Below are 129,098 nucleotides of genomic sequence, written 5' to 3' on the forward strand. Positions count from 1 at the left end.
AATTGCAGAGAGTTTTATTATGTTTGGTCTAACCGTACATTATTTGGCACCTAAGAAACATAATATATATATATATATATATATATATATATATATACCAATGTAGAAATGTAGACTGCACTCACGGACTTTGGATATCAAAAAAGGTGTTTATTCCATTGAAAAAATAAATCAATGTTTCGGTCCGCACAGGGACCTTCCTCAGGATGAAGTGTCACTTCATCCTGAGGAAGGTCCCTGTGCGGACCGAAACGTCAATTTATTTGTTCAATGGAATAAACACCTTTTTTGATATCCAAAGTCTGTGAGTGCAGTCTACATTTCTACATTGGTATTTATCAAAGATCCCCTAATGGACGGGCACCCAGCAAACTATACCACTGTATAACAGTAGGACATTTAAGCGTGAGTGCAAGGATTCATCTGCTTTTTGTATATATTTTTTGTATATATGTTTTTTGTATATATATATATATATATATATATATATATATATATATATATATATATATATATATATATATATATATATATATATATAAATACAAAATTGCTTGCACTCCTGGAATAGGTATAAAATGTTTCTTAGGTGCCAAATAATTTGCGGTTAGACCAAACATAATGCAAATTCCACAGTTACATGCATATTGTACAATTTTGTTACTATTTAAAGAAAATGTGATTTGGTCTACATGTAAAAATATAACATAATGTTATAAAAAGCTGCTAAGAGATGGAATTAGTGTTTCAATGAACAAAAACATAAGCAAACTTTCAACATTCTTGTATCTCTCTTCTGTATCGTGATTGATTGAAGGTCCACAGAGGTACGTTGGGTGCCTTCAGTATTAGGAATATACATATCCAATAAAGATTTGTAATTATATATTCCATAATTTCGATGATGGTGATCATACTCGCTCCGCAGAACAGACCAAGCTGACCTCCGATATCAGCTGAAGAAGAGAAGATTTGCATTAAAGTTCTTCTACCAAATACCATGCTATATAAAGAAAAACAAATAACAAGCATTTTGAATCTTCACTATATCTCCTGATCTCTACAAAAAATTCATGTCTCCCATTATCTAATTACTGTACTTTATTTTATGGGTAATGTTCCAATACGTTAATGGATAATGTGTGCAATTTCATTTTATCATACAGCCACTGATGTCACTAATTAGGATGGCTCATCATCATTGTTTAATCTGACAGAATTAGTGTTAATTAGCCTGACAAAATCCCCAAATTGCAAAATGCAGTGTGTTCTACATATGTATTGATTTGAATTTTTTTCTGAGCTTTCATAAATAATAACAAGGTTATTATCGTATCTACATATTTTGCTGTACAGCTGCAAGTTAGGTTTTAAGTCAGGTCTGGCTATTTTTACCAATTCTTTCTGAGCAAGAATGGCACAATCTTTACCCCAAAACAGAAAAAATGTCCCTTTCTTTTTAAGTAACACGCATGTCATGGAGGTGTATCCATGGTAACTTTTGTTTATGCACGCCAGTTTTTCGGGACGCGCAATGATCACGCCATCACGCACTGATACACGCCTTCACGCATGCGCACTGGCACCAAACACGGAATCAGACGGAATCCTTTTCACAGAGATGGGGTAAGTTACACATTTATTGTTACTGTATATATTTGCATCGTTTGACACTATCATTATATTGATAAAGACCCTGAAGGGTCGAAATGTTGATGTAGAGGTGGTGATTTTTTAAAATATATTTTTGAAATCCAAGAGAGTGCTCCTGTTTGCATTTTTGTTTATACTATTGCTGGGAAGCACCCAGGTACAAGTTACTGGTATATATATTTTTTCAGGTTGAGTGCCAGAGTTTGGACATTTATATATATATAAATATATATATATATATATATATATATATATATATATATATATATATATATATATATATATATATGTGTGTGTGTGTATTTGATTACTATCAGGGCTATTTACTAAAATGAGAAATGCAGGGAAATCAAAGTAAATTCAAAGCATATTTAAAATGTAAAGAATACGTAGCCAATGTGGAAGCCTAGATGACTGGAAAAATTCTCCAGGTGGCTACTGTCACCTTGTATGTAAAATTCATATTGATCCAAACGATTCTCACTTTAGTAAATTTATTTTGTTTTGTAAAAAGCCACCAGATGGCGATCTCCAGAGAGGATGCTGGACTAGAGTAGAAGCTACAATGATTTTTCCATTTCAATTGAGCGTCTTTTAAATGTTTATTTTTGTGTATTTTCTTGTTTTTACATTCTCCCTAAATCTAAATAGTAATTAAAAAAATATTTCTAATAAAATGATCACTGTCCCCTTTTCTGTGGGAAATTTTGGTAGCCCATTTCATAATACCATAGAATTATGTTTTTTTTTTTTAGTTGAGTCTCCCTTAGTTGAGTGCACACTAAGCCTACACTTGTACCAATTCGTTATACGACATCACCTAATGCTAGTTGGACAAGATAGATAAACTGCCTCTGGGTTTGTAGCAAAAACATGCTCCTAGCATTTTCTGACAATTTTAGTGTAAATAGGTAGAAATTACTAGTTGTTAAGACAGACAATTTTATAAAAACAGCACTACTATTAGAGTTTAGAATATTTAGTTATTTTAGTTTGTAGTTTTGGGGATTGTTTGTTCCTTTACATGTGGATTCTTGTTGAAACCCTTTTTCCTAATGTTATTGTAATCCGATCCCTTTATTTGAAGGACTGGGATCATTCACAAGCACAATATCTCAGAATTTAGTAAACGTATACCTATCATGTATTTTTTATGTTTTTCTTAAATGCTGGTTGAGTGTGAAGGGTAAATCTGTTACACTTACAGGGCTTTTGTTTTTTATTAAAGTGAGAATATTTGAGAATTCAAAGTAAATTCAAATTAAATGTAACATTTAAAGGGACACTATAGTCACCAGAACAACTACAGCTTAATGTAGTAGTTCTGGCAGTGTTTACATTGCCCCTAGGGACACCTCCAAATGGCCACTCCTCAGATGGCCACTGGAGGTGCTTCCTGGCTTAGTGCTGCACAGTAAGTAGCTCTGCCATTCAGCGTCTCCACGCTCTGCATGGGGATGCTGAATTCAATGCATCTCTATGAGGAGGTGCTGATTGGACAAAACTGTGTTTGACCCTGCCCCCTTGCTGATTTCAGCCAATCCAATGCTTTTCCCATGGGAAAGCATTGGATTGGCTAAAAATCAGCAATTCTGATGTCACCAAGAGGGCGGAGCTAGCACCAGCAGACCCGCAGGGCGCTGGAGTTAAGGTGAGTTTTAATTCCTTCTAAGGGAGGTAAGGGGGCCTCCTAAATGGTTAAACACTATAGGGTCAGGAATTCATATTTGTTTTCCTGACCCTATAGTGTTCCTTTAAGGAAAAAATAGCCAAACTGGAAAAATTATGTTAAAAAAGTCAGTTAATCTCCCAGTTTAGATACTTTAGCCTTAAAGTTGAAATTGAGTTGAGTAAGTTCCAAGCACAAAAGCAAGCTTACCTGGGTTGTACCAGGAGACTGTACTGTATCTAGTCTTCTTGTGTAAACAAAGCCAGTTGTCAGCATTCATTCATTGACTGAGAGCATCAGATAAGTGTTCTCAGCCGGTGAAGGAGTTCAATGAGAAGCTGATATCTGGTGCTTCCAGGCTTGAGATAACCAGATGCAGTGTGGATTCGGGGTATAACTCAAGGAAGTGCCTAAATATCTAACCTGCTAAATCCGTTTAAAGGATTTTACTGACATACGGAGTGTGCCTTTTACATTTTAACTCAACAGGATTCAACTAGTTTTAGAAAGGACCTTTCTTGTTTAAGAATTACAATTCCCACATGTAAAAAATGAGGCTCCCACAGAAATGATGTATCAAGAGCAATAGACATTTAAAAATAAAAATATGGGATACTCACTCAATAATAGTATCCATTTAGGGAGTAAGATCAAGAAGCAGGTGTCCATATTCACTTGGTCATTGGCCATTGGTTTGCATAATATATCTTATTTGGTAATGTATTTGGTAACATGTGTCTCTGGTCTTAACACATCATTTTATGCCATAGAAATATTAATAATAAAAATATAACTATAGAAAACTTACACAACAGAACTGATGCACTCAGCGCCTTCTGCTGCGTCGTTATTTTGTAGTTGAGTTCTTGATATTTTATGTCAATATACACCAAATTATTCCTAAATTAAAATAGCAAAATAACAAAAAGTGAATATGCATGGTCAGTCTTAGCCTTTACATAATATTTTAATGGCATCTCAAAGGGTGAATCCTATATCCAAAACATGTTTATGTTGATGGACAGACAATCCTATAATAATGTATCAAATATTAGTATATGTGGTATGCTGCATAAACTACACTGAGGGTATTGAGCTCTACAACAATGCCCTCATGGACAGTCCTGTGTGGGGTTTGCCAATGGTATAGCAAGACAGGACATATTCTCTTTTTGCCTCTTTTGGCATGATCTTTGACACGAAAGACATCACTGACATTCCCCATCCGGCTTGCCTATCTCATCCTACTTTCATGCCTTATGTGCATGCTGTTGCTGGTGCTCTCCCCTCAGTAATACAGAAAAAGAAGGAATTGTGTCTCCCGTAGATACTCTCTATGTAGACCATCTGGGAGAGAATTTCCATTGGGGGAATGTATGAGTGGTATGTACATTACTGAGGTCGGAAGTACACAGGCCTCCCAACTGTCCCAATTTTGGATGGACAGTCCTGATTTTCGGGACTGTCCCCAACAGGCATAGTGCAAGTGCCCACCCTGTACTCAATGCAATAGGACGTTGCAGAGAGAAGTGAAGCAGTGCTGTCTGCATGCATTGATGTCATGCTGACCTCACTAGCTCACCTCCTTTTCCCCCCTCCAGCTTCACGGGATGCCAGAATTGGGATGTATGAGTACAGCAATACTGTTAGATTTGGTATCTAAACATGACTGGAAAGCGAGGGACCAGGACATGGCCCCTAAAAGTGGGACAAGAATATGACAGAGGAGAAAAGAATAGGAACAGATAATCGAGGGATGTGGCGTGAGTCCAAAGGTAGATGTTTATGGCCTATCCAAACCATGATGTTATGGGCATTTGGGTAAAAAATGGCTATTTGAGGTATAAACAGGTTAATTTGAGCATGGTGTAATTTTTCTATGTAAGTTGAATATTTTCACATTCTTGTACTGTTGACAGATATAAACATTTATAATTAGTTTAGTAAATACAAGGTCAGTCAGCCACAAGAATCTTCTCTACGTGCATGATAATTAGAATTGCCTTGTAAGAAGCCAAAATCATTTTCTTATCTAATGGAACATGTTTTGTTTTCTTAGGATTTTGAATTTATACTTGCATATGAAGGTTAACTTTATTTCAGAAACTTTCTCATGTTGCTAAGCTATCTTTTTGTCAAAATGGAATATTGCAAAGATGGCATGGAAAGGTAGTGGATCACCACCCACTCACAGGAGTGCCAATACAATTCTGCATTTGTGTGTGCAAGAGGTGCTGTGTGTGAGGAGTGCTGCGTGTGTGCGCCTTTTGAGGTGCTGTATGAGTTAGGTTATGTGTGTATGGGGTGGTGTGTGTGTGTGTGTATGTGTGTGCGCACATGTGTGTTGCAGAGAGGTGCAGGCAGAAAATGTATTTATTTAATTTTTTTGTAAATAATACTATACATTAATAACACTTTCATGTCCCCCGCCTTTCTTCTTGCCTTTGGTGAAGGAGAGGGGGACACAGCCAGCCCTGGTGGTCCGGTGGTGGTGAGTTTTCTAAAGCCTGTAGCTCATCTGGCTGCAGGCAGTCTCCTGTCCTCCCGCGCGCAGAATGCTGTGTCGGAGCATTGCCATGGTAACGCGCAGCAACGCTCCACACAGCCTGCTTGCGGAAGAGTGATCTGCCTCCCAGGTTCCTCTCCCTGCCTCCAGGTCCGCCCTCCCTCTCTCTTCCTGAACGAAAGGCCTTTGGGCCTGTGAGGGAGATATTTGATCTCCTCACCGACCTGAGAGGGCCACATCAACTGATCAAAGGATCTCCCCTGTCGGCCTGGTCACATGGGCAGCACGGTGGGGCCCTGATACAAACAGTCATCTCTACCTATTTATATTCTGGAGCAGAAAGTAAAGTGGAGGTTTTTTGTTTTTTTAGCAAGAATTCTAACCTGTACATCTATGGAGTTGGGAAGGAAAGTGTTAATAATAATAATAATTCTACATGTCAACCATTTTTTCTTTTGTTGATGAAGCTTTTCTTTACAAGAAACAAAACTGTTTCAAAGTTTTTGTTTACACAATGCATTAGCAATATATGCTTTGTGAACTATCTATTTTATCTAGGAAACGGCAAATACTGTTTTCTTCCAGTATGTTCATATTTGAAATCAATAGACAGGTCATCTGGAATATAGCAGTTAATGTTGGCTGACAGGTCTACCTGAGTTATGTTGCTTAAACACATAGCGACAAAGCTATGTTTTATGCATTAACTTGTTTGACTTTGTAACAATTTCGACTTCCTTTGTTTGCAGATAATAAAGCCGCCAACCTTAGACAATTAAAGAGATCTCCTGCATATTTATTAATATTTTGCAATCAATATATGGACAACAGTAATAGGAGAAATAAGGGCAACAACAGAAGCATTTTAACATTAAACTGAGATGATGTTCTGATAATATAGTACCTCATGTACGTAGTGTTTTTGCCCAGTTTTGCAGAGAGGTATTCAGCAGCTTTTTCACTTGGAAATGTCGAATAGGAAATTGTAGCAGGGTAGTCTGTCTCTTCACAAGGTACGGGGCAGGTAGAATTGTAAGTACCTACTGTACATATGTTAAATTTTTCAATTCTATCTGTAAAAGGACAGCAATCAAAAAAATATTTGAACAAAATAAAACATCAAAGCTGACCTGTTATTTTATTGACTAATAAAACACCCTGTAAAAAAACAAACTTAAGACTGTTGGTTTTTATGCTTTTTCCAAAAATCACCCAATTTTAAAGTTATCACTATGCACAGGATGAGGTAGATGCAAATTAAATGCCTGCACAAACTCTTATAAGCAATTAGAAAATAGATCAGTGCTGCAACAACTCCACATTGTAGTTTCACCAGCGTATACTCAGCAAAAATAGGGGGGGGGGGGGGGAAATGGAGTCATGATTAACCAGTATCAGAGCGCACACCCTGGTGCTACCACATTTTATTGTAAGGACAAAGAACAAAACACAAACATTTTGGGCAATAGCCCTTTATCAATGCTAATGTCCTTTATAAAGGGCTATTGCATTGGACATTAGCATTGATAAAGGGCTATTGCCCGAAATGTTTGCGTTTTGTACTTTGTCCTTACAGTAAAATGTGGTAGCACCAGGGTGTGCGCTCTGATACTTGTTGAGCATGACTCAATTGTTTTCCTATAAGTTATTTGTAAAATAAATTATGGACAATTTATTAGATCCGTGCAACTGATATACTGAATGAAAGACTTAAGATGCTTTTTATGACATTGGATGATATGTTAGATCATATTTGTTCATGTAATGATAAAGCGCATATACCTGCCAAAACAGAATACTATGAGAACATTTAGAAAATGCTTAGTTAAACCGATATGAAATAGGAGGAATTATAGCAAAAGGGAAACTGTGCATTAAAGGGACACTATAGTCACCAGAACAACTACAGCTTAAAAGACCACTCTAGTGCCAGGAAAACATACTCGTTTTCCTGGCACTAGCGTGCCCTGAGGGTGCCCCCACCCTCAGGGACCCCCTCCCGCCCGGCTCTGGAAAGGGGAAAGGGGTAAAAACTTACCTTTTTCCAGCGGTGGGCGGAGAGCTCTCCTCCTCCGATCCTCCTCTTCTCCTCCCCGTCGGCTGAATGCGCACGCGCGGCAAGAGCTGCACGCGCATTCAGCCGGTCACATAGGAAAGCATTCATAATGCTTTCCTATGAACGCTTGCGTGCTCTCACTGTGATTTTCACAGTGAGAATCACGCAAGCGCCTCTAGCGGCTGTCAGTGAGACAGCCACTAGAGGAAATAGGGGAAGGCTTAACCCATTCACAAACATAGCAGTTTCTCTGAAACTGCTATGTTTCTGAAAAAATGGGTTAACCCTAGAAGGACCTGGCACCCAGACCACTTCATTAAGCTGAAGTGGTCTGGGTGCCTAGAGTGGTCCTTTAATGCAGTTGGTCTGGTGAGTATAATTATTCTTAGTCAGTGAACAGGACTGTTTGAAAATTAGTCTTTATGTATTTTTCTACCCAATGCAGCCGTTTCTGCTTGTCATTTTCATGCAAACACTGCCTTTTTAGAGAAAAGGCGTAAAGGCAGTGTTTACATTGCCCCCTAAGGACACCTCCAGATGGCCACTGGAGGTGGTTCCTGGGGCAGTGCAGCATAGTAGGCAGCACTGCCGTTCAGTATCTCCACGCTCTGCATGGAGACGCTGAATTTTCCTCATAGAGATGCATTGATCCAATGCATCTCTATGAGGAGATGCTGACTGGCCAAATAGGCCCCACCCCCATCACGTCTCTTGTCAATTTCAACCAAACCAATGCATTGGATTGGCTAAAAATTGTAAATTCTGATGATGTCACCAAGGAGGCAGATCAGAGGCGGGTCCAGTGCCGGAAGACCCACACAGCACTGAAAATAAGGTGAGTTTTACTTACTTCTAAGAGGCTAAGGGGGGGAGGCAAGCCACAACAATGGTGGTTTTAACACCATAGGTTCAGTAATACACATTTGTATTCCTGACCCTATAGTGTTCCTTTAAATTCTTACTAAAGTGAAAAGTAAACTAAAAATATGCAAATCAAGGAGACATATACAATACTATAGGAAATCTTTTGGCATCATGCTTACTTACAAAGTGATGTAGAAACACATTTGTACAACTGCTGTAAGTCACATTCTTTTCCAATACCTGTTGAGAAAATAAAGAGCATGTGATAATATATAGACATGGCTGGACACACACACACGGGTTGTAGCTGTGATCGTGCCTGTCACTCCCGGTGGCTCACTTGCCCTGTCGACCCCTACTGATGGGCTGAACTGGCCCACTCAGATACTGGGAAATTTCTCCAGTATAACTGCAAGGCCAGTTCACAGCTGTATAGGCCCAGGGCATGCAGTCGCTGGGTGACAGGCAGGAGGGGAGCACACAGCACAGTGCTCCCCATCCTGCCAGTCACTGCATGTAGCGTGGCCAAGCGAAAAGCGCTCTGACAGCGAGTGCTTACTAAGAGCTCCGATCACTTCCTGTCAGAACTGGTACCACTGTGAAGGGCCTGTGGCTGAGAAAAAAGGGGTATTGGTGCTGTAGTAGGGGCATGGAAGGGGTTAGTGGTGGAGTGGGAGGGGCTGTTGTGGTGAGGATAGAGGCAGTGGATGGGATTGTGGCCGTGATGGGGGGATATTGTCATACCCTAACTTATAGGTAATGATGAATCTCACAAATAGAGATTCTAATATAGTGTCACTGGAGTCGGAGGAAAGATGAAACCCACAAAAGGTGAATCCAAAAGATGTATTACTGAACCTTAGAATGGCCAGACTTAATGTATTAATACAACAAGAAACAGGGTCAAGATAAATCAAGGATAGGATAACAGAAATACTCAGAGTCAAGACAAAGCCGCGTCATGATACCAGAAATCATGAGTCAAATACCAAGCCGAGGTCAGGATACTAAAAATCACAAGTATTTAACAGAAACCACAATAGGGCAATAGAGGGGTAGGTGGAATATCAGTACTTGTAATATAGTATGTGGCTGCTAAAACTTCCCAAAAACCAGAGTCTCTTCTTTTCTGGTGGTACGATGGGTGTAAATAGTAGGATCAGGGAGCAGCGCCTGTGATGGAATTCCACGCTCAGAGCGATATGGAGGAGGGAAGGAAAAAGACACGGATATAGTGTAGTATGTTATGATCTCAAGTGATAGTAAATAAAGTGATAGTAAATCTTTATTGGAGACAAAAAAATTTAATATAAAACAGCTTTAACCCCTTAAGGACACAGGACATGTGTGACATGTCATGATTCCCTTTTATTCCAGAAGTTTGGTCCTTAAGGGGTTAAAAACACTAACGCATTTCTCCTGCAAAGTGGCTTTATCATGGATAAAGCCTCTTTGCAGGAGAAACGCATTAGTGTTTTTAAAGCTGTTTTATGTAAAAAAAAATTTGTCTCCAGTAAAGATAGCCCATTTATGCTACTGGGGCCTCCAAGCCTATCCTTTTATTCCTTTTTATTTTATTTTTTTAAATATATAATTCCATTCAACTCTCTCCTACAGCCCCACTGGAGGACTCGTGGAGTGATATCTTGGTGGGGATCATACCACCTACGCCTACATACACCCTGTTCCAAATTATTATGCAAATTATATTTTTTCATTTACCTAAATAATTGATGTACCGTATATACTCGAGTATAAGCCGAGTTTTTCAGCCCATTTTTTGGGCTGAAAAACCCCAACTCGGCTTATACTCGAGTCAAGGTCTGTATTATGGCAATTTGCATTGCCATAATACAGACCGGGGGAGAGGGGGGCTGGCAGAGCTGTAACTTACCTTTCCTGCAGCTCCTGTCAGCTCTCTCCTCCTCTGCGCCGTCCGGTCAGCACCTCGGTCAGCTCCCAGTTCTCGCGAGACTTACAGTGTAAGCTGACAGAAGAGCTGACCGGACGGCGCAGAGGAGGAGAGAGCTGACAGGAGCTGCAGGAAAGGTAAGTTACAGCTCTGCCAGCCCCCCTCTCCCCCCCACTGAACTGCCACTGGACCACCAGGGAAGGAGAGCCCCCCTCCCTGCCATATATCAAGCAGGGAGGGGGGACGAAAAAAAAAAAAAAAAAAGAAATAATAATAAAAAAATAATAAATAATAAAAAAAAATTAATAACAAAAAGGGGGGGGGGGTATAAGGACCACTATGGGAGGGAGGGGGGGGGATAAGGACCACTATGGGAGGGAGGGGGGTATAAGGACCACTATGGGAGGGAGGAGGGGATAAGGACCACTATGGGAGGGAGGGGGGTATAAGGACCACTATGGGAGGGAGGGGGGGGGGGATGAGGACCACTATTGGAGGGAGGGGGGAATAAGGACCACTATGGGAGGGAGGGGGGGATAAGGACCACTATGGGAGGGAGGGGGGGGGATAAGGACCACTATGGGAGGGAGGGGGGGGATAAGGACCACTATGGGAGGGAGGGGGGGATAAGGACCACTATGGGAGGGAGGGGGGGGGATAAGGACCACTATGGGAGGGAGGGGGGTATAAGGACCACTATGGGAGGGAGGGGGGGATAAGGACCACTATGGGAGGGAGGGGGGGGGATAAGGACCACTATTGGAGGGAGGGGGTATAAGGACCACTATGGGAGGGAGGGGGGGTATAAGGACCACTATGGGAGGGGGTGGGATAAGGACCACTATGGGAGGGAGGGGGGGTATAAGGACCACTATGGGAGGGATGGGGGGGATAAGGAACACTATGGGAGGGAGAAGGGGGATAAGGACCACTATGAGAGGGAGGGGGTGGGATAAGGACCACTATGGGAGGGGAGGGGGAAGTAAGGACCACTAGGGGAGGGAAGGGTAAGGACCACTAGGGGAGGGGTGAGTCAGGACCACTGGGGGGGGGGTGAAGGAACACGGGGGTGGGGAGGTAAGGACCACTGAGGGAGGAGGAGGGGAAGTCAGGACATATGGGGGGGGGAGGGGGCGGCAAAAAATTTTTTGCCTACGGCGGCAAATATCCTTGCACCGGCCCTGCACACACTGCATTCACACACTGCATTCATACACACACACACTGCATTCATGCACACACACGCTGCACTCATACACACACACATACGCACACACTGCATTCGTTATACACACACTGTAAATAAATATTCAATTAATATATTTTTTTTAGGATCTAATTTTATTTAGAAATTTACCAGTAGCTGCTGCATTTCCCACCCTAGTCTTATACTCGAGTCAATAAGTTTTCCCAGTTTTTTGGGATAAAATTAGGGGCCTCGGCTTATATTCGGGTCGGCTTATACTCGAGTATATACGGTAAATAACAGTCAGCATAATTCTCATGTTATCAACAATTCAAATTTTATTGAACAAACCTCCTAATGATAACATTATTTTTTTAAACATAAAAAACTTACAATGCACTGTTCCAAATTATTACGCACAGTAAGTTTCAAAACACTTTATAGGTTGTAAAGAACTGAAAATTGTCATTTGTTGTGTTTGCAGCATATTTACTGAAATCAAAAGCTATTTGAATTAAACATATAACAACATTTTAACTTTTTAAACATTTTAACAGGTCACGTTACATTTTAACATAGGATGTCAGAATAGCCCCCCAGAGCTGCTGTTTGGATGTAAACTGCCTCCCACCCTCACAGATCTTTTGCTTGAGGATGCTCCAAAGGTTCTCAATAGGATTGAGGTCAGGGGAGGATGGAGGCCACACCATGACTTTCTCTCCTTTTATCCCCATAGCAGCCATTGACGCAGAGGTATTCTTTGCAGCATAAGATGGTGCATTGTCATGCATAAAGATGATTTCATCACGTAAAGCATAGTTCTTCCTTCTTTACCAGGGAAGAAAGTCAGTCAGAAACTCCACATACTTTGAAGAGGTCATCTTTACACCATCGGGGACCCTAAAGAGGCTGACCAGCTCTCTTCCCATGATTCCGGCCCAAAACATGACTCCACCACCGCCTTGCTGACGTCGCAGCCTTGTTGGCCGTCCACCAACCATCCACTACTCCATCCATCTGGACCATCCAGGGTTGTATGGCACTCATCAGTGAACAGGACTGTTTGAAAATTAGTCTTTATGTATTTTTCTACCCAATGCAGTTGTTTCTGCTTATGAGCATTGGTTAGTGGTGGCCGAATAGAAGGTTTAGTCAGTTGCAAGACTCTGGAGGACTCTACACCTTGATGTCCGTGGGACTCTAGAGGCACCAGCAGCTTCAAATATCTGTTTGCTGCTATGAAATAGTATTTTAGCAGCTGCTCTCTTGATCCGATGCATGGATCTGGCAGAAATCTTCCTCAATGTGCCTTTATCTGCACAAACCCATCTGTGCTCTGAATCAGCCACAAATCTCTAAATAGTGCGATGATCACGCTTACGTTTTCGTGAAATATCTAATGTTTTAATACCTCGTCCAAGGCATTGAACTATTTCACTCTTTTCGGCAGCAGAGAGATCCTTTTTCTTCCCCATATTGCATGAAAATGGTGCTCTGCTTAATAATGTGGAACACCCTCCCTTAGTAGTTTTTCCTTAAATTGGGCTCACCTGGCAATCTAATTATCACAGGTGTCCGAGATTGTTTTCAGTTATCAAAAGAGCCCTGAGACACAATTCCATCCATGAGATAAACTGAAAAACAAAATATTTAATCTTTGTGACACTTAAATAGAATTTGCATAATAATTTGGAACAGGGTGTATATTCAGCAATATCCCATTTGCTCTTTACTTGTGAGTATATCACCATCTTTTATAATTTTATTCTGTATCCTCCAGAGGGCACTATTTTGTGTTTCTATCCTCTTTTTTATATATCACCAACTATTCGAATACCGTCCCACTGTTATTGGAAAGGAGATATACCCTACTACTTCTGGAGACCCCCTTTTTGAGGACATCCAAGGACCATCTACATATCCATAGACGGGGATTATACCGTCCAGGCGCACATATCTGGAGCTGAGTATAAGCTCCAGAAAATTGTAAGTGCAATTCCTTTCCCTTCATAACATACTACAGTATATCCGTGTCTTTTTCCTTCCCTCCTCCATATCGCTCTGAGCGTAGGAATTCCATCCCAGGCGCTGCTCCCTGATCCTACTATTTACACAATAGGGCAATGAATGGGGGCTAAAACAAGCCTTAAATAGGCTTACCTTTGTTCTGATAAGACCACATCATCACTGATATCCAAAACAGATTAGGATCGCAATGATGATGTAGTCACTTTAAGAGTTGGCGTGATGTCCCTCCACATTATTTTTATGTCCTGCTGCACGGCTGTGTGGTTCGGCCAGACCGCGCATCAGGAGGAGATCTGCACGGCTCGAGAAGGTGAGTCTTCCACAGGGTGCCTGCAATCACGTGAAGCTGTCGGGCCACGCAGCAGGAGGAGGTCTTTGTGGCTCGGGTTAGGTGAGTAATGCCACATTTTTCCCCTCACCATAGACTATGAAAAAAAGGCTGAACCCAGAGGATTCATGAGCAGCGTTATTGTGAGAAATCTTAGCCCAAGAAAGCAGGTCAACCCAATCATCTTGGTGATGTGAAAACAAAACAATGTATATACTGCTCAAGAGACTGGTTGGCACTTTCGGCCGCTCCATTAGTCTGAGGATGGTAAGCAGAGAAAAAGGACAATTTAATACCCATCTCCGAGCAAAAGGCCCTCCAGAAGCGAGGAACAAATTGGCTACCCGTGTCAGATACGATTTGTTCCAGTATGCCGTGTAGACAGAATACCTCTCTGGTGAAAATCTTAACCAGTTCAGCAGAGGAGGGGAGTTTCCTCAGGAGTATGACATGTGCCATCTTAGAAAACCTATCTACGACCATTAATATGGCAGTATGTGCACTGGAAAGGGGTAGTATTACAATAAAGTTGATAGACAAGTTGGACCAGGGTTTAGTGGGTATGGGTAAAGGTTGGACCAATCCACATGGCACCAGGTAAATGTCCGGCGGGTTTGCTTTCAATACATAACTTCCTGTTTGACAGTAAAGATAACAAGGGGTAATCACTAGGCTTGTCTTCAGGGGACTCAGATTAAGTAGCTATGATGCAACTCAACAATGAAGAGGATACGGAAAGGACCGTTGTGGCTATAATTCTTTCCAGGGGAATGATAAAACACTCCTCCAGCTTCTCCTCTTCACTCAAATAGAATTGCCTGCACAAAGCATTGGCTTTTAATTGCGTGGTCCAAGTCTAAAAGTGATTATAAATTTAAATCTGGACAAGAAGAGAGATCATCTCACCTTCCTTGAATTAAGCCGTTTAGCTTCTCCTACCATGATAGGATCTTTGGAACCCTCTAGGAAATGTCTCCACTCCTTCAAGGCTACAATAAAGGGCAATAGTTCTCTATTGTCAATATCATAGTTACATCCTGCCTGTGAGAGCTTCCTAGAGAAGAAACCACACGGGTGCAAAGGTTGGTCAGGGGACAAACGCTGGGAAAGAATAGCTCCTATTCCTACCTCAGAAGCATCTACTTCCAATACAAAAAGAAGTGGAGGGTCATGATGTCTAAGGATATGAGCGGATACAAAAGCTTGTTTCAGGCTCTCAAAGACTTCCCTTGCCTCAGGGGGCCAAACATAGTGGCTCACAGTCTTCTTAGTAAGGTTTGTGATAGGGGCAATATTGGTAAAAAATAATTCTTTATAAACCTCCTATAATAGTTGGCAAACCCTATGAATCTTTGGATAGGTTTTAATCCCTGAGGCAAAAGCCACTCAACAACGTCTAACAACTTCTTGGGATCCATACTGAATCCAGAAGCCGAGATGATGTAACCCAAAAAATGTACTTCTGTTTCATCAAACAAACACTTGTCCAGTTTACAATACAGACCATTGTCGAGACATGTTTGTAAGATCTTGCAGACGTGTCCGTGATGTGTACTCAGGGGAATATATCAGAATATCATCTAAGTACACTATCACAAACGAATGTATGAAGTCTCTGAGGACGTCATTGATAAACTCTTGGGAAACTGCCGCAGCATTACATAGGCCAAAAAAGGCATGACTGCATATTCATAATGCCCACTTCTGGTGTTAAAGGCTGTTTTCCATTCATGCCCCTCTTTTATGCCAACCAAGTTGTATGCACCCCTCAGATCCAGCTTGGTAAAGACAGAGGCCCCTTTTAGCCTGTCAAAAAGCACCATGATAAGGGGAACAGGATACACATTTTTGATCGTGATTTTAATCAAGCCTCTATAGTCTATGCAGGGGTGTAGATCTCCCTTTTTTTGGATACAAAAAAGAAACCAGCGCCAGTCGGAGAAGAAGATCTACGAATAAAGCCCTTCGCTAATGAATCTCCAATATACTCCTCCATGATGGTACTCTCCTGGGAAGACAAGAGATAAACCCTAAAACACCATTAGGTGGCATAGTACCAGGAAGGAGATGTATGGCACAATCATAAGGCCTATGAGGTGGTAATCTGTCTACCTCCTTCTTATCAAACACTGCTTTCAGGTGTACATAAGGAGATGGTATGTCTGTAGACAGTGGTGGGGCAGTCGGAACATGAATGAGACAAACAGTAGTGACCTTTTGCATACACTTCTCTTGACACGTATCAATCCATGAGACAATCTCACCCTGTCTCCAATCAATAGTGGGCTTGTGTAGACGTAACCAGTACGGTAACTCAGTACGATTAATGAAGAATGGAAAGTGATCACCTGAAAACACAAATCCTCCATGTGTAACAGACCAGAACACATAGTCAACTGTGTGGCTAGAGATGTGGTGGTGTAAAGCAATAGGATCTCCGCAGGGTTAGTGGTGATTTGGTAACCACTTGCAGTACGGATGAGAGGTATGAGCTTGTCCCTCAGTGTCTTAATGGGAGGGCAGTGCCACCATATGTGAGTGATTGTACCAGTATCAGTACCACATCACCAGCACACATCGGGTATGGAGGGGTTCCATCTGTATAGTTTGTCTGGCGTGCAGTACCATCTGGTGAGCAGCTTTAAGCCTACCTCGAGATGTTTGGAGCTGTGTGCTAAAGAGTAGAAAACTTGAAAGATCTTTCGCCATTGATGCATGATTATTATTATTTATATAATGAATGAAGGTAGTGTGAGTGCAAGAAGTTTGTGGAGTAGCTTATAAGCTTCAGACCTTCTAAACTTCAGACAGCGTTTGTCTGGGGCTTGCTTGTGAGTTGCATGCTTGTTCAAATTCTGTCAGGGGTTGTTTGGCCTTCTCCAAGTTGGGAAGAGATAGTAAATAGTGTAGTAGTTGGTGGTGTCTGAATTTGTCTGCGAATGTGGGGGTACTGTCATGTAAGTAGGAAGCCAACGTGGGTGGGTAGTCTGTGGTTAGCAAATCGACCAGTCGAACATTTTGCCTGTCCTGGAAGCAGTTCATAATCCAGTTGGTTAAGTCAGATGGTATTGTAGGGTTGTGGATTAAGGAAAGAAGAGGAGAGCGGGGAGGGGGGGGTGGGAAAGGGACATTCATGTGGGCATCCTATGTTTATGACAGAGAGAAGTGATTGTGATCGTGGTTGCGTGGAGTGTAGCGTGGTGTCGGGGATATAGGAGAGTGGAGTCAGCATTGTGCCATGGTAATGTCTCGATTGGTATCATCAGGAAGCTTGCTTCCAGAGTTTTCTGAGGTTTAGTTAGGTCAGTCATTGTCCAGTCTCCAATTCTAGTCAGAGCATTTGCTGGTTGGTATGTCTGGATATTGGGGTATCCAAGTCAACCTTTGTTTCTGGGTCTCAACATGTCGCTTGTGTTGAGTCGTATTTTCTTGCCCATCCATACATATTTAAGGCATATTGTGTTAAGGTTTTGAAAGAAGGAATTAGGCATGTGTATTGGTAGTGCTGTGAGGAGGTATTCTAGGGAGGATGTTAATTTTCAGTATGTTAAGCCTGCCTGTCCAAGAAATTGTACGTTTGTTCCATTTTTGTAAGTCACGTTCGTTATTTTGTAGTAAGGGCAGGTAGTTTTCCTTGAATAGATCCGAGGTAAGAGGGGTTTTTTTTATGCCTAGGTATGTAAGGGCTGTTTTGGTTTTGCGAAGCCGGTGATTGTTTTGTTAGCTCTGACGGCGGTTAGGAAGGGCTCTAGGGTAAGGGCGAACAGCAGGGGTGAATGCGGGCACCCCTGGCATGTGCCATTATTGATGTATATGGGGTCTGACAGCAGGCCGTTCACTCGGATCCTGGTATAAGGCGGCGAGTAAAGTGCCCTGATCCACTTCCTGCATACCAGACCAAATCCAAAGCCTGGCAAGACCCCCTCTAGAAAGGACCAGTCCACCCGATCAAATGCCTTATCGGCATCTGTTGAGAGAAACACAGATGGAGTCCTGGAGAGCCCCACTTTAAACAGTAAGTTGACCACCCTGTTAGTGTTTTCTTTCGCTTCTCTAGTGGGGATGCAGCCCACCTTATCAGGATGGACTAACCCCCCTAGGAGCAGTCCCTGTCTGCGGGCCAGTATTGCCATGAATAGTTTCAGGTCGCAATTTAGTAAAGAAATTGGGCGGTCGCTGCCACAGACTTCTGGGTCCTTACCCAGCTTTGCAATAAGGGTGATGCCCGCTTCTAGAGTCTGGGGAGGAGCCCCCTCTTTGTCTAGGAATGCATTAAATGCTTTGAGGAAGTATGTAGTCAGTGGTGAGTGAAACTGTTTATAGTATCAGGAGGTGAAGCCGTCTGGTCCGGGACTTTTGTTTAAAGGTGAGTTTTTAATGGCCCACCCAAGTTCCTCCGATTCTATCGGTCTGTCTAGAGTGGCCGAGGTGGCTCAGGTGTTTAGATGTGTGAGTCCTGATGTATGCGTCTAGTAGGCGGTTTACACTATTTTGTGATGAACCATTATTAACACAACCTATAACTGGTAACCAACACCAATATATCATAAAACCCTATAAGTGATAAAGGCTTCTCTTTTCAGTTCTATAAAGCTTTCCCAATTATGAACTTTGTGCAAGATTGATTAAATAGAGCATGTTATGTAAGATGTTTAAACATACTGAGAAATATGTATTAAAATATAGCTTGAATTTACTGATATTAGAACTTTAGTGAATAAATACCTGGTAAGAGAAATGGAACACACCCACATTCACTTTTTATGAAGCGGGATTTGCACTCTTGTAAGCATCCATATGTACTGTAAACCTCGTGATACTCTAAGTTTAGATAAGGGTTGCATTCACCCCAAGGGTGTTCCTGAATAACTGTCTTCAGAAATAAAAAGAAACAGAAAATTCTTAGAATTTTAATATTATGTTTACGTATTCCTATATTTAACAAATATATTTATATGAGGTGTGAAAAATAAAAATGATATATAGAAATCAACACCACTTTATTCTACCAATGGGCACCTCCATTGTATCTCCCTGTCAAATTGCATATTATTTCTTGAGAACTTTTTTTTTCACCTGGCTTTTTGATGCAGGCAAAATGGCATTGATAAAATTAAACTAAGTTCACATTGACCTAAAACAGAGGGAGGCAACCTTTGGAAGTCCACAACATCTGGAGTGCCAAAGGTTGCCTACCCTGACTTAACATAAGATCCTACGTAATTTATAAAACACTTTTGGTTACAGTTGGCAAATACCTGCATACACAAATGGCAGATAGACACACAGACAGACAAAAAATAGTAAATATAACTGACTGCCTATGATTATTAATCGTTACACATTTTAAATGGTATTACCTTCAAATGCTGTATTGAAACATGTCCGTGCATCCCCACCGGACTATATACACCTTGGCCATCAAACTTTGGACGAATATTTGCAGAATGTATTACAAATGTAATTCCAGCATCAACATAACCCAGAGAAGGTTCATCTGTGAACTCAGACTAAGTGAAACACATTATATAATGATGTAGAACTTCATAATTACATTCTACAAAAAGTTAGCAAAAATTGCATTTAGTGAATGTTTTTCAAACTGTTCTAATATTCTAATAAGTCCTAATCATTCATTCAAATATAGGTTTTGGAAAGAATCACTGTTTTTCTAAAGAATATAATTTTGGCCATGTTAGTGTGATTATGGCAACTCACAACAACATTTAGCATGTACATTGCCTTGCAAAGTCCTTTTATAGTAAATTAGATTTTATTGAGAAGTGAAATTACACAAAGAATAATAGGATAGCTAAACAAACAATAATTACATTGGAATGAATAATATAATGTGTTCGTAAATTGGCAGAACAACCATTAATGAGGTAGGTTAGTTAGTCACCCTTTGATTTTATGCACCACCTACGACGTCACAAGGGCCGCACCCTCTCATGAGGGGAAAGAAAGGGAGGTTGTTTTTAGTTAACAAAAGTCGTGAAGGGAGGGTTGTGGGGGAGAGCTAATTTTCCCTTAGCAGGCACTCTGTCATCTCTACTTTTGCTGTCAGCATGAGAGCTGATAACAGAGGTGAAATATGCACAGAATTGAAATTGACAGCCTGGAGTTCTGGACTGCCAAAGTCGCATGTGCTGAGGATGCAACTAGACCCCAGCACACAAGTGCAAATATCTCAGTATGTGCAGTGTGCCTGCCGGCTAAGTAACGCAGAGCCGCATTGAAGGGGCCCATCGGGTGGCCCATGCTATTAGGACCACCCAATGGCAATGTATTTCCAGGGGGCACGGTCAGTGCTGTGGCACTTTATGGCCGGACCCCCTGTGATGACATCAGAGCTGGGAGGAAGTACCAGCAAAGTTTTTTGTATGTGTAGAAGCCCTATAAAGGGTTAAATGTGAAAGGGTTTATAAAAAATACCCCTTCCTGTCTCACTGGAGATTCTTGGCTGATATCAGCATATCTAACGGTTAGTGTAGGAACTCACCTATTGAAGCTTGCCTTGACGTGGCAGGTGGGCTTATATATTCACATGGCCATTGGAATAAAAACTAAAGAGCCTCCATTTTGTTTAAATGTACATAGGGATTTAGGCCAGAGCGCAGGTAACGTTCTCTTTGTTTTTACTATGTATTTTAAGCTGTTGGATACTAAGCTACTGCTGCTGTAAGCGCGGTGCTTTATCTTTTTGTTTGTATATAAATATATATTTTTATAAATCGAAAATATATTGTAATACACAATTACTCTGTTAAAATACCTGTTTTATGTCAAAGAGTACACTTAGACCACTTCCTGGTGTGCTGGCCTTTTTGATTAATGAGCCCTCATTATGATTAAATGTATAGCAGTTGCCATACTCTGTGAAAGTATGTTCAAAGTCCTTTAAGACAAAAAGCAAAATAAACCAATAAACAAATACGCCTTACAGGTAGCTAGGACAGTGTTCTTTAATCCGATGGAATACAACAGGAGATATGGTTTATTATTAACAATACAATACTTAATTTGGTGGATTTTGGAAAGATTTTGAATGCCAGCTATCTCCACAAAGGCAGTTTTATATTGTACCATAATTAAAACACCACACAAAATTCATATCAATACATATTTAAAGAAGCAGAATGGTCATTGTAAAAATAAAAAATAAATAATGACCTTGCCATTTAAAGGGGAACTGTCACTTCTATTTAAAGTACACAACTGTATAAAACATCAAAAATCCCTCTTAACATGCTATTTTTTTTCATGAAATTCTCAGTTTTCTCTTAAATGTATATTAAAAATTTAGCAAATGGAATCAAAATCCAGCTCAGACAAGGTAAAGCCAGAGCAAGCCTGGCAAATCAAGAAGAGAACAGAAATATTGCCTTGCACTGTCCCCTTAATCTTATAATCTAAAAACATTTTCGGAGAAACCAGAAATAGGCGATTCCTACATTTACATGGGGTGTAACGATGCTGGGAAGAAGTCCAGTGTCTTCATATCTCCCACATGTTCATTAGTTTCCCCCTCTGCACTAATGTCAAAGGAGGCGTAGACGGAGTCTGCGCCGAAGGAACTCCAGCGCTGGAAACTGGAAAATGTTTAAAGGGTTTTTAATTCCCTTGGGAGGGGGAGGAGGGGCAGAGGGACACTATAGTGTTTGGAATACAGCTTTGTATTCCTAACTCAATAGTGTTCCTTTAACTATAGGAAGAAGTAAACATAATAAAAATCCTGGAAAGTGACAGCCCCCCTTTAAATATTTAAGAGAATAATATAAATTATAACGTAAGTACTGTACCTCTGCATAACATGGAATACCAAAATAGCTGCATTTTAACAGCGTACTCTTATTTAGATAAAATCCATAATTCCTGGTAAACTCCTTAATGCTGAAGTTTTGGTTGCGTTGCAGGAAATCGATTACCTCTTGCAAATGATTTTCCTCTGCGTCAATGCTTGTTGAGAGGAGAACTGCAGACACAACATTCCACATAAAAAATGCAATACTGAGGTTGTTTACTGCTTTGGTTTGGAATCTAGAAATGGGTATTTAAAAGACACATATGTTTTACTGAATACAAAGAAGTGATTAAATGAATAGATACAAATATGCTTAATAACATTTTTAAATTTTGTATAACATTTTGGATCCAACAAATACACTGAGGTTAAAAAAAAATCATAAAAGACATAATTTATGAAATGTACTTTAAGTAATCCAACTGAAGTTTTACTACTTGTCCCTACCAGAAGTAGACCTGTTTACAAAACAGTGAGCTCCTTTGAGCTGAGAAGCCCTTTGCAAATTTCTGACCGAAATATAAAAGATGGAGAAACTTTAATTCCCCCTGTGTAATTACAATTCACTATTATAGTGCGTTCCTCCAATGGAAACTCAGTAACAAGGTTGTTTTTATGGAATTCTGTCTTCCTCATAGAATCAAGAAGATTCTATGAGATGTGTAACAAACTCTTATGTTAAAGAAAGAATAATCACATTAACAAGCCACTAATCTGATCTAGATTATTAGGAGGTCCTAGATACCTACATTATCCCTTTGTTGTTTCTTAGAAAGTGAGGATGTTTTAAAGATGTAGCAATAAGCAGAAATCCAAGCAGTAGAGACTGGTGATGTTTAAAAATTGTGGCGGGAATCTTTCACCTCCCACCCCTCTCCCCCCCCTACCCTCCCCCCCCACCTCGTAACTCATGTCGTTCAACATTCGAATACCCACCTTAAGTACAATCTCACGTCAATCTACTAACTCAGTTAGACTACACACACATTTAATGCAATGCTCGAATCTAACCTGTGATTTCGTACAAACGGTCTCATTGAATTACTTAATTATTCCCTGCCATAACTAGCAACACTGCAACAACTGCGCCTATCCTCTTTGTCAGGCTATTTCCTGTTAATTCTACCTGGTTGAATTTTGAATATTGTTTTATTCATTGGTTTTTAGTTGACCAACTTGAATAAATGTTGAGTAACTACCTTGCCATGACAGTTTATCAGTTAGTTAGCTTACTCACTTACTCTGTTTTGAAGCTTAATTATTGTGTCATCTACTGTATTGTATACATTCCATGAAAGTCTTTATTGTGAAACTCAATTTTTGTGTATTCTACTGTAATGTATCCAATATTTGGTAATGCATTCTGTGACACATTTTACTGTTCTATATTTAAATTGCAAAAAAATAAAAATCTTAAATATAAAAAAAAAAAAAAAATTGTGGCGCACTAGACTCTATCTCTGAAATTGACATCATCTCCCTAACTTGGTGGACGCGGCTCATTTAACCCCATATACTCAACCCCTGACCCCAAAAGAGTTCATACCCTGTTCAACACCATAGAATGATAGACATATGTATTTTAGAAACAATGACCACTATAAAAAGGTCAGGATCCACTTAATGATTCTGTTACCCAATGACAGCCAAATGAATTAGGACAATGTAGAAGCCTGTCTCCTCCTGGATTTTATGGCAGAGTACAAAGCAAATGTGTAAAGTCAGAAATGCTTTTACAGCAGACTATAACATGTCCAAGGGGTCTATATCCAGATAATAGGGCATTTAAAAATAAATAAATACCACAAAGTATTTATATAGGCATCGATTTAATATTAGTGGGTAAGCTTTTAAAAAGATTTAATATTTTTGGATAAACTCTTAAAATTATGTTGTCAAATTATTTGCATACTAAAATAAATATCAATATACAAAAAACAATCTAATAACAAAATGTAAAAAAAATATTTATTATTAAATCATTTTAAAAGTTTATCCAAAAATATTAAATAATTTGAAAAGCTTATCCAGCAATATTAAATTGAGGTCATAATTGGTAGTGATGTCTAAAACGGTTCACTGGCGAATAGTTCCTGGCGAAAATAGCATGTTCACGTTCGCCACCGCAGGCGAACACATGCGATGTTCGGTCCGCCCCCTATTCTTTATCATTGAGTAAACTTTGACCCTGTACCTCACAGTCAGCAGACACATTCCAGCCAATCAGCAGCACACCCTCCCTAGCAGACCCTCCCACCTACTGGACAGCATCCATTTTAGATTTATTCGGAAGCTGCAACCATTTTATTTTATTTTTTCAATTTTTTTTTTTCAGTGCATATAAATGTTACAAGCAGATACTCCCCCCAGACACTCTGTATTACTGCAGATACTCCCCCCAGACACTCTGTGTTACTGCAGATACTCCCTCCAGACACTCTGTGTTACTGCAGATACTCCCTCCAGACACCCTGTGTTACTGCAGATACTCCCTCCAGACACTCTGTATTACTGCAGATACTCCCTCCAGACACTCTATATTACTGCAGATACGCCCTTCAGACACTCTGTATTACTGCAGATACTCCCTCCATACACTCTGTGTTACTGCAGATACTCCCTCCAGACACCCTGTGTTACTGCAGATACTCCCACCAGACACCCTGTGTTACTGCAGATACTCCCACCAGACACCCTGTGTTACTGCAGATACTCCCTCCAGACACTCTGTGTTACTGCAGATACTCCCTCCAGACACCCTGTGTTACTGCAGATACTCCCTCCAGACACCCTGTGTTACTGCAGATACTCCCTCCAGACACTCTGTGTTACTGCAGATACTCCCTCCAGACACCCTGTGTTACTGCAGATACTCCCTTCAGACACCCTGTGTTACTGCAGATACTCCCTTCAGACACTCTGTGTTACTGCAGATACTCCCTCCAGAAACCCTGTGTTACTGCAGATACTCCCTTCAGACACTCTGTGTTACTGCAGATACTACCTCCAGACACTCTGTGTTACTGCAGATACTCCCACCAGACACCCTGTGTTACTGCAGATACTCCCTCCAGCAGGGCCGGTGCAAGGATTTTTGACTACACAGGCGAAGATGAATTTTGCCGCCCCCCCCCCCCCCCCCCCCCCACAAACACGAATAAGATGTATCTTTAGCGGTGTCTCATATCCAGCCTTTTGAAATCCCCATGTAGTGTATTGTACCCCCCTAGTGTGTCTTACACCCCCTTGTATGTCTCTTACAACCCCCATGTGTATCTCCTTCTCCCCCCCCCAGCCCCTTTGTGTGTCTTTCTTTCCCACAGCCCTTTTCTGTGGGTCTCTCCCCTCAGCCTGTTTTTTTGTGTGTCCCTCTTCCCCTCAGGCTCCTTTGTGTAACTTTTCCCTCCCAAGCCATATAGACATAGATATATAGCTACACACACACATACAGGCACATAGTCACAGAAATATGCAGGCACACAATCAAACAAACACAGCCATACAGGCACACAGTCATACAATCAACACATACAGGTACACAGACATTCAGTCATACAGACACACACACAGAGACATGCAGACACTGGCATATAGATGAATAAAGACACATTTATACAAACACAGACATACAGAGACATGAAGATGCAGGCATACAGAGACATACAGAACAAGGCATACAGATACATACAGGCATGCAGAGACATACTTACACAGGCATGCAGGGACATATATACACAGACAGTCACACAAAGATATACAGAACAAGGCATACAGAGACATATGGATACAGTCATACAGAGACATACAGACACAGGCATACAGTGACATTCAGAAACACACGGACACAGTCATATAGAGACATACAGACACAGACATACATACACTTTCTTACACAGACAGACATAGTCATACAGAGACATGCAGACAGGTATACAGAGCAGGGGCAGATCCAGATATGGGCAGCAATTGGGGGAGAGGGGCTGTAGTGGGGGTAAGGACTGTAGTAAGGGAATAGGGGCTGTACTGGAGTTATGGGGTGTAAAAGGGAGTGGAAGGGATATGAAGTAAGGGAGTTAGAGGCTGTAGAAGGGAGTATAGGGGCTGTGGTGGGAGCAAAGGAGCAATGTGGTTGGAAACGGGCAGTATGGTGGGAAACAGGGGCAGTAGAGGGGGACACAGGGGCAGTATGGTGTGGGCACAGGCTGTAACGAGGGACACTGAGGCAATAAAGTGGTGTCACAGGGACAGTATGGTAGGGGGTAAATGGGAAGTAGAGGGGGGACAGGGGCTGTTGAGGCGGGTAGAGGAAGTAGAGGGGGGAGACAGGGGCAGTAGAGGCGTGTGAAAGGGGGGCAGAGGCAGGGGCTGTAGAGGGAAATAGAGGGATAAAGAGGGGGCACAAAAGCAATAGAGGGGGGCATGGGCAGTATAGTGGGGACAGGTGCTGTAGAGGGGGGTGCATGGGCAGTATGGTGGGGCAGAGGCTTTAGAGGGAAAGAGGGGCTGTAGAGGGAAATAGAGGAGCTGTAGAGGGGCAGTATGGTGGGGCAGGGGTTATGGAGGGAAATAGAGGTGCTGTAGAGTGGCACAGGGGGCAGTAGAGGAGGACAGGGTCAGTATGGTGGGGGCAGGGGCTATAGAGGTGCTGTAGAGGGCCACATGGGGCAGTATGGTGGGGCAGGGGCTATAGAGGGACGTAGAGGGGACATGGGCAGTATGGTGGGGCAGGGTCTATAGAGGGAAATAGAAGTGCTGGAGAGGGGCACATGGGGCAGTAGAGTGGGGGCAGAGGCTATAGAGGGGCTGTTAAGGGGCAGGGGTAGTATGGTGGGGCAGGGGCTATAGAGGGGCTGTTAAGGGGCAGGGGTAGTATGGTGGGGCAGAGGCTGTAGAGGGGGCAGGGGTAGTATGGTGGGGCAGGGGCTATAGAGGGACATAGAGGGGTGGGGGCTATAGATGGGCTGTAAAGGGGGCTGTAGAGGGGCGGGGGCAGGGGCAGTATGGTGGGGCAGGGGCTATAGAGGGGCATAGAGGGGTGGGGGCTATAGAGGGGCTGTAAAGGGGGCAGTATGGTGGGGCAGGGGCTAAAGAAGGAAATAGAAGTGCTGTAGAGGGGCACATGGGGCAGTAGAGGGGGCAGGGGCACTATGGTGGGGCAGGGGCTATTGAGGGGCTGTAAAGGGGGCAGGGGTAGTATGGTGGGGAAGTTTGGAGGGGCAGGGGCTGTAGAGGGGGCAGGGGCAGTATGGTGGGGGCAGGGGCTATAGAGGTGGCAGGGGTAGTATGGTGGGGGCAGGGGCTATAGAGGTGGCAGGGGAGTATGGTGGGGCAGGGGGAGTATGGTGGGGGCAGGGGGAGTATGGTGGGGCAGGGGCAGTATGGTGGGGGCAGGGGCAGTATGGTGGGGGCAGGGGCAGTATGGTGGGGGCAGGGGCAGTATGGTGGGGACAGGGGCAGTATGGTGGGCAGGGGCAGTATGGTGGGGGCAGGGGCAGTATGGTGGGGGCAGGGGCAGTATGGGGGGGCAGGGGCAGTATGGGGGGGCAGTATGATGGGGGTAGGGAGAGTATGGTGGGGGTAGGGAGAGTATGGTGGGGTAGGGAGAGTATGGTGGGGGCAGGGGGAGTATGGTGGGGGCAGGGGGAGTATGGTGGGGGCAGGGGGACTATAGTGGGGGTAGGGGGACTATAGTGGGGGCAGGGGTAGTGTAGTGGGGCAGGGGCTGTAAAGGGGGCAGTATGGTGGGGGCAGGGGCTATAGAGGGAAATAGAAGTGCTGTAGAGGGGCAAATGGGGCTGTAGAGGGGCAAATGGGGCAGTAGAGGGGGCAGGGGCACTATGGTGGGGAAGGGGCTATAGATGGGGCTGTAAAGGGGGCAGGGGTAGTATGGTGGGGCAGGGGCCATAGAGGTGGCAGGAGTAGTATGGTGGGGGTGGGGGCAGGGGCTATAGTGGGGGCAGGGGCCGTATAGTGGGGGCAGGGGGAGTATGGTGGGGGCAGGGGGAGTATGGTGGGGGCAGGGGGAGTATGGTGGGGGCAGGGGCTGTATGGTGGGGGCAGGGGGAGTATGGTGGGGGCAGGGGGAGTATGGTGGGGGCAGGGGCCGTATGGTGGGGGCAGGGGCCGTATGGTGGGGGCAGGGGCCGTATGGCGGGGGCAGGGGCCGTATGGTGGGGGCAGGGGCCGTATAGTGGGGGCAGGGGGAGTATGGTGGGGGCAGGAGGAGTATGGTGGGGGCAGAGGCTATAGAGGGGCTGTTAAGGGGCAGGGGTAGTATGGTGGGGGCAGGGGGAGTATGGTGGGGGCAGGGGCTGTAGAAAGGGGCTGAAAAAAAAAACGTTTTGATTAAAAAAAAAAAAAAAAAAGTTCTTCCCCAACCCTTCCCCTCCCAGAAGCTTACCTTGGTCCAGGGAGGGAGAACCTTACAACTGGTGGTCGGCTGGGAGGCTGGAGCTGCAGTCAGGACCGCTGGGGAGTCTGGGAGCAGTAGAAGTCCCGCCCCCTTCTGACATCATCAGAGGAGGACGGCTGACTTCACTGCCCTGCTCCTGCTGTGTGCTGGCTGCAGGGAGAGAGGTGAGATTACAAATCCGAGTCTCCAGCCAGAGGCAGGAGATTCGGATTTTTGCGCCCCCCCTCCTCTGGCGCCCTAAGGCGGCCGCCTGTGCCGCCTTATGGACGCGCCGGCCCTGCCCTCCAGACACTCTGTGTTACTGCAGATACTCCCTGCAGACACCCTGTGTTACTGCAGATACTCCCTTCAGACACTCTGTGTTACTGCAGATACTCCCTCCAGTAGGTCCCCCCTACATAGGGTCACTTGGCAGATATGGATTGACACCTGTCCTCAGGGACCCTGATACACATTGGGGGGGGACCTACTGTCCTCCCCCCGCCCCCACCCCTGTGTGGTGGGTGGGGGTCATAAAAATAATGAGGGGGGGACCTACTGTCCTCCCCCCGGCCCCCACCCCTGCACGGTGGTTGGGGGCCATAAATTACAATGGGGGAGGACCTACTGTCCTGCCCCCACCCCTGCGCGGTGGGTGGGGGCCATAAAAATAATGAGGGGGGGGACCTACTGTCCTCCTGCCCGGCCCCCACCCCTGTGCGGTGGGTGGGGGCCATAAATCACAATGGGGGGAGGATCTACTGTCCTCCCCCCGCCCCCACCCCTGCGTGGTGGGTTGGGGCCATAAAAATAATGAGGGGGCACCTTCTTTTTTCTAAAATCGTCTTTTTTCAGCCCCAAAAAAGGCCAAATAAAAAGCCATAAGAACCGACTCAATTTAAAAAAAAAAAAATGAGCGCAAAAAAAAATAATCCATCTTCACCCATGGAGGTCTCCGCACAGGCTGAGCTCTGCAGGGCGGGAGAAGGCTTATAAAGCCTTGCCACGCCCTGCAATTAGGCTAAGAACACTCTGATTGGCTGGTTTAAGCCAATCAGAGTGCTCTTTGTCATTTTACACCCTGTGTTACTGCAGATACTCTCTCCAGACACCCTGTGTTACTGCAGATACTCCCTCCAGACACTCTGTATTACTGCAGATACTCCCCCCAGACACTGACACAGAGCAGAATAGGGACTGTTCCCCCTACATAGGGTCACTTGGCAGATATGGATTGACACCTATCTAAGGATCCCTGATACACACTGACACAGAGAAGAATAGGGACTGTTCCCCATACATAGGGTCACTTGGCAGATATGGATTGACACCTATCCTAAGGATCCCTGATACACACTGACACAGAGCAGAATAGGGACTATTCCTCCTACATAGGGTCACTTGGCAGATATGGATTGACACCTATCCTAAGGATCCCTGATACACACTGACACAGAGCAGAATAGGGATTGTTCCCCCTACATAGGGTCACTTGGCAGATATGGATTGACACATATCCTAAGGATCCCTGATACACACTGACACAGAGCAGAATAGGGACTGTTCCCCCTACATAGGGTCACTTGGCAGATATGGATTGACACCTATCCTAAGGATCCCTGATACACACTGACACAGAGCAGAATAGGGACTGTTCCCCCTACATAGGGTCACTTGGCAGATATGGATTGACACCTATCCTAAGGATCCCTGATACACACTGACACAGAGCAGAATGGGGACTGTTCCCCCTACATAGGGTCACTTGGCAGATATGGATTGACACCTGTCCTCAGGGACCGTGATACACATTGGGGGGGGACCTACTGTCCTCCCCCCGCCCCCACCCCTGCGCGGTGGGTGGGGGCCATAAAAATAATGAGGGGGGGGACCTACTGTCCTCCTGCCCGGCCCCCACCCCTGTGCGGTGGGTGGGGGCCATAAATCACAATGGGGGGAGGACCTACTGTCCTCCCCCCGCCCCCACCCCTGCGTGGTGGGTTGGGGCCATAAAAATAATGAGGGGGCACCTTCTTTTTTCTAAAATCGTCTTTTTTCAGCCCCAAAAAAGGCCAAATAAAAAGCCATAAGAACCGACTCAAAAAAAACGAGCGCAAAAAAAAAAATCCATCTTCACCCATGGAGGGCTCCGCACAGGCTGAGCTCTGCAGGGCGGGGGAAGGCATATAAAGCCTTGCCACGCCCTGCAATTAGGCTAAGAACACTCTGATTGGCTGGTTTAAGCCAATCAGAGTGCTCTTTGTCATTTTACACAGCATGGGGAAATTCCAAAGAACTTTCCCACGCTGTGTAAAATGACACAGAGCACTCTGATTGGTTAGATTCCAAGCCCACCAATCACAGTGCTTTGTGTCATTTTACACAGCGTGGGAAAGTTCTTTGGAATTTTCCCACGCTGTGTAAAATGACAAAGAGAACTCTGATTGGTGGGCTTGGAATCTAACCAATCAGAGTGTTCTGTGTCATTTTACACAGCGTGGGAAAGTTCTTTGGAATTTTCCCACGCTGTGTCAAATGACAAAGAGCACTCTGATTGGTGGGCTTGGAATCTAACCAATCAGAGTGCTCTGTGTCATTTTACACAGCATGGGGAAATTCCAAAGAACTTTCCCACGCTGTGTAAAATGACACAGAACACTCTGATTGGTTAGATTCCAAGCCCACCAATCAGAGTGCTCTTTGTCATTTTACACAGCGTGGGAAAATTCCAAAGAACTTTCCCACGCTGTGTAAAATGACACAGAACACTGTGATTGAATGGCTTGAAATCCATCCAATCACAGTGCTCTGTATCATTTTACACAGCGTGGGAAAGTTATTTGGAATTTTCCCACGCTGTGTAAAATGACAAAGAGCACTCTGATTGGCTTAAACCAGCCAATCAGAGTGTTCTTAGCCTAATTGTAGCCAAAGTTGTATTCCTGGCACTATCGCTTCCCCTACCTCCCCCTACCTCACGTCTGTGACAGTGCCTGGCACCCAGACCGAGTACCCCTGCCAATTGCTGATTCCTAGTAATCCTTGAGTACCATAAGCACCGCACTGGACACCATAACTACCATAAACCCTCAAACCACCTCAACTTGGTTGGGGTCTCACTGTCCTCCACCCACCCTGGACTCAAGACCAGGATCCAACTACCAGTGGGTAGACCTCTCCTAGTCCAGAGAGCAAAGCAGGATAGTTCTTACAAGAGCTAGTGATTATAATCCCAGGGAGTATAAGGAGAATAGCAATCCCCAGAGTGTGAATATAGCTCCCATATATATAATCCCCCAAAAATGAGCCTAGACTTCATGAAGGGATAAGACATTCTGTTTAATGGTGAGAGACACACAGCCTTTTATGTCAGTCCCCATGCAAGGGGTTTCCTCAAACATATTCCAGGGGCATTCCCCACTAGACCTGAGAGTAGACTACAGTCAAAACATACAGCAAAAACATACACATGATTACATTGGCTTGAGTCAGGAACTATACTAAACTCAATTATCTCCAGGCACAGACAACATGCATTTTTAAAAAAAAAACAAAAATACCTTTAAACACACAAAACCCCACAAACGTTACATCGCCCCGATCTGGGTGACAAACTTATCCAAAAATCACCCAGGTTTGTTCTGTCAGGATTACAAGTTGATCCAGCATGCAGTACTGTGTCACACCTAGGACTAAGGATAACGTATAACCGGACCTTAGAATGGCTGGACTTAACGTCTCCAAGAATGGTCAAAATACTTGCCGAGGTAAGGGACACAGAATCAGACACAAAGATGAGGGAAAGCCAAAAGTCACGGAAACGAGATATCAGGGGAGTCAAAACAAAGTCAAAGTCAAATACCAGAAAATCAAGATCAGGAACACACTCTCAGATAACCATAAGCATGAAACCACGACAGGTCAATGAGCAGGAGGAGAGTTGGGTTTAAATACCCCTCCTCTGGATCCGATCGGCTGTAACCGGCCTTTGACCCCAAAGGCAATTACCAGGTTTCCATGTGCATGATTGCTGCTCAGCACAAACCCTCCTGTGGATTTGATTCGCCATGACTGGCCTTTGACCCCAAAAGTAATTACCAGGTTTCCATGTGCATGATTGCTGCTCGGCACAACTTTTCGTGTCAGGACGGTAATGTTGCTCGGCACAACTCTTCCTGTCAGGACAGTAAATGCCATTAACCACATTTTTATGTGCGGGTCAATAAGTGACAGCTTCAGGGATTCGTGAATTTCCTGGAAGTCATAATTTGACCGACCGCACGCCTGGTCCAATACCCAAAACAGTTCCAGAGAATCAGGGCTTGCGGTTGGTCTAGTTCGGTAGTTTAAAAACCGAACAAACTACCGAACATAGTCAATGTTCTTACCCTGGAGCTAGTTCACCTTGTTCGTGGGAACATTTCCACTGAACAGTACCCTTCTAAGTTGTGTAGAATCGAATGCAGGTGATCCTGGAAGTCCAGCGGTGTTCGGGTGTTTCAGTGTCCGAAAACAGTTCCATGAACTCGACAACCAAACACCACTGCCTGCATTCACGGGAACAAGATGGCCACCACCTCGTGGTCGTTCATGCGAACAGCAGTCACCCAGACGAACACTTAGAACACTGCGGTGGAAAGTGTTACAAAGTAGCAATTAGGCTTAACAAGCTCCCTGGTGGTCTCTGGTTTGTGCGCCTGTTCGGTTCCCAAACCAAATATAAAATTCCACGAACCAAGTCTGTTCACATAGTTTTTAAAGGGCCCATAGTGTTTTGTCAGGAGGCTGGCAAGCAGGTCCCTCCAAGAACCCATGACGAAATTTAAACATTGCAGTTTCTATGGAAAAGAAACACTGCACCCAGACCACTTCAATGAGCTGAAGTGGTCTGGGTGCCTACAAATTCCCTTTAAGACCAACTGATCACCTTTTTTCACATTGATACCCTCCAAGTTTATGAAGTTAGATTATATTTTTTCTGAATATGTCATAAATTATTTTACAAATTATGACCTGGCATGATGAATAGGCTTCCTAAACTGACCTTGAGTGTGCAACAGTTCTTACCACTTGATCACGACTAAAGCGGCTCTGTCAACGTCTGTGCATTTCATAAAAATACATTATTTAAAGATGCTACATAACAAATTAAAAACGACTTTCTCTTGTGAGCCAAGCTTCATTTACAGACAAATGTTGGTAATTCTGCCATGAACTTCTATCATTTCCTGGCAGCTATTGCTAGCAACTGCTGTGTGGAAAAAAACTTATTCTTGCACATTAGGGTGCCCTGCAGAATCCTTAATTGACCTCTAAGCTTTAGTCTTGTGTATGTGTGAGAACACAGCACTGACAAAATAAGAAAGTTGATGGTGTCCAGGAGAGAGACATTTAGGTAAGTGTGTCTTCCTTTGGCTTCTTCCTCCAGCCATTCAAATATTCCCAAAAGAGACTGAGTTGTTTAAAGAAGAACAGCTTTAGAGCAGTGTGCTCCACCACTTGATCTAATTCTTGAATATAAACAAGTTGAAAGAAAATAAAAATACAAATAAACTAGTAAAGTTAATGATTTTTTGAGGTTCAAGTCTTACCTGTTTAAATTGCAAAACGACACAGATGGGAATTCAATATTTTCAACGTATTGCACTGTTACTGAAGTGGTTGTGGGCCAGCTGTAAAAATTTATAAATCGCATGCAAACTTGCCAAAAGGCCACGATGATGAAAACTGTAACAACGGACACCCATGCAATCTTACGGATTGTGCTTTTTACTCCGGAATTACCGTTGTTTACAAGATTATGGACGCCATGAAATGAAGTTGTAAGGGCAAAATCATGATGATATTTCTTCTGCTCATCCTTTGATGGAACAGCATGTGCTCTAAGGTAGTCTTTTATTTTACACCAAAGTGCTGCATCAGAGAAATGAAAGAAAATGAATACATTTATATTTCTATAAGTTCAGATAAATATAGAAATATTATTAGAGGACATTATGAATCAGAAGCATAAAAGGCAGCAAATAAAGTAAAACATTTCATTTGCACACTATGGGTTATCTTTTAAAATGTGCCTTTTATTCTATGAAATGCTCCAATAATGGTACATTTCTGGACAAAAAATTACATTAGCAATTGCCTAGTGATCAGTGAAAAAGGTCTTCAGTTCTACTTCTAAAATCATAGGAATGTAAAATTCAATGTCAGCAACATGACTATTGGCTAGCACAATGTCTTATTCAGTTATAGTGAACTCTGGTGTGCTGACAAAATACAATTTTCCACACAGGTGAGAGTGAATGGACCAACATTTAAAAATGTAAGTTTCTAAAGTCAGTGACAACCCCTCACTGCTTCCTTGAATGATATTCTCTTGTTTTTACATGTAATCAATAATGGGCACTTATACTGGACCTTCTCCAATGCAAACATGTATAGCAGTGAGAGACTCCTCACCTATTGACACTGACCTCATGGTCGCCATAGCAGTTTTCCTGAGACACATTGACCCAATCTAAGCTGATCAGCACTCAGGTGGTGGTTACAATAAAATGGCTTGTACCGGTATTTACATACCGTATATGTATTTCATGTTTTATGGATGGTGTATTTCAGCCAGGACATGAGGATGTCTGCTTCTCCCTGGCCATATATTATGAATTTGGAACTGGGTATTTCAAATAACAGGGTTATTAACTAAAGTGAGAATTAAAAGTGAATTCCAAAGTTAATTTCAAATTTAGGGCTTGACTCAGTTATCTGATCCTGAACCCATTCCAATATAATAGCAGTCTGCAATGATTGATACAGGACAAGCAGCTTTACTTAATGTATGGGAGAACAGACATTATTTATTTGCTTTCCTTACAAATACTCATAAGTAGGGTGTTTGCTCATGTTGTATTTTTTTGCCATACCAAATAAATGTGACAAATTGTCTTTATATGCTAATATTTCAGAGTCAATCAGAAATATAGTATAATCTCAACATTTTACTGTAATACTGTGAAAATACTGCTAAGAAAAATATTTAAGGATTTAAAAACATTTAAAGAAATGAAAAATTAAAACAGTGTGCTAGCTACTCGAAAAACAAAATTTTAAACAAAGCATTGTGATTGTTTGTTTGGCAATGGGGTTCATTATTTGTTCCTTAGAATAGGATAAATCTTTGAATGTATGCTTTGTAGAATAAAACTGTGCAACAACATCACTGTAACAGCTCATACACCTAATTTTTTATATTATGAATCACCCCAGAACGTTTGGTTTTACATAACACAGTTAACATAGTAACATAGTTATGAAATTCTCCAACTTATTTTCTCCAATGTATTTTCCAACAGCTGAACCTGATTTTTATGCCTGGTGCCTCTAGACACCAAAAAAGCAGATGAAGAGAGTTTAACCAATTTAATAAACTTATACATATATAGCGTATAGTATTTATAGTATAAATAATGTATATAGGAGAGTTAGAGTCTGAGTTCGATTATATAAGGTGTTTAGTGGTAAGACAATTCAAAGCTTGAGAGAGGTTTAAGTAGTTGTGTAATAGTTGTTTGGAATTTTTGAGTTTAGAGTTAGAGTTTGGCTAAATTTAGTATTGGGATACATGGGTTGTTTGTTTTTTAAGAGAAGGTAAACCGACCGATCAAAGTATTTTTTGTTGTTGTTTGTGGTTTTTAAAGTTTTGAGAGGAATCGTATAAAGTTAGTTTATGTCTATATATGTGCATATTCCTGCTTGCAATGTATTGTGTTTGCATCTGTATAATATATGTGTAAATGCATGCATATATATCAATATAACAATATGCCCAGGACATACTTGAAAACAAGAGAAATCTCAATGTATCCTTCATGGTAAAATATTTTATAAACAAATCATTGTTAGGATTAGAGAACCATCTTTTCACTTTTATATCAACATCAATGCATTCATCCTGCTAAAACACTTTCTAAGTGAAATTATAATAAATTAACTAACTAACTAATTAACTATGAATAAATAGAATATAAGAAATTGTTGGTATTTATAACAATGATGTTAGAATACCCAAGAAAAGAACCTTCATATACAAGTGTAAATTATGTAATATAAATCAGATGCATGTATAAGTAATCGGGTTTGTCTGCTCGTTAGAGTAACCAACAGCTTTTTTTTTTTTAAATCTGTCTATTAACAAATACTGGAAATATTAATACTAAACAGCTTTATATTGTATACATCCATTGCATTGTACATACCATTCTTCTCAGAGGTGCTAGGCTTGACTTGTGAGTCCATTGTATAGACAGAGAGTAATGAGTTTCATATGTTCAGATAAAGATTTTATGGCAAGACTAGTGGGTGGTGAGATTACAGTTCATACATAATACTGCAATTAGCCTGCCTGTGTTGCTAAGCTCTACATATAACTAAGTCACACATCTAAATACTTCAGTAAATTACATTCTTGTGATATAGTTGTAACAAACTCCATTCTCTAGTGTTCAGTTTTCCGTACCCCCTTGTTCATCCCCCCCAAAGGACAGTGTGTGGTCCCCTCTTTTTATACCCCTTCGAACACCGACCTTCCCTTGCAGTTAACCACAAATTGTTGATTAACTTGAGTGCTTCACTGTGGGCAGGCAGCGGTACCTGGTCGTCGAACGCCTGAAACTATTTTCGGCCTCGCATCTCCACGAACTCGGGCAAAGATGGTACCGCTGCCTGTCCCACTTCCCGACCAACTAGACGAACGGCGTTCGGGAGAAAGGATTTACCTAACAGGGGGAGCATCCGCTTCCTAACAGCCAGGGGGAGCATTTGTCGATGCTCGTGTTAGAACCCCTGAAAGATGACCGGTCATTGCCTTGTTTTCTATGGAACTATTTTGGGGCATCACCTTGTGGCTGAACGGTCAAAACTTAATTCGAATGGCGTTCCCGAACCACCAAAGGGATCTGAGCGCTATTTCGACAACATGGGCACTCAGACCCAAGTTATTAAAATGTATTTTTATGATGGTTTATAATATTGTATATGTTTTCCTGTATCTGAGAGATAATTGAGTTATAGTTTTATCACTCAATTATCTCTAAGAAACAGAAGCTCCTGGGAGGAAAACCCTTGATTTTTGGATGTGGAGAGCCCATGCATAAAAGTTGTGTGTGGCCAGAATAAAATCAGTTGTACTTCCAGAATTGTGTGTCGTCCAGTTGCTGGGAAGGAGGTGGGCTATTCACTTGGCTATTTCTTGTTCCTGAGTTCCTAAATTCCAGATCATAGCAGAGGAAAGGTCCTGGTCAGGACAAATGCTCTGCTACATTGGTGACAGTGGTAGGATCCAGACCTTACAGTGGGACAAGAGCCACAGTTGGTAGATAGCAGCATCGATTGGATTGTGGAAGGAGATCGATTATACCGTCCTAAAATGGTCCACACTAAAAGATCTCCTGGAGGCGAGAGGAATAGCTGTGAGCAATAAGAAGAAGGTCACTCTTATTGCCGAAATGATGGAAAGCAACCGAACGTTCGGTAACCATGAAACACCTGAAATGGAAGAGAACGCGTTTCAAAGGGAGCTACAATTTCACCTGTCCTTTTATGGCGAAAACACTTCAGTGGAATTATTGACACGAACAATGACCAAAGTACAAGCGTACATACTGGCTACCACCGAACAGTGCACGAAAGATCACCAACAGTGATGGTTATACAGGAAAACAAGCCCAAAATACCATATGGAGCATTCAAGGACTATGTGGAGGAAAATGAGGATATTGATGCTTTTCTACAGGATTTTGAGTGACTGTGCTATTTACATCGAGTTAACGAAGAGGATTGGGTCCCTCTCCTAGCAAACAAACTCACAGGAAGTGCCGCCGAAGCATAACGGGTAGTCCTGAATAAGGATATTAAAAATTATAGCCAGGTTAAGGCTGTGATACTAGCCAGGTATGCTATAACTCCAGAGGCATACCGCAGGCGATTCAGGGGCCTAAGGAAGGTCAACAAAGACTTGCATACCAGTGTCTGGCTGCCATGGGATGGATACAAGCCCATCAAGTGAACACCATGAAGGGACTATTGCAGATGGTACTCTGGAACAATTTTATATTGGGCTATCCCTGGACATCCAGGAGTGGGTGAGAGAACGCAACCCAATTAATCTCACCGAAGCAGCAAGGCTGGTGGACAAATATGCAGGTGTCTGCCCCCCCAGAGAGACTAGCACAACCAAAGGTATTACCCCCTGCAATGCCAATGGCCCAACCTTTAAGCTGAGGCCCTTACCACTTTATGCCCCCACGGTTCCAGTACCAAAGTAACACACAATGCCACTTGTGTAAGAAGATGGGGCACATGCGCATGAGATTGCCCGCAAAACAAAGACCAAGAACAGTGGATTCGGCCTGGGTCCCCTCTATCGAACAGGGCAGCCACTCACTGCTACCAAACTGACACAACCAGCTACAGTTCGGTTCCTAATCAGTCAGAGGAAAGTTAGGGAACACTGCATGAAGCTGACCCTGTCCAAGCGGATGCCAAAACAGACAGCACCACCGGCAAACTGTGCAGCTACAGGGGAAAGAGGTGCAAGGACTAAGAGACAGCACGGAGTACACTGGGGCCATCGAAGGGACACGTATGTCCCGAGCGCGCAGCCCAATTATAGGATTGCCTAAGGATTCGCTTTACTCACCACTTAAAGATTGACCAGCTACCTGCAGATACATTGAGGTGATCGTCTCTACAAACATCAGGAAGTACTTTCATCCCCTCCCATCACACCATCTCTTACAGACTACAGGATCTTCCTACATGACACAGCTTAAGGAAAAATACTACATTGGTGAGATCAACCCACAGATAGTGGGGTATATGTAGTGCACTATATACTGGACTGCAATTGATCAGGACTGTAGTATTTTTCATTTTTCATTTTTTCATTTTATCTTTTATCTTTTATTTTTCCCTTTTTTTCCTTTTTTTCTTTCATTTTTTGCAATATTTTCCTTGATTGGATATTTTTCCATTTTTTTCATTCATTTTTTTCACATGATTTTTTCCATATTTGTTTTTCTATTTTCTCTACGCTTTGGATCACCAATTAGTGTGTATAGATATACAGACTTTGAACTTTACATCAAACAAAGGAGGATTCTGTGTATATATATATGTAAATAGCTTGTATATATAGAATGAATTAAGTGTTACTATGATGAAATACCACTATCTTTATGAATTATTCTATAATCATCACAATACATATTATGAAATCTAACACAGGTTTAGCAATCAGGTTTATTGCCATTTTTTGAGTGAGGTATTCATATTTTGTTTATGATAGAGATTAGGAGGTTGTTGTGGGGTTATACCTCGAATACCGGCACCTTACATAATTGAGTGCCAGCACATTTTTTTTTTGTGTTTTATTGTTTTGTTGTCAAGGACTAAGAGACATCGAAGGGATTCTAACCCCTAGTAGAGATGAGGTATTAGCATAGAACTCCCATGAAGAGGTGGTTTTTTCTTAGGAGAGATAGGGACTAGTAGCAAGGACATCTAACACCTATAATTTTTGGCTGCTCTGTATGGATGTTTGCCCCCTCTTTCACGGCAACTTCATTTTAGAATATCTCCTAGATTCAGGAAACACCCTCGTTGCAATCCTGTCTCCTGTTTTTGTAGTTGTTCTATGATATAACTACTTGGTTCACTGTTTAGTGAACTATCTTTGACCAACTTATCCTGCCATCTGGTCTCAGCAGTAATTATTACATACAGCTGCATTTTCAGACTAACAGACGAGGATAGGATCTGGTGTTGTTATATACATAACAACTATTTTTGTTCCCCAGCTTTATTTAAATTTGTATCTTATTTTTCCTGTTTTACCTAATAAAGTGTTTATCTACTGGATACATTTTGTACAAATATAGCTGTGGGGATTTGTCTTACTGCCTCACCCCCACCACCCCCCCCCCCCCCCCCCTTGTTTGGGGTGTATTCACTCTTTGTCTGTACATATTGGTTATTTTTTTTTTAGGGTCCAAGCCCTTTGGTGGAGCTGGTACCATCACACTGACCTCTAAGTCCCTAGCCCAACAAGTTTGGATTAGGCGACATAGTCTCCTTTCTGCTTTGAATTTATAATATTTATACCTTGAATGTGTTTTGAATATTTTTTTCAAATGAATAGGTAAAATTAAAAGGATGATTTTAGCTGTATCCTATTGGCACCCAGTTATCCTACCTATCGAATAACCTTTGCTTTGTATTTGAGGAAAATGATCATTAACGCAGGAAAACACTAGGGGGCAGCAGATACTTTATTGCCTACATTTAGAAGAACTGATTCTTGGTTATGTGCATTTCCTCTGCTGCTTGCTGTCATGTGACGCTGTTGTTCAAAGATCAGCTTGTTGGAGGATTTTGAGTTGCATTGCACATTTTGGGGTAGGTATGTTCTATTTTCATGGGAATCTTCAAACTATTATTCCAAAACTACTGCTGAAATGAATGCGCTCATAACAAGACGATTAGCATTGTTACATAGTGTTACTAACTCAATACATTCTGCTGCACTGTGGGGAGATCTTTGCAAAGCACACAATGCAGAGAGCCCTGTTCACCTCTGCTTACAATCTGACAATATACAGTAGTAGAAGTGGTACAGGGCCATTTAGTAAACTAAATGTAACCAATTAAAAAGTAAATGCAAAATGTAAGTTAAAATACCGGAGCTGGAAACTCTGCTATAGTCACAGTCAGAATTTCATGAGTACACCTGTCAGTCTTCAAATTCTGAAATCATTTTTTTTTTTTTTTTTTTTTTTTTTTTATTAATATGTAAATGTTACTTCTTGAATTTTGGCAAAAACAAATCCCTTAAATAAATCCAGTTAAATAGTGTTTTTGACTTTTTTCTGGGGAAAAAAAACATTTTTTTCCCCCCCCATTACAATCAGAACACATGTTGAACAGTTGTTCAATCCTATGGTGCTGTGCATGTAGGAGCAGTTAGGGTGCATACAACTCTATTAAAGGAATATATATATATATATATATGTCGCCAGCATGACCTTTTCTGCGCAAATGCAGACGGGCAGTAAATTTATTTTAGATTGTTTTTAGAGGTTTTTTTTTAGCAGGACCCTCTTCACCCACTGTTCCTTTATATCAACGTGTTTTGCTAGAATTCTTTGTTTTGCTTATTGTACAGTGCTGAGAAATATGTTGGTTTTATATATCATTATAATTAAAAAAAAAATTATGTGATGCTCTGTTTTCTTTTAAAGGTTATGGTGCTAACCGGCTACTGGCACAAACCCAGAGTTCTGAATCAAACCATTTTTGAGTAGTTTAATACAACCTGTGGGTCCCTCAGGTCAGGTGCCTGTGGTCTGGCCCGTATTCAAGTGTATAAACCCTGGGTAGGCAACTTTTTAGCAGCACTGTGCCAAATCAAGACTTCAAAAACCCTTTGTTTTTTTATTGTTTAATTGTTGTGTGTATGTTGCTGCATTATGCTCGTGTGAAGTATGGGCAGGGCTGTCGTAACAGCAGTATATGCCCCCAGGCATAGGCAGCTCTCTAATTAGGTGATCTAAGGCCTCGCGCTGTCTGGGGTCTCGCAGCCGCCTAAATCATCATAGGGCAGACTGAACTGTCGGGTTTTTCGTCTATAACCGAGGACCCTACACAGGAGGGGGCCCGGCTGCTAGCCCTTTATGCCGCCAGGTGCGAGGCCCCTCCGCTCTATCTGCCCTGGGGGAGAGCCCGCCTTCAGTCTGCAGCTCCGCCGGGTGTGAGCTGCAGACTGAAGTGTCTTGCGATCTCCCACCAATGAGAGCATTGACGCGGATTACCACGGCAACGCTCTGACTGGAGATCGCAAGGCATTTACCATGTGGTCTGCAGCTCTGCACCCGGCAGAGCTGCAGACCGGAGAGCCCACCGGACCACTAGGTAAATTTCAACCTCCCCCCATGTCACCCCCCTGTCAGCCCCTTCTCACACTGTCAGCCCCCTCTCACACTATGTCACCCTGTCACTCACTGTCACCCCCCCTCTCACACTCTGTCACCCCCTCCAAACACACTGTGACCACTCTTCGCACACTCCATTCTTCGCAGGAACCCCCCTCTGCACACACCAGCACCCCCCTCCATACACACTGTCCGCACAAAAGGGCATCACTCTCTGCACTCTGGCACCCCCCTCTATACACACTCTGGAACCCCCCTCCATACACCCTGTCACTCTCCTCTGCACTCCGGCACCCCCTCCATACACTCTGTTATCCCTAACACAAACTGACACCACCCCCACACACACTGTCTTCCTCACACACTTATATTAACTCCACCTGATTCAGTCACACTCATCCCATCCAATCATGCAGCACTTACCCTATAACATGAATCCCCTTAATCCTGTCACACTCACCTTTTCTCGCACTGTCACAGTCAACTCCCAGTCCTATCACACTCTACTTCCTTCACCCTGTCGAATTAACACCTCTAATCCTGTCATGCCCACCTCCCCTTGTCCTGACACACTCCCTCTTCTAACCGTGCCACACTCATCCCCGGCTCTGTCACCCCCCCAACGTTTCCACACTCACTCTGTCACATTAACACCTCTAAACCTGCCATAGTCCCCCAACCGTTCCACACTCAACCTGTCACAATAATGCCTCTAATCCTGTCACATTTGCCCTCTCAATTAACCCCCCTTAATTATGTCACATGCACCTCCCCTTGCCCTGTAAAACTCACTCCTCCAACCATGCCACATTCATCCTGTGATACTCACGCCCCAAACATGCTACATTCACCCTATCACATTAATCCCTTAATCCTGTCATACATACCTCCTCTCACCCTGTAACACTCGCTCTTCAAACCATGCCTATCTCACCCCTCTCTCACACTCACGCCCCAACCCTGTCTTATTCACCCCCTTGCTCTTTTACACTCACCATGCCACAGTTTTTACCCCTTTACTCACCCTGTCACCCCCTGAAGGCAATCATTATACAAACCATCATAAAACATAGCTTTGTGGCCAAAGGCCACAGGCAGTACACAAACATACACATGCTCAGAGAAATATACATACAGATACAAGGATACACACTGTCAGACATACACCGGCACTTATGTATACACAACTGCAACCATACCTCGCAATCATGAATAAACAATTAGCATAATTGCAAATTTAAATTTGTTTATTGCAATTTATACCATAACTACAGTCCGAGAGCTCACAGTGAGCCACAACAATACAAGCCTCTGAACAATGAATACAGAGAATAGGTCTCTACGTGCAAGCCCGCCCTTCAATATATCTACAGCTTCTTTTTTTTTTTTTTTTTTTAATCTTTTTCCTTTTATTTATTTTTTTCACATACAATATTACAAAGGACAATTTGCTATTAAACATTGAATATTTAGACATTAAAAGGGAAATGACATGAGGTATATGTAAAAACATTACAATTCAATCACAATTCAATAATTTTCAGGACAGAAAGGAGAAAAAGTTTTAAATGAATACCATAATTCCTAAGAACCCCCTTTCTTTTCTCCTCTTTCTCTCTCCCCTCTCTCCTTCCAACATGTCTCTTCCTTATGTATTTATATTTTTGATGAAATTTCTTGCCTGCCTGTATTAATCTTATTAAAAAAAAAAAAAAAAAAAGAAACACTGCCCCTTGCTGAGAGTTAGTCACGTATTACTCCTGGGTGCCTAGAAAAGCATACTTAACAATCATTCTTTCTACCCAACAGGCTCCGTACAACTATTGCTTTCTTAGAAATACATGCACAGGTTCCACTACCCCATTTAGAATTCCCAAACGTATAAACCTTAATGTGTGTTAAATCTCACTTCTTCTTCCTAGTTTTACAATCCATTTCTGCCATAGTTCAATTCGTGGATTAAAGTAATTATCTGGTCTCAGTATCCCTATTTCCATTATACAATTATTCAGGACCTGGTGTTTTATCATCTCCCAAGACGGGGAGTCTGGAGTTTTCCAGAATCTTGCAAGAGTGGCTTTAGTTTCTATAAGAATGTGGATAATTATTTCTTTTTTATCCTTTGGAATTATGGGCCAACCAATATGTAATATCATAGAACTACAAGTGAAATCAAGATCCACCTCTATTTCTTCCCTGCAGAATTTCGCTACCTTTTGCCATAATTGAGATATAATCGGGCACGACCACCATATATGCACATAGTCTGCTCTAGAGGAAGCGCACCGCCAGCAGAGATATTGCATTCCTGGATATATTTTTGCTAATTTAGCTGGGACATAGTGCCATCTATTGATAACCTTATAATGACTTTCCGATAGATTTAAACATTGTGAAGCTTTCATTACTGCGCAATTGGCCTTAACCCCTTAATGACACATGACGTGTCTGACACGTCATGATTCCCTTTTATTCCAGAAGCTTGGTCCTTAAGGGGTTAAGCCATTCGTTTCTCGTAATACTGATTTGTAGGTCTTTTTCCCATGCTTTTAAGGCTGGAAATTCAGGGGTTGACTTTTTATTTGCTACAAATTTTTTAACATTTAGAGACTACGTTTTTACTGTGTCTGATATTTAGTAGATTCAAGAAAATTTGTAATTCCTCAGATATCTCCACTATTCTGTGTCTCATTAAAAAATGTTTTATCCTTAAGTACGTAAAACTTTCTCTATAGGAAAGGGAGAAAGCTTGTTTGATCTCTTCAAAAAGGTCTAATCTGTTGTTGTTGGAATAGCTGATTTATTCTATTAATGCCTTTACTTGACCATGGTTCGAGATAAAGATCCTCAATGTTAATGGACAGTACGTACAGGGGTAAATCAATAATAATTTTGTCTATAATTTTAAATCTTTTTTTCCAGATTCTCCATTGGGCCAATAAATTATTTAAAATTAGACCCATATCGACTCTATCACACTTATGTAAATTCCAAAATAGAGCCATTAATTCCGGAACTTGCACTTTTCTAGCCTCAATTTTTGCCCATGATTCACCCCTAGAGCTCTCTTTCATAGAGGATATAATATGTGCCAATGAACAAGATTCATATATATCCGTAATATCGGGAACTCCCATCCCTCCTAATTTAGGCTTTAGGTTCAGAATTTTTTTGTTGACCCTAGGTTTTTTCGCCAACCATATATATTTATCTAAGGCTGTTTGAATCATTATGAGCCATGGTTTAGGCATTTTCAATGGTAACATACGGAATACATAACTCCATCTGGGAATCAGGTAAGCCTTTACAACATTAATTCTGCCTGTCCAAGATATCTCTGCTGTTCTCATATCTTTCAGTTGTTTATTAATTTGCATCATTAAAGGCAAGACATTATATTCTAGAATCCTGACAGGATTACTAGAGATCTTTATACCCAGATAATTAATATATTTTTTTGCCCATTGGAAAGTATATTTCGCTCTAATGTATGATTTCTCCACCTTCTTTATATTTTTGGCGAGAATAGTTGTCTTGTCTACATTTAATTTAAAATTGGAATACTGCCCAAATTCATGAATCACTCTTAACAGTTCATCTGTTGATGTTATAGGGTCTGATATAGTGATTAAGACATCGTCTGCATAAAGTAACGTTTTATATTCCTCTTGGCCTATTGTAATTCCCTTAATTTTCTCGTTCTGTCTAATGTCACAAATCAGGGGTTCTATATATATCAAGTATAACAATGGGGACAAGGGACAAACCTGTCTTGTCCTGTTTCTTATATTGAACCATTCAGAAATTATTCCCCTCCCAATTGTTCTAGCCATTGGGGAACTGTACAGGGCCATTATAGCGCTCAGAATCCAGCCCTCAAAGGCGAAAGCTTTCAGGGCCTCCCTAAAGAAGTCCCATCTGACCCTGTCAAAGGCCTTCTCCGCGTCCAATGACAGGGCCAGCAATGGAGTACCCGATTCATGAGCGTATTCCAGAATATCAATCATTGTTCTTATACTGTTATTCGATTGTCTGTCCTTCATGAAACCAACCTGATCTCCATGAATTATGGACGGGAGGACTCTTTGTAAAAAAAAAAAAAAAAAAAAAAGACACATTTGTATATGCATTAACCTATTCCCAACTGGGAGAGTATCTACAGCTTCTTATACACACACAAGTCAAATGCTATTTTTTTTTCACTAATGGTGTTGGTGAGGACCTCATGTTTGAGTTTTGCTTAAGTCGTCGCCGAGTCTAGAGCCACCACTACCCCTGGGGAGGGCAGTGCACTAGGGCCCTGCTTACGCAACAACTCACTGGAATGAAAATGTAAGTCATCGATAAAATTTAAGCTTATATTTACTTGTGCACATTACAAATGCAATACATACTCACAGACTTCTGAGTACACACACAAAGACTGCTGAACACATACACACAGATGGCTGAGTACACACACACAAACTGCCGCGTAAACACAAATACAGATTGCTGAATACGCACACACACACTGCTGAATACATCCAGACAGTTGAATACACACACATAGACTGCTATATACACACATAGACTGCTGAATACACAAAGACTACAGTGAGGACTGCAGTGGGATGCAATATGTGAGAGGGGTGCACTGTGTGTGTGTGTTGAATCCATAAACACACAGACTCCCTTATCACCACACACACACTGTTGACCTACATACTGCGGAATACACACAGACTACAGTGAGGGGTACAGTGTGTGTGTGGTGATAAGGGAGCACATTTCCTTTTTTTTCTTTTTTAATTGAAAACAACAACAAAAAAAACCTTTTATGTCCCATCCCTCTACCATCTTCTTATCTTGGCCAGGGTGGGGAAACATAATGTTGAAAGCTCATGGTTGTCCAGTGGTGGCACTCCTCCGGCTGCAGGCAGTCTTCTCTTCTCTCGTGAGATCAGTGCTGTGTCGGAGCGTTGCCACGGCAATGCTCAGACCAGCCTGCTGGCGGGAGGAATGATCTGCCTCCCAGGTACTCCTGAACTCCCCTCTCTTGGAAGGAACTGCCAGGAGGCCTGTTAGAAAGATCTTTGATCTCCTCACCAGCCCAGAAAGCCGACAGCAGGGTCGGCTCTCTATGGGCCAGCAGGGGAGATGAAAGTGTTGTGTTGGGGCCCCCGGGCAACTGCCCAGTGTGCCCATGCGGAAATATGGCCCTGACTATGGGTGCTGACCCCGGTATAAACTAACATATCATTGTGATGTGGGTTATGTTTTGACAGATATATCATGGGTCGTCTTGATGGAAAAGTAATTGTACTGTCAGCTGCTGCACAGGGAATTGGACGGGCTGCTGCTATAGTAAGTAACAAGAAATAATTAAGAATTGAACAACATGATGTTTAAAATTAAAATGTGTAGTGTTTATGGAGTTGATAGGGTTAGCTTAATCTTAGCCTGTCACTCAGAGGTGGGTCTGTATCCTCTGCTCTCGTCCTATCAAGTAATGAGAGAGGGGTTGAAGTAAGTGGTAGCTGCTGTCTGAGAGTTCATTACATATATGTATGTCTGGATGTTTATTTCTACAAAATCTTTAAATAATACTTCGCCATAGATGCAGATTTCCACCTCCAGATGAGAATCACAAAGTGGAAGGGAGTCCCAAAAAGATGGAATGGTGGTCATTGCTCTCTTTTGATCATAACACATGTATTAGCATAACAATCTGTTTTAAAACCTCATGCCGGGGCGAAGTCTGACCACCAAGCCGTGCAGACGCATCTGACACGAGCTCCGGCCCGGCGGGTAGAAACCGGCAAAAAACGGAGGCTATGAAGCTCGAAATTGCTCGAGGGTGCGCCACCCACGTCGGGGATGCCCCGCTGAGCACTATGACACCACTCCAGTGCATGCCGAAGCCGGGAATACGGAGCTCCAACTGCGGCCTACTGGGGCCGAAGCAGGGGGGAGACGACCGCTCCCTTCGACGCACGAGCCCACAAGCAATCCCAGCACAGCCTACCCTCCCCCCGGACCGGTGGGGGATATCCCGGTCCCTTCTGGCCACACAGACCAGCAAGGAAAGCGTGTAACATAGCCACAAGACATGGCGGGACACCGGGCCCACAAAGTACAGTCAAAATGGCCGCCCAGCCGAGATCTACTAAACGGAGCAACCGCCCACAAGCACATATATCCCCTTTGGCAGTGTTTGACCAGCTATGCGCAGGCCTCAGGAAAGCCCTGCTAAGCCGAGGGGTAACCCACCGACAAGCTGACCTAACGGTGGCCTCATGGATAAGACCAGCGGCGAGACGCAGATATTATAAGCAGGTACCCCGAGCATCCAAAATGGGCGTCAAGTAAATCAGATACCAGAGAGCCCTGAGGGTCACACGATTCCACCCGCACACAAGCAATACAGGGACCTTAAAGCACACAAAAAAAGCGTCTGACCCCGATTCCGGCTACCAGCGCAACACCAAGCACCTCTCCCTGACCAATGCCGCAACACAAGCGGCTCAGAGGCCACACATCATGAAGAGAAGTGCCAGAGATGACCCCCTACAACAGAAACACCTAACCCAGCGGCCCTTATGAGCCTGCGACACTCCGCAGCCGCGCTATCGTACCCGGCCCGTGGGAGTCCAGTGAGAGGGAGGTCTGGCGGGGAGACATCAAGGGAGACCAGCATTCGGGCGTCGGTTGAACATCCAGGACTTACCTACAATAATCGTGAGCTCCATGTTGTGCAGTATATGGAACCACGCGATGCAATGCTTTAGCATTGTTTATGTCTATGCACTCACCTTTTACCAAAAGAACGGGCCTGTCCCCTGAGTAATTAAGTGACAAAATGCCTTTGAAAATTATGGTTTTCTCTTACCTGTAGCCTACAATAACTATAGGGCTAAATGTGACACACTTTACTATTGTCTATAGTTTTACTCTCCCTGAATCCTGCTGCTGAGACCAGAATAGTGAGGGAATAGAATTGCTAACAGGCCTTTGCATTGCTCTGGCAAATATACCAGCTTATACATTGCATTTGTGTTTAACAGAAGTTTCTCATTCTGATAACTTAATATATGTATTTGGGTTCTGGTAGCCCAAATGTTCATCGCATGATTAGCTAGACAGGGCAAATCGCCTCCACACTGTACCAGCGTACGTGAAGTTCTACAATTAAAGGACCACTCTAGTGCCAGGAAAACATACTCGTTTTCCTGGCACTAGAGTGCCCTGAGGGTGCCCCCACCCTCAGGGACCCACTCCCGCCGGGCTCTGGGGGGAGGAAGGGGTTAAACTTACCTCTTTCTCCAGCGCCGGGCGGGGAGCTCTACTCCTCCTCCTCTTCTTCCTCGCGACGTCATCGGCTGAATGCGCATGCGCGGCAGGAGCCGCGCTCGCATTCAGCCGGTCGCATAGGAAAGCATTCATAATGCTTTCCTATGGACGCTTGCGTGCTCTCACTGTGATTTTCACAGTGAGAAGCACGCAAGCGCCTCTAGCGGCTGTCAGTGAGACAGCCACTAGAGGCTCTGGAGGCTGGCTTAACCCTCAGAATAAACATAGCAGTTTCTCTGAAACTGCTATGTTTATAAAAAAAAAGGGTAAAAGCTAGCTGGACCTGGCACCCAGACCACTTCATTAAGCTGAAGTGGTCTGGGTGCCTAGAGTGGTCCTTTAAGCCTGACCTAGCGATATATAGTCTAAGCATGTACACTAATACTCATACGCTTATCTCTTGAATCGTTACTCGTTAATCCTTTTTTTTTTTTTTTTTAAATGTATGCAAGTCTCTCATGCCACAACACTGTTATGTTAAACTTATGATACTGGAGCCTGCTGACGCTGTTGTGGCCATACAGGCACTGTTGTACTCACCTGCATATCAAAAATAAAGAATTAAAAAAAAAAAACCTCATGCCATGGCTAAGGGATTTGCAGAAATGTGAGTTAAAAATCCTAAAAAAATAAAATAAAATTTCAATGTCTGCTTAATTACATATTCATGATGGCATTAATAAGGTTTGCATCAAGATTTGTAGGTGTTACAACAATACTACGTTTCAGAATTCTCTTAAATCAATTGAAAAAACGTATCAATTCTCACCAAAACTATATGAGTAGTTATATACTCTATTCTAGTATTGGATGGTGCACTCTACATTAATCGATAGTTTCAGAATATATATAGAGAGAGAAATAAGGAGATTTATTAAAACCTTTTTTTTTTTTTTAAATCTCTTATGAAGCATAGCAAACTAAACAGTTTTGTGATGCCATTTTGTATTTAGGCTTTTTCTAAAGAAGGGGCCCAGGTCATTGCAACCGATATCAATGAGGACAAGCTGAAGGAACTCGAGTCCTACCAAGGTATGTTACAGTTTGTTAGTTCATCTTGCCATACTAAGGGAAGAAATATATCCACAGGTTCCCATGCAAGCCCTTATCAGCAATTATATTTATATCGTACACTGAAATGTAATCCCCTTTTGAGTACATTTAATAGTACACAGGAATATAGAAATGTTTCTTAAGTTGTTTAACTTACACCTGGCACCATTGAGCTATAATATATATTTTATTTAAGAAAAATACTTTCTCAGCTGTCTGGATAGCACATAGTAGTTTGTGTATTCCTCATTCTTGTGTCCTTTACCAGAGGCCTGGGAGTCTGAGGGATCTGCACACTGTCCAGAAGAGTGCAGTTCTAGGAACAGCTAAGATAAAGATCTCACCTAGAATCTGCTGACGTCACTTAAAGGACCACTCTAGGCACCCAGACCACTTCAGCTTAATGAAGTGGTCTGGGTGCCAGGTCCAGCTAGGGTTAACTAATTGTTTTATAAACATAGCAGTTTCAGAGAAACTGCTATGTTTATCAATTAGTTAAGCCTTCCCCCTAATCCTCTAGTGGCTGTCTCACTGACAGCCGCTAGAGGCGCTTGCGTGATTCTCACTGTGAAAATCACAGTGAGAGCACGCAAGCGTCCATAGGAAAGCATTATGAATGCTTTCCTATGTGACCGGCTGAATGCGCGCGCAGCTCTTGCCGCGCGTGCGCATTCATCCGACGGGGAGGAACGGAGGCGGAGAGGAGGAGGAGAGCTCCCCGCCCAGCGCTGGAAAAAGGTAAGTTTTACCCCTTTCCCCTTTCCAGAGCCGGGTGGGAGTGGGTCCCTGAGGGTGGGGGCACCCTCAGGGCACTCTAGTGCCAGGAAAACGAGTATGCTTTCCTGGCACTAGAGTGGTCCTTTAAGTGCTCACCTCACAACTAGGACTACTATGTGTCCATCTACTCATGTTCCTCCTTCATATTACTGGGTATTGCTACACCCACCACGACTGTAGTCTTCTGTTTCTTGCTTACCAGCACGATGTCTGGTTGGTTGGCCAGTAGTTGCTTGTCTCTCTTGTTGAAGTCCCACAGGATATTAGCCCTGTCATTCTCAGCTATTCTTTATGGTATCTCCCATTTGGATTTAGGCCATATTCTGTGCAGATGTTTCGGTACACAATCCCAGCAGTTTGGTTGTGCCTCTCACATACCTCCCAACTCCGGCATCCTAAGAATTTGGACTCTGGTGAGAGGGGGTAAAAGGGTCAGAACAGTGATGCAGAAAAAGAGCTGATCCATCAGATGACTGGTCAGCCATTTTTTTTTATCCCTGTGTGATGCTCTGTTTTCTTTTCAAATGTATATTACAGTTAGCACATGATGCCACAATCCTGTTCAGTCCAGATCACACAATGTGAATGTCGAGAAGGAAAGTATATGGTGGTTTCTCCTCATCTGCTATTTTTATTTGTAATATGAGGCACGATTACACTTCATCCATTAATGTTGCACTTTTCCATTGAGTTTTTTCCCCCCACACATTTTTAAGGGTACAGTATTTACAATCTTGCCAGCAAGCTTCTTTTGCCATTAGTCTATTACACATCCTGCATGCTCTTTGTGTCTCACCTGGACCCTTTCCTTTTAAATGGCACACATGCTGTCTGGACTTTTATTTCCTTCTATGCATGATCTGTAACCATCTGTCAATACATGGTGAATGTTAAATTTATTGCCAAAATAGCAGAACTAGAAAAGTTCCCCAAGTCAGCGATGCATCCAATCCTGGTACTTTGGCCTTAAATGTGTAATTCACTTTGACATCGCTTTAAGTTCCTGACAATGTTTTTATCCCCTGCCTGTAATTTTTGCCATTATACCTTTTACTCAACGTAGCCAGTGCTGAAGGATTTGTTAGCCCTATATAAGAGATAAGAATAATAGCAATTCTAATATTAAAACTTTGGCTTTACATTGGATGTTTATAGTGCTCAAAATGTAAAAGCTTTGTTGTGTTTTTGTTTCCAATTACCAAACTTAAATGGTTACTAAAAAAAAAATAAAAAAATCTATGGTTATTCAACTAATAGAGAATAGTGAATAATGAATAATAGTCAAAATAATATAGTTGAAGAATGTTACTAAATTGTCTGTTTTGGGGACAATTGTGTATTCCCCCACCCCTCTCACTTCTCCACACTTCTCTCTTTAGTTAATAACCCAATAAATGTGCATGATTCTGCATATCAATTCACTAATTCCTTCACCTGCTACAGGAATACGAACAAGAGTACTGGATGTGACCAAGAGAGAACAAATTGAAAAGCTGTGCAGTGAGATTGACAGAATTGATGTCTTATTTAATGTAGCTGGGTAAGTAAACCTGGTTCAAACTTTGTGTTTCCCACTTTTAAGCTAAGCTTAACTTTTGCTGGAGGAGGAATCAATATTGTATTAAAATAGGGTTTATTCACTAAACTGAACTCCAAAAAGTAGACTAAATTTCCAAGTTGAAAAGTGGCTTGATTCTTGACTGAGTTTACTTCAGCAACATTATTTTACGATATTTCAGATTTAATTCAATGGTTAAAATTGTCAGATCACACCACTCTTTTTGATTTTAAAGTGTGATAGAGCCAGGGTACTCCTATCAACTACAGCATGATGTGGTGTTACTGTGCTTAGAGTGCCCCTTTAAATTAGATTATATATTTATTCTCAATATGTTAGAATAGAATGTTGTGGTGTACAGAAGGCCTCTACTTACAGAATAATAGATCACATGCTGTTATACACGACATAAGTGTATAAGTAGAAATGCTTACACAAAGTATGAAACCACTGCCACATGTATCATGAAAAGACACTAGGCTTGATTAAAGGGACACTCCAGGCACCCAGACCACGTCTGCCCATTGGAGTGGTCTGGGTGCCAACTCCCACTACTCCTAACCCTGCAAGTGTAATTATTGCAGTTTTTTATAAACTGCAATAATTACCTTGCCGGGTTAACTCCACCTCTCGTGGCTGTCTACTAGACAGCCACTAGAGGTCACTTCCTCCTTCATAGCACAGGTTTTCTGTGCTAGAGCGTCGCTGGACGTCCTCATGCTGTGTGAGGACCTCCAGCGTCGCTCATTTCCCCATAGGAAAGCATTGAAAATATTTTTCAATGCTTTCCTATGGGGAGACGTAATGCGCATGCGCGGCATTGCCGCGCATGCGCATTAGGTCTCCTCGACCGGTGGGCAGGATCAGTCTCGCCCACCGGCCGACACAATGAAGAGGAGGAGCAGCGGGGAGGAGGAGACAGCGGCGAGGGACATCGCCGCTGCCTCAGGTACGTGACTGAAGGGGTTTTCACACCTTCAGTAACCGGGGATTGGGGGGTGGGAGGGAGAGGGACCCTCCAGTGCCAGGAAAACGGATCGTTTTCCTGGCACTGGAGATTCCCTTTAAGTCTGTGATATGTTTGTACAGTGTGGCGTTTCCAGTCTTAATACTTGAAACTGTCACATTTGTCATGCCTCCCAACAGTCCCAGGTTCAGCAGGACAGTCCTACTTTCTGTCTTCTGTACCACACTGGGTTTGATCTTGCTTGTTAGGCTTTTCATGCTACTAGAGCTCTTCCTTATTACTTTTTGATATAGTGAGGAAGAGCTCTGGTGGCATTAAAAAAAGGTTAAAGGGACATTATAGGCACCAAAATGACTTTAGTTTAATAAAGCCATTTTGGTATATGGATCAAAACAAAGTTAGCTTAATTAAACTGTTTTGGTGTATAGATCAAGCTCTTTCAACCTCACTGCACCAATGGGTGAGGGCTCGGAGAACATTAGGTCCAACATCGTTCATTTTATTTAACCCCTTGCTGACTGCAAACATATCAGGTACGTCAGAACAAAAAATGGTCGTTAACGACCTCAGACAGTAAGTAATACGTCCGAGATAATCCTAATTACTTACCCATTCGCCGCCGATCCCCCAACGGCGATCGGTGATCGGTATTAGTAATAGCAAAGTCACTACCCTGGACATCTGCAAGAGTTCAGTAGGAGCCAGGTTAAAGTTTCGGCAAATATATCGAATAACTTAGGGCTACTTTTGGATCCGAAGGTCAGTCTTGTAGCAAAATAGTAGCTGTCTTCCCACTTAACTCCATGCAGATGCCAGAATGACTGGTGGATGGGAAGCAGTTTAAAGGCGTTTGTGATGTCAGATTTACTTAACCAAGCAGCCTTCCCGGCATTAATGATTGCTTGGATGGCATCGTCAATTCTGGCGTATTGCAGGGAAAAGTCTCCTGACGGGATCAGAGCATTAAGGCTAGGTGTAGGGGATGAGTGAGGTGCAGAAAAGTCAATAATTAGTCTCTTTTTATTGTTATATTTTCCTGTGGCGATTCCTAGTGGGTTTGTCATCCAGGAAGTGAAAGGAGGAGAAGAGAAAGGGCCTATCATGAAACCACTGGTGATTTCTTTCTGTAATAGTTCTCGTATGCTGTCTGGATCTGTGAGTGCCGACTGTAAGTTGGGGCATTCTAGAACACCTGTGAGAGTGACACGAACCCTGTGTGGAACTCATTAGTGAAACCAGTCGTGAGAAATTCCACCAAATGAACAGAAGGATGATTAGACAGGTAGCGTTGCAACTTAGGTACGTTTATTGGTGTGAAAGATTTGTTAGGGTACAATCTGTTGGGGCACATTGTTTTGGCATGTTCTCTGAAACACAGTGAGCACACATGAAGAAGCCTACATGCGCTATAACTGCAACCCCCTGCATTGAAATTGTTGCAGACTTGTGCTTTACCTAGAAAAACAATTGGCCTGCCTAGTTTCTCTCACTTCCCTTGTGTTGTGTTGGATTGGTAACCAGTATTGGTGCTACTTGTAGAAGGGGACGCTACGTTTTCAGGACAGAAATTTACTGAATGAGCAGTAGAAGAGCATATAGCGCAGGAAGGGGTTTTAAAGGGACACTCCAGGCACCCAGACCACTTCTGCACATTGAAGTGGTCTGGGTGCCAACTCCCACTACTCCTAACCCTGCAAGTGTAATTATTGCAGTTTTTTTTATAAACTGCAATAATTACATTGCAGGGTTAACTCCACCTCTAGCGGCTGTCAACTAGACAGCCACTAGAGGGCACTTTCACGCTGTGTGAGGACCTCCAGCGTCGCTCATTTCCCCATAGGAAAGCATTGAAATGTGGCCGGTGGGCGGGATCAGTCTCGCCCACCGGCCGACGCAGTGCAGAGGAGAAATCGGCGGAGAAATCAGCGACGAGGGACATCGTCGCTGCCTCAGGTAAGTTACTGAAGGGGTTTTCACCCCTTCAGCAACCAGGGATCGGTTTTCCTGGCACTGGAGTTTCCCTTTAAGGCCTGCAAAATGCATAAGAAACAATTCTGTGTCTAGCTGTGCCCAATCAGTAATTGTATTGTACTGAGAGAGTGATGCTGTGGATCTGGAAGCGAATGACTTATGATAGTCATAAAATGCATAGCCCCCGTACTTGTATACCAACTCAACCACTTTATGAAGGTATAAGTCAAGTTCCTCTCTACGGAGTGGGAAAGCTGTACAGATCACATCTCTGTACAACCTGAATGCGAGGACAAATTCGGGGATGTTGAGTTTCCTATTTAGTCTAGGATCTCTAGACTTCATCACTACTGACAGATGCTCGAAGGTATAAGCCCTGTTCTCTACCACGTCTTGAGATGCTATCAGTAGTGATGCCAAGTTTATGTCCTTCCCCTCTATAATGTCACGTCTTAGAGGAATGAGATGAATGGGGTTTATGATATTGGTAGCTCTATTGGCTGGTAGATAGTTATCTTTACTTCCTGAGTTAGGTGTGGGCTGAGCAACGGCACTGGAATCTCTGGAATGGTTGTAATATTGTTTGACTCCAGATTATCCAATCTATTATTAATAGTTGCTACTGAAGAAACAAGGGAGGCCATCATGACGTGTAATTCTGCAAGGCTATTTTGCACATTGAAATCAGAACTAGGGCCTGGTCTTTCGTTGTCTTCAGTAATATTTAACAACCTAAACAGTTCGGCTTTCCTGGCTGTAGCCGGGAAAGGAATATTCCTCTTTTTAAGTTCTGAGGTGATCTTAGGGATAGTCCAGGAACGATAGCTGGAAGCTGGACTTGGTAGATTGAATCGTCTCTGCGAGCCTGATCTGAGTGGGGTGCTGGCAACCGATAAATCATCTCCTTGTGTAGAATCGTTAGACATGATACGGAAGTTAGGCAGATGGACAAGGTTAGTATGGTACCGTATAGATCGGTAGTGACCCAGCTTACTAGGCTAGTGCCTACTGGCGAAATTGTATTAACTAGCTTAGGTTGGTGACCGGTGAAGCCCTGACTACTTGCCAAGTGGCTATGAGAGGCGCTACCTATGATTTGGCTCGTGGGGCCTTTGTGCCACTGAGGTGGGTGGCGGGGTGTTGGCCTCTCGGTGACACCTAACAGGATGTGATAAAGATTGACCGTGACAGGTGAGGCCCTAGCTATGAGTTGGTGCAAGGCTCTAACTATGAATTGGGACGATTGGCATGAACCTCTGAACGTAATGGTTGATAGTATGCCTTGCGGGACCACTTGACTGCTACGCGAAGAGGCCTCTGGGACCGTACCTAACTTGGCGAGAGCTTAAACCTACTCGTAACCCTGCCTGGGTTTGACCGGTTTACATACCTGATGAATGACTTGTATGACGTATACTGAAGTGGAAAGAACAAGCCTTACTTGAACCTAAAACATGTCACAAATTTAAGTTACAACCTAATCCCTGGGAGCAGCCGTAAAAAATTTGCCCCTCCAACCAAAAGGTTATATACTAACCGTATACGTCGAAAAAGATTTAAGAAGGTTTGGCGGTTGATAACCAGAACTCTAATAATGTTTAACCAATAAGACCCGTTTGTACGCTGTGTCGTAAATAGTGTTTTTCTTAACAGACGGGAGAAACAACATCTAAAACAATGTCATTTAAACAATATTGAATAGTGTAGTTAGTAACAAGAAATGTTGAACGGACCTAATAATCCCCTGAGTAGGTGAATGTTTAACCCGAAATGCTTGATTGCACGAATTGTGGCGGCATGTGTAAGGTAAACGGAGGATTATGGCATTAACAGAGTTTATAAACAGAATATTTATATTCCTAATGCTGAATAAGTTAGAATAGTTTTGTAACAGGTTGTAAAATTTACTGTAAACAACTGTTTGATCTATTGAAACCTAAAGAGTATTATTTAACAACAAGTGTATAATGCTTTGACTGATATTTTATCTCTATACAATGTTAGATTACAAATGTGCTTACAATGGACATAACTATTAATGTATACCTAGTATTGAACGTAATGGTATAACAGTGGATTTACTCAATAACTAACGAAGATTATTATGGATTTATGCGAATGGCCTTGTGGCTTTACATGATAGTTATATATAGTTTAAACGAATGCAAGACCTCATGTATTGCCGTAATATTTAGACGAACGATTACCGAAGGTGTAATTGAAGATAAGAATATGTAACGTACGAATGGTCGAGTATTACTCACAGATTAGCCGTTCGTGTGTTAGTAATACTCACGAACACGTTAGGTAGGTAGTGACAGAATTCAAAGACTGACTGCAGGCAGGCGGGAAAATTATAGGGTCCTGTGAACCGGAAGTAAAGCGATGCACTTCCGGGAACGTCGACGACAGGTAAGCTGGGCTTACTGCGTTTAAATAGGGAATAATGTACCTCCCACAATTACAGGCCAAGCCTTCTATATATATGAAAATGTATTCCTATTTACCATAATTTTCTTTTCCTGGTCAAAGGCCATGGCAGCACAACAATGGGGGTAGCTCCTCCTATCCCTAATTAGACAGGAACTCATTATTGAAAAAGAGGTTATATAAGTCTCATCCCACCTTTCCTTCCTCAGTCGTGTTTCTAGCAATCATTTTCAGGGGGGATCTTTGTGCTGCCATGGCCTATGACCAGGAAGAGAAAATTATGGTAAGTAGGAATATATGTTCTTCTTTCCTGGCAGCACAACAATGTTTAATACCCAAGCAATTACCAATGGAGGGAAAAACAGAGATTACAAAATTTAATGCAAAAGTGTATTATCACGACAACCAAAACGTGAACAAAAACACATTGATAATTTTAAGTAACAGATGCTGAAAAAACACTCTTCCCAAATTGGTCAAACTGTCCAGCTCTGACCTCTAATTGGTAATGTCTTATAAATGTATTGGAAGAAGACCAAGTAGCTGCTCTACAAATCCGTTCTGGAGATATTTTGGCAGTCGCTGCCCAAGAGGAGAGATACCTAGTGGAATGGGCTTTCAGTCCCTAAGGCACTGAAACTCTGGAGGCCAGATATGCTTTGATAATGGCTGAAACTAGCCATCTGCTAATGGTGTGTTTAGATGCCATAGAACGTCTCTTAGCTCTGCTAGGAATAACAAAGAGCCTTTGAGTGGAGCGCCAGGAAGCAGTTCTATTTCCATAACTTTTGAGACATCTAACCAGATCTAGAGGAGAGAGATCTGAGGTTCCATTATCAGGTAAAGATTCTGAATGCAATGCCGGAAGAACAAACTCCTCGTTGATATCAAAAGAAGAGGTTACCTTGGGATGGAATTCAGGAACCGTGCGAAGATTCATTCTATCCTTGTGAGAAATTTTGAAAGGCTCTTTGGGTGACAAGGTGTGGAATTCAGATACTCACCTGCCTGAAGTTAATGCCACCAATAACACAGTCTTGGTGAGCAGATGTGGAGCTATGGATTCAATCTGTTCAAAAGGATGGGATTTCAATGCCTTCAGAACTAATGGCAAATCCCATGGAGGAGAAAATGGTTTATCTGGAGGGTGAATCTTTAATACTGCAGCCAGAACTCTGACCACATCCTTATCAAAAGCCCATTTGTGGTTCGTGAGGGGTAACAAGGCAGAAATATACACCTTTAAAGTGTTGTAACTAAGTCCTTTATCAAGACCAGATTGCAGGAACTCTAGGATGTCCTTAGTATTAGCTCTTAGTATATCCGTACCTCTAGATGAAGCCCAGGAAGAATACACGTCCCAAACTCTGTAGTATGTTGCAGAAGTAGAGTGTTTTCTTGCCTGCAGAAGAGTATTAATCACTGCCTGAGAAAAGCCTTTGTCCTTTAGCCTTTTCCTTTCAATTTCCATGCCATCAGGTTGAAGGATGCCAGGTCTGGATGGAGAATAGGACCTTGATGTAGAAGGTCTGGGATTTTCAGTAGCTGTAACGGAGGTTCTTTGGATAAGCTCATGAGAAGCGGGAACCATGGTCTGCGAGGCCAAAATGGAGCCACCAGGATGATGGATACTCCTTCTTGTCTCAGTCTCCTTCATAAGGGGAATATGAGAGGAAAAGGAGGAAAAGCATATCCCAGGCTGAATTGCCAATTGCAAGACATAGCGTCTCTTCCTAAAGCCTGAGGGTCGTTGTTCTTTGTGAAGAATTGCAGAATCTTCCTGTTGCTGCGAGTGGCCATTAGAGCTACTTGAGGGAGACCCCATTATCTGAAATGCCTTGTATGATAGACTCCATTCTCCTGGGTCTATCTAGAGTCTGCTCAGGTAATCCGCTACTGAGTTCTTTATTCCTGAAAGGTGAACAGCTCTCAACAGCCGGACAGGTGTGGCTGAGCCCAGGACATCAATTGTCTCATGATTATCAGCATCTGACAACTCCTGGTTCCTCCTAGGTGATTGATGTAGGCAACCACTGTAGCATTGTCCGACCTGATCTTTACCCTGGGTCCGTATCTACGAAGAGAAATGCTTTAAGGCTTCCAGAAATGCTAGGAGTTCAAGGAGTCCTGGTCGTGTTGAATTCCCATTTTCCTTAGGGGCAAAGTCATCTTGCAGATGGGCTGCCCAGCCCCACTGGCTGGCATCTGTCATTATTACTGTCCATGCTACATCACCCTGAGAAAACCCTTTTGATACCAGATCAGAGACCGATGTACTAAAGATGGAATCATGATTGGTGGAAGAAGATTCTTTGATGAAAACTGGTGACGGAAATTGGCCTGAAAAGTACCGTGATAAATCAATCTCTTTTGATATGTTAATGCCATTAGCCTTGGAGGTACGCCTTATTGCCGTTCCTGCCCTGAGTGTCAGAGGGTGGAAAACCTGGGGAAGTTGGTAAGGCTCCCCTAATACACCTTCCTATAGTTGGTGAACCATTTGAGAGAATAGCTGTGGATATTGTCGGTCCCCTTGCCATTCCCAGTAGTTCGGGCAAGCTATATATATTAACCATGGTAGATTATGCCACTTGCTACCCAGAGGCAATAGCCCTATCATCTTTCAGGGCTGACAAGGTGACTGATGATCTGTTAAGCATATTCTCCCGTGTGGGATTTCCCAGAGAAATGCTAAATGATCAAGGCCCCCAGTTCATCTCGGATCTGATGCAGTCCCTCTGTAAAAGGGTGCAGGTAGAACATCTAGTGATCAGCCCCTACCACCCCCAAACAGATGGCTTGTGTGAGAGGTTTAATGGGACCCTCAAGCAGATGTTGAGGGCCTTGTAGAGTCACAGGGGAAGGATTGGGAGCGATACCTGCCACACCTCCTGTTCGCTTACAGGGAGGTGCCGCAGGAATCCACAGGCTTTTCCCCATTTGAGCTCCTCTATGGACGTAGAGTGCGCGGCCCCCTAGCTCTGATCCGAGAGGGGTGGGAAGGAGGTTGGGGGCCCCAAAGACCTCTGTCTTTGTAGATCTGTGAATCTGTAGACTATGTAATCCGGTTTAGGGATAAAATGCAGACTTTCATGGGGGAGGTGTGTGATAATCTGAGGGCTGCCGAATGCAAGCAGAATTAGTAGTATGATCATAATGCCCGAGAAAGAGTGTATGGAGTGGGTCAAAAGGTGCTTGTGCTGATACCCACGAGGCAGAACAAATTGCACGCAGCATGGGAGGGTCCAGTTACTATTATGCACTGGATCAATGATGTAAACTATGTGATATCCCTGGATGAAGGGTGAAGGAGGAAAAAGGTGTATCACGTAAATATGATCGAAGCATATTATGACTGGGAGACTACGGTGTTAACCATATGTAGTCTGCCTGGGGACGAGCAAGAACCTGATTCCCTTGTGGATCTAGTGGTTGCAACCCGGGATCTAGAGGGCATTTTTGAGCTATTTGAGGTTTCTTCACAGGGAAGCCTGGCAGGACACACCTAGTAACCCATAACGTGGACACTGGGGATCACCGTCCCCTCAGACAGGCTGCCTATAAAGTATCCTTGGAGGTGAAGGCGGCCATTAGGAGGGAAATAGAGGAAATGCTGGAGTTGGGTGTAATCCGGATGTCTCACAGTCCCTGGGCCTCCCCAGAGGTGCTGGTCACCAAGAATGACAAGACCACCAGGTTCTGTGTGGACTACCGGCGGTTGAACCTGGTAACTCCCCGTGATCCCCTATAACAATTTTATTCTAACTATGATCCCCATTTGTCTGATCAGGTCAATATTAGTAAATGTGTGGATCTCCATCCCTTTCTTCACTTGTGTTTTAGTGAGAGAGGGAAAGAGATCTGTTTTAGGTAGGGATTTGCAGTTAAGTACAGAGACAAAAAGGATGTGTACCTTCTTACCACCATCCACACTGAGATGACTGTGGAGGTCTCTGTATGTGGCAGAGCTGAGAGCACAAGGAAGCCAGTGTGCATCAAGGCCTATAACCGGCAAATGGGTGGGGTCGATCTTACAGATCAGCTGCTGCAGCCCTACCTAATTATACAGAAGACAAGGGCCTGGTACAAAAAGGTTGCAATCTACTTAATGCAGATTCCAACCCACAATGCTTTTTTGTTGTTCAAAAAAGCAAACCCCGGAATGCTACTGAGTTTTTTTACAGTTTAATCTCCAGATCATTTCAGGGATTTTGTACCGTGATGCACCTTCTCCCCAGGCGGTGATGGGAGAAAGCAGGGTTGGGGCTACAAATTTTATTTTTAAAATCCCCCACTTACTACGGCAAAGCAGAATACCCCCAAAAAGATGCAGAGTCTGTTTTAAGAGGGGGCAGAGAAAATATACCGTATATTACTGTCCTGATTGCCCTGGACAGCCTGGGCTCTGCATTGGGAACTGCTTCAAACGATATCACACACTGGTCAATTTAAAAAATAAAAAATGTAAAAACATTTTTTACATTTGCTGTTCAGTTTTTTTGGGGTTTTTTTTTTTGTTACGTTTACCCTATGTATGGGGGGCATGGGTGTACTCAGGAGGCCTTGCAGAAAACAACCAGGGTATTTTCTTGCAATAACCAACAATAGGCTCCCCTAAATCACAGTCAATAAGCAGTGTGTGTGTGTGTGTGTGTGTGTGTAAAAATGAAAATTGAACAATTACCACCCTTAAAGTTCTCAGTACATGTATTCTTAAATTGCTATGTGTGTACAAATAATCACCAATTAATATTATCTTTTTTTTATTTGGCATAAATTGGTAGTAAAATGGTTGCATTAAAAGAGCACGAAAAGAGTCAATATACCCCAAGTTTATTACCTTAGGTTGTCTTCTTTTTAAAAATATATACATGTGAAGGGTTATTCAAGGATCAGTGTTACAAGGTAACTTGCGTTAATCTTGGGGGGAAAAATGGTTGGGAAAAGACCATTTAATGGCGAGAAAAACGGTATATAATATGTGTGGGTACAGTAAATGAGTAAGAGGAAAATTACAGCTAAACACAAAGACCGCAGAAATGTAAAGAGCCCTGGTCCTTAACGGTAAGAAAATTGAAAAACGGTCTGGTCACTAAGGGGTTAATAGGCTCCACACAATGACCACAGGTGAAGGGCTCTATGTCACCTACTTTATTATTTAAGCATGGTAGGTGGAAGCATGATGGAGATTTTTAAACTTTCCTCATACTAATGTAGGGATCATATTTACCCCGGTAGGGTCAATTTAATTTTTAATTAAAACCGTATGGGCACTGGAAATGTTGTGGGAGATCTACTCCTCACAGCTTCCATTTTGAAACCCTCCCTCGCCAGCAATGAGTGAGAGGTTAGAAATTAAATCTGGTTATCTGAATTTCATTTGGAACAAAATTATGCATACATTGAGAGCAATTACTTGTTGTGAAATTGCAGGGTAGAAGGGAGGTATCTAGATTCTGTGATTTTATTTATTAATTTATTTATTTTGTGAAAAAATGTTTTATTTTTTTTTAAATCAGACAAGCAGCAAAGTGTACTTCCATTGTTACAAGTGGAATCATCTATAAAGTTACAGATTTTCCTACGTTTGTGTACATAAAGTACGCTAGTAAAAATGCACTATAAACATTATTCATTTGAAAGTTATAAAAGTGTTAATGTAACATTAGTGCTACATTCCAATAGTTGAAATAAGGTTGTTATAATGATTGTTCCACTTTTAGAAAATTTAGAATTTCTAAGTTTTCTGCTTTTATAAATCTCCGTCAATGTTTAAGGTTTGTCCATCATGGAACCATTCTAGATTGCAAGGAGGCAGACTGGGACTTCACAATGAGTCTTAATGTCCGAAGCATGTATCTCATGATTAAAACATTCCTCCCAAAGGTAATTCGTCCTTGTGTAATCCATTTAATTTTGCTAACAGTGTTAATTTACTGTGCAGCCATGGTGAGATGAGTCAGTTACACTGCAGAATTTATAGAATGGGAATATAATCTGTATTTATACATTGATTACATATAGTAGATTTGTGACAAATACAGTACTCTCCTCATACTCTCACTGGTTCCAGTGTTGCAAGTATAACTGGGAATGGTAGATATGAAACTCTATTTCTATTGTCGTTTATATTTATTTAACTCATTGGAATCTCTGCTCTTATTTGGGGTATTTTGCCAAAAAAACAAGATGCTCAGGAATGTGAAAAGATACCAATAAAGGCACTTTGAGAACCAAAAAAAGTGTAACCATCTGGAATCTGGGGGCCGGGGGGGGACTTTTTATCAAAATGTTGATCACAGGTTTTATTCACTCTGCCCTCCAGTGGTGTCTCCAGAAATTCTATACCGGAGGCACACCGGATTCAAAACAGGGCCACTAATATTTACACAGCCTAAAAAACATCCTGAAATAGTGACAGACACAAATACCACATTTACATAGATACACCACAAACAAACACGAAAATGATTGCTTTGTAGCAGATTTCTTTGCCCCACACTTTGTGTTCCTAAGATTTTTGTTGCTATATGCCACCCCAGTGGTGAGGTCTCTACCCCCCCCTCTCCCCCAGTGTTTTGGTCTCTTCCCCCTGCTGATGTGTTCGGTCACAGACTCCAAACTGAGCCTTGTTTAAGGCACTGATAAGTTGCAGCTGTTTGGAAGATCTCTAAAAGGAAAAAGGTCTCACACTTTGCAAATGTACAGGAATGAGAGGGAAGCCTGAACGATGTGCTGAACGTACCCTTGGAAATGACAGCACTGTGTTACAGGTGCTCTGCCAAACCAATGAACTGGCCTCTTCACCTTCCACCTGTGTAAAAATAAAGAGAGAGAATATATATATATATATATATATATAGAGAGAGAGAGATGCCATGCTGCTATGATTCGCAGGTCACAGGGTGAAATCTCCTTATAAAATTGAGATTTTCGTGTAGGCTATTAACCAATATAAAACAATAAAGCAGTGTCAGTAAGCACACATAGAACGCACACCTAAGCACATACCCTGTGAATACTAATTAGGTTACTTTGTCTATAAGGTGCTATTCATGGGACAATAGCGCCATAAATGTGTCTCACACAGCTTCATGCATTAATTATACAGATTTATTTAATCATCAGATCTGAACTTCACCACTTTTATCTCATTTCAACAAGAAGCCTAGAAACAAACTAACATTTCCCTTTATTAAGGCATAGGAGCTCTCTGCACATGCCCAATACAGGGGTGACTTACATCCAATGTTTTTTCATGGCACTGAGTGGGAGTCACTGATACAATGTAAATTATGAAGAGAGAAAAATATTTTGGGATGCTTTGTACAATGCTTTGCTGGTTTGGTGTCTTGCATGTCACTAATTGTCCGTTTATGATTGTTCATGGGATTACGCTAAACAAATGAATGATTTATAGTCTATGCTGGCCAAATAGAAAGCACACACAGAGCTCAAAGAAAATATTTATAATATTTGACATTTCTAACTCTTACTTAGAAAGAAAAGAGGGATTGAGATTTCCTGGGATACCCCAGCCATTTCATGTTTTAAGTGAGAGCTGCAGCAATACTGTATAAAAAAAGCAAAGTACCGGTATTTTACAAATTAATTTTTATTTTCAATAAAAAAAAAAAAAAATGATACATTATTTTTTTTAAATGATAATCTTAGTAGGTGCAAACATTTGGGATTAATGTCCCTTTAAGCAGGGTGTGTTAAGAGCTGAGGAGAATACTTGCACTATAAAGTAATGATCAACTTTGCTTCTTCTGCATTTCAGATGCTTGATCAAAAATCTGGAAACATCATCAATATGTCATCTGTAGCATCTAGCATTAAAGGTAGTCTATAATAGATTTTATATGTTAACGCTTAATAGTTATTTAAACAATAATAAAATCCACTAATTGCATCATTAGCATTCTCTGTTAGAGTTTATGACAGATACCCTGGTGTTTCAACAGGTAGGGCACTAGAAAGAGATGAAAAGTTTTGCATTTGGAAAATACTTACCCCTGGTGGTTCCTACCCAAGGTTTGTGTGACCTACTTGAGCAGAAAACCACTGAGCAAATCTTAAAACAATGTATAAGAGAGAGAATTAGTACAGGGGTAAATCAAGCTCATGTTTTTTTTAGGTAGTTAAGTGTCTGAGGGTGCCAAGACCAGGCGAAAAATTATAGGTTGGTAACAGGCAAGGCAAGTAATCAGGCACAGGTCCACCAAAGGCCGCTTTATGAGTAAGCCCCTATCCTTACCGCTAAATGTTTTTTGTTTTTTTCTCAAACCCTTTTTGTCCTTTTTATCATCACTGCCTATTTGTTATAACTGCAGTTAATGTATGCAATGATCACTACTCCATTAAACTATTTACTAAGAGTCATGTATTGGTACAGTATTACAAGTGATTTCTGATGCGATTTAAACTATTTTTATTACATAATTTATTGTCTCCATTTCAATTGTTTAATAACCTCCATTTATGATTTTCTTTTTTCTTTTTTTTCTTTTTTAACACAAGGTGTTGTAAACAGATGTGTCTATAGCACGTCAAAAGCTGCAGTAATTGGTTTGACCAAATCTGTTGCTGCCGACTTCCTTGAACAAGGCATAAGGTGCAACTGTATATGTCCCGGTAAGTATTTTAAGGGACACATACTTTGAAATCTCAGTTCCAGAGATATTTTATCTTGATCAACTTTATTTTCCTACTTTGCGAATGAATAACCCTGCATGTGGGTGCAGTAATGGCAGTTGGACTGTAAATGTACACTATACGTTGTTTCACAATACTGCTGCACAATAAACTGCTGTGATGGTTCAAACAATAATCACACAAAACACTTACCTCCCGCATATAATTTGAAGAGGATGAGATATACTCTTAATTATCTGCAGAAGATATGACTTAAATTCTATGTGTAATAAAATGTTGTGTTTGTGCAGGGACTGTGGACACACCATCTTTAAGGGAAAGAATCCAAGCCAGGCCTAACCCTGAACAGGTAAAAGTGAAAATAATAATTTTGGTTATTAATATCAGTTTATTTTACTATACAGCTGTTCAGATGTGCATGTTATGTTTACATTTTACATACTGCTTGAACAGGCTTTAAAGGAATTCTTGGCAAGACAACGGACTGGCAGAATGGCTACTGCAGAAGAAGTAGCCCACCTATGTGTGTACCTGGCGTCCGATGAAGTAAGGTGGTTTATGGTCCTTATCTATAAAACCTATATCACGATAACATATTAGAACAATGTTTTATTGTGTAACATGTCCCAATTGATTAATCGTTTTTGTAATTTAACTTCCTCGCTCCACTGATGGGAAAGACGTATGCTTTAGAATTTTATTATAATACCTTATTATCAGAATAATTACATGTCATTGTAAGCATGTAGGGATTTATGAGCAGTTGGGAATATACAGTAATATGTTGCTTGCAGTTAACATGACCTTAACTTAATGGAAATGATCAGAAATTTGTTTTTATTGATCATTTTTGTTTTTTATTCTGTACTGCCAACAGATAACATTTGCATAGATTTAGTGTTCTATATTTTCTGCATTGATTTCTGGCAGGACAGGAGATTTGCTAAGATATTAACTCCTAGTTATTTCCTGGTTTTCACTGTCTTTACTATGCATATGTCATAAACCCTGTGCCTAACACAGGAGAGGTGTCAGGAATCCTGGAACCTGAACACATACACAGAATCACTAAAGGAATAAGTCTGTTATACCGGTCCTTAGAATGGCCAGGTTAAGAGATCAGAGAATACAATTAAACAAGCCGAGGTCAATGGATAACAGAGGACAGGATAAACATAGAATAGAGCCAGAACAATATACTAAGACATACAAGAGGAACGCACTATTGGGCTATCAAGAAACCACAACAGGGCAACAAGGAATGGGTGAGGTAAGTATACATAAATATGCATCACTTACACCTGATTTTTTTTTATTCCCATTTGGAATTGACCACTATTCGTGGAAGGTGTACTTGACCTTCCTTATCTGACCTCTGATGTCATTTTCATGTGCTCAATTTGGTCTACCGAATTCTACGTTTGCTGTGGCGAATGGCTAATTCGGTAGTTTATTCGGGCACGTACTTATACACGCTGCACGCAGGGCCGGTGCTAGGATTTTTGACTACACAGGCGAAGATGCATTTTGACGCCTCCCCTCCCCCCCCCCCGCACCCAAAAAAACCCAATGCATCTTCACCTCTGTGTCTCGTAGCCCCCCTTTTGAATTTTACCCCCATTAGTGTTGCATATCCACTCTCTTACCCCTCTGGTCCCTTTGTGCCTTAAACCCCCCTTTAGTGTGTCTCATACAACCCCTCTTATGTATTTCTTACTTCCCCGTCAGACCCTTTCTATCTCTCTTTTTCTCCCATATAGACATAGACATAGATACAGGCAAAAATACATACATGCACAAATACACAAACATACAGACACACAACCATACAAGCACACAGACATAATTATTCAGGCACACAGTCACAAAGATATACAGACACACAGTCATAAAATCAAACAAACACAGTCATACAATCTACACATTCAGGTACATTGTCGTACAAACACAGACATACATTCATACAGACACAGGCACACACAAAAATACAGACACAGACATAAAGAAACATAGAGATTGGCATATAGAGACATACATACACAGTGATACAGAGACATACATACGCAGACAGTCATAAAGAGACATACAAAGACAGACAAACAAAGAACCCTGCACACTGATACCGTGTAAATGCTCCGGCCATCCACAGTGGTAGTTGCTCCGACGTCAGGCAGACATCGCTGGATCCACCAGTAAAGTCTTCAAAAGGAATAAACGCAGGCAATACTCCAATAGTAAGGATGGTATATTTATTGATAGGTGACCAACCCCATAGAAAGTGTGATGTTTCGGCTCAGCAGAGCCTTAATAATGCAATAATGCTCTGCTTAGCCGAAACGTTGCACTTTCTTTGGGGTGGTTCACCTATCAATAAATATACCATTATTACTATTAGAGTGTTGCCTGCGTTTATTCCTTTTGAATACATACACAGATCATCATACAGAGACATACAGACTGTATGTCTCTGTATGATGGTCTGTGTATGTACACAGGATGGCTAAAAGATAGACCCCCATCTGTCGTGCAACTTTAACAATGCTTTGAAAGCTGGGGCTCTACCGATTCCCCATGCTTGCAGGATTGTATTTAGCACGGAGCAGTATTTGTGTGTTTGACTGTAAGTATGTGTTTGTATAGAGTATGTTTGTGTGAATGTAGGGGTGAGTTTGTATGTAGTGTTTGAGTTTGAATGCAAGCATGCATTTACGTGTAGTGTTGGGTTTTTGAATGCAGGTGTGTGTTTATATATAATTTTGGTGTCTGATACAGACGTGTGTTTGTATGTAGTGTTGACATTTGAATGCAGGGGTGTGTTTGTATGTAGTGTTGAAGTTTGCATGCAGGTGGTTATTTGTGTGTAGTGTTGGTGTTTGAATGTTGAGATGTATGCACATATACACATACACTGCCACACGCGCACACACTGTGATACACATACACGAAGATGCACACACTGACACACATGCAGATACACATATACACAAACGGATACACATTCAGATAGACAGACATACACATACAGATACACACTGACAGACATACAGATACACACACTGACTTACAGACACACTGACAGACATACAGATACACACATACACAATGATAGACATACAGTTACACACACAGACACACTGACAGACACACACACACACACTGACAGACATATGGATACACACAGACACAATGACAGACAGATATATACACACAGACACACTGACAGACAGAAACACACAAGACACTGACAGGCAGAAACACACACAGATACACTGACAGACATACAGGCACACTGACAGACATACGCACACACACATACACACACAAAGACACACTGACAGACATACACAGACAGACACACTGACAGACATATAGATACACACAGACACACTGACAGAAAGATATACACACACACACACACACAGACACACTGACAGACATACACACACGGACACTGACAGACATACACACACAAGACACTGACAGATAGAAACACTGACAGACATACAGGCACACTGACAGACATACACACACAAACATGCTGATCAAAATATACACTTTTCTAGCCATACACAGGAGGGTGGCTTACCTGGGATCTAGAGTGCTGGCTCAGGTAGTTGGGAGTTGGAGCTAGTCCTGCCCAGCCCCCTCCTCTCTGCATTCTTCTTGGGAGGAAGTCCTCCCATGCTGAAATGAAGGTGGCCAGCGTTAGCTCCGCCCCTGCTGGGCGCGCTGTGTGCTACAGAGGGAGCAGGGATATGACGTGTTCATATCCCCGCCCCCTCCACACAGTCCGCGGCACTGTAGGGAAGAAGGCTGATTTGTGGGGATGCTGCTGCCGCTCGGCCACGCTTCAAGAAGTGACCGGCAGGAAAGGGACGCTGTGCGCTTCCCTCCTGCCGGTCACCCCGACATTTGCGCCCCCGGGCCGGTGCGCCCTAAGGCGGCCGCCTGTGCCGCCTTATGGACGCGCGGGCCCTGGCTGCACGCTTGGGCTATACAAGAGGAACGCACTATTGGGCTAGCAAGAAACCACAACAAGGCAACAAGGAATGGGCGAGGTAAGTGTGTGTGTACAGGGAGTGCAGAATTATTAGGCAAATTAGTATTTTGACCACATCATCCTCTTTATGCATGTTGTCTTACTCCAAGCTGTATAGGCTCGAAAGCATACTACCAATTAAGCATATTAGGTGATGTGCATCTCTGTAATGAGTGTCACGTCTAAACATTTGTTATGAAGGAACACAACTGCAGATTTCTTATAGTTTGAATATTTATTATAAAAAGTAAAAGGTATTGACTTTAATTCCAATTTACAGGTACTGTAGCTTTAAGTAATAAACGATAACTGAAGTCCGCAATTATATGCACTGTAGCTTTAAGTAGTAAACGATAACTGAAGTCCACAATTATATGCACTGTAGCTTTAAGTAGTAAACGATAACTGAAGTCCACAATTATATGCACTGTAGCTTTAAGTAGTAAACGGTGACTGAATCAGAAAGAGTCCTTTAGTAGTAGTAATTAATTAGGTGATAAGAAGTTACAATAGCTGTTCCATAGACTTTAACTGAAGTAAGACAGATGCAGCTAACTGAGACAAAGTATGAGTTGAAGTTAGCTGTAACGGGTTTGTTTTAACGAAGGACTTTGGAGACAGGAAATAACAGCTTTGAGATGCAACGCTTATCACAGAGGTTTTACTTAGCTTCCGGCACATAGAACACTGGTTCCCGAAATCTCCTCAGAGGCGGTTTATCCTGAATGGTGAGAGTTCAGCTTTAGTCGTGGATGAGGAAAGGTGAAGGGAACTTTGAAGTCTTCCAGTCCGGTCCGGTAACAGAGGGCTTTCACAACGATGTTGCAGCCGGTTCGTGAGTACGGAACGTAGTTCAATAATCCAGCGTCGATCAGCTGGTGCGGTCAGATTAAATAGGGAGACCGTGTCATAAAGAGGTGTGGCTAAGCTCCGTGGAACCAGGAAGTAAGAGGATATCATAATTAAGGCATGACAATGAGAAGGGGTGTGGTCTAATGACATCAACACCCTATATCAGGTGTGCATAATTATTAGGCAACTTCCTTTCCTTTGGCAAAATGGGTCAAAAGAAGGACTTGACAGGCTCAGAAAAGTCAAAAATAGTGAGATATCTTGCAGAGGGATGCAGCACTCTTAAAATTGCAAAGCTTCTGAAGCGTGATCATCGAACAATCAAGCGTTTCATTCAAAATAGTCAACAGGGTCGCAAGAAGCGTGTGGAAAAACCAAGGCGCAAAATAACTGCCCATGAACTGAGTAAAGTCAAGCGTGCAGCTGCCAAGATGCCACTTGCCACCAGTTTGGCCATATTTCAGAGCTGCAACATCACTGGAGTGCCCAAAAGCACAAGGTGTGCAATACTCAGAGACATAGCCAAGGTAAGAAAGGCTGAAAGACGACCACCACTGAACAAGACACACAAGCTGAAACGTCAAGACTGGGCCAAGAAATATCTCAAGACTGATTTTTCTAAGGTTTTATGGACTGATGAAATGAGAGTGAGTCTTGATGGGCCAGATGGATGGGCCCGTGGCTGGATTGGTAAAGGGCAGAGAGCTCCAGTCCGACTCAGACGCCAGCGAGGTGGAGTACTGTAATACTAAAAAGAGAGCGCAATATGAAATTAAAGCAAATGTCCTAAACAAAAAGTCAAGATATAGTTAGAATAATACAGTGAATATAGTACCCTCTGGTACTTAGACAGTAATAGCAGCTAAAACGAAAAGAATTCTCCCAAATTCTAAGAAACAAATTGGCATATGAGTTTCAGCGCTTAGTAGATGTTCCCCTTTAAAAATAAAAAGGGGGCATTTAGTATGAAAAAAACAATAATATATAAAAAAATCATATAGATCACAGAAAAAAGAAAAAAAAGGGAAAAAGATAAAAATGTGTCCAAATGTTCTATCTGTAACAAAGTCCTGAACAAAAAAAAATCAAAATTTCGTAATGATTTGCAGGGACTCGAAAGTGAGTTGAGATACCTTTAAAAAAACGGAGACAGGGAAAGATACATAGCGTAATACTGTATCAAAAAGGTATTTATTGTCCAATATACAGGAACAAAGTTAAAAGGATCCCCCCCCAACATAAGACTCTTACATAAAATAAAATGTAGTACTCATCGTAATATATATTGCAGGCAAATAGATCTGTCCCAGCGGCTTGTGTGTTTCCCTATGACAGCTCCTCTCCGGTGCACTCGGGTAGGTTGTCGGTAATATGCTCAAAGGGAAAATGCTGGCTGGAAAAACCGGCTTCTGGTAGGCGCTGGTGCAGTCTGCTGCAGATGGTAGTTCTCAATGAAGAAAAAAGCACCCTATCGACGCGTTTCGCCCTTCCACAGAGGGCTTTTTCAAGATAGGTGCTTGAGGCTTGATGTGGCAGTTTTATACCTTGCCGGGTAAAAATTTTTTTTTAAATTTCTTAAAGGGATACACTCCTTTTTTTGAAAAATGAATGAAAAATAAATGTTTTACATAGGGGAGAGCTAAGGAAAGCTTGCTTATAAAACATATGATAAAATATAGTAAAATACAATGTTTATATGGACTTAAAATTAGTGCTTTTGCACTCATAATACATCAAATTGAAATTAAAATATAAAGCTACTCTGTAGTGATACTTATTACACATTTATAGATCTAGCTTAATTCTGACATAATTATTTACGTTTATCATGGAACAATCATAAGAACAGACATTTGCAATAATTGCATATAATCACATTTTGATGTGATATCATTAATTGAAAGAGTTTAAATTGTATTTAAATTATGTATTAGCATAAGGACAAGTATAGTTATACTGTAAATGGTTTCGGGATCTATACTTTGTTTCGAGTTTTCCCATCAGGACTGAAACTCAATAACAAGACATCCTAAAGCGTGATAATTTTATAAATTTGTAAAAAAGAAAATTTTTAGAGGATTCTAAATCTTTGGATGAACCTAGAGCTCAAAGCCCATGGTTAAGACAGAAATACATGAGAAGATGTGGAGACTAATATACTACTTCTTTTCTAGAAAAGCTCAGAACTTGAGAGAAATCTGGAATTTGAGGCTTAAGCTATTTCTTTTTAGTAAGTGATAATCCAAAGCTAATTACAGTTCCGGTTCTCCTTTATAGTATGTTAGCTAATTCTAGTTCAGCATTCAGACCCAAAGGGGTCAGGGTCTTTAAGGTATAGATCCAGAACATTTCCCGGTATGTTAGGGTTTTGCTTGGTTCGCCTCCCCTCCATGGTATTTCCACCTTCTCTATCCCACAGTATGAAAGAAGTGTTGGATCTCTGTTGTGGTGTGTTCTAAAGTGGTTGGAGAGAGAATGTTGCTCAAAGCCCCTTTTGATGTTGTAGACATGTTCTCTGAGTCTAATTTTGAGTATCCTTTTTGTTTGACCCACGTATTGGAGGCCACAAGGACACTCCAACTTGTAGATCACTTGTTTGGTATTGCAAGTGATGCAGTGTTTGATATTGTAGGTTTCTTTTGTGACTGATGACTGGAAGGAGGTTTGGTTTTTTCCTTTGGAACTGGTTTTACATATGTTACAGTTCCCACATTTGTAGAATCCCTTTTGACTTGTTAAAAAGTGAGTGGGTTTCATAGGTTTATGATAACTATGAACTAATCTATCCTGTAATGTAGGGGCCCCCCTGAATATTATCCTGGGTCGTATAGGTAAAAGTGTGGCTAAAGCCGGGTCTTGCCGGAGTAGATGCCAATGCTTTTGTACACTCGCCTTTATAAAGTTCGCTTGTGCACTATAGTTGAACACCACCGGACACATGTTTTCCGTATCCTTGTCCCTTTTGGCTTTCTCCTGCTTAGTTTGTAAAAGGGTCGTGCGTTCTATTGTTTTCACTTTTCGGAGAGCTAGTTCCAGTGATTCCTCGCTGTAGTCTTTCTCAGCAAACTGCTGTTTTACTTTTAGTGCTTGCGATTCATATACCTCAGGGTCCGTGCAGTTCTTTTTGACCCTTAAAAATTGGCCAAATGGGACATTTGACAGCCATGATGGATAGTGACAGCTTGAAGTCCAAATGTAACTATTTACGTCCACACTCTTGAAAAAGGTCTTTGATTTTAAAATATTCTGTGAGTCGGTATAGAGGAAGGGGGAGGAGACGGAACTTATCAATTTCCTGGCATACATTAACCAGAACATATATAATCTATCATTTACATACAAATATAGCCCTACAGACATCGATTTTTTGGATTTGATCCTCTATACCGACTCACAGAATATTTTAAAATCAAAGACCTTTTTCATTTTTTTTTCAAAAAAAGGAGTGTATCCCTTTAAGAAATTTAAAAAAAATTTTTTACCCGGCAAGGTATAAAACTGCCACATCAAGCCTCAAGCACCTATCTTGAAAAAGCCCTCTGTGGAAGGGCGAAACGCGTCGATAGGGTGCTTTTTTCTTCATTGAGAACTACCATCTGCAGCAGACTGCACCAGCGCCTACCAGAAGCCGGTTTTTCCAGCCAGCATTTTCCCTTTGAGCATATTACCGACAACCTACCCGAGTGCACCGGAGAGGAGCTGTCATAGGGAAACACACAAGCCGCTGGGACAGATCTATTTGCCTGCAATATATATTACGATGAGTACTACATTTTATTTTATGTAAGAGTCTTATGTTGGGGGGGGATCCTTTTAACTTTGTTCCTGTATATTGGACAATAAATTTTTGATACAGTATTACGCTATGTATCTTTCCCTGTCTCCGTTTTTTTAAAGGTATCTCAACTCACTTTCGAGTCCCTGCAAATCATTACGAAATTTGGATTTTTTTTTGTTCAGGACTTTGTTACAGATAGAACATTTGGACACATTTTTATCTTTTTCCCTTTTTTTTCTTTTTTCTGTGATCTATATGATTTTTTTATATATTATTGTTTTTTTCATACTAAATGCCCCCTTTTTATTTTTAAAGGGGAACATCTACTAAGCGCTGAAACTCATATGCCAATTTGTTTCTTAGAATTTGGGAGAATTCTTTTCGTTTTAGCTGCTATTACTGTCTAAGTACCAGAGGGTACTATATTCACTGTATTATTCTAACTATATCTTGACTTTTTGTTTAGGACATTTGCTTTAATTTCATATTGCGCTCTCTTTTTAGTATTATTGTATATTGTATTTTCCCACTCTAGAGTAGCAGCAGATTGAGATAAGAACATGTCTCTGTTCACATTCAGGGAACAGTGCAAGATTGACCTTGCCTTAAAAAACGATCAAAATGATTGTGTCACGGTAAAAGACACACACTGGAGAAAACAGGTATTTCAGCTTGAAAAACTGATTATTAAAGAAATTAAACTTAAATTAGAAATAGCTTCCCTGGAACAGTACTGGGATAAACGTATTATCCCGAGAGGTTTACGCTTAATGCTAAAATCAGCGACGGATAAAGAGGATGAGGAATTCAACATTGTTTGGGACAGAATTTTGGATCACTGCTCTTTTGAGCTTATGAGCCATATTATCTGCAAACGGAAACGCATGCTGGCAGCCCTGGATGAGGAGATTAATGATATAAAGGAAATCCTGTCTCCTCACCTAGCACTGCCAGAGTGCATACAACTTATGGAAAAGATAAAAGAAAAGTTAAGTTCTGCATTTGAGGAAACAGTGTCCCTTAAAAAACGGAAATTTGAGAGGGACCAGGAGGACTTCAGGGATAACAAGGTCAGAAATTATAAGAGAACCCAGAGGGATAGACCTTATAAATCGACACCTAGGGGCAACAAATATAATGCACCCAGAAATCCGAGATACCAAAACAACACCCATGCTCGAGTTGAAGGAACAGGTCATAATTATATTGAAAGGGGAGGGCAGAATCCGAGACAACATACACCTAAGAGACAGACAAACCATGAATGGACCACAGTCGCCTACAACAATAACAACAAAAAGAGGAACCCTCAAAAACTACAAGGCAAACAAAATGATATAACGCCTAGAACCAAACATCAGAATCAAAGTTGGCGTCCACATAATAGGTATGAGGCACTCCAGATAGAGGAGATGAACCATAAAGTAGAAAAAGAAAAGGAGGGGGAAACTCAACAACCCTCTAATGATTTTTTAGGACCACGAAGTCAATACTTCAGCCGGTACCAACAGGAGCCCCAACAACCCAGCACCAGAAAGAGACCTTTTTTAGAGGATGCAGGGGGGGGAAGAGATACCGCAGAAGACAAGAGAATGAGAAAATGGAGCAGATAGGTATATTTAATCTATCTGAGGTCAACTTAACCAAAAACCAGATCAAGGTGCTAAACAAGGGATTAAAATATGCCCCGACAGTGGGGTCAGATCCCTTCATGGCGTTTTTAGACGTACAAAAATATATGAGAAAACTGACCTTAAAGAAATTCTTCCTAAACTATCCAGCTTCTGGGGCACCGAAACCAGAATACAGCACTTTCCATCATACGAACCTAAGAAACAACTCTACCTTTTGTCCCTCGAACCAAACCAGTGGCCCCATGTCAGCTTTTAGCCTGGCAGTAATCGCGGACATAGACAAATTACCCAAGAAAGTAGCTAAGCATAAACAAAATTTAAGTGTATGGGAACGCACGGCACTTAAGGAACTTAGCGACAACATGGAGATTACAATAAAACCGGCGGACAAGGGAGGTGGAATTGTGGTCCTTAACACTAAAGACTATGATATGGAGTGCAGGAGAATTTTGAATGATACCGCAACATATAAATTAATCAATAGCGACCCCACACTGGACACAAAACAACGCCTTTTCCATATTTTAGAGAAAGGGAAGTTCTTAAACATTTTAACCAAAAAAGAACTGGAGTTTGTCATGGTGATATATCCAAAAAAAACAGTATTTTACCAATTACCAAAAATCCACAAAAACCTCTCAAATCCCCCGGGAAGACCCATTATCTCTGGGATAGGATCACTAACATGCAATTTATCCCAGTATATAGACGTCATATTGCAACCATTTGTTAAAAAAGCAAGATCCTACCTAAAAGACAGTGGAGACCTTTTGAGAAAAATAGAAGGCCTAAAATGGGACCAGGACTACTATATGGTGACTTGTGATGTAACATCCTTGTACACCGTCATTAAACACGACCAGGGGATAGAGGCAATAAGAAAAACATTATATGAAGAACCCACAATGCTAATGGAACAAGTGGAATTTTTGATTGAGTGCATCGATTTTATATTAAATAACAACTTTTTTTGGTATGGCAGTGACATATATCTACAGACCAATGGTACCGCTATGGGGACCAGGTTCGCCCCCAGCTATGCCAACATCTTTATGGCCCACTGGGAGAATCTATTTATTTGGCACGGGCACCAGTGGGAGGCGAACCTGGTCTTCTATAGACGGTACATTGATGATTGTTTTTTTGTGTGGAAGGGGGAGGAGACGGAACTTATCAATTTCCTGGCATACATTAACCAGAACATATATAATCTATCATTTACATACAAATATAGCCCTACAGACATCGATTTTTTGGATTTGATCCTCTATACCGACTCACAGAATATTTTAAAATCAAAGACCTTTTTCAAGAGTGTGGACGTAAATAGTTACATTTGGACTTCAAGCTGTCACTATCCATCATGGCTGTCAAATGTCCCATTTGGCCAATTTTTAAGGGTCAAAAAGAACTGCACGGACCCTGAGGTATATGAATCGCAAGCACTAAAAGTAAAACAGCAGTTTGCTGAGAAAGACTACAGCGAGGAATCACTGGAACTAGCTCTCCGAAAAGTGAAAACAATAGAACGCACGACCCTTTTACAAACTAAGCAGGAGAAAGCCAAAAGGGACAAGGATACGGAAAACATGTGTCCGGTGGTGTTCAACTATAGTGCACAAGCGAACTTTATAAAGGCGAGTGTACAAAAGCATTGGCATCTACTCCGGCAAGACCCGGCTTTAGCCACACTTTTACCTATACGACCCAGGATAATATTCAGGGGGGCCCCTACATTACAGGATAGATTAGTTCATAGTTATCATAAACCTATGAAACCCACTCACTTTTTAACAAGTCAAAAGGGATTCTACAAATGTGGGAACTGTAACATATGTAAAACCAGTTCCAAAGGAAAAAACCAAACCTCCTTCCAGTCATCAGTCACAAAAGAAACCTACAATATCAAACACTGCATCACTTGCAATACCAAACAAGTGATCTACAAGTTGGAGTGTCCTTGTGGCCTCCAATACGTGGGTCAAACAAAAAGGATACTCAAAATTAGACTCAGAGAACATGTCTACAACATCAAAAGGGGCTTTGAGCAACATTCTCTCTCCAACCACTTTAGAACACACCACAACAGAGATCCAACACTTCTTTCATACTGTGGGATAGAGAAGGTGGAAATACCATGGAGGGGAGGCGAACCAAGCAAAACCCTAACATACCGGGAAATGTTCTGGATCTATACCTTAAAGACCCTGACCCCTTTGGGTCTGAATGCTGAACTAGAATTAGCTAACATACTATAAAGGAGAACCGGAACTGTAATTAGCTTTGGATTATCACTTACTAAAAAGAAATAGCTTAAGCCTCAAATTCCAGATTTCTCTCAAGTTCTGAGCTTTTCTAGAAAAGAAGTAGTATATTAGTCTCCACATCTTCTCATGTATTTCTGTCTTAACCATGGGCTTTGAGCTCTAGGTTCATCCAAAGATTTAGAATCCTCTAAAAATTTTCTTTTTTACAAATTTATAAAATTATCACGCTTTAGGATGTCTTGTTATTGAGTTTCAGTCCTGATGGGAAAACTCGAAACAAAGTATAGATCCCGAAACCATTTACAGTATAACTATACTTGTCCTTATGCTAATACATAATTTAAATACAATTTAAACTCTTTCAATTAATGATATCACATCAAAATGTGATTATATGCAATTATTGCAAATGTCTGTTCTTATGATTGTTCCATGATAAACGTAAATAATTATGTCAGAATTAAGCTAGATCTATAAATGTGTAATAAGTATCACTACAGAGTAGCTTTATATTTTAATTTCAATTTGATGTATTATGAGTGCAAAAGCACTAATTTTAAGTCCATATAAACATTGTATTTTACTATATTTTATCATATGTTTTATAAGCAAGCTTTCCTTAGCTCTCCCCTATGTAAAACATTTATTTTTCATTCATTTTTCAAAAAAAGGAGTGTATCCCTTTAAGAAATTTAAAAAATTTTTTTTACCCGGCAAGGTATAAAACTGCCACATCAAGCCTCAAGCACCTATCTTGAAAAAGCCCTCTGTGGAAGGGCGAAACGCGTCGATAGGGTGCTTTTTTCTTCATTGAGAACTACCATCTGCAGCAGACTGCACCAGCGCCTACCAGAAGCCGGTTTTTCCAGCCAGCATTTTCCCTTTGAGCATATTACCGACAACCTACCCGAGTGCACCGGAGAGGAGCTGTCATAGGGAAACACACAAGCCGCTGGGACAGATCTATTTGCCTGCAATATATATTACGATGAGTACTACATTTTATTTTATGTAAGAGTCTTATGTTGGGGGGGGATCCTTTTAACTTTGTTCCTGTATATTGGACAATAAATACCTTTTTGATACAGTATTACGCTATGTATCTTTCCCTGTCTCCGTTTTTTTAAAGGTATCTCAACTCACTTTCGAGTCCCTGCAAATCATTACGAAATTTGGATTTTTTTTTGTTCAGGACTTTGTTACAGATAGAACATTTGGACACATTTTTATCTTTTTCCCTTTTTTTTCTTTTTTCTGTGATCTATATGATTTTTTTATATATTATTGTTTTTTTCATACTAAATGCCCCCTTTTTATTTTTAAAGGGGAACATCTACTAAGCGCTGAAACTCATATGCCGAGGTGGAGTACTGGTTTGGGCTGGTATCATCAAAGATGAGCTTGTGGGGCCTTTTCGGGTTGAGGATGGAGTCAAGCTCAACTCCCAGTCCTACTGCCAGTTTCTGGAAGACACCTTCTTCAAGCAGTGGTACAGGAAGAAGTCTGCATCCTTCAAGAAAAACATGATTTTCATGCAGGACAATGCTCCATCACACGCGTCCAAGTACTCCACAGCGTGGCTGGCAAGAAAGGGTATAAAAGAAGAAAATCTAATGACATGGCCTCCTTGTTCACCTGATCTGAACCCCATTGAGAACCTGTGGTCCATCATCAAATGTGATATTTACAAGGAGGGAAAACAGTACACTGATTTGTTTTTGTTTTGTTTTTGAATGTCAGAAATGTATATTTGTGAATGATGAGATGTTATATTGGTTTCACTGGTAAAAATAAATAATTGAAATGGGTATATATTTGTTTTTTGTTAAGTTGCCTAATAATTATGCACAGTAATAGTCACCTGCACACACAGATATCCCCCTAAAATAGCTAAAACTAAAAACAAACTAAAAACTACTTCCAAAAATATTCAGCTTTGATATTAATGAGTTTTTTGGGTTCATTGAGAACATGGTTATTGTTCAATAATAAAATTAATCCTCAAAAATACAACTTGCCTAATAATTCTGCACTCCCGTATGTATGTGTGTGTGTGTGTGTGTGTATATATATATATATATATATATATATATAAAAAATATACAAACCAGTGCACTCGCTTATTAACTAAACAGAGATTTCAAATACTAAATAGTACTATTTAAAAACACCTCACCAAGGTAGAAAATAATGGGGGTTTGGTTACATTATATGATCATACATTGCATAAGCCTGCCAACTGCATCAAAGTACCCCATTCTTGGCAGGTCCTACTCTAGCAGCCTAATGCTTGCTCTTATGAGATTAATCCACTTACTTGGGAAATGCTTCCTTACTGGGACTCTCTGCAAGTCAAGGCTAAATAGGATCCTGGAATGAGACACCTGTGACAGGGAGGGGTGCAAAACCCAGGGTTTGGCCTAGACCCCCACAATTATAAACAAAGTCAGGAGGGCTGCACTCGCCTAAACATGCATGTCACGATAGTGACCCCTTCTCGCAGAGTGTAACCTAACTAAAGAACGTATACCGGACCTTAGAATGGCCGGACTCACGTTAGAGTAGTCAAATGGGATAGCCAGAGGTCAAGGGATAACAGAATACGGGAATAACGATAAGCAAGCCAAAGTACAGGGAACCAGAGAGTAGAGTAGTCAAATAGAGTAGCCAAAAGTCAAATACCAGGAGAGAATACAAATGTCACATAAATAGCACTAGGGGAACCAGCAAGAACCACACTAGGGCGTCTTACTGCTGTCAGGACAGCCCTTTTATAGTGTGGTGAGTGTTGCTTTAAAACCACGCCCCCAAAAGGTCCGGGGGCGTGGCTGCGTCAGGATCTTGTCGGCTTCAAGCCGACGGCAGTGGCGCGCATGCGCCGAACTTAGAAATTCCGCTCTGTCTGAGCGGCCGGCGTCAGAGGTGCCGTGCCGCTCAGTGAAGGAGGAGGCTGTAGTGCGTGGGTCCGAGGATGACAGGTAAGGTATCGTGACAATGCATATATTACAGGGTGCTACTGGGACCAAAATACAAAAAATATACAAACCAGTGCACTAGCTTATTAACTAAACAGAGATTTCAAATCCTAAATAGTACTATTTAAAAACACCTCACCTAGGTAGAAAATAATGGGGGTTTGGTTACATTATATGATCATACATTGCATAAGCCTGCCAACTGCATCAAAGTACCCCATTCTTGGCAGGTCCTACTCTAGCAGCCTAATGCTTGCTCTTATGAGATTAATCCACTTACTTGGGAAATGCTTCCTTACTGGGACTCTCTGCAAGTCAAGGCTAAATAGGATCATGGAATGAGACACATTCAGCTTTGATATTAATGAGTTTTTTGGGTTCATTGAGAACATGGTTGTTGTTCAATAATAAAATTAATCCTCAAAAATACAACTTGCCTAATAATTCTGCACTCCCTGTGTGTGTGTGTGTGTGTGTGTGTGTGTGTGTGTGTGTGTGTATATATATATATATATACACACACACACACATATCACTTACACCTGATTGGTCCTTTTTTTTTATTACCATTTGGAATTGACCACTATTCGTGGAAGGTACTTGACCTTCCTAATCTGACCATTTTAATGCGCCGAATTTAGTCTACCGAATACCATGTTTGCTGTGGCAAATGCCGAATTAGGTAGTTTATTCGGGCGCATACTTATACACGTGATTGCCAGAGGGGTTGGCGGGAGGTAAGCGAGCAGGAAGCCTGACCAGAAGGGCTTCAAATTTTGGCTTGGGGGACAAGTGCAAATAAATTGACTTTGTTTAATTTTGAATTTTTTTTTAATTTAAAGATAGGGATACTTTGCATGTGTCAGATCATAAATGTACAGATATGCAGTTAGATGTCATGTAACATTTGTGAGTATTTTTTTTTATACAGAAAAAGTAAATGCATAAGTAAAAAAAAAATAGAAAAGATCAGGAAATGAAAACAAAATAGTAAATAAAGTAGGGGAAAAGTGGAAGGGAGAGGAAAATAAAAGGTCGAGAGAAAATACCACTGAGAGAAGATAACGGCAAGCTATTTTAAAAATCATATTAAAGGGTTACTCCAACCATGACCACAGTGATTTGAAGTGATTATGCGAGTAGAAATCTGTATGTGCAGCATCATATGAGTCATCTGCACTTGTGTGCCGGGGGCTAGTTGCACCAACGGCACACGTAACTCTGTTCCAGCCTACCTAATGTAAATTCTGTGCATAAAATACCTCCATTGTCAGCACACACAGCACTCTGTCAACACCCAATAACATTGCTTGTAATATGCAAGCAGTGTATTACGAATAAAAACAGTAAGCTGATGCCTGAGGTGGTTTTCTTCAATTTTACAAATGTACTTTTTACATGCCAAACTCACAGATCCCAGTATGGATAATCCTAATTACTGGCACATGTAATGTATAGGTTTAACAGATGAAGTTTAACTGTCGGAGGTGCGAGGTGTGACTGCAACATCCCTGCAACATCCATGAGTATGGCACGCACCGAATGACAGAGCATACACACAGACAAGCACATACCTAACAGATGTAGGTTACCATCTGCACTTGATGCACATGATAGCGAGTTGTAGCGGTACTTACCCTTTCCAGGGGCCGGCCGGGGTCCTCTATTCGAGCCGCGCGCGGCTCATCCGAAGGCAGGAACAGGAAGGCCGCCTGACTCTAAGAGCGCGCCGCGGGTCTCGGGCGCGCTCTTAAAGGGACAGTGGGAGCCTAAATTGGAAAAGGTCTCCCATTGGTCCCTGTCATGCCACACTCCCCATACACTTACCTTTTGGGGGCGTGGAGATGACAGGGACCAATCAAAATAGTTGTTTAGCTATTTAAACTCACCTTTTTCCCTTGGTTCCTTGCCCTATCGTGGTTTCTGTTTCAGTTACCTTTAGCACTTGTTGTGTTCAGTTGTGTTACTTCGTACTTGACCTTGGCTTTGTTTTCTGACTACGTTATCTCTTTATCCTTATCTGTTTTGTTTGCCGGCTTGCTGTTTACTGTGTACCAGACCCCGGCTAGTCCTAGTTTTCGTTGTCTCTTTGTGCCCTTGACCTCGGATCGTTCCTGACTCTGTACTTCTCTTATATACGTCGAGTCCGGCCACTCTAAGGTCCGGTAGACGTATCTTCCCTCTGTGTTGTTTTCTGTTTAGCTGCGTGTTGGGGTATATTTTCGTTACATTACGATAGGGCCATGGACCCCACAGATTTAGCTCAGCAGATGGCTTCTCATGAGGCTAGATTTGTAGAGCAGGATCACCGTATGGATCAGATAGCCCAGGCTCTCCAGACGTTCTTATCTAGAACTATTCCAGTAACCGTACCAGATCCTCCTGCACCTCTTCTTCCTGATGTATCTACTTTGCCTAATGCTTCGGCCCATTTAACACCCCCTCTTAGGTATGGAGGGGAAGCTAAGACTTGCAGAGGATTCATTAATCAAATAGAATTCCACTTTGAAATTTATCCACGTTCCTTTCCCACAGATAGGTCTAAAGTGGGGTTCCTTGTGCACCAACTTACCGATAAAGCACTTTAGTGGGCAAATCCTATTTGGGAGACTAATGGACCTATGGTACATAATTTTAATAGTTTCCTTACAGCTTTTCGTAGAACTTTTGACACAACTAAAAGGTCAAAGAATGCTGCCAGAACATTAATGAGAATTAAACCGGGTTCTAGGTCTGTTGCAGACTATGCCATTCAGTTTCGTACCCTTGCTTCACAGGTAGATTGGACCAACAATGGGTTAACTACTGCATTCGTGGAAGTTTTATCTGATACTATATTGGATGAGGTAGCAGCTAGGGAACTTCCTATTGCATTAGAGGACCTTATTGACTACCTCATTGATATAGATAATAGGATTCGTGACAGGCTCTATACTAAAAACAGGAATAGACGTTTGGTTACACCTATTAACCCCAGAGTTGATAAACCTGAGAGTGTTCAAGTATCTGAGGAGGAACCCATGCATAGGAAAAGGGCCGGACTCTCGCACCTAAGACCTTATAGGGGAGTGGCCTTGGGTGTGATATCTAAGTCTCTTAAATTGCCTCCTAACCATTTGCTTCTCCCTGTTTCTTTGCATATGGGAGAGAGTTTCATAGCTGAGCACATACAAGCTCTGGTTGACTCCGGGGCAGCTGATAATTTCAAAGACTCTGGTTTCGTTAAGAAAAACAACATTCCGGGGGGCGTGGCTTGGAGGTCCGCGAAGATGGCAGCATAAACTGAGAGCTCCCCGCCGGCCTAACTTTCAACCTCACCGACCGCACTAATAATAGCCGAAAATGGGGAAAACACACCGCGCATCGAGCACCCAAAGACCCGGGGACACCCCGAAACGCACTGTGACCCCCTCCGTGAAGCCATACCTCGTGGCACCGGCGGATCTGGACCAGGCCTCGAACGACTCCACGGCCTCCGGCCTTTCCCACCCGCGTTCCCCGCAGGGTGACCACTCACTACCGACCTCCCAAGCTTCCCTACCCGACATAATGTCTATGCTGCAGCAACTACCCACTAAAGCGGATCTGAAAACTGCAAACGCGGAACTCCGCGCGTCCATTACCGCTGAGCTGCACGCCATGCGTGAGGACATACAAGGCCTTAACCAAAAGGTGACTCAGTTGGAAGCTGACAGCGACCACATGTCTGCGGTTCAGGCAGCAACCACAGACAGACTGCAATCCCATACCAAGATACTACAACAAATGGCGCTCCACATTGAGGACCTGGACAACAGGGGTAGGAGACAAAATATTAGAATCAGAGGGGTGCCAGAGGCGCTGGACAAGAAAAGCCCGATCCAAGACACCTTGCTGGACTTATTTAATAAATTGCTGGTGCGACCTCTCCAGACACCCATTAGCTTTGTACGAGCACACCGCGCCCTGAGGCCTCCGGGCCCCCCGGACGGGCCACCCCGTGACATTATTTGCTGTTTGGAAAGCTTTCCACTGAAGGAGGAAATCCTCCGCAAAGCAAGGGGCACAGATAAAATAATACTGGAAAACTCGGAAGTCCACCTGTTTCCCGACCTATCCCCAGCCACGCTATCATTTAGGCGAGCCTTGAAACCCCTTACAAGGCAGCTACAAGCAGCCCAGATGAGGTACCGCTGGTGCTTCCCCACGGGCCTACAGGTTGCTACGCCCAACGGCCCCTTCACGATCCTGGGGGAAGAAGACGCCCAGGCGCTGCAAAGAGAGCTGCACCTTTCGCCAGAAACCCTGACATGGCCGAACCCACTCAACTTCTACGCTCTTGCCCCCAGATCACAGGACACGGGCCCTCGCCCTCAGAGAATTCGTCCTCCCCGTACTCAAACGACCAGACCAGTGGGGACACCCATCTGAAACCCGCTCCATTCCTGGGAGGTTACCCCCCCCCCCCCTCCGGAACCGCCATGCTGACTACACTAGCAGACTATGAACTATACCACCCACCGCAGACCACCCTTGGCGCTTCACCGTTATTGTGAACTTTGACTGTCATTTGGTCACAGCAAGTATTATGGGAACTGTACCTCCACTATGGGTGTGGGGGGGGAATATTAGACCTAGCTAAGATTGCCCTGGGGGGTGAAAGGGGTGCTATACCCACACTGCCGCAGAGAGGAAAGGGACCCACGAAGGGCCTAGGCCCGAGAGGGAAAACATTAGGAGCAACGCACCTCATAGCCCCGTTATAAGACCCCCCACTCTCTACTATTCTAACATTTAAGGGCCTTCTATCCTAACTGAGATCGGTACATTAGGCTGGGGAAGGAGGGGATGTCTAGCTCTGGGAGCGGGAGGGGGGTGGGCGATAGGGACTTGGGAGGGGGGAGGAAGGCGGAATTGTAGGCCAGTGGACCTGCTGGGCTCTACCGCACAGGGGGGGGGGGGGGGGGGGAGGGAGGGTAATTTTGAAATGTTGATGTGTTTTATGTTATGGCTAATACTATTGCTACTGTTTTTTACTGCATTATATGGTGAGGTTGACACTCATGCTGAATTTTATTTAGATTGTGCCGTAAGTCGGGGAGACGATGGATCCTACCTGGGTGGTGCCCCGAGAGGTCACAGTGGTCTGTGACGACCTTTTTGAGAGCGCACTTGACCCCCTGGACCCTACTCACTTGGGATTCCCGGACCCCCTTCGACTGCCCTACTGGAGTGAGCGACCAGAATCAGGTGAGCGGTCCCCCTCCGCCCTCTAGCGGACGGGGGGGTTCCAGCCCCCCTTCGCTCTTTTCCGATACCGCTGGTTATAGCGATTTTGTTCAGACTTACCGACTGTGACTCTTGACTCCTGACTTTCTCCCCCCCCGCCTAACCCAAGCCTTCCTGTGCCCCCCCCTTTTTTCCCTACCCCACCCTCCCGCTTGTCCGCCGGACGGACAAGCCTACGCTGAAACACGACTGCTAGGAAAGCCCCGGTCATGTCCATTGCCCCGGCCCCCATCACGATACTGTCCCTGAACGCCAGAGGCCTTAATCAACCCGAGAAACGGTCGGGAGCGGTGAGGGAATTTCTCTCCCGTAAGGCATCGATTGTGTTCGTACAAGAAACGCATTTTAGGGAGGGGTCACGTCCCACACTAACGAACCACCACTACCCCATAGGATACTTTAGCGACTTTCAGGGGGGAAAGTCCAGAGGTACTGCGATCCTCATTCATAGACGCATCCCGTTCACAGAAAAAGATGTACAAACCGACCCAGAGGGTCGATATACCTTTTTAAAGGGGGAGATAGCGGGCACGCTTTACACCTTCGCTAATGTTTATGCCCCAAACCGCAGACAATACCGTTTCCTGGCCCGGACACTCCGCTCACTGCGGCGCTTCGCTGAAGGGGTATTGGTCCTAGGGGGAGACCTAAACGTAGCTCTAGACCCCAAATGGGACTCCTCCTCAGGACGCTCACCCGTCCCTACCCAACACATCGCGGCAATCAGGGCCTTACTGACGAGGGAGAGACTAGTGGACTGCTGGAGAGCACTACACCCTGACGAAAGGGACTATACCTTCTACTCTCACCCGCACAATTCCTACACTCGCATTGACTATCTCTTCCTTTCACAATATCACCTCCCACTGGCCCTCCAGGCTGACCAAGGCACCGCAACGTGGTCGGACCATGCACCGGTGTCGGTCACCCTGAAGTCCCCCCTTTTCAGACCTAGGGTCTCTAAGTGGAGGCTGAATGAAGCCCTGCTTGCCATGCCAGAACTGACTGCGGACATAGACACCACACTCCGGGACTACTTTACACACAATGGCGACCAGACGTCCCCCACCATACGATGGGAAGCTCACAAAAGTGTTATCAGGGGGCATTTCATACAAAAGGGCGCTCTCCTGAAACGACAGAGGGAGGCACGCATGACTTCGCTATTAGCAGACATACACAGCCTAGATACCCTCAACAAACGCCTCCAACTCCCTACCCACCAAGCCACGCTGTTAGGTCTAAGGAGGGAACTGACCACACTCATACAATCCCAACATCATAGGGCAGTTCTACGACACAAGGCATTCTTCCATGTAAACGGTAATAAGAGTGGGAAGCTCCTAGCACGCATGCTCAACAAAAGACGACGAGACACATACATAGACCGCATTCGGGACAAGGACGGGAACCTCCACAGACACCCCACCAAGATACAGGAGATCATTCGATCATATTACGCAGACTTATACTCCCTACCACGACCGCACACTGACACGCACACTCTCAGACTCCGTGACTCTATAGATGAGTACCTCTCGGCCCATACACTCCCCGCCCTAGCGACTGACATATCAAACCGACTAGAAGAACCCATTACCACGGAGGAACTTGCGCTAGCGATTAAAAGCTCCAAATCAGGGAGAAGCCCGGGCCCCGACGGACTACCACTAAAATATTACAGGACATACGCTGACATACTTTACTCCCCACTGACAGACATGTTCAATGCGATCAGAGAGGGACACGAACTTCCCGGACAGGCTCTAATGGCGCACATTACTATCATCCCCAAAGAGGGGAAGGATCGAGAGCACTGCGGCGGCTACCGACCCATATCCCTCATTAATACGGACATAAAACTCCTGGCAAAAGTCCTGGCGACTAGACTCCAGACGCATGTTCCCGGTCTGGTCCACGCAGACCAGGTTGGGTTTGTGCTGGGTCGAGAGGCTAGGGACAACACTATCAGGGCCCTGACACTGATGCATAGGAATACCGAGACGAACACGGGCCTTCTCCTACTCTCCACAGACGCGGAGAAGGCCTTTGATAGGGTCAATTGGGAATACATGTTCCGGACATTAACACACCTGGGAATGGGACCACACCTTTTGGGCTTGATTAAAGCCCTGTACTCCAAACCGACGGCACACGTACTGGTCAATGGGGCCCTAACAGACCCGTTCCCTATATTTAACGGTACGCGTCAGGGATGCCCCCTCTCCCCGCTACTTTTTGTCCTAGCGTTGGAGCCATTCCTGAACACCATCAGACATCACCCCGACATTACCGGCATTCACACAGGAGACACACACCACAAAATTGCCGCCTACGCGGATGACCTACTGTTTTTTCTCACACATCCAGAGGTCTCCCTGCCCAACCTAGTCCAGGCCTTTCACACATTCGGACTCCTCTCGGGATTGAAAATCAATTTCTCGAAATCCTATGTCTTAAACATTAGTGTACCCATACCTCGCGCAGACCAACTGCGCAGGAGCTACAAATTCCAATGGGCCTCGGACAAGATACGATACCTGGGTACCTGGCTGACAGTGAGCGCAACCACCCTGTACGCGACAAACTTCACCCCATTACTGACCCAATTTCGGAAAGAAATGAGGGAGTGGGCCTTCCCCCACATATCCTGGTTAGGTAGGGTGCAGGTGGTGAAGATGAATTTTTTGCCGCGTCTACTCTACCTCTTCCAGGCCTTGCCTATCCTGATCCCAACCTCTTTTTTCACGACACTCCGGGGAGCACTGGGGTCCTACGTGTGGAACGGGAGGAGACCCAGACTGAAATACTCACTGCTTACACGGCCCAAAGACAAAGGAGGACTAGCCCTCCCAGACTTTCTGCTATACTACAAAGCATGTCACCTACAACGAATAGTAGAATGGTCCAAGCTAGGGGTGCACAAGCTGTGGAAATCCCTTGAGGGACACGCAGCGGGAGTCCCCGCCGCTCTACTCCCATGGCTCCCAGCGGGAGGTTCTGGGAGGGAGGCCCGTTACACACCCTACACAAAAGCGACTCTGACGGTATGGAGAAGGAGTATGGGGCGTCATGCTCTTAGTACGCACCCCTCCCCCCTTCTGCCTCTCACCCATAACCCGGACTTCCAACCAGGCCTAGACCCGAAGGCCTTGCAAATTTTAGTGGACGACCCCCTACCCCGACTGAGACATGTCTGTTCCAACCGGGGACTGAAAGACCTGACAGAGTTACGTGGGGCGACCCCTCAGTCCTTCCTAACGCGTTTTCGCTATGCACAAGTACGCAATTACATAAAACTCCTCCCGCAGGGACAGGCTTTGGGCAGAGATCTCACAGCTTTTGAGAGACTATGCTCAGCCCCTGACCCATTATCACATGGAATTTCATACCTCTACTCCCTCCTCCAAATGCAAACCCCAGTAGAGACACCTAACTTTATGGGGAAATGGGAGGAATCCCTAAAAAAGACGTTTAGCGCCCCTGAATGGGAAAAGATCTGCAATAATGTTCACCACTGCTCAACATTTAGCAAGAGTCAGGAGACTGCTTATAAACTGCTCACGAGATGGTACCACACACCAGCTACTGCGCACCACATAAACTCTCAAGACTCCCGCCTATGCTGGAGGTGTGAGAAGGAGATAGGCACACTCTTACACATTTGGTGGAACTGCGAACTGATTCAACCGTTCTGGCGCACTATCCACCAAGTCATAGCCCGCTTCTCAGATAACCCCCCACCCCTTGAACCGGCAGCTATGCTGCTCCACCATACGCCCACCCCCACGTCCAAATATAAAAAGACACTCACGATCCGAATCATTAATGTAGCAAAACAATTAATCCCACAGTTTTGGAAGAATAAAACGGCCCCGCCCTTATCCCAGTGGTTTGCCCAAATGGAGGACCTCAGAGCAGTTGAGGAACTTATCATGTACGCGGCTGGCCCGCAAAAACAGCAGCAGACTTACCTAGACATATGGACGCAGTGGATACTGTTGACCACGAAACCGGAATTCCAGACCATGCTTATGGACTACACGACCGATACCCCAAGACTAACGAAAGCAGAGACAGTAGACTAACCCTATCCCCCCTTCCCTACCCGGACCCTGCCCCCCCTTTTTTCCCTGACTCCCCTACTTCGGACCGACTAGAGAGACGGAAACATGTAACCAAGAGCAAGCAGACACTTTAGGCTGCATAAACACGAGCATTGGGCACTGACGACTAATGCACACAACTATGCCCATCGGCCTCACAGACCTACACACCTGAAGATCTGGTCGGGGGCCGAACCCGCAATGCCCACTACGATCCTACATACCACCAGACCTAACTCATGATAACTACGGATCTGGCCAGTCGAATATTGCTTGCAGAATTCTGAAATACACCTGTGAGCTCTGAGCTTCATAGGGCCTGCGCGCCCACAAGAATCTGTTATTGTTTTCTTTTGTTTACTGATAATATGGATATGTGAAACACGACACAGCAGTCTTGATCACTGACGAGGACCTGCGAGTCCACTAATACATGGGGCCTGCGCGCCCACGAGTCTATATTTGTGCTTTACTGTTTTTCTATGGTTGGACTCATGTTGAGTCTTAAATATTGCTAACAACTACACGTGGAGACTTGCACGTCTCGGAATGAAGCTCATAATTTTGAAATAAAAATTATATTTACAAAAAAAAAAAAAGAAAAACAACATTCCCATCAGAGAGAAGGAGATACCCTTGGCCGTTGAGGCCATAGATGGTAGACCATTAAGTTCTCCAGTTGTTACCCATGAAACTGTACCATTACACATGTAACCATTCTGTTCCAGGTCATCACCTCTCCCTCTTCTTACGTCGTGTTAGGGTACCCATGGTTACGTACTCACAATCCCATTTTTGACTGGGAGTCAGGGCAAATAAAATCATGGAGCAAAGCCTGCCACGAGTCTTGTACTATTGAAGTCACCCCTTTGAATTCTATTAATGTTCCTACTACTCCTCCTTTATCTACTGTTATCCCTCAGTACTTATTTCTCAAGACTGTCTTCGATAAAAGGGAGGCTGACAAATTACCGCCCACAGACCCTACGATTGTGCGATTGATTTATTGCCTGGCACTATACCTCTAAAGGGCAGGGTGTACCCTTTATCCGTTCAAGAAAAACATGTCATGGAGGAGTATATTAAGGAGTCACTAGAAAAGGGGTTTATTAGGAGATCCTCTTCTCCGGCTGGAGGGGGGTTCTTCTTCGTATCGAAGAAAGAAGGTGATTTAAGACCGTGTATCGATTATAGAGGTCTAAATAAAATCACCATCAAAAATGCTAATCCTATACCTTTAATCACGGAATTATTTGACAGGCTCAAACATGCTACTGTATTCACTAAATTGGATCTTTGAGGTGCATACAATTTAATATGTATTAAGAAAGACCACGAATGGAAGACTGTATTCAACACTAGATCTGGCCATTACGAGTATACTGTTATGCCATTTGGTCTATGTAATGCCCCAGCAGTATTTCAAGAATTTATTAATGACGTCTTAAGAGACTTTATTCACACATTTGTAATTGTGTACTTGGACGACATATTAATGTACTCTAGAGATTTACACACTCATCACAGACATGTCACAACAGTTCTGAAGACCCTTCTTGCTAATGGTCTTTATTGTAAACTGGAAAAATGTCTATTTGACCAATCCGAAGTCCAGTTTTTGGGGTATTTGATTTCCGCTAAGGGTTTTCGTATGGATCCCCAGAAGCTTTCTGCTGTCATAGAATGGCCTCTACCACAAGGTTTGAAAGCCATTCAGCGTTTTCTTGGTTTCTCTAACTATTATAGACGCTTTATTAAAGGTTTTTCCTCTATTGTAGCGCCTATCACCCGTATGACAAAAAAGGATGGCAATACTCGTGTCTGGTCTCCCAAGGCACTTCAGGCTTTTGAATTTCTTAAAACTACGTTCGCCTCTGCACCTATTTTACAGCATCCTGTCCCCTCACTGCCCTATATTCTTGAAGTTGATGCTTCTGATATCGGGGTAGGTGCTGTCTTATCCCAAGGAGAGTCTCCTGAAAAGCCATTGCATCCTTGTGGCTTCTTTTCCAAACAAATGTCCAAAGCAGAAAATAATTATGATGTGGGTAATCGCGAACTCCTTGCTATTATGTTAGCACTTAAAGAATGGAGACATTTGTTAGAAGGAACTAAGGATCCCATCCTCATATTTACGGATCACAAGAACTTATCCTACCTTAGTGAGGCTAAAAGATTGTCTTCTAGGCAGGCCAGGTGTTCACTGTTTTTGTCCCATTTCAATTACATTATCACCTATAGGCCAGGTGATCGCAACACTAAAGCAGACGCTCTGTCCAGACAGTTCGAAACTGCTGACAAACAGGAGATTGATGTTACTCCTGTCATTCCCCCAGACAGGATAATAGCCACTACTATTTTGTCTATTTCCTCGTCCCTCTTGCAGACCATACAAGCAAAACAAAGCATGGCACCTAGCGAGAGGCCTAATGATAAATTGTTCGTTGATGTTCCCGAGAGACGGGATATACTGTCGTTGTATCATGACACTAAGACTGCTGGACATCCTGGTATTTCCAAAACGGTGTCAGCTGTTTCTCGGTATTTTTGGTGGGATTCCTTGCGCAAGGAGGTCACCGACTATATAGGTGCTTGTACTACTTGTGCCTGAATGAAATCTTCTCATAGAGTTCCTTGTGGGCTGTTGCATCCGTTACCCGTTCCCGAGAGACCTTGGTCTAACCTGTCCATGGATTTTATTGTTGAACTACCCCCTTCGAATGGTAACACTGTTATCCTAATGATAGTAGATCGGTTTTCCAAGATGGGCCATTTTGTGTCTCTTCGCAAGCTGCCCACGTCTAGGGAACTGGCACTTGTATTTGCTAGAGAGGTGTTTAGGTTGCATGGCATTCCCGTATCTATTGTGTCCGATAGGGGTAGCCAATTTATTTCCAGGTTCTGGAAAGCCTTTTGTTCAGAAATGGGTATTACTCTCTCATTTTCTTCCGCCTACCACCCCCAGTCTAATGGAGCTGCTGAACGTGCCAATCAATCTCTGGAGCAGTACCTTCGTTGTTTCGTATCCCACCATCAGAACAATTGGTCTGACGTTCTTCCTTGGGCTGAATTTGCTCGGAATAACGCTATTCATGATTCTTCCGGCAAGAGTCCTTTTCACGTTGTCTATGGCCAGCATCCCGTTGTTCTTTCGGCTGCTTTCTCCTCACGGGGCATGCCAGTTCTGGATGAGCATTTGGCTGGTTTACGTAATACTTGGGAGCAGGTTCAGCGTTCTTTGGTGGATTGCGCTGCTCGCCAGGAGGTGCAGGCTGACAAGCGTCGCAGGGCGGCTCCTTATGTCGTGGGGGACAGGGTTTTGCTTTCCACGCGGAATATTCGCCTCCGGGTGCCTTTTATGAAATTGGCTCCCCGCTTTATTGGTCCTTATCGTATTTTGCATAAGGTTAATCCTGTTTCGTATGCCTTGGGTCTTCCTAAGAATCTGCGTATTCCTAATGTTTTTCATACCTCGTTGTGGAAGCCTTACATACGCAACCGCTATACCCGGCGTACTCCTCCTCCCCCTCCTGTCTCTGTGGAGGGTCATGAGGAGTTTGACGTTTCTGCTGTTCTTGACTCTCGTTTCCTTAGAGGTCGACTTCAGTACCTGGTGCATTGGAAGGGCTATGGGCCCGAGGAACGCAGTTGGATTTCCGCTGACGCTGTTTACGCTCCTCGCCTTGTGCGTTCTTTCCATTCTCGTTTTCCTGCCAGGCCTGGCCCTCCCCGCCCGGAGGGCGTGTCCTCAGGGGGGGGCACTGTAGCTGTATTTACCCTTTCCAGGGTCCTCTGTTCGACTCATCCGAAGGCAGGAACAGGAAGGCGGGCAGTGACCGCGAGAAGCGGTCACATGTCCCGCCTGACTCTAAGAGCGCGCCGCGGCTCTTGGGCGTGCTCTTAAAGGAACAGTGGGAGCCTAAATTGGAAAAGGCCTCCCATTGGTCCCTGTCATGCCACACTCCCCATACACTTACCTTTTGGGGGCGTGGAGATGACAGGGACCAATCAAAATAGTTGTTTAGCTATTTAAACTCACCTTTTCCCCTTGGTTCCTTGCCCTATCGTGGTTTCTGTTTCAGTTCCCTTTAGCGCTTGTTGTGTTCAGTTGTGTTACTTCGTACTTGACCTTCGCTTTGTTATCTCTTTATTCTTATCTGTTTTGTTTGCCGGCTTGCTGTTTACTGTGTACCAGACCCTGGCTAGTCCTAGTTTTCGTTGTCTCTTTGTGCCCTTGACCTCGGATCGTTCCTGACTCTGTACTTCTCCTATATACGTCGAGTCCGGCCACTCTAAGGTCCGGTAGACGTGTTGTCTTCTGTTTAGCTGAATCCTGCGTGTTGGGGTATATTTTCGTTACACGAGTATCCTGAGCATTAGCTCATCTCAACAGCCTCACATACTACAGTGTCCAGGGAAATATGTCAGTGGGCCAGTACAGGCCTGAACACCATGCTAAGTTAAAAAACGCCAAGCACAGTATCACCTGCTGCCTCACTCCTGCAGCTCTTTGCTAAAAGACATCCCAACACACATAGCTCTGCTTTTAGCCAACAGAGGAAGTGTGCTGTGAGGCTACGGCCCATAACCCCTTTGTGCTATTGGCATGGAAGGCAATTGCCCCTTTGCCAGCCCAACCCTGGTGTAATGGTTTTATGATGGGATGAATAGTTCCGTTTTTCTTTATAGGCCAACTGCAAATCATTTAATGTGTTAAAAGAAACATAAAGCTCTTTATTCAAGCTAATTCATTTTAAAAAATATATATTTATTATATTTTGACAACGTTTAACAAATCTGTTATTGTATGAGTGGAACATTCATGTTAAGAGGGGAACTGTTACTTCCCATGAATCTTAATATTGGCTTCCTTATGTCTTTATTGAACAATTAAATAAATGTAAGGTGTGAAAAAACAAAATTAAATGTAGAATTCCACACCTCTGTACCCGGTAACTGGGCACCTCCATCTTGGCTTTCTGTGAATCATTATTAAAAGCTATGTACTTTTCACCTGGTTGGCAATATAGAGAAAGCATAGAGAGAAAAGGAAAAATGAAACAATGTATCCACTTTATTTGCAATATATGCCCGAGCTTTGCCTTGTCTGAAATGGATTCTTATGCCATTTGCCAAATTTAAAAGAATATGGATCATAATATGAAAACAGGTTAACACAAGTTATGGGTGATTTTCAGTCTTTTATTCAATAGCGTAAATGCAACAAGATGACCGTTGCCCTTTAAGTGCTCAAAAGTGATATTACTTTATTAGTGAGAGTCAATGATTAAAAAAATAATTTAGCTCATATTTAGTATTAAATATTAAAAAATATATGCAACAGGTTTTTTTTTATGCATTTTATATCATATCTGGTTACGTCGTACCCAATAAAACTTAGTTTTGGTATTTATGTATTCATGATATTGTCTTAAAGTAAATTGCATAGAAGCAGAGATTGATCTGTGAATGCTCTACTTTAATCTAAAGAATGAGGAAACAATATTTAATGGGTAGGGGCGAACTGACCACTCGGCCTGGACACATAGCTATTCTTCAGTTGAGATCTCTCCAACTGAAAAGCAAATGTAAAAAAAAAATTCTTATTAATAACTTGTGGGTCCCTGATATCGAGGGCCACAGCAACCTACCGCACTGCACATCACTATCCCCCACCCCGGTGCTTAATGAGGCCTGGCAGCATTACCTGCTCTCGGCGAGGTCTCCTCTAGATAAGGGGAGGCAGGAATCAAAGTGATATCACACCCTGCACTCTCCACTCACACAGAGCGCTCTCACAGCCACGGAACTGAGGCAGCAGCAGCCTGGCAGAGACAAAAGGGAGCATGAGAAATGGGGAAGATGGGGAGAGAATGAAAGTTTGTGAAAACAATAGAAAACCTAAGAGGCAACTTGGCAAGGAGTGCCATGGGAATTGGAAAATAATGTAAGGAACAGAGCATGGAATTGATGTAGCGGAGCAATCAGCGGGAGAAAATGGGGATTGGTGAAAAGACGTGGGATTAATGGGTGTAATGGAGCAGAGGCACATATGGTCAAGTATCAGACATGGGGGGCACAAAATGAAAGTTTGGGGTTAGAGAATTGTGTCAAGGATGGGAGAGAAATGTGGGATGTTTAGAAGGAGGAGTGTGGCATGTAACAGTTGTGAAGGTCACAGTAGAGGCTCACAGGAGTGTGTTGGGGAGGCAAGGTTTGACAGACAATAGAGGAGATAATGTGGAGAAGAACAGGTGAGGTGAAGTATGTTGTAAAGAGCACCAAAGGAGGTGGGGGAAATCCAATACTGTATACAAACAAAAATAAATGCTTGCACCATATAAATAAATCTTTCAAACACATACATTTTAACACGTTTCAATTACACTCCTCCTTCACATACACACGATGACACTGACTTCAAATACACCCCTCGGTCACACACACGGAGACAAATTTTGAATACAGTCATAATTTACACGTGCCACTGCTTTACACTCCTCACAGTTTCAATCCTAAAGTCACACAACACTGCTCAGATGTACTCCTTTGTTTAAACATAGACAATAAACACAACTCTGTACCTGAATTCATACACAGATTCTGCACGCTAATGTACTTTGGAATTGGCACACCAATAGTTCCTTGTATTCACACGCATAGGTCCTCAACAATAATACAGCGCAGCATTCACAGATACGCTGCATAAAAATACTTACATTTACCTGCCTACATTCCATACAGATACCCCTGCTTCTACACGCCTCTATTATACTCTTTTGAAGAATATTGTGTTCACACTTTAATACACTACATGCAAATAAATCTGTTGCTACACATATACTTTAAGATTGATGCACATCAACATTACACACACAACCATCTCTATTTTGACACATAGAATGGTAATATTAAGTCACATGCAAATACATGATTTCTTTAATACATTTGCAGCAGACAAAAATACATTGCTCCATTCACTTCATTCAAATGCATACTTGTAGTTACACACTAATGTTCAATACACATATGCATTCATACTGACACTATGTACAAAAAAATCACATGCATCCATCCAGACAATGCACACATGCATTCACACAGATTTTACGTACTCATATCAAATACAAACATGCATTTATACACAGGTCTTCACACTGTATGCATCCAAAAGAATACAATATTACATAAGATACATTTAACATTATTTCCCATATATTTTGTCATAAAAGGACATGGATCTAATTTTGCCCAGGGGCCCCAAAAGCTCTCACTCTGTCTCTGTTAATGGATAATATTAATAGAAATTGTAAGCTAAAAGCTGCTATGCTAGCTAAATATTGCAATGCATAAAGTATTGAGAGCACTTCAAATAAACTATATAGTTTTGAACTTGAACTTTTTTTTTTTTTAAGAGCAGTGTGCACAATAAATGTATTTTGTCTTTTTTTTTTTAGTCGGTGTATGTCACTGGTAACGAACACATCATTGATGGAGGCTGGAGCCTATAAGTCATGTCAAGATGGATACTTGTTCTGCCTAGAAGCACATATGGGCTATACTTCTTAAAACTACAGTACAAGTTGCATGTTTTTTTTTTTTACATCTATTTTACAAACCATTTTTTTTTTAAAATCAATGACATCCTGCCAATAAAAAATATTAAAATAGTTGCACTCACAAAGTAGTTGCATTGTATTTAATTTGTTTTTGTAAATGTATCAATTTACCTAAGGATATACTTAAACTGTTATAGTTGCAATTGTTATTTTGATTATTGAACATAATAAGAATTGATGATCTCAGCCAAGCCAATGCTTTCCCATAGGAAAGCCATGGCTTGGTTGAGATTGTCAATTATGATGATCTCAGCCAAGAAGGGAGAGGGGAAGCAAACTGTACTGTGGCGGAACCAGGCCCGTCGCTACCGGACAGGCAAACCAAGCAACTGCTTGGGGCCCCGAGCTGGCCCGGGGCCCCAAGCAGAGCCGGTACTTACTATAAGGTTGCAGCCGCCTGAGCGCTCTATAGAGAGCCTCAGGCGGCTGCAGCAGTCCTCGTCATCACCTCCCCTTCTCTGGCTGTAGCGTGGCCGAGCTCCTCTTCCTCCTGTCAGTCCGGCCGGGTACCGCGCGGTAACAGGAGATTCAGTTTCCTGTTCCCGGCCGGACTGACAGGAAGTGAGCACTCAGTGTGCACTTCCTGTCAGTCCGTCTAGGAACAGGAAACTGAATCTCCTGTTACCGCGCGGTACCCGGCCGGACTGACAGGAGGAAGAGGAGCTCCGCAATGCTATATCCAGAGAAGGGGAGGTGAGAAGAACATAGGGAGGGAGGGGGTGGGAGTAAAAAGAACATAGGGAGGGGGAGGGAGGGGGGGGGAGTAAAAAGAACATAGGGAGGGGGTGGGAGTAAAAAGAACATGGGGAGGGGGGAGAGAGGGGGTGGGAGTAAAAAGAACGGGGGGAGGGGGGAGTAAAAAGAACGGGGGGAGGGGGGGAGTAAAAAGAACATAGGGAGGGGGAGGGGAGTATGAAGGACACAGGGAGGGGGAGTATGAAGGACACGGGGAGGGGGAGTATGAAGGACACGGGGAGGGGGAGTATGAAGGACACGGGGAGGGGGAGTATGAAGGACACGGGGAGGGGGAGTATGAAGGGCACGGGGAGGGGGAGTATGAAGGACACGGGGAGGGGGAGTATGAAGGGCACGGGGAGGGGGAGTATGAAGGGCACGGGGAGGGGGAGTATGAAGGACACGGGGAGGGGGAGTATGAAGGACACGGGGAGGGGGAGTATGAAGGACACGGGGAGGGGGAGTATGAAGGACACAGGGAGGGGTAGGAGGGAGTAAGAAGGGCGCAGGGAAGGGGGAGGGGAGTAAGAAGGACACATGGAGGGGGAGGAGGGAGTAAGGACACATGGAGGGGGAGTAAGAAGGACACAGGGAGGGGGAGGGGAGTATGAAGGACACAGGGAGGAGGGAGTAAGAAGGGCGCAGGGAAGCGGGAGGGGAGTGTTAAGGACACATGGAGGGGGAGGGGGAAGTAAGAAGGACACAGGGAGGAGGAGGAGGGAGTAAGAAGGACACATGGAGGAGGGAGTAAGAAGGACACATGGAGGGGGAGGAGGGAGTAAGAAGGACACATGGAGGGGGAGGAGGGAGTAAGAAGGACACATGGAGGGGGATGGGGAAGTAAGAAGGACACAGGGAGGAGGAGGAGGGAGTAAGGAGGACACAGGGAGGGGGAGGGGAGTAAGGAGGACACGGAGGGGGGAGGGGAGTAAGGAGGACACAGGGAGGGGGAGGGGAGTAAGGAGGACACAGGGAGGGGGAGGGGAGTAAGAAGGATAGGGGGAGGGGGAGTATGAAGGACACAGGGAGGGTAGGAGGGGAGTAAGAAGAACATAAGGGGGAGGAGTAAGAAGAACACAGGGAGAGGGGGTGAGGAGATGAGGAAAACACAGGGAAGGGGGAGGTGAGCAGAAGCAGAGATGAGGAGAACACAAGGAGGGGGGTGAGGTGAAGCGGAGATGAGGAGAACACAGGGAGGGCGGGGTGAGGAGAATATGGGGGGCGTGAGAAGAGACTGGTAGGGGAGGGTGGGGGGAGATGAAAGACCACTAAGGGGCAGTGCAGAGCTCTCAGCAGTATTTGCACTGTAAACATTTTTTATTGATATAAAGTGTGGGTGAACTTAAACTGTATGGCTATGTTGTGGTTCCTGTAGGCCTTGCGTGCATGTGGGGGGTGGGGAGGTTGGGGGGGCCTCCATGTCCGTTTTGCTTGGGGCCCCCAAATTCCTTCAAACGGCCCTGGGCGGAACCAGCCCCGCCACTTGTGCCTGGAGAGGACTGCTTTCCAGCCTCTTGCCATGTGATTATGGTCCCTGGGAGGTTTGGCCCTGGAAATAACAGATGTGGGCATAATGGATTTTTATTGTGCTGCTGCTGGCCCTTTAACGCCCAGAGAAAAGGATTTGATTCCGCCGAAGTAGTCGAAGCCATTTTAATTTAGTCGAACGCGGTCAGCGGTGCGTGCCACTGAATTTATGGAACTAAAATCGGCTACCCATTTTCACGAACCCTGCTGACCGTTACATTCTCAGGAACTTCGACGCTTCGACTGGAATCGAAGTGCGTTCAACAATTCAAACGCACTGTTAGACTGGGCTATTCGCACGAACGGCCCTGTTCGTGCATTCGAATAGGACTTAGACATTTTTCTGTGTGAAATTGACCGACCGCACAGCCCAAATCTATGGAACTCTTTTGGGTATGAATATGTGCTTGCGGTCTGTCAAATAAGACTTTCCCTTAACTTTTTAACCCCTGAACCGATTGCCCTGATTTTTGAGTATGTGTATATTTTAAGCATGCTGATTATGAAAATGTATGTTGTATTTGAATGACATGTGTATTTTGGAAGTTATTAATATTTAGTAAAAACTGTATTTCTCTGCCTGTGATAATTATATTACCCATTGTGTTCAGTAATCATATCACAGGCAGAGGGGAGGATTTTGTGTGGGAGTGTCTGTGTGTATTGTACGGATTGATTGGTTGTATCTCAAAACCCTGTGGGCTGTACTATGTTTGTGAATTGGGAATAAAAGAGGCTGTATGTGCCAGTACAGTCAGATTCAGCTTGACCCTCAAAACGAAGTGTTGTCTCGTTATTGGGGGATTTGGATTGTATGCCGATTGCCAGGAGTGTAAGCTGATTGTATGTTTTTCCTGTTCGTCTGTTTCCAGTATTCGTGTGTTTCCTGTTTGGGAGTTGGAGGATTTGTATCGTTTGCAGTTCGGGAGATTGGTGCTTACAGTAGCTGCCTGTGCATCTGGAAAGGGGAATATCGCCTAAACGGTTTTTAACCTCGTGTGTAAAACCGTCCGTTACATGTGCCTTAGCCAATCAGTATCTCCTCATAAAAATGCTTTTAATCAATGCAGCCCTATAGGGACAGTGTGCAGAACTGCCAAAGGAAGCACCTCTAGTGGCCATCTGAGGAGTGGCCACTGGAGGTCTATACATTAAAAAGCCTGTAGGAACGTGCTATAGTCACCAGAGCAACGACATTCAACTGTAGTTGTTTTGGTGACTATAGTGTCCCCTTAATCAGTTTTGGTCTATGGATCATTCCCTATTCAGTGTCCATGCTCAACTGAATACTCACGGTCTTCAGAACATACTGTTCTAATTAAAAACTCATTGAAGTGTAACTCGCTTTGCCTGGCTGACAGTTTGGGAGTTAATGTCAATGGTAAATTAAAGTCGGGTGTACCCTAAACCTAAGACCCACCTAAAATAGAACTCTCTCTTAATACCAAAAAAGGAACATGAAACCCAACCATAACCATACTCCAACTCTAACCCTACATCAACCCTAACTTCTCTCTGCTGAAGTCAGTACTGACACCATTAGATGGATTTTCACGTTTACACAATAGAGAGCATCCATGAGCAATCTGTACTGCGATTACAGTATAAGATCTCCCTCTTGTGCTGTAGCTCCTGCATACTGTTACTGCCAATCAAACAGAATTCACAAGTGGTAAGCAGGCATCAGGGGTGACAGCCATGACTATTGTTATGGGCCTGCCCGGGCCCCCCCCCATCCACAATGTGTGCACATATATATCAATATATGCAATTATCACATATATATATATATATATATATATGTGCCATAGCAGCGGTGGAACTACCACCAGTACAGTAGGTGTGGCTGCAGCAGGGCCTGCACAGTGAGGGGGCTTGGTCAGTGCTGTGGATCTCATAGTGATACAGGGCCCCTTTAATGATCCTGACCGTGCTGGGAAGCCTCAGTCACCCGTGCAGGAGTGTGGGGGCACAGCGAAGGGAGAGACGAGGAGGAGAGAGACAGACCCACACCACCCTCCAACCAGTAGAGACCCCCCTCCAGTGGCCCAAAGGTAAGAAACAGGAGGGTGGCTAAAAATGTGTTCCTAAGTGTCTGTTTATGTATCAGTGTGTATCTGTGTGTGTGTAACTGTCTGTGTGTATTTGTATGTCAGTGTATACACTACACACATGCCTGCCTGTATTCAAACACCAACATTCATAAACACATACTCCGTACAAAAATTTTTCTTTGGTTTTTACTATATATTGGGGCTGATGTGTGTTGTAGTCCTTGCTGCTTAAGCGCAGGACTTCTCTTTTTGTATTTGTATTTACTTTGTATCACACAGCCTGGTTACAATGCTGCTACCCATCCCATGTATTCCCTATTAAGGGTTAATAAGTAAAGGGGTGTATATAAAAAATACCCCTTTGTGTCTCATTAGAGATATCTTTGCCAGAAGCTCAAGGAAGCAGGCTGAAGGGTCAGTGTTAGGACCCGCTTAGGGGGGTCTGCCTTGACGTTGGCAGGCGGGCATCCCTCCAATGGCCATTGGAGCAACTAAATGACCTCCATTTGTCTAAATATACATAGGGATTAAGGAGAAAGCGCAAGTAACATTTTCTTTTCTTTGGTCCATACAAAAACATGCTTACTTTCAAAGACTTAAACACTGTTCAGTGCTAAATACAACCCTGGAAGGATCCACATTTTGGCCACTTTATACACACTGCATCTCTATCCTCTTTTCTCTCTCCTCTTTTTCCGCTTTTTTTCCGCTTTCTTTTTCGCTTTCCTTTCGCTTTCCTTTCGCTTTCCTTTCGCTTTCTTTTCGCTTTCTTTTCGCTTTCTTTTCTCTTTCTTTTCTACAAACCTAGCAGACAAGAGAAATAACAATAAATGGAAACAGATTTTTTTTTAAAAATAGTATACAATGACATAACAGCCAAGGAGGAGGCGTGGCTTGGCGAGCAACGCAGATGGTCGCACTGATCTGAGCTCTGCAAAACGTTAGCCCAAAAAATCACAATTAAAGCAGAAATCGGCTTCTAAAAAGATCACCCTGAACCCCCTTGACATGGCCAACCAAAAGCATAAGAAGCATGCAGGTAAAACTGACCGCTCCAGCTTCTTCGCGACCTGGGTGTCGACGGCAATGTCCCTAGGCCTGACAGACCAGGACCAAGATGGCGATGGCGGGAACGACCTGATACCGCTGCAAAAATCCCCAGGGCCTCAAAACCGCAAAATCCTGGTGTCCCTACAGGGCACCCTAAGGGAGATTCGAAAAGATGTACAGGAGCTGGGGGAGAGGACAGCACGTGTGGAACAACGCATGGAGGATCAGGCCTCTGCTCATAATGATATGGCTGACCAGGTGCAGAGCCTACAGCAGCAGCAGGAAATCACACAGCGCAAGGTCATGAACCTAGAAGATCGCTCACGTGCCAAAATCTCCATATCCGGGGCCATGGAGACTAAACAAAACCCTACTAAGCGACGCACGATTTTGCAAAGACCTAGCCATTGACATTAAACACTACTTTACCACAAATCAAATCCCAGAAACCACACCAGAAACCCTATGGCAGGCTCACAAACCAGTAATCAGGGGGCTCTTCATGGGGAAAGCCAGCGCACTAAAACAAAAGTCCCAAACAAAACTGAAAGGATGGGTGAAAGCCCTATACCTCCTGAATAAACAAAACCAATTAGCTCCGACCCTAGCATTAAAAAAGCAAATCAAGGAAATGTTAGGCGAGATCAAAGAACACGACCTGGCAAAAATGGGGTTCAGCTTACAAAAACTCGGAGCTACGCATTACACTTAAGGGAATAGGGCAAGTAAATTACTAGCCAGGAGACTATTGCACAGAAGAGCAAATACCAATATCCCATACATTCAGAATTCTGCAGGAGAAAGAAAGGTAACACCCAGAGACATTGGTGATGTCTTTGCAGACTTCTATACAACCTAGAGAAAGAGTTACCAAAAAAGCACGCTAAACTGATCTGTAAAAATAGAATGACAAAGAATAGTGCAGACCATCTAAACCAAATACAATATGTACAGGGGGATATGGGGAAAAAACTCACATTTACCAGAGCCATATCACCCCTGGCTCTGGGTTTGAAATGCTCCACTTGAGAGGGAAGATTCCCACACTGATAGAACTCCAAGTGGTATGTTCACTGGAAACCTTGAGAAAGACACTTAACACTCAGCCGACCCCAGCGAGCATAGAAAGATATCTGGAAGGGATTTCCCTACCATACTTATGCGGGGAAACAAATAGAAACCCTACAAGCCCCTATCACAGATGAAGAGGTCCTCCGGGCCATCTCACGCCTTCCGAACAGGAAAGCCCCAGGTCCGGATGGACTCACCAACGCCTTCTCCAAAAATTTTGCAGGCACTCTAGCTTCACACCTAACTAAACTATTCAACACAACCACCAAGCAGAAGCACCCGCAGAAATGATAGGAGCCCACAACATTACGCTACCCAAATCAGGGAAACCACCCACATGTTGCCAAATTTTTAGGCCAATATCACTTCTGAACACAGACACTAAACTATATACAAAAGTACAAGCCACCAGACTGACCAACATCCTACCTACATTGATACACGACGATCAGGTAGGCTTCACCACGGGTCTGACAACACGAGGAAGGTAATTGGCCTGATGCATATTCTACTTAGGAGCCAAGAGGAGGTCGTACTTCTCTCTCTAGATGCCAAAAATGCTTTCGATCTTGCTTAACTGGCCTTTCCTGGACGCAGTGCGCCATAAATACAAGTTCCCTCCAGTCTTCATAAATACTGTCCGAGCACTTGATTCACACCCCACAGCCAGGGTCCTCAACTCAGGGTTCGTATCCAAGCAAATTACCATTACCAACGAATCTAGACAGGGCTGCCCTCTGTCACCACTGCTCTATATACAGTGCCTTGCAAAAGTATTCACCCACCTTGGCATTTTTCATGTTTTGTTGCCTCACAACCTGGAATTAACATGGATTGCTTGAGGATTTGCATAATTTAATTTACAGAACATGCCCACAACTTTGAAGATGATTTTTTTTTTATTGTGAAGTAAACAACAAATAGGACAAAATAACAGAAAAGTCAATACTTTGTAGAGCCACCTTTTGCAGCAATCACAGCTCCAAGTTGCTTTGGATAAGTCTCTATGAGCTTGCCACATCTTACCACTGGGATTTTTGCCCATTCCTCCCTGAAAAACTGCTCCAGCTCCTTCAAGTTGGATGGTTTGCGCTTGTGAACAGCAATCTTTAAGTCTGACCACAGATTTTCTATTGGATTGAGGTCTGGGCTTTGACTAGGCCATTCCAACACATTTACATGTTTCCCCTTAAACCACTCAAGTGTTGCTTTAGAAGTGTGTTTGGGGTCATTGTCCTGCTGGAAGGTGAACCTCTGTCCTAGCCTCAAATCACGCACAGAGTGGTACAGGTTTTGCTCAAGAATATCCCTGTATTTAGCAGCATCCATCTTTTCCACAACTCTGACCAGTTTCCCAGTCCTGGCTGCTGAAAAACATCCCCACAGCATGATGTTGTCAACACCATGTTTCACTGTGGGGATGGTGTTCTTTGGGTGATGTGATGTGTTGGGTTTGCGCCAGACTTTCTTTGATGGCTGAAAAGTTAAATTTTAGTCTGATAAGACCAGAGCACCTTCCTCCATACATTTTGGGAGTCTCCCACTGAAAGTAAAATGTTCTGGCCACTCTGCCATAAAGCCCAACTCTATGGAGCGTACGGCTTATTGCCGTCCTATGTACAGATACTCCAGTCTCTGCTGTGGAACTCTGCAGCTCCTCCAGGGTTACCTTAGGTCTCTGTGCTGCCTCTCTGATTAATGCCATCCTTGCCCGGTCCGTGAGTTTTGGTGGGCAGCCGTCTCTTGGTAGGTTTGCTGTTGTGCCATGTTCTTTCCATTTGGTTATGATAGATTTATTGGTCCTCCTGGGGATCATCAAAGATTTGGATAATTTTTTATAACCTAACCCTAACTTGTACTTCTCAACAACATTGTCCATTACTTGTTTGGAGAGTTCCTTGGTCTTCATGGCAGTGTTTGGTTAGTGGTGCCTCTTGCTTAGGTGTTGCAGCCTCTGGGGCCTTTCAAAAAAGGTGTGTATTTGTAATGACAGATCATGTGACACTTAGATTGCACACAGGTGGACATCATTTCACTAATTATGTGACTTCTGAAGGTAATTGGTTGCACCAGAGCTTTTTATGGACTTCAGAAGAAAGTGGGTGAATACATATGCACATGCCAATTTTCTGTTTTCTATTTCTAAAAAATAGTTTTATGTATATATATTATTCTCATTTCACTTCACCAACTTAGACTATTGTGTTCCATCACATAAAATGCAGTTTAATAAAACATTGAACTTAAGGCTGTAATGTAACAAAATAGGTAAAACGTCAATGGGGTGAATACTTTTGCAAGGCATTGTACTAGCACTGGAACCTTTGGCAGCAGCCATAAGAGCAGATCCGTCCATACATGGCATCAACATAGGTGATAGAGAGTACAAGCTCAATCTGGTCGCAGATGACATACTAGTAACAATCACACAGCCCCTTATATCCCTGCCGAACCTGATGACACAAATCCAAACATATGGAGCCGTCTCTTATTACAAACTAAATGTCACCAAAACCCAGGTTCTGTGGTTGCACTTAGGCGAGAGTCTAGCGAGCAGGCTAGGAACTGCTTTCCCTCTGGACTGGAGACACGACTACCTGACATTCCTGGGCCTTAAGCTCCCCAAAAACCAAGCCCACCTGTTCAGGCACAACTATGTGCGCTTACTTAAAGAATTCACAGATACCCTACAGTCATGGAGGGGACGCTTCCTTTCCTGGCTGGGCCTCAACGCAGCAGTGAAAATGTCGCTCATACCCAAAATCCAATATCTCTTCCAAACACAGCAAATACCCATACCGAAACAATACCTGAAAAACATGCAACACGCCCTCACTTCTTTCATATGGGAGGGGAAAAAGGTAAGGGTGGCAACGGGAATGTTGCAACAGACGGTGGGCAGGGGGGATTTGGGCCTACCAAACTTAACAGCATACTACAGAGCAACCTATCTCCACAACATAGCCCAAATTAACCAACCCACCAACACCCCCCAATGGGTGGAAATAGAATCACACTTGTCCCCCACCCGAAGACATCTCCGATCAATCTTATAGATGCAAGCATGCCCTAGACATATCCTTGACGCCCTCCTGCCCAACTCTACTATGAATGTGGGGTAAAATTGGAAATAAGCTGGCGATACCACAGTTACCCTTAGCCACACCAATGCAAACAATAGGGTGAGAGATCCCAACCTTCCCCTGGGAGATATGGATGAGAGGGGGTGTACACTATATTTATCAAGTTATTGATAGGGACCGATTAAAACCATTTACTACCATCCAAGCCGAGCATGACCTACCCACTAAGGCTATATTTTCTTACCTTCAACTAAAATCTTATGTGACAGACAAACTGGGAGTCCAGACAGGCTCCAACAACACAAAACACATGACAAACTTCGAGAAACAATGTGTAGGAATCACACCACTCAAAAAAGCAAAGTCCTACGGATACTGGGAGCTAATTTCGCAACAAACACACACGTTAGAAGTTATGATACCATGATGAGTATCAAGAGGCCTAGCTCAACACAACAGCAAAGCATTTCCTCCCTGATATAATTTTGCTCTGCTATGTTCCACACTGGAAATTTTGTGAAGTCCTATTCATAACTGTATGAGAATGTTCCCATCACAAATTGTGTAACAAAATGTGTAACAAGTAGTGTAACAAGCTGTGTAACCCTTTGTTCCCACGTCTTCCTTTCTGTACCCCCAAACCTTCAATGTTTTATTTTTTATGAAGAAAACAAATAAACTTCAAATTCTAAAAAAAAACAAAAAGCAGCCAAGAAGCAGTAGGTTATAAAAGGTGATGGCAACATTCCAAAGTCATCTTACTTTGCTGCTCTACTGTACTTTATCAACATTTTGTAGTTCATTACATTTTTAATTTAATATAAAATTCAATGTATTTATTTCCATGATTCTATAATAATTCTTTATACAGTTTAATAAATGTAATGGTATTTATTCATGTTATTTTATTTATTCTATTATTTATTCAGTTGTTCCCTTTCCCTACTATTTTGATCACTTACTATTCTTGTTTTGTGTTATTATTTGGATATTTCACATATTGCTGGTTTATTTCTGATTTTTCTTTGCTCTTGACCAAATTACTTTTACTTGTTTGGAACTGAATATATTTGCTTTGCCCGCATTTGGTTTCCATTATAGCATTGCACAATGCCCAAACTAATGTAAAGAGACTTTTTTCAAACAGTGTTTTTTCCAAGGCTGAAAGAAGCATGGGTACACGGTTCAGCTGAGGATCTAGTTCTTCAACCAGAGACCCCAGTTTCAAAAGTCAAGAACCACAAATCCTTTTTTCCAAACTAGAGGACGACTTTGGCGTGCCAGAGGTAAGTACTCTTTATCATCCCTGTATCTCCCAGGAAAAGTGGGTGGCAGATTCATCCATTTTTTCCAAACTTGGATGTATGGATTTTAAACACAGTTCTAGGTTATCGCATATAATCCACCTCTCAAAAATGTCTTCCTCTTCAATAAATTTTTCTACAAGTGACAGAATGATAGACAGAGAAGTAAAATATTTCCTACGATTGCTATGGAATGGTAAACAGTGGCAGTTCAGCGGTCTTCTTTTGGGACTATGTTCAGCCCCATGGTGCTTTAAAAAACTGATGAAGCCTATCGTTTCCTTTCTTCACATCAGGGGTGTTAGCCTAATAATTTCTTTAGATGACATACTGTAAACATCTCTAGATAAACATTTCCTACTATTTCATATTCACTTGACTCTAGATCTTATTTTCAACCAGGGAGTTTTAATAAACATCTCAGCAAATGGAATTCTTAGGCTTCTTACTAGATTCCGTTCAAGAAACTCTCAGCCTGCCATAAACAAAAGTACTCAATATCAAAAAAGAAATAAATAAAAAAAATAGTAGCAAGGATCATTGGTCTCCTCTCATCTTCAACTCAAGCCATGTTCCCAGGACCGCTTTTCTACAGAACCTTGCAATGACTAAAGATAAAGCTCCAAAGAGGTTTATCTTATTTCGTTCTCATTACTCTAGAATGGAATGCGAATGAGGAACTCTGTAGGAGTCATTTAGATGTCATTCATTAGTTAACTCACAAATCTAGCAATAGAATTTTGGACATTTTGCCTGAACAAGAACATAACCGTACTTCATTCCCTTGTGTTCGGTGTGTGTGCTCCCCCTTTTATACCTCGCCTGGCTGTTAACCACAAATTAAGCACAGTATTTCACTGCATAATGGTCGCAGATTTTATGCCTAATTCCTTTCCTTAAAATTCCTTTCCTTCATTTATGTGAAGCTTTATTTTTTGCTATATTATATATGCAAAACTTTTTTTTTAAGTTTTTAAACAGTTGCTGATAACAAAAAATAGCATATTTTCTAATGCATTATGTAAACTCTGATCATGATCTCTGTCCTCCTGTCATTTCTTAATGCATTGCATAGATAAAACACACTAAAATACAATAAACTGATAGGTAATAAACCTTCTTTTCAGTATAAGATCAGTGGGATGTTTGCCATTAATTTTCAAAAATAGGAATGTCTCACAACAAAAACAGCAATGATCATTTGAATTGGAACCAATTTTTGGACAGAAAAAACAGGGTGCGACTATTATGTGGTGAAATACGGTAATTAACTAAAATGCTTTCCCTGGGTGGCTTTCCCTTCATGTAACTGAATGCACATGTTCCAGAACACAGACACTGCCCATCCTACTTCCCGACCAACTAGACGAACAACGTTCGGGAGACATGAACTACCGACTGCGGGGAGCATTCGCTCCCTATAAGCGGGGAGTGTTCGTCAGTGTTCGCACAGGAACCCCTGAAAGCCGACCTGCTGCCACACTCATTTCTCTGGAACTGTTTTGGGCCATCGCCTCGTGGCCAGTCGGTCAGAACTTTACCCAAATGGCGATTCCGTTCTACTGAACAGATTTTAGCGCTATTTGGACAACTTGGGTGCTCAGATCCGGGCTATTCATGGATATAAGACTTGTGAGGTTCCTGTAAAATATGTTTTTTGGGGTGTTTTATGTATGTTTATGTGTTTTCCTGTAACTACGAGATATTTGGGTTACTTAGTTTTTGACTCCATTATCTCTGACAATGAGACGCCTGGGAGAGGCCTGTGTACTTTTGAATGGAGACCCCATGCTTGGTGTTTGTGCATAAAAGGCTGTGTTGGAGCTTAATAGAGGAGCTGAATAAATACTCCCAGAACTGTGTGTCATCCAGTTACTGGGGAGGGATCGAGCTATTCACATTTCAGCACCTTGTTCCTGAGTTCCTGTCTTCACGGATCCAGCAGAAGAACAATCGTTGTCAGGACTAGCACTCCGCTACAACTGAATAACATAACAGTGGATTGAAATTCAAGGTACCTCTCAGATCACAGCAACTGGACAGAGAAATATTTTTTTGTATATTTAAATATTTAAACTTTGGGGTCCTCTTGCCATAGACCTCTTTGCATCCAGGTTGAATACTCAAGTTCTGAGGTTTTTCGGCTGCAGTCCAGACCCAGAAGCGGAGGTTGTAGGTGCAGCGTTTCTTCAGGATTGGGCCACATACCGCAACTATGTGTTTCTGCCATTTTCAATAATTGCTTGAACAATAATACAATACCTTAACAGAAAAGGTGTTCTAGTCCTCATAACTTGAAAGTGGCCAGCACAACCTTGGTACCCCTAACTTCTGGAATCGGCAATCGACTTTCCAAGACTAATTCCTCACTTTCAATTGTCGTTTTTACCAAACCAGATGCGGAACCTTACCCCCTAAGTCAGGAGAATCTACTTCAACTCATAATATGGTTGATATCAGGGGACCTTGGTATATCCACCGAGTTTTGAAAAGCGACTTCATGACTTCTTGCCGAACTATGGGCCACAGGAAAATTTTACAAATGCACCTGGAGAATATGGTCTAGTTTGTGCATGGAAAGGAATATGGATCTCATATCTTCTTCTGTAACTGTTTTCTTGGACTGTTTTCTTCCTTGTTCAAATCAGGAAAAACATACCGAACAATTAATCTGTATAGATCAGCATTTTCAGCAGATCATAGAGAATAAAGAAAAAAAGAGAAAAATGCCATTCTACCTGTGTGTGATTTACTGAGAAGATTATAGGCTTAAAAAGTAACTTTTAATAAATAAATCTAAAATAAAAATATAGAAAAGAAAAATAACATGAACAGCAGGAGTGAGTAGAGACTATACAGCGAGTAAAACTCTGTGACTACTTATACAAGTTGTAAAAGTGTAAACATAACACTAATGCTGAAGCAATACTGTGTTGCTACAATATAACATCAGTGTATTCCCAAGTAATATAAGTGATACTGTATTATATATCACTAATAGCTGTAACAAGAGGGGGAGATAAGACGACTGCTAAACCAGTGCTGTCAATAGTTAAAAGATTTATGGAGAAGTAAGTCCCTACATGATAGTACAACTAACGACATGGGTTAACTCCACATAAGACAATTGATAATGTTCTACGGTGCTTAACCTTAGAAAGATCAAAGATAATGGTTCAGCTAAGACAGATTTCTGACAGACGGCGATTAGCCAGTTAAATATCACAAAAGCTGCCTAGATCATAGCAGGGCCGGACTGGGGAAAAAATTCGGCCCGGGCATTTTTTATTCACAACGGCCCACTGACAAGGGGGCAGGGAACAGATAGGGTGTGTTTTGTCATCGCCAATGACAAGCACGCCCCATCTCAAAGTGAGCATGTTGGTTCAATGCTCTTCCAGGGCAAGAGAAAAGGGCCCTGTATTTGTTCTGCACAGCGCAAGCAAATTTAATAACATGCTTGCTTTGTGTTTGCTTGAAACTTGTCTCAGGGGTTTCAATAATTGGGATACTCACGGTCTCCCATTTATGGAGACACTATGTGTTTGCTTACATGGAATCTAGTGTGTGCATAGGGTATCCAGAATGTGTATGTCAGAAATGTAGTGTGTGTGTAGGTGGTGCAGCGTCTGTGTGTAGAGGATCTAGTGTGTGTGAAGGAGTGCGTATAGGAGTGGTACAGCGTGTTTGGGGGCTGCTGTGTGTGTGAGGGGTGTAGTGTGCATTTGTGAGGAGTATAGTGTGTGTGGGAGGGTGCAGTATGTGTGTGTGAGGGTGCAGTATGTGTGTGTGAGGGCGCTGTGTGAGGGCGCTGTGTGTGTGCGCGCTGTGTTACGGTGCTGTGCGAAGGTGATGTGTGTGTGTTAGGGTGCTGTGTGAGCTAGGGTGCTGGGTGAGCTAGGGTGCTGGGTGAGTATGTTAGGGTGCTGGGTGAGTATGTTAGGGGGCTGGGTGAGTATGTTAGGGGGCTGGGTGAGTATGTTAGGGGGCTGGGTGTGTGAGTGAGGATGCTGGGTGGGTGAGTATGTTAGGGTGCTGGGTGAGTACGTTAGGGTGCTGGGTGAGTGTGATGTGTGTGTTTGCAAGGATTGTGTATTGGGGAGGAAGGTAAATGCCAATAGTGAGTTTTTTTTTTTTATTATTTAAAATAAATAGATTATATCCCCCCTAACCGCTGACATCCATCCCTGGTGGTCCTCGTGGTAAGTGAACTCTAGCCTGTGGACTAGAGTTCACTCTCGCGAGACCGGGCTGGTTGCCATGGCAGCGGCCCAGATCTCGCGAGAGAAACCCGGTGGAGCTGCACGTTAGAGCTCCGCCGGGTCCTCCTCTCCTGGCTGTCTGTCTGCCTCCCTCTCCCCCGCCGGCGGCTGCGTTTGACAGCATGTGGGCCGGTGAGGGAGATCTTCGATTTCCCCACTGGCCCTTCATGCAACACCCTGGCCCGGCCCTGCATAGACCGGCTGGATCTCCCCGGCCTCGGCCCGTGGCCATCGCGGCCCACCAGGCATTTGCCCGGTTTGCCCGATGGCCAGTCCGGGCCTGGATCATAGCAGCGTATTGATAATAAATTAAAGGTTGCTGTCAAGCAGTGTAAAATAAGGGGTTGCTGACCTGGCTCTGTTTTTTCTGCAAGATACCTAGCAGTATATTCTAGTGTAACAACGGCTGCCTGCACTGAATGATGTTATCTTATGCTTGACCACAGCGGAGCACAAAATAGTAACTCAGCTGTGAAGGCCTGCTGACAGGCAGCAGTTAACCGTTTAAAAGTCACACAAGTTGCCTAAGTGCTAGCTGCATCTACATAATAGGTCAAAGTATAAAGAGAGGGTTTACAAACAGTTTTTGAACAGGTTGCCTAGGTAGTAGAAAATATACAGACAGTGACAGAGGAAGGCGTATAGAATAAAGATTTCTGAGTCTTGTGCCTTCGAGGGCACCCCTTAATAAAATGCCTGGTCTTATCAATCTCCCCTCATAAATATAATAAAGGAAAAAGAAAGAGAAATAAAGTATGTACAGAGTACACAAAATTAGTGTTAAGATGTTGGACGTGAATGAACTTGATGTCAGTAATTTAGCAATTGATAAGCAGAGAGTTAGGTGCCGACACCAATAATGTGTCAGTATGTGTCAGTATGTGTCCAGAGCCCCCCTTTTTTTGTGCCCTCTACCTTGTGATATCTAAATTTTGGCCCTAGGTTAATTCTTTTCATTTTCTTCGTATAATAATTTTCAGCAGATCATGACAGCTTTCTGGGCTTTCTAGCAGGAAGACATCCTCAGATTTGTTGTTTTGATGAGAGGGGTTAAAATTTCCAGACCACTTAAAAAAAGTCATTCTTTATTTATGCCTCGACAATGGTCATATGGTATACATAGGCTTACGCAGAAGACAAACAGAGGTACATATCGATTTACATAATGGCACAGCGTCATGTCGCGTATCCGTGGCCTCGTGTAACGTGTGCCCTTCATGGTTAAAATTTCTTGGATTTAGTTTCTCATTTTACACCGGTTCGTTTTCACAGATCGATTAGACCCAAAACTAACATTTCCTCAGTTTTCTATGTTTTTTTTTTTTAATTCTTTATTTTTGTTGTGCACAATATTAACATATAACCTTGGTGCGCCACAACAGCGACATCAGGGTGAATATTTGCCATACAAGTTGTGACATTCGCTAAACAGGCACATTTTTTATGTTAGAGACATCAGTATTTCAATAGTTTAGGTTCTCGTTTAAGTGGGTTAGCGAGGTGCACATGTCAGGAAAGGGTAAACAGAGGAGTGACATAGAGACAAAGTATGACGTGCAATCATTGAATGAACACGGCTTTACAATGTAGTATATGTTAAGTTGATTCTATCCTATCTCTTGTCTGGCTAGGCTGGGAATAAGTGGTTGCATATTGCGCTAGACTTAAACCAGAAATAAGCCTACAGGAAGCATATAACAAGCATGTGTGAAAATACTACTGATGGTTATAGAGTTGAGGTGTTCTAAACAAAGGAAATAAAATTAAAAGTGAATGCAATCTAAGTTATAACATGTAAGCAAGGTAAAGCTGGCTGATACCCTGGCTACACTTGGTTTGGTATGATTCCACACAGGACATTTGTGCAAATGCTTGCCGCTTCGTGTAGTAGGATGACCCCCGGGACACGCTTGGCTTTTAGCAGGCGTATAGAGTGACTCTCTGGGTTGCTCTCCTTCACGAGATTCATTTGGTGTTGCTTCAATAAGAGCCTCCAATTTGGCCCAGAAATCAGCAAAGCCGCACTTCCTCGTGTCTCCATGGGCTGATTCAGACCTGGCTGGTGGAGCAGGGGCCTGGCCGCCATCTTATGTAAGTCAGCCATGATCAGGCGTCGTGGTATGATAGCTGTGTAGGGTCGACAGAGTTGCCAGCCAGTGGATACCGGGATAACCCCCGCCGGTCCGAGGGGGGGGGGAGAGAGAAGAGAGCTTTGTTCACTGGGACCACATAGCAAATGAAGGAGCTCGGAGAGCGGCCGTCTCTCCAGAGCTCATGCTTGTGTAGGCCGCTGGCCACTATCAGGACGTACCGGGTCCAGAAAGGATCACAACGACTATCCTCCGGTGCACCGAAGACCCCTTGGCAATATGAGTGCGTATTGCGGTCTGATTGATGGGTGGCCCGGGTGTAAATCTTGATTTATTGGGGCCAGATGCAGGAGCTCTTGCAGAGCATGTCTGGCTTCCTTGGCAATCAAGCTCCGCCCCTCTATGTTGCTTTTTCACATCACCCTTCTCTTTGTCCAGTTTTGCGTTTAAAAGAATATGAATTCCGGGGGCGGAGCCTAACTCTCAAGCGAGATAGACGTGCAAGCCGAGAGCTCCTGAGTCCGGAGCCCAGATTTGGGGTATTTCACCCGACCACCCGATTACACGGACTGCTACACTCGAGGATCGTGATGAGGAGACTGCAAGGCACCCGGGGATACCCGATACTTGGGCCCCCGATGCTAGGCGGACCAAATCGTGGCCAGCGGCCTGCATGGGTGGGAGCCGAGGAGAGACGGCCGCTCTCCCGGTTCTCTGGTGGACAAGGGGGCACTCCCAATACACCTCCGCCTCCCCCCCTTGGACCGGTGGGGGTTATCCCGGTCCTTGAGGACACTGCTGAGGGACATACAAAACCCCCGCGCCACGCGGGAAAGCAGGGACCCAAGATGGCGGCGGCACTGGGCCCTGCAACAGAAGGCCAAACACTGCCACAGCCTGTCCCAGAAGGCCCTAAGACAGAGGTACCGGACACACTGGAATCCATACTCGACCGCTTCTGTGCCATGCTATTAAACCGAGCAAGGCAAGCAGCGGCCACACGGGCACTAGACCAAGGCGATCAGGCATGAAACAAGGAACGGCTGGGGAAGCCTCCCTCGAGCCGGCAGATGTCCAGCACTACCCTGATCCCACCAAAATGGCGAAAACCACGGAAACAACAGAATTGGCTAAAACATCAAGCCGCAGACAGATGTCCTGCCCAACACAGCCATGGAACACCGCACCCCACAGCACCAACGCCGGTCCTAGGCAACGAGTCAAAACCAGCGAGACAATCTCTTAGCCGCCCCACAAGCCGACCGGAGCAGGATACTCACTTACCAAGCACATGTACGTCGGACTGGCAAGCTACCGCCATGCTGAACAGACGGGTAATCCCAGAGGGCGTAGGCTGAGAAGAAGACGACCAAGGGACGTGTTGAGCTGGGATCAAGCCTAAATAATCCACCACGGGACACTGTAATAACATACACCTAAAGCATTTTTATTTTACTTTTTTTTTTTTCTCTCTCTCTTTCTTTTCTCTTTCTTTGTTTGTCCCTAGTGCTAGCCATGCTGTACGACCTCTTAAGTGCACACTTATGCTTGTTCACCCACTCAGAGCCCAGGGCACCCACGTCAGTTACTATCTAGATGTTAAAACAAAAACCTCACTCTGCTTCTGGTCATACCTACACCGCTATGAACGCTGTACTAAAGGTACTAAACGTTACACAATAATGCACGTCTTCTGACACCCACTAGCTGTGCGCCTAGATAGCCTACCACCGGCCAATCTCAAACTCAAGCCGACGGGCCCGCCTGTCTAGCAAGCCACTTGTCCCCTCCACTCCCCAGTTACTCGCCTCTCACAAACATGTAACCTGCCCTGTTTGTATACAACCATACATGTCCCATCAACTCACTTTGACCAACTAATCTGTAGCATCAAACACATAGGACACGCATGAAAAGCATATGTTACGGCTCATTTAGAATTTGCTAGCACTGTCGATGGTTTAATGACATGTATGAATACGCTTGTTGGTATGTTTACCTTACCTTTACAGCCGATGCATCACTACGCCAAAACTGTTTCTGTAAAATTGTGCTGATTAATCCAATGTTTCCGCTAATCGAGAACCTATATTGTCGCAATTTTGCTCTCTTTAACCTAAAAAATGTGCCTGACTATCGTTTACCACAACCTGTACAGCAAATGTTTACTACCGTATTTTGATGTTGCTGTTGTGGCGCACCAAAGCTTACTGTTACTTTTGTGCACATCAAAAATAAAGAATTAAAAAAAATATATATATATATATATATAAATTCCTTAGTTCTTTTTGGAAATCTGAGTTTCCTTATTTGTTTTTTTCTTTTAAAATCCTCATAACCCTGTTTCTACCGTAACACTTGCTAGCTGGTTTAAATGATCTTTGTAACTACTGAAATTTATATTTCTATTTTCGGTTTACATTCTACTTGAGGGGCAATGGCTTCTAAAATATGTACATCAGGAGGTAGATTGGAAGATATGAAATTGGCGGATTGGTCTAATGATTCGACTTTTAAATCTTATTATTTTAACCCCTTAAGGACACAGCTTCAGAACCTGGACTTACCCTTAAGGACACAAGCAATATTTGTATTTAAAAAAAACAAAAAAATGCCTTTAATTTGATGTCAAATATACATATATAAATTCTCATTAATTCTAAAAAAAAATTAATGCCAAAAAAATTTAAAAAAAATTATTTTTTTTACAGTTTTGGCAATAATAAAGTGTGCATATGTAATATATGTAATTCAAAATAAATGAATGTATGGGTCTTGATTTATATAGTACATAATATAGGATTTCATCTTATTTTGAAAGTTGCATGTCACAAAATACAAGGACTGAAATAAAATGTTATTGTAAAATAATTTTAGAAGTTGGTTTGTTTGTCTTTTAAGTTCAGTAGCCATCACAGAAAACAAAATTGCCAGACAAAAGTATATATTTATATAAAGTAGACATCACAGGCTATTTACCTAAGATTATTTTGACACTTTTTAGATAGCCATTTCATTGCCAGTTTCTGCAAAATATTGTAGTAAAATTGTGTTTTTTCTGTATTTTGGCATATGCACATATAACAAGGTTTTTTTAATGTATATTTCGTAAAGCGCATGTGTGCTATTCCTTTACAAAACCCTATATTGTGTTCAGCTACATCTCCTGAGTACAACAATACCCCCATTGTATGACTAGGGCACTGTTCTGTGAAACTACAGTGCCATATAAGAGACAAGGCTATTTCAGTTTCTATAGTTAGAATGTTCATAGATGGATCTGATAGGCCTATGTCTCATTTTGGGGTATTATAGCAGTTTGACTGTGCAAATAACCCCACAAAGGTCTTCCATTTGAGAAAACAGACACTCCAGGTTATCTTATATTGTGTATATTGTGCCTTAACTTGCAACCATTTTTTCACCAATTTATGTCAGTATGTGGTGAGAATTTTTTTTTTTTCCCCATTCATGTTGCATTTGTTCTGTGTATTTCGAACACTTGATATGTGCCACTGTCGTAAAATCCCCCAAATTTCTCACCACATACTGACATAAATTGGTGAAAAAATGGTTGCATCTTCTGAGTAAAACAATATGCCCAATGTATGACCTAGACCAGTGATGGCTAAGCTTGACACCATAAATTGTTTCTGGACTACATTTCCCATGATGCTCAGCTAGCTTATAGAGTCTAAAAGCTAGCTGAGCATCATGGGAAATTTAGTCCAGAAACAATTTATGGTGTCAAGGTTTGCCATCACTGACCTAGACACTATGTAATGAAGTTACAATGCTGTAAAAGGGACGTGACAATTTCATTTTTTTAAGTGTGAATTTTGATAAATGGTTTTGATGGGTCCGTGTTCCATTTTGGAGCAATTTAGCAGGCTACATATTCCAACTACACTATAAAAGCATACCATTTCATAAAGAAGACATCCCAGGGTATTTCAAAAGGCATATTTTAAACCTTCGCATGGGTTCATTTTTCCACTAGCGTGTACCAACTGTAGTGGTAATAAGCATTTTTTCTGCCTTTTTGACGCACCCAGTGAGATTGCACTGTATATTTTGCAAGCGTTATGTGTGCTACGGCTGCATAATACTTTATATGTTGCTCACCTATGTCATCTGAGTTCAGCAATATCCCTGTATGTACCTTTACAGGTATATGTGGATATTGAAGGGGCACATTTGAGACCCAGCCAAACCAGATTTTTTCAAACTTTCAATTTTTACGCTGGGTTCATGTCCCATTTTGGAGTATTTTAGTAGGTTGCTTATTCCAACTACACCACAAACGCATACCATTTCTTAAAGAAGTCACCCCAGGGTGTTTCAAAACTCATATTTTAAACCTTTGTGTGGGATCATTTTTCCGCTAGCTTGTACCAAGTGTTGTGGTAATAAGCATGTTTTTCCTTTTTTAAAACGGATAGTGATCAAAGGGCAGGGAAGGGGTTAAACTTTATTAGAAAGGTTCGAAGGGGAGTGGACATTTAAATAAAACCTTTTATTTTTTTTACAGGGAGAAACAAATCTGAACTGATCAGTCTCCCTGCACTTCCATGTTCAGTGTGAAGGCGGGTCAGCAGTCCCTGCAGTACGTGTTTGCTCTGACTGGCTGTCAGAGATATCAGATATGCAGGGACCACGCAATTGGCTGCTGCACATCTGCCTCTGTCATCAAGGCAGACTGCAGCAGCATTAACCCCCCGATTGCCGTGATCGCAATCTGGGTTAATCTTAGTAAATGACGGAAAATTTTCGTTCAGCAGTGTGAAAGGGTTAAACCTATCCAACACGTTTCTTCTTATAATATTTCTCATCTTTAACCCCTTAAGGACCGGTGACGGTTCAGGACCGTCATCGACATTTTTGCTTTGCCGACCGCTGACAGTCCTGAACCGTCACAACGGTAAGATGTACTTACCGATCGCCGTCGTTCCCCCGGCGGTGCTCCCAGTGTGGGGAGACTGCCTGCAGGCCAGACAGTCTCCCCATGGCGGATTAGGACTCCTTGGGCCATGTGATCGCTCAGAGTGATCACATGGTCACAATAGAATTTTATATATATACATATATATATATATATATATTATATCGATATAATATATGTCTATATATATATATATATATATATATATATATATATAGTCATACTAAGTGTATTTTTATATTAATATAAGTGTATTTTTTAAGTGTATTTTTATATTAAAGGAACACTATAGTCACCTAAATTACTTTAGCTAAATAAAACAGAACTAATAGAACCCAGAACCAGAGAAGGATAGTAAGCTAAACCCAGAACATATACACAAGACATGAGGAAAACATGAACATAACATGGGCATGACTGGACAGGACTGTACATGGACTGGGTATACAAACTAAAACAAGACACGATAACATAGGCAAAACAAGAGGAGAAATAACTAAGTACTACATATGGAAATTATGGGGATTTAGTCACACTCTATGATCATACATTGCATAAGCCTGCCAACAACGCCAATGTACCCCCATATCTGGCAGGTCCTACACTGCCTAATATATGCTAAAACAACCAAAAGACATATATAGCACTTACCTGCAAGAAAGGGAACAAACTGCCTGCAGGAACACTGAAACAGAGTGAATGATGGAAAACAAATGGGTGTGGCAACATAAAACAAACATTTAAATGAAACCTGGAGACTGGGAATCCCAGGGATGGATTACAAGAATGAACCCAGAAATCCCAGCATAAAGAAAACCAGACATAGAATAGAAAACCAAAAACCAAGAAAAACTAAACAAGAATTGTAACAAGAGTACTGGATACTAGAAGCCAAGGACAGACATCTCCACAGAACAGAGCAGGACGTGACAATATCACAGCGATGATATTGTCAGTGAAAGTGACTTTTTTTGCATTTTTAACACACAAACAGCACTTTTACTGATGATATAATTGTTGTGATATGTTTTCCTGTTTTGAAACACAAATATTTGTGTTCAGCAAAGTCTCACGAGTATAACAGTACCCCCCATGTACAGGTTTTATAGCGTTTTTTAAAGTTACAGGGTCAAATATATGGGTCAAATATTTTTACATTGAAAATTGCCAGGTTGGTTATGTTGTCTTTGAGAGCATATGGTAGCCCAGGAATGAGAATTACCCCCATGATGGCATACCATTTGCAAAAGAAGACAACACAAGGTATTGCAAATAGATTATGTCTTTTTTAGTAGTCACTTGGTCACAAACACTGGCCAAAATTAGCGTTCAATTTAGTTTTTTACTTTTTTCACACACAAACAAATATGAACGCTAAATTTGGCCAGTGTTTGTGACTAAGTGGCTACTAAAAAAGACTGGACATACCCCATATTGAATACCCTGGGTTGTCTACTTTAAAAAAAATATGTACATGTGGCGTGTTATTCAGAGATGTATGACAGATAATAGTGTTACAATGTCACTATTGATACATTTTAAAAATGTATGTTTTGAAACCGCAATATCCTACTTGTACTTAGAGTCCTATAACTTGCAAAAAAAAGCAAAAAAGCATGTAAATACTGGGTATTTTTAAACTCAAAATAAACTTTTTTTCATTAGCATTTGTAGATAAGTAAAAGATTTTTCAAGTAAAAGTAAAAAAACATGTATTTTTTTAATTTGTCATCATATTTTTTATTTTATTTTTTAAATTCAATTACATGAGATTATATAAATAATGTTATGTAAAGAGAGCCCTTTTTGTCCTGAAAAAACAATATATAATTTGTATGGGAACAGTAAATGAGAGAGCGGAAAATTACAGCTAAACACAAACACCACAGAAGTGTAAAAAGAGGCCTGGTCGCAAATGTACAACATGGCCAAAACAGTCCGGTCCTTGAGGGGTTAAGCATGCATAATAGGAGCCTCTGTGACTTGTAATAAAATAATTTGATTTTGCTAATACATGACATAAAGTCATGATTTTATTGAAGGCACGGAGGGGAGTATTATCTTACCTATTTTTTCATCCCTCCCTGCTTCTTACAAAGGCTGAAAAGAGATATGTGTCCATCAAGTTCAGCATTCCACACATCTGTATTTTGCTGTTGATCCAAAAGAAGGCAAAAAAAAAACAGTTTCAAGCACCTCCAATTTTGCAACAAACTAAGAAAAAATTTACGATTGACCCCAGAACGGCAGTCCGTTTTATCCTTGGATCAAGAAGCTATTACCCTACAAGTGAAAAATGATATCCTTCACTCTTCATTTCCATTTTAATTTCAGTTTATTTCTTTCATCTGTTGTTTATGATCGTATTGTATTCTGAATTATTTATCAATTATAGTGAATGATAATACTATAACTATGATTGTTTTTTTTTTTTCAAGTGAAAAGAAAGTTTATTTGACCGGCCCTAAATTTTAAATTCTTTATTTTTGTTGTGCATGGTATAACAGTCGGCTTACTCAGCCACAATAGCAGTCGTAAGCTTAGAACAAGCATCGTAAACATAACTTGGTATAGAATATTCAACACAGATTTTACATTTGGTTGTAGGGAACAGACTGCACATGTTTAGATAACAGGCATAACATCAAATCTAATACAGTTTAGGCAGTGGCAGTAGAAAAGACAGGGTTGTATAATGACATTCGGCAAGGTGCACACTAATAGTTTAGATACAGGCAAGGTTGGGAGGTACAGCACTAAAGTGCTTTTACGATAGCATCATGCTTATTTGCCGAAAGATAGTAAATGAGAGGTGCAAATAGCAAAGGTCATTTTGTTTATACATTTTTTGTTTCGGTAGTGCATGAAGAATGTAACAATCTGGGGTGCCTCGCCATAACGGCGGTAGGTAACTATAAGGCCTCGATATACAACTTAGCATTGGGAGTACAGTGCACATTTCTGAGAAGTAGCATGACATTAAGCAAGATATTTAAACATTTTAAAAAATTGTAAAAAAGAAAGAAAATTAAGTTTTGTCAAAACTTGCGGGCTTTAAGTGGTGAGGGTTTTAGGGTGCGTGTTAGTCAAAGTTTTAAGGTAGTATGCAAGGGAACTCGCTAGTCAGTCAGTGTACCTACTGCGTATCTTCGTAACCTAGAGTGATATACAGGCTTAGGGTAGTGTACGTGGTGGTTCTTGTTTAGGGTACGTGTTTGGCATGATTAACTTTTACATATCCATCGTGTTTGTTGCGCCGCACTAGCGGTGGACAGTCGACGAGTATCTATATGCAACTAGGCATTAGGAATACTGTGCGGTTTTGCCGACATTTCGATGTTTGATAAGCTGTGTGTTGTCTCAGCCTAGATTAATATGCAGGCTTTGCGTGGTATGTGTGAGGGTTCTCCGTGAGGGTGTAAGTGGGGCATAGCAAGGTTGAACATCAATAAAAAAATTGGCATATTGGGTGAGGATAAGTTAGCCATGGTCTGTCAAGTGGTTTGCATGAGGTCCAAAGAATCGTGAGAGTATACTGTCACCTAAATTACCTGTGGGCCGTGTAAGTGTTGCATGTGCCTGCGTCCAGCTAAGTATGAGGAAGTGGTGGTGTGATCTTAGGTTAAGTCGATACGCGGGAAGCAAGAATTGGTGTTTGATACTAGGCAAGCGTTAAATTGGTAGTTCTAACATTACATTTAACAGTGAAAAGAACGGGCAAAGAGTGATCTTGGTTAATGGTCTGTCTTTTGCAGAGGTTTTTGCTCCCCCTTCCCATCCGGTCTTCTAAGGTGTCTTCTCTCGGGGTAAGCACCTCTGGTGCCCAAGTCGTTCACAAACATACTTGGGGGGTGGGATGTACTTGGGGCAGGTGGTTACTGACCTGGACTGTCTGAAAGGTGTTGGGGCATAACTCATGTCCCGACTGGGTGAGCGTATCTGCATTGTTCCAAGTCAGTTAGGTGGGAAGTAGAGAATGGGCACCGTCGCCTTTTAGGTAGTGGCCCGGGCGTAAGGCTCCGCTGCGGTCGATCTGGGCTCGAACACCGCTGCCGTCTGTAGGTTCCAGTGGTGCCGGTGTGCAGGTGCCTTGGGTAGTGTATGGGCTGTTTCAGTGAGGCCCATATTCTGTATAATGGCCGTTGCTTCCTTGACGTCCTGGGCTGTGTGGGATACTTCCCCGTGGTAGATGGTTAGGGCACGAAATTCCCTGCGCCAAGCAAGAGTGCTGCCCGATATGTCGGCATAGAAGTTGATCTCCATTTCTTCAAAGTGGTATGGCAGCTTGTCCCTGGATGCCGCCATCATCGCCATTTTGTCTCTCCCATTACGGAATTGGACCACCAGGTCTCTCGAGGCTGTAAGTGGCGCTTTCAGCGGTTTGGGCACCCGGAACACCCCCTCTATCGCCACGGATTTAGCCTGTCGTGGTGTAATCAAGGCCGCCAGCAGGCGCCTGACCATGTGTGGCAGCTCTGCATCGGGGACTGTGTCTGCAATCCCCCTTATTTTAAGGTTGTTTTTCCTACGTGTGTCCTCCTGGGCCGCGAAGCGGCGTTCGTATATAAGATTTTGCTTTTGTAGGTCGTGGACTGCCGTTTGAAGTGATGCAATTTGTTTTGTACCTTCGGTGGAGGTTCTTTCCAAGTCCCCGAGGCGGCCTGTCAGGCCCTGTATGTCTCTGCGTATGGTAGCCATATCGGCCATGAGGTTCCGCTGTAGGTCCGCTAAGAGCTCCTTCATTACTGCCGTTGTTACAGGGGCAGAGTTGTTGTGCTGCCGAGGTGTCTTTGGCATGGCTGTCTGCGTGGCTGGGTACTCCTCGCCCAGATCTGTGGACTGGTCGTCGGAGAAGTCTGAGCATTCTCCCATGAGGGCCGCCATCTTGGCCTCTTGCTCGCCGTTTGCCTGCCGCCACATGTCGCCGATGGACATCCCCAGTCGGGGTTTGTCGGGTTTCATTTTTTTTGTTTTCTTCCCCATGGTAGTTCAAGTAGCTTGGGGGACTTCTTCGGCCCAAATGTGCCAGTAGAGGAGGTTATTTAACGCTGGTTTGGGTCTTTGTCTCCAGGAGCTCTGGAAACATGCGACCGCTCGCTGTGGCTGTTAAGCTCCGCCCCCCAACTATGATTGTTTTATTTATCAATTTATATAGATATATTAATCTCATGTTATTCTTTTAACCTGTTTCCGTTTATAGTTATTTTCTTTGTTGCAATGTTTAGTAAAGAAAAATAAATGCATAATAGTCATCTTAGTGTCTTTAATAATATCATGACTTTACATCATGTACTGGCAAAATCAAATAATTATTAGCCACGGTGATTTAATGGACTGTGTGGAGTTTTCATTTTGAATATCTTTAAATATGCAATATACACACTAACTCTTAAACAATGGTCCTCTTGGAGATTTTTCTCATTGAGTTTATTCATTAAATACTGAATTGCAACAAGATGAAAAATTAAGGCTTAAACTGTTGTTAGGCTACGGCTGATTTGGAGAACTTTTCCAAATCTACAATTTTAGCATGAATTTTGCAATTCTATTTTAAATCCCCTACAATTCAGAGCTTAGTGAATAAACCCAGTTGTTTTCTATGTAATTTGTAGCTTGTAAAATATGTCACAAAATATGTTTTTGACATAGATATATTTTATTTCCAATAATCTGTGTGCATAGTGCTTACATATTCATTCCTAAATGTGAGTTCCTCTTGTTCGTGATATGTTTTTTCTGTTTACCAAGGTATGTGTGCATAATTACATTTCAATGGAAAAGAGAAGGGAAAAAAGTGTGTCACAAAATTGATTCCTTGTTACAGACTTATATTCAGGTTTTTTTTTCATTGCAGCTTAAAGTTAACCCCTTTAGGAAGTAGTCAATTGTACACGTTCTGATCAAACAAAAAGTAAACAAAAACTGGAATTCGCGCTATATGTCTGTTCAACCGAAATTCACCTCTTTCATATTAAGTGCACCCACACTTATTGTGGCGGAACCCACCCCGCCACTGGGCATTGGAGGGGCCTGGCTGCCTGCCTCTTACCCGCTGACTATGGCCCCTGGAAAACTGGTACATTTAGAGATTTATATTTGGGCATATTGTACTGTATATTGCTGCTACTGGCCCTTTTAACAGCATCTATGGACACATTGGGACTTTTGGGGCTACTGTCCCTTTAAGACTGTGAAGCATGTTCTAGTGTACTGCCTGTAGTATTATATATGTATTTATATATGTGTTAAGTTTAACCTGGGTGTTTTGTATGCAGCATTCAACTGATTGTTCGGTAGAATCACTCCATTCATTATATTGAGTGAAACTACCGAACAACCAGACCACCCAGGAATGAGTGTGCCTCCAATTACCGTTTGCAACAATGTTGCAAATGGGTAATTGGCAATCAGTGCAGTGTGGTCTGTGTCCTCTGGGTGGCCGCCATTCGGGAGCTGAACACGTGGCGGCGGCCATCTTAAACTACCGAACAGCGGTGTTTTGCCGTCGAGCGTCTGGAACTAAAATCGGACACTCGACTAGGCAAACACCGCTGAGACCTCCAGACTTCCAGGATTTCGTGGGGAAACTACCGAACGGCCCGCCGTTCGGTAGAAAGAAACTCACGAACTATGGGATTCATGTGAATCCCCCTTAGTCTCTATAACACCAGCAATTCGTCTGTTTCATTCCCTTGTTTGTGACCGACCGCAGGGCCAAAATGCATGGAACTGTTTTCGGATACTTTACCCATGCGGTCGGTCAAATCTTTGGAAACCCATATCTGCCGAACCATTCATCCGAATGACTTGAATTTTGAGTATGTTGTCCCCCTGAATAAGGGCTATCCAGCGATGCTGGATTTAAAGGTGTACCCCCTGTTTTTGGGGTACATCCAGGAATTGGGGAAAAGTGTGTACTGTATAATTGGGTTAAGTATTATCTAAGGGGAGGAGATGTGTGGGCTGAACCATGTATGTGATTGGTTATTTTATGCCTCCCCCTGGGTGTGGCCTGTATGTGGATTATTGTAATAAAAGCCAGGCTGGATGAGCCAGTCCGGAGTTCCTGTTTTAACCTCAAAGTGATGTGTCGTCTCATTATTGGGGGAAGGATTTATTGTATGCTGTTCCAGTTCACTGCTAGGAGTACAAGCCTATTCGTATGGTTCCTATTCAATGGTCTAGTTTTTGGGGGTAAAATTAGGGGACTCGACTTATATTCGGGTCGACTTATACTCGAGTATATACGGTATATATAATTTTATTCAGGAAAAACAGGGCTTTAATTTCCCATGAACTATTCATATATGAAACATAATT

At 42.8% G+C, this 129,098-nt stretch overlaps 2 protein-coding genes across 3 annotated transcripts; one reads left to right on the forward strand and one right to left on the reverse strand.

Annotated features, from left to right (window-relative positions):
- Positions 1-590: 590 nt before the first annotated feature.
- Positions 591-34,872, reverse strand: ASIC5 (acid sensing ion channel subunit family member 5). The gene is made up of 10 exons (XM_063425822.1): positions 34,868-34,872; positions 34,155-34,351; positions 22,005-22,177; positions 20,978-21,100; positions 19,563-19,712; positions 18,928-19,075; positions 8,932-8,988; positions 6,733-6,901; positions 4,131-4,222; positions 591-956 (listed from the first exon to the last, which is right to left on the reverse strand). The coding sequence occupies exons 1-10, from the start codon at positions 34,870-34,872 to the stop codon at positions 775-777; spliced, it is 1,296 nt and encodes a 431-aa protein (XP_063281892.1). The 3' UTR covers positions 591-774.
- Positions 34,873-40,754: 5,882 nt separating this feature from the next.
- Positions 40,755-99,643, forward strand: BDH2 (3-hydroxybutyrate dehydrogenase 2). Of its 2 annotated transcripts, none has more exons than XM_063460104.1 (10): positions 40,755-40,844; positions 47,644-47,722; positions 50,662-50,740; positions 52,982-53,078; positions 64,242-64,350; positions 66,248-66,308; positions 66,988-67,101; positions 67,413-67,471; positions 67,576-67,668; positions 99,499-99,643. In XM_063460104.1, the coding sequence occupies exons 2-10, from the start codon at positions 47,651-47,653 to the stop codon at positions 99,550-99,552; spliced, it is 738 nt and encodes a 245-aa protein (XP_063316174.1). In that variant the 5' UTR covers positions 40,755-40,844; positions 47,644-47,650; the 3' UTR covers positions 99,553-99,643. The 2 variants fall into 2 exon arrangements, with proteins under 2 accessions (XP_063316174.1, XP_063316173.1); XM_063460103.1 differs by having other exon boundaries at positions 40,812-40,848.
- Positions 99,644-129,098: the final 29,455 nt, after the last annotated feature.

The sequence above is a fragment of the Pelobates fuscus genome, chromosome 6, assembly GCF_036172605.1.
Source record: "Pelobates fuscus isolate aPelFus1 chromosome 6, aPelFus1.pri, whole genome shotgun sequence".
Classification (NCBI taxonomy): domain Eukaryota; kingdom Metazoa; phylum Chordata; class Amphibia; order Anura; family Pelobatidae; genus Pelobates; species Pelobates fuscus.

Excerpts from the sequence above, each read along its gene's own strand:
- BDH2 (XM_063460104.1), top strand. The coding sequence starts at position 47,651 with ATGGGTCGTCTTGATGGAAAAGTAATTGTACTGTCAGCTGCTGCACAG. Across the intron at positions 53,079-64,241 it reads GTCTTATTTAATGTAGCTGG|GTTTGTCCATCATGGAACCA; the intron begins GTAAGTAAACCT and ends TCAATGTTTAAG. Across the intron at positions 67,669-99,498 it reads TGTACCTGGCGTCCGATGAA|TCGGTGTATGTCACTGGTAA; the intron begins GTAAGGTGGTTT and ends TTTTTTTTTTAG.
- ASIC5 (XM_063425822.1), bottom strand. Across the intron at positions 19,713-20,977 it reads TACTCTTTGACATAAAACAG|TCTGAGTTCACAGATGAACC; the intron begins GTATTTTAACAG and ends TGTTTCACTTAG. Across the intron at positions 4,223-6,732 it reads AAAAACACTACGTACATGAG|GAATAATTTGGTGTATATTG; the intron begins GTACTATATTAT and ends ATTTTAATTTAG.